Below are 120,276 nucleotides of genomic sequence, written 5' to 3' on the forward strand. Positions count from 1 at the left end.
CTTTGAAGTTTAGCGTTATCTTATATTTGTATTGCAAGTTTTTCCATTAAAAATACAATATACACAATTTATTATTACTAAGAAATATTTAGTATCATGTTTTTTTAATTTTTAATAAAATTTTATTGTATTTTTAATGAATTGTTGATTTATGTATATGGTTTACATAGCAATAAAAGTCATACTATGTATGTAAACAATATCGAAGTATTGTATCTTATGTTTACATTTCCTGGGGGGTTACGTGAACTTGCAACTAGTGTTTAACATACACTTTTGGACACATAATTAAGTCACTGGTATACAGTTCTATATTACGTTGTTATTTTCAACATTTTCAACTATAAAATATCGCTTTCAAAGCATAACTGCATAAACTGGTAAAGTATTTTTTTTTTAATAATATAATATAGTAAATTATTTAAATAAAATTGAACTATTATTTTTCTGAAAAATATAATAATATATATGTATTCCACTCATATTTGTTAAGACGAAATTTTTATATATACATATACAAACAAACAATAAATTTCCAATTATATGGTAGTTGAACTATTCATATGTCCACTAGTGTATCTAACATTTGTGCACGGCAAGCGGAGGCGGACGTACACTGCATGTATTGGTGTTGGTGCTGGCGAACGCCTATAGATAGAGGTGCTCAGTGCGGTGCAAACTCAGTTGTCGCAGAAACTTCGAAGTGTTAATATTAATTTCGAATTTAATTTTGGTGAAAAAAAATATAAACGCAAAGTAAAGTAAAAGTGGAACACAAGTGCAAGCAATTATTTAAAAACAGGATCAGTACATTTGAAACTGGATAGTGTTAAAAAAATATATACATATGCGTATGTATATATAAGAGTTTAGAAAGAAAAAAACAGTAAAATTTGTGAACTTGATTACTGCACAATAAATACATCAATTGAGCCAACTGCAAAGGACTGGACTGTGCCAAGTGTGTGGAACAGTGTGAATAAGTAAACGAAATCATTTTTGACATAAGCAACTTGTTGGCGAATCTCGTTAATAAGTTACTGACAAGATGACTACCAAAATGGCGATTAATGCAAAGGTGCGTATGAGACAGGAAGAAATGCGAAGCAAAGAAATATTATGATAAAATACAGAATTGAGATTGCTCTGTATTTATTTACAAAATGCAACCAAAAAATTTTAGTGGAGAAATGCATAAAAAAATTAAAAAATTAGCTCAGGCACTTGCAAAATTTTAAAAAGTATTGGCACAAAAGCAGAAAAGTGAGAAAAAAGCAAGTGCAAAATTAAATTTGAGAAAGAAATATTTTCAAGTTTTAAAACCTGAAATTTTATAGAAAAAAGTTGCTCACAAACTAGTGCAAAGCACATTTTCAATTTGCGAAAAAATTAAATTTTAATTATGCAAAACTCAGAAAAAGGCATTCGCTTTTTGTACAACTAAAGGTGGTTCCTTTCGATTTGCCACTCAACACAAGTCTGCTTATTTACATATTTGCCAACGTTTTGTATAATTTTATTACCTTATTATTTGTATTTTTTTTGCACACATTTCTTTCGTTTTCTTTTTTTAGCCGATTGTTGCTAACAAGAAATAAACGAAACTTAAGTGTGTTACGCGTTTGCTTAAAAAAATATAAAAAAATCAAAAAAAAAAATTAAAAAATGTGGCGTTTTTTGTTGTTGCTCGCTGATTTTGAAGTTTACGGACGCTATTTGAATTATTTAGCGGTCGCATTTTTATCAAATTGTATGCGTGTATGTCTCTTAAGATTTTGTTACTGCCAAATACACGCGTTTGCCTTTTACGTTTGCCTAGGCCAATAGGTAAAGTGTGCAAAGTAAAATATATTATGTAGATATTGGCATACATACATACATATACATACATATATTATTTGTGTATATAATAAAACCATAAAATTAGCATTATTTCGCTTATTTCTAACGTTTATTTACACAGTTCGCTGAGATTTACAGAGTTTCGAGACTTTGCTGCTTCCGATTAAGCTAGTGTCCGGCTATATTTGCAATCACTTTCGTACAGCGTATGCAAAACATAAATTTTTGTTATCAGCACACATTTTAATTTGGCATTTTTAGCATTTTTGTACGTAGCAACAAATTCAGTTCAATATAAAAAGGTTCTTGTTAATAATTCTAATTTTAAGTGATAACATTTTTCATTATCACTTCATATCTATACGTTAGACAGGCTTGTGCTGACATGTGAACTTTATTAAACTTCTATTTCCAACACAATAATCAATAAATATTAAATTTGTGTGCGTTATACATTGAAAATAAAATTGAAAAATTAAATAGAATATTATAATATTATATATTGTACTTAAAAAATAAATAAATAATAAAAATTAATATTAAAAAAAAAAATCATTAATATTAATAAATACCTAACAATATGAAATGTATCTGAATTGTGTATCGGAAATATATTTAAAAACTTAGTTATAAATTAATAAAAAATACGGAAAAAATAACACCAAATCTCATATTTAAATGCACCTAATGTATATATGTAAGTAAATATCGTACATATAAACCGCTTAAAGGCATCTGGAAAAGGGAAGAAGCTAAAATATTGCAAACATTTGTTATGAACTGATACCATTCTGTATTTCTTTAATTACAATTTTTTAATAGTAATTTTCAAAGATACTCACTGACTAGCTTAATTTTTATTCTCAGTAAAACTGTTTATTTTTGTTTATGATTAAATATGTAAGTTTGTATTTACATATGTGTTAATTGACTTAACATTGCATGTATACTATCTTTACTGTACTTACTGTTAAGTAAATACATAAGTACATATACGTGTATTTATAAATACTCGAAAACAATCGCCTAAGTTTATGGTTGAGCGTAGTAAAATACTTCATTCATGATTTATAAGAATAGTGTGTATGTACATATGTACACACATATATATTAAGCATATGCAATAAACCGATTTCTGCAGCTTTTGCAGATTAATAGATAGTAAGAGCGTGAAACCTAGAAGCATTCATATTTTGAAAATAAGCACTAGAGAGTTTAATTACCTTAAAACAGATGATATGAAAAGTGCAGCGCTACGCACGCCCGCAGCACCAACAAAAACAAATGCACTGCAATTGCATCAGGCACACAAATGCAAAAACAAATTGGATGCAGTTCGTTACATATATGTATGTATGTCCGTGTGTCTGCGCACATTCACCCTACCTACGTCTACTACCCGATTAGCAATGTCAAGTCGTCACAGTGGGGTTGATTTGGCACACACACTTTTCATAGGCAACTCTTTTGAGATTGCAGCACAGTGTTGTTGCTTGCAATGATAAACAAATTGTTGTTAGATACACGTACGTAGATTTTAGGTAGTCTTCTGATTTTTGTTCTTTTACTGCTTTTGCAAAACTTGTTTTATTTTTCACTGACATACACTTTCCATATTGGTCAACATCAGCTAATTCTCAACCAACACATAAGTGGTGGAATTTAAGTAGTCCTTGCTGGACAAGTGTTATTTAGCTTTGCGCAGAGGCGATATCGTAACCAATGAAGTTCTACTGAGGTGCGATTATTGCTAGTTGAAAACTTTAACCAATACCCCGCCATGGGGGACGTGAAATACCGTCCACTACGGCAATTTTTGGAAGCCCGAGAGGGCTATTAATGAATACATAACAAGGTTTTTTAATTACAAATAAACTGATTTACCATGTTAGTTGAAAAAGTAGATTAACATAAAAGTAGGAATTGAAGAGGACTATTTTGTAGTGTCTATAGAAGGATGAAATATGACAGTAGTTTGTGAAACGACAATGGCGTCTTTTTGTTATCTTCCTTCTGGTAAAAGAAATTGAACCGGCTTTAGTATAAAATTCTTGAAAATCACTATCATTCTCGGCTTACATATATGATTATAATTGGATCACTAATATTTTGTATATTTCATTAAATTATTTATAAATCTTTTGGTAAAATATTCTAATCGCAATATCAATTAAAAAATGTTTAGCTCTTAGTATTAAATGTATAATAAAAAGCACAGGAATCTAATAAGAAGTCACGTTATTTATGCGTTGTTTACCAGGCAAAGAAAGAAGTAAAAGGAAAGTGTCAAAACAGCATAGAAATTGTAAATAAAGCCTTAGCGCTTTGCAAAATATTAAAATTAATGTAAAACTAGAAAATAATCTGTATATTTCCATTGAATTAATATTAAAATAAATAATTGTGTCTGCATTTCTAATCAGTTCGATGAAAATATGTATGTTGCAGCTACAAATATAAAATAATAAAAAAAACTAAAATGGTAGTTGTTGCAAAAATCCGAGCGAGTGATGTGCTAGAGTGCTTGAGATTACAGTGCAAACATATTAAAAAAGATTAACAAAAATTAAATTAATAATTATAATTAAATCGAGATATAGGCTAGGCAAATTTCTCTTTGCTTTAAAAAGGAATTTTCTCCCAGAAGACGAAAACCTTCAAGTAAACTCAGCAGCCATTCTAAATGTGCATTTAAAACTTTGCAAAGTCACTTACTAATAAGCAAAACAAAGTTTTAATGCAATGTCTGCAAGATTTTGTTAGATTTAACACTAAATAAAATAAATATGTATAAAGTTGCCGAAAAAGTGTGGTTATTTTACTAGCTTGTGATAATGGCTTGATATTATTGCATCATGCTATTTAAATATTATTTATATAGATACTACATATACAAGGTATGAGTGTATTTATAGCTGAATCGATTTTTAAAATAGTTCACTATTAACAGTGACCGCGTTTAAGCAAGAAATATTCATTATGAGCGTTCTCTTCACATATAAACAAGTTGTTACATCAGTTTTTTGTGTTAGATGCTGCAAAATTTTTTAAAGCATTTTCAAGGGTACCAAACAAATAAATATTAAAATTAGTCAGAATTTTTTTAGTATTAAATTTTGTTTTTGATAATTGTTGACTTTCGGCAGCATGTATATTGCATCAGTCTAGTCGCTCAAAAATTTTAGCTGAATTAAATATTTGTGACTATTTAATATTTATGAGTTAAAAGTAATGATAAGACAGACAGCGTGTTCAGGTGACGTGTGGCATTGTATTAGAACTAGCTTGTTTTAGACATACAATGATAATAAATATAAATAAATATTTTTTAATATTGTTTTAAAGCAAAAATACATTTTGTTGTGCGAAAATATTTATTGCAAGTTAATCGGATGTTCGTAGCGTCTTACGAGTATTTTAGTAAAGAATTTAGTAAAACTTATATTTGTACGGAAAAGTAAAAAAATATGTTTTCTCGTATTTGTGCAAAAAACCCACGATACTTTATATTTGCAAATAATCATACTGATTACAATGTTGTTTAGACAATTGTTTGCTCGGCAACGAAATGAAATTATTTATTAAAATATCTGCAGTGAAATGCTACTAGTTTAATGACTTTATTTGCATGTGTAAACATATAAATTAGTACATGCCTACCTTTATCAATTGACAAAAAATTAATTGTTCTCTTTTTGGGTTATCATTGGGTCAACGACGTGCCTCAATTTTCATATGAGCGTACAAGTGTATATAATTATGATGGTACACATGCAAATTTATAGTTGCTCATGATAGCTATTATACAAAAATACTTAAAAATGGAATTGAAATCAATTATTTCAAATATTATACCACTTTTTTATGATTTATGCTGATTTTAATCAATCATCTACCAATCATGTGAACAATTTTTGAGTGTGAGGGCGTGGAAAGTGATTATTAGTAATTGTCTAAGTGCGTAGTTGGGATTAGCATTATAATATATATTATTTTACTTTAATCAGAAATTTATTTTTTGGTTGAATGTTAAAAAGCTCGAAAAACATGTCTTTTTTTATTTTGAAAAAAAAAATAAGAATATATATATATATGTACATATATATTAAATAGAACATTCATTAACTTTATTATAATATTGTCTATCTCCAAAAACCTCGAAGTTTCTGTATTTTACCTTTTTATAGTGGCATTTACCTTTTGAGCTCTTGAATTGCCTTTAAAATATTTCGCCGACTGCACACGCGTGTGTACTTACAAATGTACATTTGTACATATGTATGTATGTCAATAGCATGTACTTAAATTTTACTTACAATACATGTAATTGATTACGCACGCCACGATTTGCTGCAACATTGAACTTTATACTTCTGCGTTTAAAATGCAAAAAGGTCTAAAAGGAGCAAGTACTTAAAATAAAACAGCAACAACAATTGACTTTCACTCGAGCATTCCCGGCGCATAAATTAATTATGTATATAAAGTTTAAAATATGCTTACCAATACACCGTTGTTCAAATAAATGCGCAATATATTGATTTCACTAAATGACAGGGAGCAAACGGCAGACACCGCAAATGAATTACATTACAGTTAGACTAGTTAATTATCAATTACTTTTGTTACGTAAATTGCTTTAAAACTAGCACATCGTTTTTTTAAATCAATTAATTAATTTTCATTTTTTTTTTTTCAATTTTATATTTTTTAAATTTTCGAATTCTATTTTTTTGCATTTTTCATTCGCTAATCTTCACTTTTTCTTAATTCCTTTCAGGATATATTCCGCAACCAACACAGACTAATACGTTTCATTGAGCAATCGATTCGTTTGTGCAGCAATCAATCGTTGAAAACCGCACAAAAACACGCCAAACAACAGGCTGAGCCCGACTTCCAGATCACCACATCGATTTCCAGTGAATTCACCTTCGCACCAGAACCGATCAAACACGATGCAGATGTTGGCCAACAGTTCGCCGCCGCACAATTGGCCGTACGCTTGGCTGCGCCACAACAATTGCAACCCAAACCAGATAATGATGAGGCTTTAGGTTTTGGCAAAGTATTCACCGATCACATGTTGAAAATCTACTATCACCGGAGTTTGGGTGGCTGGCAGCGACCGGAAATTACACCGCTCGAAAATCTCGTCATGCATCCCGCGGCTAAAGTGTTGCACTACGCAGTAGAGGTGAGATTTTCTTTTCAAAAAACTGCGTAATATTTTATGAAAGTCAAGTCTTTAGGAATCCAAGAAATCCAATCAAACACGGTTCATTTCTTGAATGTAGTACTATAGCTTTATCAATTCTAAAATTGTCCTACTCTTCTTTCCAGCTCTTCGAAGGCATGAAAGCTTACCGTGGTGTCGACGGCAAAATTCGTATCTTCCGCCCCAACATGAATATGAATCGCATGAATCTCACTGCCAGACGTTCCGGCCTACCCACATTCGAAGGTGAAGAATACATCAAGTGCCTGTCCCGCCTCATATCCATCGACTCCGAATGGGTGCCACACAGTGAAGCTGCCAGTTTATATATCCGCCCCACATTGATCGGTATCGATCCCACACTCGGTGTTGCCTCCTCCAACTCAGCCCTGCTCTACACAATACTCAGCCCTGTGGGTAGCTACTTTAAGTCTGACAGCGATGGTGCGGTCTCATTGCTCGCCGATCCACGCTACACAAGGTGAGTTTGTTTGCACTAGAAGCAGTTATGAAAATTCAATATTCATCTTTATATTGTCACTTGCAGAGCGTGGCCCGGCGGTGTTGGCAATCGTAAAATGGGCTCCAACTACGCACCCACGATCAATGTACAAAAAGAGGCTGCCCAAAAGGGACTGCAACAAGTATTGTGGTTGTATGGTGAAGATCATCAACTCACCGAAGTGGGCACAATGAACATTTTCATGTTCTACGTCAAAGAAAATGGAGGTAAATATTTACAGCATAACACAACACATAAAAAACAAATGTTTTAACATACGCTAACGTGACGTCATTTATTTTGTATTACAGAGAAAGTACTGGTCACACCACCACTCAGTGGTCTCATTCTGCCCGGCATCACAAGAGACTCGATACTCGCGTTAGCCAGACAATGTGGTAAATTCGAAGTGCGCGAAGAAGTGATCACCATGCCACAAGTCTGCGAACTGCTCAATCAAGGAAGAGTAAGTACACCCTACAAACGTCTACTCTCACACATTATACTAATTCCATCATCACTCTCTCCCACAGCTACTCGAACTGTTTGGCACCGGCACAGCGTGTGTGGTCAGTCCCATCAACCGCATCAATTATGTGGGCACCGATTTGTACATACCCACCATGGAACAGGAGAAGCCCATACACGAGTGGATACGTGAGACGCTAACAGACATACAATATGGCAAAATAGATCATCCATGGGCGGTGTTAATTGATTAAAGTACACACTCGCGTGCTACGTCTACGAAATGCCGCAACTACTGTTGTTGGCATCTTCTTAGCAAATGAAAGTGTATTAATAGTTTTTAAATTTTTTTTATTTTTTTGAGAGAGAGAAATAGCTTTACTATGACTATTTACCAGTACTTTAACTATACGCGTAGCTTATGGTATGGACGAAAACAGTTCTAATGGGTATTCTATCAACTATAACCAATATGTTTTTTCGGGTAATGGCAAAGCTCAAAATCTTTTTTAAAGTTTTCAAGCCAAACATTGCATTTATGTTTTGGACTCTCGGTGCGCCAAGTAGCTTTGGCGCACTACACACACTTACAGGCATATATGCTTGTAGGCGTACTATTAGTGTAAGCGTTTGTAAGGCAGAAAGCTATAAGGTGAAAGCTTTCGGAGCTTTTATCCTTTAATTATTTAAAGACTCCATATTTACGTATTAATTTCGTAAGTTTCTAATATTATTTATTTTACATGTTTAGGGTAAGGTAATGTAGTTAAATTTATAATAAGCAGACATAATTTAATGCTTCGAATATTTTCTGTAATAACTATACTATATATGTATATGTAGAATGTACACTGAGAAATTAAGTTTTAGTTAACTGTGTCGGCCAGCGTTTAAATTGTAGTCATTTAGGGAGATTTTATCTTCTGTGAATACTCATTTGCGGCGCATGTTTAGCTTATAATTTGTTTAGGCACTTATTGAAACCACACTTCTCAGGTATATATATGATTTAAAGACATATGTCTGTTGCAACTGGCAAAAGCATTCGTTTATAGTTAATATTCGTTTAAGTTATTGTTTTAAAACCAGAAGAGCTAAGTACCAGAGTCAAGTGCATTTATTAGTTTAGACTTCGACTTGTTGTCATGATTTTGATATTTTCATTCAAAATTCAAAATTAATGTTTTTCGCCAGCAATCAGAATATACAATATGCATACCAATGTATGCGCATATTAAAGTAAAAAAATAATGAAAAAAATAAAACCAATAATAATTAAAAAAATGAATAAATTTTAAATGAAAGCAATATAAATGTAATGTCTCCCAACAAAGCTTCGGAAAGCTGTGAAATTTGTTTTGTAAATCGAAATTGTTTAAGTAATTGTGTATTTATGAAATATTTGATTATGCTTTGAAAAGTGCTTGTATTGGTTGTACTTATGCTTTATAATAAATCATTGGAAATAAACAGAAAAGTGCAAATTTCAAAATCGAAAAACCCACAAAACAAAAGAAAAAAACATGTATTTTATTTCTCTGCTTTCGAAGGATGGAAGTTCGTCAATTAATTCTACCAAATTTTAGGATTCTTTTTGTAGGGAAATGTTTTTACTTAAAAAAGTTTTATCTTTTATTGTTGTTTTTTGTAACGTTATAAAATGTTCAAAGTAACAGTTTTTGGATATTATTGCCAAGTTAACGGTAATTAAACGTATAAATTGTGAGCTCACTTCAGATACGAAGAATTGGCTCTCGTGGGTACGAAGTTCTATTTCAATTCCATCAATTGCGAAATTTTATTTCACTAATATATTAAAAAAAATGTTCTAAGTAAATTAAATTAATTAGTATTATATTATTATTCAAAAACACTAGAGACATGTCGTCCATCTATCACAACAATATCGATCTGGTTGTGGGTTTTTCGAGCTGGAAACAGCCAAGTAGCTTGATATAGTTTCTTATGCTGGAATCCGGTACTAAGCCGAATATATTTCGGGCACCGGTCATCATGGAGGCTGAATTTTCCGACTGTTGTGCCAATTACACTTTCTTTACCCACTCTAGAACGCCATGCACGATTTTGACATCGTGACGGGAGCAGCCAATCCAACACCAAATGTGTGCTCCTTTATATGGCCGCTGTAGTAGATGTCACAAGGACCCACCTTCTTCCGTCCTTGTCCCGTCCATCGCATTTCCTGGCAACCTTAACTCTTACGAGGATATAAATTTTCATTGGAGAGGTTTTTTTATGTGGTGGGTCCCAAGCCCTGCACATAGGCGTGGTTCGCCTCCTCACTATAGCTCGCCTCCAAACTTTTGTCTCTTGGCTACTCAGACCTCCACTTCGTTGGATAGACCAGTTGGAGAAGGATTAAAACGTTTGCAGAGGTCGTCATCAAAAGGAGGGTTTCTCTTCCGAGGTTTTCGTCGATTTTTCATTGGTACATCGTTTTTATATGGTGGGTCCAAAACCCTACGCACAACCGCAGAAGCGGGTTCGCCTTCTCACTTTAGCTCACCTCCATAAGGCTGTTTGTTGGCTACCCAGAGGATATAGGAGGATACTTGATCTAAAACCGGTAGCAGTGAGCTGCTTGAATCATGTGGAGAAGAATCGTTTCTGGCCACTCCCAAATGAATGACAATCAAAAACATTCCTCACTTACGTGAACTTCTACACAGAATCCCATCGGAGATAGTAGCTTATCATAAAACTTACAAGTCCAAATACCGTTCGCATCAGAGAAAATGAACAGGATATCTATAAAGAATACGAATATGGAAATATGTAGTTCCAACTAATGTTCATGTTAGGTTTAGTTAGATCAAGGGATAGATCTTCGCAACTGCAAAAAGTCTCACTTAGACTGCTTCGACTGTCCTTTATGACACCCACTCCTAACGGATTGCCAAGACCCTTATGATTCGACTGTATTATAAAGTTCTTAAGTCGATTAATGACCATTTAAATCTACATCGCTGTTTTCGCCGAAGATGCGCCTACCGAAATGTTTTAGTCTGGCGAATGTTGGACATTAAAGAAGGAAGTGCTTGGATGATTCCTCTTCGCCTTCCTCTAAGCAACGTTAACTTAACGGTATTAATTTTTGTAAATTACAAAATGTCGATTTATTGAATAAAACAAACGTTTAATTACTTTCACCTTAAAACTTTTGATTTAATCTCGAATTAAAATGTGCTAGTGTGTGTGTAGACTTTTCAAAAATGAATTGAACACATTTGCCATTGGATGTCTTTTTGAATTGATTTAAAAACATTCATACATATAACAACAAACTTAATATTATAGATAACAATAATTTTTTTACATTTATTGTAAACACTATCTTGACAAGGGCAGCTCAGGCATAACATCTTCAGTTCTACTTAAATACCAATTTACTTAGATTTCAATTTCAATAAAATTTCAATAAAAAAATGTTGTGCCATAAACATGGAATACCGGTATTTTAAGATTTACGGTTTTAATTAATGTTGTATTTGCTATGAATGCATTAAAAAATGTTTATTTACTCAGTGTTGTTAAGTACAGTCTAACTGTAAATGTTTGCAATTTTGTTTTTAGTCTACCTTTACTGTTTATATTCTTTGTAATATTTGTTGATCGAGAACGGTTTAGAAAATTTTTAATTTAATTTAATTTTAAATAAATAGTATTTTGTGTATACCATATGCATATGTAATTTTCAGTTTCTTTTTCTGTATTGGCTATAACATATTCCGTATATATATTTAATATATAGTCATTTATTTAATTTCATTATATAGATTATATAGTCAAATTTAACATTGTATTGTTTTAAAAGTTTTAGTTTTTTTGTTGTTATTTACTTGTATATATTTATTAACTTCGTTTATTCGTTACGTTGTTCTGCATTAGAATTGTCTTTAAAAGGTAAAAATGTGTTGCTGCCGCTGCTGCGCGCTTCAAACGCCAATTCGATATTTTTTCTTTTAAACATTTGTGCTTAAAATTATTTTTCATTAAATTAATTAATAATTTCATATAAATAAAAAATAAATAAATTTTTGTATGTTTGACTAGTTTGGTTTGGTTTGGTTTTAAAAAGCTTAAATATAATTTGAATATTATTATTTTGAAAATAATTAACGGAGTGCGCTTAAAATAAAGTTCAACACTTTCAGTTTATTGTTCAATTTATGCTTTAGCTGCGCGCTGTTTTGTTGGCCAACAAAATGGTTTGAGTAATTCAGCTCATACTCTCGCTCCTGACACAACCATGCAGCCTTTCGAATGAGTGCGTGCACTGAGGGGCACATACAATCGTGTTACATCGATATTAAATATACTTATTTTATCATAATATTTCAGGTATAATTTCAAATATTGCAAACTGTTTCAATATTTCTGCTTAACTAATTGCTTACAATTAGCATTATTTGTTTTTTTTTTCAATTGTTGCGCCAACATGCCACCGGCACACATACAAATGTATGTAATGCACTTGTGTAGAGTTGCCAACTATCTGAGCATATGCTGCATTGCCATTTAGAACATTTTGCACTCAACCAACGCATGATTTTAAGACTAAATGTACAACTACCGCTATTTGTATGCATGAATATATTATAATATTTCTGAACTTATTGCATATTAATAAAATAATATTTTTATTAATTTATTGTAATCATTTAACAATGAGAAATGCGCATAATTTATCGTAAATAAAAGTACGAAATGAACAAGCGACAAACATATGTGTAAAATTATAGTTCCATTAAAATTTCCATTACAAAATAAAGTAAAATTTATGTCATGTTTAAGTTTTTAGTAAATAATACAGTTATACTAAAAATTTACTACAATTAGCTCAGTCAACGAAATGCACTTCTTCTCTCCACCCACCTAACATAAATGCAATTTAGCCGTTTTAGGCCTTAAATAATTGTGGAAACTCGTTAGCGATCTCTCGCACTAACTGCTGATCCGAAGCGCTGCACTCGGTCTCTTCGCAAAAAATGCGTGTAAATATCTTCATAAAGTCCTGCTTGCGATGCTGATGTTCGGCATAATTGGTATTGCGTAGAATGCGTCGACATAGTTCCAAATAGCAACGTCGCAACTGTAGGAAAAAACAAAACGTAAAGTTAGAACAAGTAAAGGCTAAGTTCGATCATAACGTAACGTTAAGTAATCTCGCGAATTGTAACAGAATTTGAAATATTAAATAAAACTAACTGAAAGTAAAATTATTGTTGTAATTTTATAAAGATAACACAATTTGACCCATATATTCGGTATAAGTTCAATAGAATAACGAAAATCATCATATACAGTATATGAGGGCTGAGGTAATTCCTGAACTGATTTCACTCATTTTCACCACCAATCAACACAATATATAGAAGACTATACGCTCACTTATTTTTGCTAAGATATCTCACATATTAACCGAATTATGCGGAATAAAGTCTACCGTATTTTTGAATAACCAATAATTAGGTATATAGGAGTTAGAGAAAGTTATGACCCGATTTTAACCATTTTTGGTACAGAGACACACTATTAGATGAAAAAGATTCCCTCTGGATTACATTAAAATATCTGAAAGATTTACTGATATTTTCGCTGTAAAATTACCCTTAGGCACTGAGTTCTCCATGTTCGATATCCGGGGCAGTGGAAAAGTTATAGTCCGATTACGACAATTCTTTCACAATCGATGCCACACATCAAATACAGTATTTGTATAATGTTTTATTCCGCTATCTTCATTGGTTTCTTATGTATATATTATAAAGTGAAGGAATAAGATGGAGTTCAAAATTGAGTTACATGGGAAGTTGTCGTGGTTGTGAATCGATGTCACTCATTTTTCATCTGTCAGCAGGGTGTCAAGAAAGTATTATGTGTCGAATTTCATTGAAATCGGTCGAGATGTTTTTTAGATATGGGTTTTGACCCATAAGTGAGTGAAAACTTATTAAAGGGCGGGACCACGCCCTCTTTACCAAAAAAAATACATCCAAATATGCCTCCTCATAGTGCGATCCTTTGTACCATAATTTACTTTCATCACTTTATTTATGGCTTAATATGTTTTCGTTTTTCGCCATTTTTTGGGCGTGGCAGTAGTCCGATTTCGCCAATTTTCAATAGCACACCCCTCCCACGGTCCCAAGAACAGGTTTACCAAATTTCGTCAAGATATAGATATTTTAATTTTTACTCAAAAATACTCTGTGCAACGTATTAAGAGAGTATAAAAAATGGAATAAATAAAATAACTTACCGGATTACCGGCACACAAATCGGATAATTGTCGCACCAATATATCAATGAGCACTTTATTGTCATTCGTGTAAAACATGCCAGCTGTATCCGGATTGCTGAAGATATCGATAAACATTTTGAGCACTGAATTCATAGTATCCGTTGAATGCTTCAACAACTTAATTGGATCCTCTGTAAAGACGGTAAAGTGTAATGTGGGTGCAAGAAAGAAAGCAGTATGAAGTTACCTTCTCTATTTAGTAATAATAGAATTTTCTCTGTAAATATTTTGGCGCTGGGCAAGCTTTGCATAGCTTCAACGACAACATTTTGCGAAAAATCAGTGAATTGTAGATTGAAAGCCAATATTAAGGATATAACCATGTCAACTAGGGTCTCCGGATTATTGCCTTCAACGATTTCTAAGAGGAAACTCGCAAAGTGTACACCAAGATAATCTGAAAGGAATTTTATATAGTTATTAACCATTATAATAACAAAACATAAATTTCAAAGAGTTAGTTGATTAAATTTAATATTTTTTTTACACACCTTGATGATTTACTGGCATTGGTTGACCTAATGAGAATATGATTGTTAACATTTTGACAAGTTTCTTAAATTTATCTAGATTGGCAAAATTGGTTTTCATATCTTCTACCTGTAATACGTTTAATTAGTGATAATTTGTATGAAATGTTTACAAAAACAAAAATACCCACAATTTCTAATGGCAATACAGATGTGAGTAAAATATCGACTATAATATGATCCAAATGGCAAGCAGCGGTAAAAGTCTTCAGCAATAGCTGTTTAATGGGCCAGCGCGTTTCCATTTGATAATACTGCACTAGATTAATAAGCACCTGATACTGATCGCACGACATTTCATAACAGCTAATATTTTCATCGGCATTATTCTAGAAAATATTTTTTACAGTTATTTGATAACATTATATATTATAAAAGTAATTACCAAAATTTCAACGAGTTCTTCGAGGAATTGTATTATATCGTCCTCATCCTCGTACAGCATCCACGAACGTTGCTCGGTATCGTTTTTACAATCCGCCAACTGCGAGAATATATATTGTAGACGTTTCGAGTCGTGTGTCATGCCCAACAATGCTTTTGGTGTTTCCACCTTCTCGGTTACATGTATCGCCACCGCCTCCAAGTATGGATTTATGGCACCGTTATATAATTGTTCTAGACTAGTGAGGACAACGCGTAAAGCTTCGCACGACAAATCAAAGCTCAAATTCGTATTACGCCTTATTATATCTACAATTTGATAAACATCAGAGGATTCAACTTTCAAATCGGCGCGTGTTACACCGTATGCCGCAGCCCCAGTGGTCACTATAGTAGTACCGGAAGCACCTGTTTGCAAAGCCTGCTGCACAGCCAACTCTTCACTATCCAGCGCTTGACTATTCTCAACGCTATTGGTGAAATCACCGCGTCCATCGTTCGCTAAAGTGGCGACATCACGTCCATCGCTGGCCGGTTCACTGCCATCGGATTTTTCAGCGAACTTTTCGTCGTTGAAATGCTCACTGGTGTCGGTTAGCGTGTTTGTGCCGCCAGCTATACCGTTGCCGGTAATACCAGCGCCGTTACAGCTATTACCACCGCCGCCACCGCCATTGGCATCGCCCGCTTCACATTTACGCTCGCTGCCATTCTGTTTTGCATGGCTCTGGCTCTGGCTCTGACCAGGCGACTCACGTTGACTCGTTTCTTTATATGTTGTCACCACATCTTCGCTTGTTGTCGTTGTTGTTGTGGTAGTCTCCGAAGGCTCTGATGTGACACTATTGTCTTGTGTGATATCACTGGCTTTATTGCTGCACTGTGTTTGTTGCGTTTGTTGCTGCTGCTGCTGCTGTTGCTGTTGTGATTGCTGTGTCTGTATCTGCATGGTGCCCATGCTGTTGGACTCTTGCATAATTTGTGGCAACACAATGCCGACAGCTGGGCTAGACATCGATTTCTTATTGCTGTCCAAGCGATTTGAACGCGGTGGACTTTGTGGACTGTGCGGTGTTTGTTGCGCTGAAACGGAAGTGGCGCGATTACTATGTGATTTTGAGCAATTTTTCTCGCTAATGCTTTGCGAGAAGGACAAGGAAGAATCACAGTCACGTTCTGAGTAATCCTGCAAGATAAATGTATGAAATAACGTTTTTTTTAATGGATTATATTCTATTTACCAAGTAAACTCTTTCCATGGCCATTTTCTTCTCGCGTAGCCGCTCCAATAGCTCTTCTTTTGGCATAATTCCATTGATTTCCGTTTCTTTCGACTTTTCAAGTGACTCAATTGAGGAGTTGAGAAAACTGATGAGAAAATCTGGTTCCACCTTAAATTTGAGTTTTGAAAAATTTGCAGTGATATATTGAATTCTTCAAAAACATAATTTTATCGAATTAAGAAATAATTATTACAGATTAGTTTTCTAATTGATCTCGAAGAAAGGAAAAACTTTAAGGAAAGATATGATACTAACTGGAACAGTCGACAAGATACTTTTTACACTATTTGGTTGTCGTCGAGATAAAAACTGAGAATTACAAAAATACTGAAAAATATAAAGGTCGCAGTCTCGGGCCCCACAATCCATATCCATAGGTCTATGTAGCCGGAACGGAACCTGATTTTTTTACAACCAAGGTCTGTCGACTCGACAGCATTTCTCAAAATTATTCGGGAAATGTGTACTGTCGTTACTACAACAACAGCGTCGGAACCTTTGATCGGAAGCGATATTTTTTAAACAGCCACTTCTAATAGCCAACCCAACACCTACACACAGACGAAGGGTTCGAGCCTTGAACAATTAACAATTCATACTTACACAAATTGTATATTACAGCAGATACCATGTATTCCCTTATCCCCTTGCAGTATATGAGTATCTGCATGACCTTAACCATCTATTTTCATGGTAATTCAAACACACTCATAAAACACCCGCTCCCTACGGTTCAACTACTTCGAAATAGTTCGCAATTGCATCTACAGTTACATAACATCGATAACAATATCTAAACAAATCAGTAAATTGTAAAGATATATTACAACAACAACGCTAGAAGTACTAAAATATTCAACCCACCCTTTAGCTACCCATTTGAGCTTCCAAAGCATCAATCAAATCTATAAGAAATATTATCTTCATACGATTTTGTATTAACGCAAACCCTGTAGGAAATTAAGGCCTGTTTTTATATATTTTAATACCAAAATGTTACTAGTTGCTCCAACAACACATAAAACAGAACTCTTCTTCCGAACCAAGGCCTGGCTGGTAAATCACATATTATTAGGTGGATGTATGCTCTTGCGACAGCTTTGCACCCGTACTTGCCGTCGGGTTCATTTACTGATTAAACAATAAACGAAACATAATAGTTTTCATAAGGCGGCAGAAAGTTTCACAGGTGTTGACCGATTCAGTGGTAAACTGTCGGCTCAAATTCCGTGTGTATAGTGGATCTATGTTTTAGACTCTCCGCGCTAAAGGGAGACGGTGTACAAGTGTCTGGACACAATAGTTTTGCTTGGATCCGAGCCGAGTTACGCAGAGGAACCTAATACCATAGTGGGGAACTTCCGTAAGGAGAACAGAATGGAAGGAGTCAGACACTGGCAGCAAAACGTCGACTTGCGTTAACCCAAACTATTATTGAGAGGCTACAACCTTATATACAATTGGTTACTTGCAAAACATCGATTTACGATTCTAAAGAAATACTTATGCATAGTGTATTATTCAAGACCTGTTCCAATATATAAAACTTAATGTGACATTAAAATTTCCTATAGGTATGGGAAAGGGTATGCAGTCAATGACAATATATGCGTTTGCAAATTAGATTGATCACAGCACGCACATATGAATGAGGGTATGTTAATTGAATAAGGTCACATGCGACAACATGTACTAATTAGTTAAGGAATATTATGTTGCGCGCAAATCAATTCTTTAGTGAATATATATTGCAATATGTTGAAAACGCAAGTTTAATATCTTTTGCAAATATAAGGTAGAACTAATTATAGAAAATTTAAGTGATGAGAAAACGAAAAATACAGCTGTCACTGTCAATTTGACATCCATCAACAATGGAAACAACAGCTAGTAAATAAATACTTATGGAAGGGGAACGAGAGTAAATAGTATTGTTGTTGACTACAATTTGCACAAAAAGACGTCAAACTAAAATTTAAATAAAAAAGGATTTGTTTTCAGTAGAGCACTTAATTTATACGGAAGGTTGGTAATTGTACACCTTCAGTGCTAGTGGCGAAGCAATGAAGGTTAATAAATAAATTTAATAATTTTGCCAACAATTATATTATACATTATATACATATGATGTGATTTAAAAATCACAAAAATTAAAAAAAAACAAAAACATGTAACGGACTTAGAATTATTAAAAATAACATCCTTGTGTGTAAAAATAATTATTCTTATAATTCAGAAGCAACTGAACAATGTGAAATGTGCCAGTATGTAGGCATATGCACATAACTTCAAGCATACATATTATTACACGGTATAAATATATGCACCGAATTGGTAAAGCTCTATATTGTCGTGTCTTCGCCCGAATATTGGTGTCAATAACCCTCAAGTTGCATTTTATCCACTCACTGCGTTGATGCTATCACCCATCAGCTGCAGCTCCGGGAGACAAGTAAATCCGAAAAAGAGGCAATCTTCATGGGTAATTATAGGTTGAGTAGCCGTACACACATACACACCCATAGACACTACTTCAATGCACATGCTGTGCAGTGACAAGCATTAAAGTGCAAACGGAAGCCTCAAAAAGGGCGAAGTGTAAGATGAAAAGAATATTAGTATAATTAAAGAATTAATCAATATATATAATATTACATTTGAAGCGAGGAGGATGTGCGGTGGCAAAATGCAAGAAAATCCATTTAAAAGATATTTTTAGGTATTTAACGGCATTTACTTAATAGATTAATTTCAGTCAGAGTGAAATAGAAATTATTTCCTTTAAGATATACACTAGCTGTAAAACTATTCATTTCAACCTTTATAAATATGTATATTTGTTTACTTCATATATATTTTTATAAAATATATTTGATACATTTACATATATTTACTTATTGGAGTAAATTATTTCGAAATCAAGAGGAAGTGCAGTGGAAAAAGCTATTGTTGCATAAGAAAACACTCTCTGACAAATTTGGAAACAATCTCGTGCCAATTTTATATGTTCTTATGTAATCTTCAAATTGTCTACATTTCATATGTAAAAATATATAATTATAAATTAATAATTGTTGATGGCGTATTATGGCAAGATATGTTATTCTTTCAACAATTGAAAAAATTTTAGACGAATGAAGTTCCAAACTTAGAAGAATTTAGTAACAATATTATTGCAAAAAAATTATGTGAGCAGTTTTCCTTCATCTATAGCTAACAAAATTTTTTTTATACAATAAAAGCTAAATATATTTTAAAATTAAAAGGAATTGTAATTTTAAATGCAACGAAATCAATCAAAAAATTAATTGTAGACTTTTGGTTAGTTACGCGCTTTAACATTTCATGTTTTATAGCTACCTCAATTAGTAATATCCGCTTTTTCAAAAGGTTAATAAATCAAAACAAATACTATAATTCAGTTAAAAAATATCAAAATAAGCGATCTTGTTTCTACTCGTATGTATTTGAAGACGATTTAGATTGAGCATGCACAATTTTCTCTGATTAACTGCAATAACCGTATTCACAAGTTATAAACTTATACAAAAGCTAATAATAAATACAAAACAAAACACTGATTCGATTTCTTGATTAGTCGCCAAACTTGCGAATTTATGAATGAAATCGCAGAATATCTTAAGTTGGTCATCAACATATTATCTTGTTTTTAACACTTTGAAAATTTATTACCTCCGTACTTGAATTTTAATGTTTAAATTCGTATAAAGTGTATATTTCCGACCTACGTCACTAGGAATAGAGTTAGCAGTTGAACCTTAGCAAACAACATTTTGTATTTTGCTGACCACACCCCTAAATCTTACAATTACACAATCCGTCAATATTATTAGAGAGCACTAAATAGTTGAATTGTGCAATTTTGAAAAAATATCACTACTTAGGCAGATATAATAATGGAAAACTTACCTTAATTTTCATTACGTAATTTGATGGCACAAAACCAATATTGCCTTTCATGCTAACTACTTGCCACCAGTTCCGTTGACGTGCTGAAGTCTGGTACAGTATGAAGTACTCTCCTTCATCGAAGCTGATCGTTTTGGGATAGACCGCCTGGAAGTCATAAAGTGCTTTAAGCATTTCGATGCTTTCTACGCGCACAAATATCACAGAAATTCCAAGAATTGCAAGCAACGAAAAAAAGAAAAAAATAGGATATTATTAGGTAGAGTGAGTGAACTATTTAGCCAAATTGACAAATACATAAAGGGCAAATATGACTGGTAAAATGTGTATAAAAGGAACACAATTGTAATAACAAAAGCACGTCTGCAGCAGAAGCTGCGGCTCAAGGCACTAAGCGCGTTTGTTTCCAATTCGAAGCTTCAAATATTTGCCTGATTTGGCAAGGCAAAATACGGAAAGCAGAAGGCAACGGTGTGAAATTGCCAAAATTGCTCATAATGCAATTCTCACACCAGCACCACCCCATTACCCGTTGACACACATACATATTTTAGTTTGGTAATTGTACACCTACTGCACTACGGTTATTAGCCACACTTTTATGCATTCTGCCGTTTCCTTATTTACTTATAACTTACCCATTTTCTAGCCAAGGACGTAATTTGGATTTCTTGTTTTTATTTCTCTTTTACATTGACGCGGTGTGTATTCTTTAAGTAACAATATAGGGAACGCTAGGCGTCAACACAAGCGATGAAATAAAAAGTCCTTTAAACCAAAACTTATTATATATGTATGCACACTTAAAATTATTTTGCTTCAAATTTTTTCAGAATTTTTCAAATTTTGTTTACAACTTATTCGAATTTACGTCCACTGAAAGCAAATAACACAAATTTTCGACAGGTATAAAATTATACGCCTAGATATTCTAATCAAACTAATTTTTCCAAATGCCACACATAAATGATATGAAGGCAAACACAGAATCACACAGAATGCCAGAAAATTTACCCACCCATTTCCTATAGGTTCTGGATAAAAAGGATACTGTAATGAAAGTCTGGAATCAAAATAAAGAATAACTAAGTGAAATAAAATGTCAAATTGGATTTGCTCCACCAGAGTGGCTGTGTTTGATAACAAAGGATAGCAAATAGTTTAATGGTTGGTTCATACGTTTATAACGAAATTATGACTTCGCAATGATTCATATTATAATTTAGAAGATTTTCAAAACTCCATCTCTGTTATTACAGTTATTTTTTTTTGTTCATTTTTATAATGTTAATAAATTCTACACAAATGTGATAACAAATATTTATTTTTTATGAGCTAGCCCTTCCATTATCAAAATAACCGGAAGTGGCAACCCCAACGTGCAAAAGTATTAAACACAGCTAAAACATGTGTTTATTTATTGTTTACAAAAACGTCAAATATCAAGTGGTCAAAATTGCATTTCTTTAACTAAATTGTTTGTTTCTATGTTAAAAGAAATATTTAAAAATGCCTAAAATTGTGGAAGTACGTCCTGATCGTAATCTAATCCGAAACAATTTCGATGGCTACAAACTGTCGTTAGATCCCGTACCTATATTACGCCAGGAATTGACATACCTTCCTTTCAAAGCTGAACCGAATGAAGACCAGTATGTAAATCATTTATAACAAATTTGTAATTGTTTTATTTCATATAGATATTCTTAAGGTATTCCTTACTGCATGCGGAGCTTTTCTCCATGCAAAACTTGCTGCAAGCAGACCCTTGGGCTCGTACAATTTCTTATTACATTACTCGCCATGGAGAGGTTACGAGAGTTGCTTATAATGAATCAACTGGACGCGGAGAACAAATACAGATCTTATATAGACTGAATACCCAATCTACACGTGTGAAAGGAGACTACAATTATTCCATGCGTTTTATATCTGAAAAGTACTGCGTTATATGCGATGGCCTTCAAAGTATTTTTTTATTCGACACCAAAGATCGTCTTAAGGCAGCTGATTGGATATTGATTGCCGAAGCGAACCTGAGCAATAAGACACACGGTGATCGCCATTTTATGCTATTTGATAGCCGTTTAGATATTGTACAGGAGAAAAAGCAAATTAGTATGGCAATTGGCAGAGTTATGAGAATCGATAAGGGCCCTACAGGTGTATCAAGTCATTTCATGCACTTGCACTGGGGGAGATGGATGCAAAGTGAGAATTGGGAATTTTCAATAGTTGACACGCTTGAAGGTAAAGGATCTTTGTATTACTGTGCATTTGAACCTCGTGCAGAATCGCTGATTATTTGCTCGAACCATGAATACAATTTTCGTTCTCAAAAATCGTCTGAAAGTTGTCAAGTTAATGTTGAAAAAATGGAGCTGCACGACGAAAATTATGAAATTGGCGGATTCACATGGTCACAAACGGACGAAGACATTATAATAAAATTTGACTTTAAGGAAGGAAAAGAAAGAACAGATTACAACGTAAAATACGTTGCCAACAAACTTACTGTAAAAGTATGCGAAGAAATGCTGCTTAATAATGAGCTGTACGATAAGGTTGATCCAGATTTGACGACATGGACTATTGTATGTGAATTATGCGACCTCATTCAAAAATATATTACTATATTTTTTTTAATTTTAGGAAAACAATTATTTGCAAATAACTTTAGTTAAGCAACATCCATCCCTGAACTGGTTATCACTTCTCAGTAACAATGCTGGACCTAAAGAAACATTCGATGACAAAAGGCAATCCGATTTACCTATAGAGCAAAAGCCTATTGCAAATTTAGAAGCACCCATAGAAGATTGCGACTTTCCTATGGGTACTATCGACGAGGAAATAAAAATTGGTGAGTATACATACATATTATAAATTTTAATGAAACTAAAATGAATGTAATTTAAATTTCAAGGTCGTTATCATTTGCCAACTAAATCGGTTACACATAATGTTTTGTTCGGTTCAACACCGCCGATCTTTTCCACTACTTTGCGTCCAGGTTTTCCTAACGCATTGGCGATACGACAAGATGTGGACGCTGGGCTTTGGTTGCAGCAATATAATCCAACCAAATCTGATGATTGGTCCCTGCGACATGAGGGCAACTTGCATGCATTTGGCTATGTACAAGCGTCCAAGCAACAACGAAAATTCGTTGATTGCTCACCAGACTTAAATTACGCTATTATTTGTGAATCCCACCGTCATGTTTTCCTCTACAAATCCAATTACGATGGAGCAGATGGACTGAGAAATCGTAGTGGCCCGCAAGTTAGAATAGGGAAGCAGCATTTAATAACACTAGAAGACGCTGGCGAAGTGCTAGGTTTAGCGACTGCTGAACATGTAGTGACTATACTAACTGAACGTTATATTTTACATTTACAGTTAAGTTGATTAAAGTAAAATATATAATTTATAATGCAAAATAAATTTTATATGAAACTTAAAATTACTCCGTATGTCTAGCATTGCTTCCGTTTCGATTAAATAATACTATATTATTTTTTGGGTCCCTCATAAATTTTGAAGTTTGTTATTGATTATCAATTGATTTTCTGTATTATTATCAGTTTATCAGCGGTACATATACGAATACAGGGTGTATGTTTCAAGAATAAGCTAACAGTATGGCAACGTTATAAGAATGCCGTTGAAAGTAAAATGTCAGAAATATTTTTTTATGTTTTTTGGCAGAAGCAGCAGTGTGCAAAAGCACCAAAGACAACGGGCATGCGGTGGAATTCGGTGGAATTGGAAATAAACCTTTGCGGTGGCTATCACGGAATTGCATAAATAGCGAGTCTATCGAACAACGTGCTTCACAAACTTGAGAATATTAAACAATTTGGAAGTGCGGAAAGTGTATAGTTTTAGTTGCGCCCGGGATATAAAGAAACAGTTTTAAAAAGTAAATGAAAAGGAGTGAAAAATATTCGTAGCAAATATAAAATAATTTTTTTTCTGAAAAGTGCATCAGAGTAGCACCGCCAATTAGTCAATTCATTGTGTGAACGTGTGGTTGAAGGAACCTTTTCGATTTGTTGTGGACAATCGTCTATTGTATTTGGCACGAACAAACCTTTCCTGCGGAGCCGACAGTAAAATCTCGGCTGTGAACTTCTCAACTGTGTGAGAACCATATAGAATTCTTGCCTGTGTGTAGAAGAGTGAGTGAGGTCATTCAGTGGATATCTGTAAACGTAAATTCCAATATAGGAAACTAGTGTGAGGATTCTATACGTCGTATACACAAAATTTAAACCGATAGTCGGGCGCCGATAGAAAATAAAAGATAGAAATTCAAAATTAGAAAATCCGTGTAAATAATAAGCGACGAATAATAATTTATATTATCAGTTAAGGAGAATACTAGATCCATAAATTTTTTAACAAGGATTCGTATTTCGTCACCACACCGAAATTCAGAGGAATACTGCATTGCTGACCGGCAAAATATTACACAATAAGCACACGAAACTACTTATTGGATAGTTGGAGACTTCGTGCCAATAATTACCTGCAATTAAATATTTTTAAATATACTTTCACGTGTCCGTAGTTATACGAAAATTGGATATATCGCTATTTGTTTAAAGTGAGAAAAAAGCAGGTGCATATTGCGGCCTTAGTATTTTTTACAAAGTACATACTCACCAGTTATAAATTTATTAAACGGTAAGTAATATTTAATATCTTTGTACAGAATACATATTTTTGCTGTCACAAAAATATAATTGTCTAAAAATCGATGGCATATCGTGTATATAATTTATTAACTACTATGTAGCTAGCTTTATTAAATTACTTTGTAATTATTGTTATGCATATAGTAGCTATGCTTATATACATTTATACACTCTAATAAGCATTATAACAACGAAAATTGAAAATAAATACCATTTTCAATTCACCGCTGTATATAGTATTGCGGATAGTGACCGAACAAGTATAATAGCTAACCTTGACATTAGTTTCAATGTTGATTTCTCTTAATTTTACCTTTTTTGTTTTGAGTATTTGTGAAATTGATTAACCGCACCAATTTCCCTATTTACATACATATGTACATATAAAAATACATAAATTAATTTGGGTGCTGTATACCCATAAATATTGAAGATAAAAATTAATTTAGGAAATATACTGTTTTTAATTTAATGCATACTTATTTACATATATTAATTAATCTTAATATTCTAATTGGAACTAAAATTTAATATACTCATTGGTGGTTTCATTTATTACTTTTTATGGAATATATTCTTATTTACAATTAATATTTACCTTCATAGATTTAAAACAATTTTGAAAACTAAGACTTACTAAAAATAATTATAAATAAAAAGGTTTAACATTGACTTTGAAATAAAGTACTGAAAAAAAACGCTTACCTAACGAACAAAAAACACTTGAATATTTCAAGGTTGAAGTCACTCTCTATTATCGAAAAAAAAATTGACAAATATTAACACATTTATGTTGTTTCTAATTACTTTTCTGCCTCAAGAAACTGTTGAGCTAAGCAGCTTTGTGCAGAAGTAGATGACAGATAAATAAGCGTTTGAAGCCTAGGCCTTTAAGTTTAAAATTTGAATGTGCATACATATGTATATTTTCTTTTGCCTGTTGCTTTTAATCAAATTAATTTTTTTACTATTATTTTTTTTTTTTTTATTGCATTTTTTAATTTTTACTTTGTTTTCTATTCAATAGTTTTTTTTTATTCAAACTGGTTTAGTATTGAAACCTAATGCTGCCTCACTTTCCTTCAACCATGGGATTCACACAAATGTGTTGTTGTTAATATTAATTTGTTTATGAATTAAAACAACTGTTTCAACAAATATCTAGACGTAATAGTAGAAACATACGCAAACAGTTGCCCGATAAGAGAGAAGGCGTGACTAATTGCCGAAAGGTCATTTAGTTCATTAAATATTCATGCAGTTTGCAAGTAATCCGGTTTTTTTTTTGTAAAAAATGTGATAAAAATGCTGTTTTTAAAGTTGGAAAAAAGAAGTAAAATTCTATTTTTATAGTGGTTTCCATAGAATATATTAAAATTGGAGTATATAATGAATCATGTGCTCTCATATGCTTATCGGAACTTTATATTAATTACTATAAAATAAATTTGTCGGTTTACAATCTTTTGTAAAAATTTTTGTTTCAAATGATTTTTCAAGTATTCAATAGAATTTTTCACTCGGAAATGTGTGAATAAAGAATATATTTCAAACACCAATTAATTTAAAAAAATATATAAAAGACCAATTCTTATCCATTATAATGTAAATATTTTTCACCTCAAGAACCTCACTTTTAATTGTTAAAAAGAAAAAAACTGTTTTACAGTTTTCTACATATTTACTAATTTACATTAGTCATTGTCACATGAGATGAATGATAAAATGAAACTTATCCGCTAATACACTTTTCAGTTGACAAGATATTAGCATTTTTTTCCGTTACTCTCTTTACAGTAAGCAAACGATGTTTGTTAATTTGCGAATTTCGTTTGTAATTAAGCGTAGAGTGCTAAAATTAAAAAATAAACTTGCTGCCATAACGTTACTTTGTATGTCTAGGTACTAAATTTGAGGTAGAAAAAAGTAGAAAAAAAATATTTTTTTGCATAAATAATTTATAAATATTAATTACAATTACACATGTATGTATGTATATCAAGCTTTTTTGCACATAAAATAATTTAATTTTCAATAATTAGCCCATATGTATGTATGTATATATATACTTTTGTATATAATGTAAAATATATTGCTCACTATGCAATGATACAGCAAATTTAGCCTTTATCAAATAATATTTGCTGAAGCTCTGGGCATTTCATTTGTTCCGCATATAATATATCTATTGGTGAAAATTAATATATGTATTCATTGCCAGTATGACGTCATCAAATTGCTCTTGTGAAATTAAGAAACCTCGTTCGTTGTACACTTTACATACATATGCTTATTGTTAATAAGGTTGTATGCATGTACGTATGCTTCTGCATTTTCTTAGTCGTCACCTCATCATGACTTTGCACATTTCGAACGCTTGACAATCTTAATTTGCTACAAACCATTTAAAGTCTTACTTTGCTATCATTTGCACATATTTATGTACATATACTACATACATACGTATGCGGCTACATATGTACATAGGTATGTAGTCTCTATATGTTCTTTGAACCTGATTGATTGTTGTGAAATTAGCAAACTATATTCCTCATTCGAAAGTTTCTTGACAATTTAAATTTTTTAAAGCACATTTCTAAATATGTTTAGACATGTGCAAGATAACAGTTACAGGTACACAACGTTCCGAGCATGTGCTTTTTCTCTGAAGTGCTTTTATCATGTGCATAATTGTTTAAAGAAATTAATTTAATATCAGTGCATGTATATGTATATATTTATTTAAGTACAGGTATATATGTACATAAATAAGCATATATTTACATACATGTGTATGTGTGTCTGTAGATTCATTTGTTTAGTTAACATTTTTATTTTCTTTTTGCAAGTTCTATGTAAAATATCTGATAAACACGCAAAAGAACGCACACACAGTGTTATACACTATCGCACAAAAGTTGCACACACTTGGTCAGCGCTGAGAAATCGCACATTTTGCTTCTAAAAAGCCGAAAAGCTAATATCTTATATAAAATGTAATGTGTACTTGAAGTAAAATATTTTATCAGCATTTAAATAAAATAAATTGTTGCTAATATATAAATTTCTTTTAATTGTACAATGAAATATAAAAAATTGTTTTCTTTATTATATCCGGACATTTTTCTGCAGAATTTATTTGATTACAAAATAATATTTTCTGTGGAACGTTCCCATAAAAACTTGTAAAATCATGAAAGATATTTAATTGAATAAGCTTAAAACTGTCATAAAAATATACATATGTATGTAGAAAAAATTTAATTTTATTTGTATTTATGAATATCAATTTCATCATATTTCGAAATATATGGTCAACTTTATCCGAAGTTTTGGAGTAATTATCTTAGCTCAAGAGCTGTCTTAAAAATTTAATTTTTTTCTTCCATTCCAATGTAGTTTACTAATACCTATCTTATGACAACAATGCATATCGTTTATTCTGTTATCGATATAAATTTATGTAATTAATGAAATATATGTATAAACAGCCCTCAAGCTTTAATGTTAGTACAAACAACACGATTATAATAATAAATTAATTTATTTATTATTTAATTAATTTAATTGCAATTATATCTATAAATTTTAATAAATTCCGAATCATTAGATATTTTTTTTTACTATGTTATATAATTAGTATATAAAAATAGTAAACAAAATATTTTTTTTTTATATTTTATTGCTACAAGTCGAAAACGTTTCCCAAACACTGTACAAGTCTGTACATTTGCATATAACCATTTCGTACTCGAGTAAATCAATTCGTTTAGCGCCAGCAGTGGTTGCTAGTCGCTCACCTACTGACACTTTTTTATATTTTTATTTTTACTTTTCAATTCATTCACATGTTGCTTTGCACATTCAACAAGATAATAAGGTACGGAGCAAGAGGAGCGCGGGCACCACTTCCAATCCAATCGTGGAAAGCCTGCTTGTGTGCGCAATATAAATTCTAACACATGCATACGCATAAGCATTCTTAAATATTATTTGTTCTCGTAATGTGTCAGTGATAAGAAACACATTATTAAGTATTTATTTAATAAATCCGTAAAACATTTGTAAATTTCCATTATGGCCGTGCCGGGACCTCCTAAGATTGTACCAGAATCAGTGACTCAATCACATGTGGAAAACCATAAGCCATTTTCAATTATAGAACGAAATAAACCCGCATTTGTTTCCAGCTAATTTGTCATCAAAAGCGGGAGTGTTATTGTTGGCATTGTTAATTTTATTGTGATTTGTAGGACCTTGCAGTTTTTTGCGACTTTTTATGCTGAGCAATCGCTTGATATGTTGCATTAATTGTGCTACAAATTATTAGGAATAAAATGTTTATATATAATTATGATATATGGTTCTCCAGTGCATTCTTTGACGTTTCCATACAACTCAGCGAATTCTTCCGGCTCTCCTGTTATCACAGAAATCAACTGTGGTTATCTAGCTTTTTGTAATCTATTATTAGTTTACTTATCATATGAATGCTTTTATACCGTGGAACACATTCGATTTGCATGTTGCTTATATATATATCGGATATATACATCTAAGTACTATGCTAGGTGCATTTTTTATGCGCAGCTTTTTTGTTTTGAATCTAAAATATTATTTATTAGGTATTACAATTGATTATCGATATCAAAGCATTCTTATAAGCTTTTGTAAACATATTGAATTTTCGTGTTTAACCCTTGTGTAGCGCTAACATTAACCCGCATTTACTTGACTTCTTATCTTCATTATTAATCCAATATAAGTTGTACAAATATAAATTATGGTATAAAAAACTTGCACAAATCTAATAAAAGAATTCAAAAAAGTTATGTCTTATCAAATTGTGAAGATTCAATTTCACATACCTATTTCATCAGTCTTCAGGTTTGTCTTTGTTCCGTTTTGCTCGTGTAGCATCGTAATTGCTTGCACCTACATATGTATATATTTATAGCTATGTGTATGTGTAAGCAAGAATTACTTATATTTAGCAATTCGCAATTTGAGACAGCGACAAAAATATTTCAAACATAAATAATTAAAAAGCAGCCCCTTTAAGTGAAGGGGTATAGGAGAGTCACGAGACAGCAAATGAGCTCTGGAATCGTTTTCGTTTGAAATTGTATGACAAATAAGTTCTATTTGTGTAATTAAAATGAAATTGAGTATCGTAACTTTCAATGATTGCGGTTAACCCTTTTGGATGCACGAAGTTGGGGTATGCTAAAATTACAATTTGAATACACACGCCAGAGTTGGACAATAAATGTATTTAAATATTTATGTATGTAAAGTTTATTTTAAGCTTTTCAAATTCAAGTAATTTTTTATGTACATAAATCTGTGCCTATTCTTGTCAAAGTCAAAGTCACCATAAATCAATTTTGGAAATTACGTTTTTTATTTTTACTTATTTTTCTATGTGAACCAGTTTTATTGAAAGAAGGGAATAGTAAACTAAATAAGAATTAAAAAAAAATATTTTTGAAAAACTCTTATTTACTTCTTTGGTTTGTACCAAAATAAATATGTGCAAATTCTGCAACAAATCTGACTTGACCTTATTACTCTAGATATTATTTTGGATTTCGAAAATATTAAAATATTATTTGTAGAAACAATGGTTTAAAATTATTATAAATGTGAACCAAACTCAAAATTATATGATTTCGAACATGGAAATTAATTATTTTATTTTCGATAGTCTGTCCAAAAAAATATATCAGATTATGCAGTAGCAGTACACAATATTATTGGGCGGCATGAACATAAGAAATTTAGATTTACAACTATGTAGGAACCTACTGCACTTTGATCAAATTGTCAAAATTATAGATTCCATACAAGTCGCATGAGAAATACTACGCATTTAGATATTTTAATATATTTTTAGTGTTGCATAAGTGTGCATTGAAACCTTGAAGTAAACCTTAGTTTTTCTAACTCTTATATTTGCCGTGATAAACTATTTTAATAATCATTTTTATGAACGCTTTGAGATCATGAGATTAACTAATAGTTTTTTGTTTGAAGTGTTGTTAAATACGATAATATTTTAAATACATATGTATTTAAATAAATATGTCTCTTCACTTATCTTTCAATTGCGCTCTGACGTAATGAATTCACTATATACATAGATAGGTAGCTTGTGCATTACAATGTACAAATGTATCTGAAGTAGAAACACTCATCGTTAGATTAGTTCGTTGACAGTTCTAATAGCAAATTTTATGAAAAATACCGACTCCCACTATACACGCTCTAAACATAATAAAAAATTAATTTATTGAACAATTATTTTTTTTTAATATTTGAACTTAAATCTGAGTATGAATCTATACAATTGTGTGAATCGAAAAATAGTTAATTTCTGTTTTATCATTTATACATTTTCATGTGACAAAAAGTTAGTGGTTATTACTGTAATTATTGCTCAACCTTTATTAGTTTCTGTTTTTAGTATATATTTTATGCATATTTATCGCCCTTTTACCCTTTTTATTTTCCTGATTTACAATTTATTTATTTGATTGTATGTTAACTCCCTCAAACAAGTTAAATAATTCTTTTTTTATAATTCTCAAATATTAAATATTACATTTACTCGTTTATTGATTCCATTCCAAAAACGAGTTTCGGAGCAAGCGAATTGATCTACAAGGAACAAATTTAAAACTTGAGATGTACAGCATTTAATAGAAATATGTATTTGGAAATTATACAAATATTTTTATAAAATTTTTTAAACTTTTGTGTACGTATTTTATAATATTCGTTGTACTGACCTAACTATAATTAAAAATAATTTTCGCTAATTAATAGTTCTTTTATTACTCACTACGAGAGCGTGCAGTCTCACTATTTGAAAATTTGGTGAGAGATATGAATACTGAGCAATTGTGAGGCTATTAATAATAAATTCTCGTACTTATGTACATAGTTAGTATTAGGTTGTAGTCGTATTTAGACCTTCCTTACTTGATAACTTGTTAAGTCATTACAGATATGAAGCTGTTATAATCATCAAAATTCGGCCAAAAATTCATGAAAACAAAGTTTATCAGGTGCGAGATATGTACAAATACATTTATAACTGTACATATGTAGGAAAATATACATACATATAAATATATTTATGGCACCATACATATACATGTTGGCCCATAGGTAATTGATGTTCTATATTTAGCGTAATTGTTTAAAAGAGTTGATTGCGACGTCAGGCATGCTTACATTGTCTTATAAACATAATAGATACATACATACATGCATTTATTTATATGTGATTGTATTGGTAATTATAATGTCTGTATTGTATTGGTAATTATACTTGTCAATTTTATTTTATTGTTGTAATACTAAAATAACAACAATAAATAAAAATTATTGTAAAATTCCCCCCATTAAGGGCTCAATATGTGCATGACTTTAAATTAAGAATAATTTGTCCAACATTGCTGGCGAGCTTAAAAATGTATGATTAATTAAATAATTGAGTAGACGTTCACTTCGACTTAACATATGTCTGTAAGTATGTACATACTACATGTGCACATATTTGAAATTGCGCAAAGTTCACTTAATTGTAACTGCGCAAAAAAATTAAAAACATTCTGACTGCAGCAACAGGCGCAAGATTAGGTTTATATGTCCATTAACAGCGCTTGTACGTTTGTAAATTGTATAACTCATATACAGCGCTACAATGTGTATGTAATGCATTTCGGTACTTGACTTGTGCTTCTTCTTGCTTCTTTACAGCAGTGATAAGTAAAATTCTTGTGCAGTGAATAAGATTTTGCTGAAAAATTGGTATGTGATTGTAAAAAAATTTAAAGTAAATTTGTGCCGCATATATTTTTTTTCTAATTATTTGAAATAGTTACTTATTTAAAATTTCTATATTTATTTATTATTTATTTATGACTCATTTGAAATTTAAAAATTATGGTAAAACTAGTTGTGTAGAACTCTCTAGCATCGAATGTTTTTCTTATCAAGAAAAAGCAGAAAAGTGTCATAATTTCTAAAAATTTAGTAAATTGAGTTTTTTGTTTGCGAATTTCAATTTTAATTCATAACTAAAAGCTGTTTGATTTTGATTAAAAAATGTTGTACTATATTTTGAGAAAAAAGAAAACCAAATCAATTTTTTATATTAGACGTTTGCATTTCGAGTAATATTCTAAACGGTGTATTTGACAAAATATTTCTTTTCGATTAAATTTTAAGATTTTTTTCTTATAAAATATTAATTTGGTCGTTAACAACATTTTATATTAACATATGTATGTATAATCCTATAAATTGTACACAGATAATAGCCTTTTCGCACAGGAGCAAATTGATCAATCAACTCGCCTTTGCTCGATTATAGCGCTGATTTAGATCGATTTACCATACAGAAAAAAATCTTATTTTACTACATTAATTATTCTAGTTGAAACTTGAATGATGACCTGCGATTTGTTGTCTACGTTGCAAATTTGGTTATGTATATTGATAAAATAGCAATCAGCTGATGAAAATGATCAACAAAAATGTATAACGGCTGATCAATTATCGAGTAGCAGGTCAATGCGTGTTAATTATTTTACTTACATATTTGAGTTAGTTAACGTTTCAATATTTTCATTAAATATTTTTACTAAGCGAACTGCCAATTTCAAACACTTCTTCAAAAATTTCAAATTGTACAGTATTCTATTTTAAACATTAAACAACTTCTCACCATAATTACAAATACTCGTTCATTTACCAAAAATGCATAAGTTTATGTGCATTTTGTAAGACTTGTCAGACACGTGTCTACTTATCACAAATATTTCTTTCTTTTTTTTGTGTTTTTTTATTTCATACATTTTTCTTAACTTATTTGTTTGCTAAGCAATTGAGAATTTAATTCAATATACATACTTTAAAAAATATGTGGTATTTGCAAATTATTTAGCTTGTACCTCCCTCATTCTCAGCACTGTAGTCACAGTCTACTTGAGTCTCTTAAAATTATCGCCAGCTGCATATGTATTTGTGTATTTTTGTTTGTCGCATACAATTAGACAGTTCTCTTGTCGATATAGTCGATTCATTGCGTCGCTATTTCAGTAATTAATAGAACTACACATGTACATATGTATGTTCATACAATATATGTAAGTGTGTTTGTCATATTCTGCTATGGCATATGACAAAATAGTGGTGTTCCGGAACATTAGTTATTGCGGAAGAATATATTAATATATATATTTAATATAAGTTTGTAGTAATATTTTTCGCAATATGGCGGGAAATGCTCAGTATTCATACATATGTACATGTATGTATTCCATAAAATTTATTAAATCGTGCGATTTATTTATTATGGCAACCGTGCATAAACTTGGATTTTTCTTCTAATTTAGACAGCTACAAAAACAAAAACCACATCACATCACGTGTAATTAATTATAATTGACTTTTCGCTGTTTTACATTTTTTACAATGTACAAATGATATTAACAAATAATTTATTTCATAACAGTAAATTTTTCACATGCAAATCAAACAAAATTACCTAATTAACATTTGCTGAAAATTTGTACATGTAATTCTTATCATACTGAACACATCAATCATACAGAGCAATATAGTGTGCAAATTTCTAAATATATCTACATATATGCACACACACACATGCCTGCATGACTGCTACTCAAGGTCATGTGCATATGTGTATGGATTTTCAGCAGACCCTATCATTGAACTTAACGGTTTTGAACTGTTCAATTACTTGTTCTATTCACGCCTAAACTGGTTAGCTTTTTGGCTGTATATTAATGTTGGTTCGATGGGAGCAACCTTGGTTTGAACGATCACTGGCTAACTTGCTTGATTTATAGATATTTGTTAATCCGATATTTCTTCCATGCAACTTCACTTCTCAAAATACTTTATAAAGAAAATGTACAACCAAAATTTTAGAATTTTATCAAAAAATTTCTTATGTTTACAAATTAAATGTTATAGTAAAAATCCCCTTATAATTAATAAATATGGTAATAATTATATTTCCTAAAAACAAAATTATAAACCAAATAGGTTTGACGCATGTCATAAAGGAAGTAAATACATATATTAATTCAGACACGTAATGGGTATTAACAGCTGTTTTGCCATTTTGTTTACTACCAAAGTATATTTATTTACAAATTTTATTTTTATTTATTTTCAAACAAATATTTGCTAATTTTTTAAATTTATTTCTCACTTCTTGTGACGTACTCGTTGACAAACTGCGAATGAGAGCAATATTTATGTTTTCCGGACGTAATTTGAACGCGAACCGACCAAAATTTTATTCGTGGTACAAGTTTACATGTTTGACACAACTTAAAATATTTATAGGAATGTTATTTTTGTTGAATAAACATGAAATTTTGAAAACATCAAACGTTCCCTGTGGCAACGATAGTCAATTTCAATTTGTTTTGCACAAATATTGGATTTCTTTCTTGCTCGGGAAAAAGTTGGACGACAGTCATGAGAACTAAAACTATATGATCTGTTTATGTGAGTCTCAGCTTTTAACCATTCAAAATGTCATAGAGCGTCCTGAAAAAATTAATCACTTGACATAAACTACGAATTTCGCTTTATGAGCAACAACATTCTATTTAAAAACTCATATAAAGCAGAATACAACTGATGAACCAACTACCGGGTACAGATTTTCACTCGAACGCATTCGCAGTGTTGCATATGCAAAAGCAGTCGTTATTAATGATGTGTTTGTTCCCGCTAAAATGCAATCGATATTTATTTATTTGTTTAGTTTTCATGAATACACCAACGGAACTTTTTTTGATGCTGAAACCTAACTTCAACAATAGCTTTATATGCATACTTATCTACATACAGATGTGCACTTTGCACGCACCAGTTGAATCGCATTGACTTTGAGGCTGCTTTGGTGTCGTTTATAATTATTGGTGCGCTTGTATAAGCGTATTCGCTATCGCTTTCAACTCCATCGCTTTTCTAACGCAACAATGGAATGGCTAGCGGCTCGCGTGCACTTTTTCTGCAATTAAATCAATTGCAGTTTTTTGTTTTGTTTTGTTTTGTTTTTAGCGTATTTATACACCGCAATTTCCAGTAAGCATACATATCAGTTGTAGAGTATAAACATACATATGTATATGTATATTGATATATGTACACACAAGCGTGTAGTTTCGTGTAAATGACTTCTGTTTGCTGTTTTTGCCAACATACAATATTCATGCCCATATGTCCGAACGGAAACTAGTTTCTAATTTTCTTCTATAAAATAAAAGTGTAAAGTATGCAGTTGTTTGCAAACACACTTGTGAGTATAGGTATTGCACATGTCCCAATGGCAGTTTCGCGGAATTGTAGATATCACATTCTTGTTTGCCTATTTCTACGACTGTTGCATATTTCCTTAACAGCAAACTGAGCTCTGCGCTGAGTGCGCATTTCTGCAACCACCATATGGAGTCATAGCTAGTTGTTTACAATTAAACAGATATGCCAAGCTTTGATATGATACTAACATTATATTTCCCATATATTTCTGATAAATGTGTATTTTTCTTAAATTTGTTGCAGTTATTCACATCTAAAATGGGTTTACTCAGCGAAGGCAGTCCACTCTCATGGGAGGAAACCAAAAAATTAGCCGACCACGTGCGTGAACATGGCATAACGCAGTTCATAAATCTCTATCACCGGCTAAAGGATCGCACTGGCGACATACTCAAGTGGGGTGATGAGGTTGAATATATAATCGTTAAGTTTGACGAAGCAAATCAAGTTGCACGTGTCTCACTGAAAGCGCAAGAACTACTCAATGAGCTCAATGAAAAAGAATTAGCCGATCCGAATGGCGTTAAGTCGTTGTGGCGCCCAGAATATGGCGCTTATATGATTGAGGGCACGCCAGGCAAACCGTTTGGTGGTCTTATGGCACACTTCAATCTGGTGGAGGCGAATATGCGTTATCGGCGCGAAGAAGTCACAGAATTACTGGACAAAGATGAGTGTGTCATGTCCATAACGAATTTCCCACGTTTGGGTGCACCTGAATTCACACATCCCATCTACTATCCGAATCCGGATGATCCGAATAGCTCAGCTAAATCGTTATATTTCCCAGATGAAGCCATATTTCCGGGTCATCCACGCTTCAAGACGCTAACACGTAATATACGTAAACGACGTGGCGAGAAAGTCGCCATCAAATTAAAAGGTATGAACAAACGGCATGCATACAAGACTACAAGTATTGAAACTAAATATATTTTACATTTACAGTTTTCAAAGATGTAAACACAAAGCTACCCATAGAGGGTGCTCCAAAGGGTGAGCCCGATGTCGTTGCACTCGACGCTATGGGTTTCGGTATGGGCTGTTGCTGTCTACAACTTACATTCCAGGCCTGTAACATAAATGAGGCACGCAAATTGTACGATCAGTTGGCGCCATTGTGTCCCATTATGTTGGCACTTACAGCAGCATCGCCCATCTATCGCGGCTACTTAACCGAATCCGACTGTCGTTGGAATGTGATAAGCTCCTCAGTAGACTGCCGCACCGAGGAGGAGCGTGGTCTTCGACCATTAAGTGAGAATAAGTTCCGTATCGCTAAATCGAGATATGATTCGATCGATTCATATCTATCACCAGAGGGTGCTGCATACAATGACGTGCCACTCACCTACGCCGAGGAAGACTACAAACGGCTTCGTGACGGCGGCATTGATCCGCTACTGGCACAGCATGTGGCACATTTGTTCATACGCGACACCGTGTCATTGTTTAGTGAGAAAATCGATCAAAATGACGAAGAGGATACAGATCACTTTGAGAATATACAATCGACCAATTGGCAGACAATGCGTTTCAAGCCGCCACCGCCGAATTCGTCGATCGGCTGGCGTGTGGAGTTCCGGCCATGTGAGGCACAGATAAGTGACTTTGAAAATGCTGCCCTGGTATGCTTTGTCGTGCTGCTGACACGAGTGATACTATCGTATCAGTTAAATTTCCTGATCCCCATTAGTAAGGTGAGTGACTATTAATGTACATAATTATAACTTAAAAACTTGTTTTAAATGCATTGTCATTCAACATAAATATCACTTTTTGTTCAGGTTGACGAAAACATGCAAACTGCACAGAAGCGTGACGCTTGTCGCAAAGAGAAGTTCTGGTTCCGCAAAACGTCCAAGAAGAGCTGCTACATAAATGGTAATGGCGTTAATGGTGTACACAACGGCACTAAGGAGAATGGCGAAACCAACCACGAGGAATATGAATTATTGTCCGTAGGCGAAATTTTCAATGGAAAGGTACTTTTGATTTTAAACTTGCCAAATAGCAGAAAATTAAATAAAATATTTGAAATTGTAGGCTGACTCTTTCCCTGGACTCGTGCCACTCATTCGTAGCTATTTGCAATCAATGGAAGTGGATCCTGACACACATTGCACAATTGAGCAGTATTTGCGTTTTATAGAGAAGCGTGCTGCTGGTGAATTGTTCACCACTGCTACTTGGATACGCGAGCAAGTGCTAAATCATCCAGATTATAAGTGAGTATATATATAAATGTTGGCTTGCAGTTAGTTAGCTGCACTTATGATTTTCTAATTAGCAGTTTCACTGAATATTTTTATCTAAACATTTGCATACGCTTTGCCTTTACAGACAGGACTCAGTTGTAAGTGATCGCATCAACTACGATTTGCTTAAGCGAATCAAGGACATTCAAGAGGGCAAAGTGATTGAACCCACATTACTTGGTAAAGGCAATCATTCCAAAACGAAAGATTCGCTGCCGCCCGCACTCCAGAAGCAGTTGGCATTGAATGGCTGTTGCGAGGGTAAATGACCACCCATTGCGCAGACGCAAACTATAATTGGGCAATGTTGTGATCAGCAGTAAATTTTTTATTAAACGCGTATAAGTAAAAGAAATGTGATGCTATAGGTTTATGATGATGACGACCTTTTTTTACCCATCGTCGATGCTGCAAATTGAATGTTTTTTGTTATACTTAAAAAAAATATGATGAAAGAAACAAAAATAGTTGACAAACTTTTGATGGTAATTGATTTAATACAATGCCTCATGGCTAATAAATAAATAAATTTTACTTGATATCTAAATAAAAAAACAACAAAACAAACGAAATATACTATGTACAGCCATATAGCGTATGTATGGCCGTGAATAAAATTGACTGTTTTGAGATTGTTAATTAATCCACAAAGAAAAATATATAATTATTTTGAATTATTCATGGTGGATTTATGTTCAATGTTATTGTATCTCCTCTCTTTGAAATACGTATGTTGTGAAAAACAAACTGTAACTATTTGTGAGCACTGGAAATTATTACAAATGATTATTCACAAAGCCAATGTAGAAACGATTATTTATATATATTTACAAAATCTCCTATTATAAGCTATTTAATTACATACTTAATAATGCATTTAAGCTTTACCTAAATGATTAATTATTGCAAATATTAAAAAAAATCAACCGAAATTATTCCTGATTACAACAATTTTACAGTTGAATTTTATTATTATTATTATTCAAAACCGATTTCAAATCACGTCGTGCTTTAGTTCTTTTGAAGAAGATTTTAAACAGGTATTATGAAAACTAAAAACCAAAAACTGTAATAAAAAATCAAAAGCATAAAACTTATTAAACGTTATCACAAACCAGCCAAAACAAACATGTTTTTTCTTGTATCATAAAGGAAATTTATATTATATTTAAATCGGAACACAAAAAGTATGAAATACGGAATGTTTGAAGTGCAGAATCTCAAATTTTGAAAACGATTTTGGTAGGATGATGTTTGGTGTTACTTCGCCATGAAGTGGCCAGCTTTAGTCAACTTCGAACGTGAATACTCCCGAAATATAATTCTATTTTAAAAGACATCCCACATATATCAGAATTCGTTTGTACACAATCATTCAAGGCTCATTAAAAGGTAGTAGAAAACAACAATCATATGTATTTTGTTTTTACATCTTGTTTCCACAACGTCAAAAGACTGACAATAAACCTTTGTTTTGATAACAAATAATCAAATTTTGACAGTTTACCGACAGCAAAAATAATATAAGAAAAAGTCTTTGAGGAGTTCTACTGAGATGAAAGTCTTGGACGGAATATAAATACACTGATGTGGAATCGACTGGTCTGAAAATAATTAATCTTCCTTACTTATCATTCCTTGAGATATATTTGTTCCTGTTGCTCGTGCAAGAAGCATAGGGCTACAAAGTTGATTCGAAGAAATTACGCAGCAGCAAGCTTGAAGGCATTTATAATATTATACATGCATCTAAAGCATAACTCCTAATTTAGAGAAAGTTAGTAAGTAAAAAAATACAGTATTTTCAATATTTGTATGCTAAGGTTTATTAAAAGACTATATCTAAATGTACACAAACTTTTTTAGCTTATACGAAAATCATAAAGTCGCACGAGGAGCATCCCTTCGTATAAAATTAAATAGAATCCGGGCGGTATGCGCGATACATATTCATTTCATTCGGAAACGTTTTATATAGCTCCAATAACATATTGGCCTTAAATTTGCGGTAAGCATCAATTTTGCCTTTAACTTCCTCATTTTTAGCCAATGCCTTTTCGACGCAATCTTTTGTATATAATTGAGGATTCTTGTCCTGGTCAATGTAGTCGAATACTTCGAAGGGAACAAATACGTCCTGCACTTGGTTTTTCAGCTTATCGATTTCCTGCAGACCGGTAACTAAGCCTTGACTATAGAAAAAATATTGTATAAACAATTTTAAACTAATATCACTTAAATTAACTTACATTTTTTGATTCAGCACATTTTGGCCCTACAAAACAAATTTAGAAATTGTTGAATATAGTGGTTTTTGGTAGAGAGTCGTTTTAATCTTTCACGTACCTGTGGCTGGAAATCGCTTACAATAATCCTTATCTGACGGACATTTTCAATGAACATCTCCAACTGAGTTTCAAGATTTTCCAGCGGAGCAGACATTTCACAACAGTAACAGAGTTTCTTAGCACTTTTAGATATGAAAATAAATAAGATTTGTAGACTGATTTTCAGAAAAAATATGAGATCTGTTTGCGCCGAATGTAGAAATAAAGCAAATGTGAAAATATTTGACAGTCCAGTAACGTGGTTACCGGATGTAATATATTAATTTTCTGAAGCATACAAACCGCTACTTCCAAATAATTACATATATTTATTAAAATATTAAACACATTAAATTAAACTGTTTGATTTGTGTCGCGGAGATATTTAGTACACTAATAATAACTACAATATATAAATTCAGGATTTACATTTCTTAAGTACTATAAAAAATCGTATCTGTAATCTCCATATCAATCGTTGTATTTTCAGCGAATTGCATTAAGTGCAATTATTGACCGTTTTGTTTTGCTCGCCCTATTCGCTTATGACACTGAAATTTTCAGTGAACGAGTTTCGCAAATTTACGTAAATTGTTGAATTCGAATAAAATCGCATAAATTATGTCGAGACATGCTTTAATCGGTTTGTAGTAATAAAATATATATAAATATTCAGTTTATAACAAGGACACATTATTTAGGCGGAGGTACAGGATTCATTGGCAAAGGGTTAAGCAAACACTTAATTAAAAATGGTTATGATGTCACTGTAATATCCCGAATGCCTGGGCTAAAGCGCATAACTTGGCTGGAACTAGAACGAAACGGCATACCAAATGGCATTACGGCCGTTGTAAACTTAGCAGGTCAAAATGTGTTAGATCCAAGTCGTCGTTGGACTGATGGCTTTAAACAAAATGTGTGGACATCTAGAGTTAATACAAGTGCAGCATTAGTAAAAGCAATAGCAGATGCACCTCAAGTCAAAGCCTTTGTCAATATATCAGGTGTAAGTCATTATAAGCCTAATGATAAGATAATTTATACTGAGTGCGATCCGGTGGAAGGATTTGGTTTTATGTCGCGTTTATGTTTGGAGTGGGAGAAAGCAGCAACAATACCGGCGAATGTTACACACTGTAGAGGCGTGAGTATATCTTAAAAATATTTAAAATATAATATTTGAAATATTTGTATAGTGGAAGAAGTCAATTAACAATTTATATAATTTTCGTAGGTTAAAATACGTACTGGTGTAGTAATAGGACGAACAGGTGGAATGATTCAGAATATTTGGCTTCCTTTTCAATTGGGCCTAGGCGGTCCTCTGGGCTCTGGGAAACAAATTCTGCCTTGGATTCATTTATATGACTTATGTCAGTTAGTACATAACAGTATTGAAAATGAAAAAATAAAGGGAGTTTTAAATGGAGTGGCGCCACATATTGTAACAAATGGCGAATTTTCTAAGGTAATTTGAGTTATATATACTTGTTCCTTAACAATCTACAAGTCACCATAAAACAAAAGCGATTTATTCTGCATTAATTTTTACTTTTTTTACTCTTTCCTTTCATTAGGCATTTGCTTCTGCTTTGCGACGTCCTTGCCTGTTCGCAGTTCCTGAATTTGTGGTACAAGCCCTTTTTGGCAAAGACCGTTCGGCGTTGCTGCTATCTGGTGCTAAAATTCAACCAAAAATAACTTTAGAGAGTGGGTTTAAATTTAAGTATCCCACTGCTAGGGAAGCGTGCTTAGAAGTTGTGCAGAAAAAGTAAATTTAACATTAAACTTAAACCGCACATATATGTATATATGTAGTACATAATATTTTATTTGATCAGCTTGCCAAAGATAAACAAGCACGATGGAGAAAAAATGTGTAGTCTGTACTTAAATAACTACAATTAATTGTTATATTGAGTCTCGAATCGTCTGGTAACGCTGTGAAGAGTTCTGACACGTCAGTTGTCAGCTGTCAATTTAAGCAGAATTTTCTATCGTTTGTACAACTAAAAAAGTTAAACGTAAAAGCAAACAAAATCGTTTTATTCGATATTTGTTTATAATAAACCAAAGATAGTACTTTAATTCCCACATTTTAGTGTTACTTCTACCAGTAAGTTCATTATAATTATTCATCGTTCGCGGAAGCTGACGTAGTAAATGGTATTTAAATTGATATTTTAGGTGCAGCACTTGCTTCTGACACATTGCGTGGCACCGCATTGAAATCATCGTTGTAGTGCTATACAAACAATAATTTATTAAAAGTTTTAACATACAGCAAATAGTAATATTTAAAAAAAATATGCAGTTACCAGCGTTAAGGTGGCGTTATGCCTTTGCTTGTTTGGCACTTTTGTTTTTTATTGGCTGTCGCACTGGAGAAGCGGTGGAGTTCACATTTGATTTAGCAGACAATTCTGAAGATTGCTTCTTCGAAGAAGTTCGTCGCAATACCACCTGTTATCTTGAGTTTCAAGTATCAGCTGGTGGACAATTGGATGTCGATGTAACTTTGACAAATCCTCACGGCAAAGTAATATACGAACAACAGCGTGCGACATTCGATAGTCATCAGTTTAATGCAGAAGCAACGGGTGTCTACAAAGTTTGTTTCAGCAATCAATTTTCATCATTTTCACATAAAATTGTGTACGTTGACTTCCAAGTGGGAGATGAGCCAGCATTGCCTGGTATTGATGAACATGCCACTGTCTTGACTCAAATGGAAACCTCATCACAGTCGATACACAAAAGCCTGAATGATATACTTGATGCTCAAACACATCATCGCTTGAGTGAATCGAAGGGACGCAAAAGGGCGGAAGATTTGAATGAAGCTGTCATGATGTGGTCAGCTCTGGAGACGGGTATTGTCTTACTTATTGGCTTTGGCCAGATTTTAATTCTACGCAACTTTTTCGCAAACCGCAAGACAGGTGATTCTCGTTATAGTCAGTTACGGTAAAGTACTAAATAATGAAACGATAGAAACGAATTAAAAGACGAATTGAAAGTTATACATAAGTAATAGTACGAAGAGGCAATGTATGGAGAATTGAGTATAAAAATGAATTTAAGTTTGCTTACGCTTATAAGTTTGATTTACTACTTTCAATATATAAACATAGATAACTACAATCTAAAACAATATATGATTTGTTTAATTTCAAAATAATTTATAATAAAGAATTTCAACAACCACACAACATGTGCAATTAATCTCAAAAAAATGAACTCTTTATTCTAAAGCTATGTTGAACATTTCTTCGTAAGTAAAAATATGTAATTTTGGAATAAATTCAGGACGTCGTTTAGCTGTTAGTTTGGTATATTCCTTGCTTATTGTTCAGTCAGTTTTTATTATTACAACAACAATTCAATATTTCCAATAAGAATTAGTTGCGACCTTGTACCAATTGTGCGAATAATACATCGATAAAAATGAAGAGCGTTGGCAACACTGTAACCTTACACACAGCTGACTCGTCTGTCAGCAATTTGCTTCACGACACGTGCATTTTTGCCCGCTGCATCTCGCGAAACTATACTTTTTTGCAACTGACATCATTTCCGTTTAGATGCAATTGTAAATTTATGAAGTTAACAATAAATTACTTTATTAAAATGTGTAATAATTTCGAGTACATGTGTTAAAACGCGCTGTTAATCCTTTGGATGTCAAGATTTTGCACACTTCGGCTGACACCGGCTGGTGCATGCATGTTGATTGCTTCGGTTTGCGATTAGCGATTTTAAATGTTGAAATTCATTGTGTTGCATTACAAGTTGCTCATTGTGTTTAAAAAGTGAAAATTATTCATAAATGCTGCAATATTTGTGAATTTCAACGATAAATTGTTGTTTGTGTTTTTCTTAAATTTTGCATACAACAAATTTGTAGGTAATCAAAAACCCCACCCCTCCCTTTTGTAGCGCAACAAAATCCAACCAAAGCAGAGCAATTTAATTCTTCCATTCCATATTGTGAATGTGAGTGTTGTTTTTGAAAATATTAAAAGAAAAGTGCATTTAATAAATAGAATTGATAATAAATTGTGCAAGTGAAATATATGCGATATTGGTTTAATAGAAAATGTTGGAACATCGGGTGTTGCGCTACACATTTTATGGTCTGACTACGACCGTTTCGGTAGTGTTGTTGTCAGAAATCTTTTATCGTGGCTATTTGTACGTGCGCGAACGTTTGTGGCGTCGCGATGCAACTGATGACGAAATAGCCGAAGTCATCTGGACGAATGAGTTGACACAAAGCTGCGCTGGTGGTCACATATTAAAATCGCCAGCGGAACGTAAAAGTCCCACATATGAAAGCCCATCGAAGGGCATGATTGAAAATGGACATATTACGAAATTACCTACTCCTAGTGCTAGTCCTTCCTGTGAGAATCGGTACTGTGCTGCCAATAACGTCGGTCGTTTAATAGCGTTAATTGATAAATCAAAATATACCATTGATCTAGCAATGTATACGTTTACATCCTACGATCTGTCGCAGGCATTTATGCGTGCCATTCGCAGAGGAGTCTCTGTACGCATAATAAGTGACAAAGAAATGGTGTACTCCAGTGGTTCACAGATTATAACGCTAACAAAGGCAGGTTAGTAAAGAATATTTCTAGAAATGTATTTGAATTATGAAAAACTTCAAACTTCTAGATATTAATTATAACACATACAGACATACAAACGTTGGAAAATTTTGCAAATCAGCTGATGATGTCATGTATGTGTGAACATTTGTAGCAATGCAATCGTGAAGCTTGCACGAATATACAGTTCGAACTACTTTATTGAAAAAAAAAATACAAATGTGTATATATAGAAAATGTTTCCAGACTTCGATTGGATATCGGATGAATATCTACAGCGCGTTTGTAGGGATTAATCACATATTTATACAGGTATTGCGTATCCGTTCATTTTGAAACTTTCTGTATCCATGCAACTAATCACATCTTCGCTCTCCCCATTAAAAATAAGTTTGCACTTGCTATCTAGCAAAAAGCACGACAAGTACAATAACAAATACCATGGTTTCGCGCAAACGTATTGACGTTCCTTCAAGCATCTCAGTTGCGTCGTAGCTACGGACAATGTGGTCTTATTTCTTTATGCAAACGATTGAGCCACGTGCATTTTGTGGTAAAATATTCGCACTCAATGACAGCCACGTTTTTCATGCTTTCCTGCACATCATCTGTCGCTTTTATTAATAGCGAATTCAAATAAAATTATTAAATGTAATTTGGTTATTTCAACAAAATTTTATGCAGTTTTGCGGCAATGCATTGTTGTCAAGTGCAGAATTGCTGCAGTGTCACCTGAATGTGATTGAGCTAATTATAAGTAACAAGTGCTTTTAATTTACTATAACAAAGAATGTGACATTTGAAATAATTACAGTGTTCATTAATTTGAAAATATCTAAATTGGAATATTTTCTTTTTTTGAAATTTTAAACTTTGTAGCAAACAGTTGTGAAATTGTTGTTGTGTCTGTGCTAAAATCGGTGGCATCATTAGCGCTTAACACTGCCATACCAGCGGACAGAAATTTATACAAAAATCAGTGTATACTTTTAGGGTGTAATATCGGAAATGGAAAATTGAGTTGCGTGTCCGCGCTTTTTTCCTCTACATGTCGATAATAAAGTGCAGTACATTATTATTTTTTTATTTACGAGTTTTTAATTTCAAAATAATATATATTTTTCTGATTAAAGAAAACGGCAGTGTTAGTATTTATAATATTTAGATATTAGAAACTTGCAACTAACAGCAATATTATTTGCTTAGCTAGTTATTCACTCAAATTCATACAATATATTTCATTTTCCATATTAATTTACTTTTAGGCGTGCCCGTTCGTTGTCCCATGACCACAATGCTAATGCATCATAAATTTTGCCTGCTGGACGGACCGAAACGTGCGCGTTCGGTACTAGGCAACGTCGGTCAAACATATGATTCGCGTAATGTAAAAGGTGTACTCATGTCCGGCTCACTCAATTGGACCATGCAGGTGAATATAATTTTTTATAGAAAAATCATATGGTTTATCAATTACTTTATTAAAATTTTCAGGGTTTTGGTGGCAATTGGGAGAATATCGTAATCAGCTCCAATAGAATGTTGTTGGAGCAATTCGAAGATGAATTTCAACGCATGTGGTTAGCATTCGCTCCACGTCTGAGCTCTTAAACAACGAATGTGAAAGGTAAGTACGAAATGGAAGGTTATAGTTTACCATTGGCTCCCACGTTTAGGCACTTCGATAGACATTTCCTAATGCCGTTAATTACATACTTTATTGTCATATGTCCACAATGGGATACTGGATTTTCTCGCTAAGCCCTTTTGATTGTTTTGCCGTTAAGCATTTATTTAGGATGTATGTCTGTACTTATTTGTGTGAAATCACGGTGGATAATGGCAACAAATTAATATGCGGTTTACAAACTCACCTTTAAAAAGTCTTTCATGAAATGTGTTTTGCTATTTTATTTCTGGTTTTATCTCTTGATATATCTGCATCTATTGGTTATTGAATGGTGTTTTGTTTTTATAATGCAACCACATTGTGTGAAATTACAATTATATACATTAATGTACATACATATGTATTGCTATTATTATATTATATTAGAATACTCTGTGAATAGAACTCTGGTACTGGATATTTGACTTTCAATATCCTTGTGAAAATATTTCGGCGGTGCGGAAGGACTTGGAAAAAACATTTATGTAATTATATTAGAGTTTGAGACTATTCTCGAAGCTTTAAATTATTAGTCTTACTAAGATATTTATTAAGTTCAATATTTCACTAACTACCAGATATCAGTTACCTATAAGCAGTTTCTGAATGAGATTTATTATTTTTTAGTAATTTATTATTATTATTATTATTATTATTAACCCAAACGATTACCCTCCTCCCGCCCAACCGACGCGTGGGGCGCAGTCCGCATACGGGCGGAATTTGCCGAGTCTAGAAAGGCAAGAGATTTTTAAGCGTCCGGTTCTCAAACTGCTCAGCTACAGAAAGAAACATTTCAACAGCTGAGATTTAAAAATTTATTAAAACAAAAAGTTAAAAATTTCTGAATATTATTTATTAAGAGAAGACAAAATAGTTTTTTTGATGCTAAATATTGAGTCAGATGGATCAAATGTGCTGGAATGCGAATTAAAATCATGACATATTCGGCAGAATGGTTCATTTAACTCAAAATTTGTTCTACAAGATTTTAGAAATAATGGTCTAAACTGCCTGGATGAACGCAATGGGACATTAAACTTAATATCAGACAAAAGGAATGAACTACAAACTAAACCATTCAGAAGTTTTACTAGAAAAATTATACCTAGCATTTCTCTGCGACTAGTGAGTGTGGGAAGATTTATAAGTTTTAAACGACTAGTATACGGGGGAAGATTCAATCTTGAATCCCAATGTAAGTGGCCTAAAGCAAAAAGTAAAAATTGTTTTTGAACGGACTCAAGCTTATCAGAATGGGATTGATAGCTAGGATTCCATACCACAGAACCATACTCCAATATAGGCCTTACCAATGTTGTAAAAAGAATTTTAGTAATATACGGATCACTAAATTCTTTAGACCAACGTTTAACAAAGCTAAGAGCACCTTTAGCTTTTAAGACAATTGAATTTACATGAGAATTAAAATTTAGTTTAGGGTCCATAGTAACTCCTAAATCAACAAAGCTAGATACTTGCTCTAAACTGAAGTTATTTATTACGTAGGGAGAAGGATCAACAGATCTACGGGAAAAGCACATCGTTTTACATTGTTTAAGATTCAGTGGCATATCATTTATGTGACACCAAGTAACTAAATTATTTAAGTCCAATTGTAACTCAGTTCTATCATTATAAGAAGTATATGATTTAAAAAGTTTTACATCATCCGCATATAATAAAATTTCTGAAAACTTAATTACTGAAGGTATATCATTGATGAACAACAAGAACAGAATCGGGCCGAGATGACTACCCTGTGGAACCCCTGAAGTGACACTAATTGAATCGGATAATGTATTATTAAATAAAACTTGTTGTTTTCTGTTAGTAAGATATGAGGATACCCATTCAAGAAGTCTTGGTTGAAAACCAAGAAGATTCAGTTTTTGCAAAAGAATTGAGTGGTATACTCTATCGAATGCTTTACTAAAGTCTGTATATATAACATCAGTATTCTTATTATCCCTAAAACCCATTGACACATGGTTTACAAATTCAAGCAAGTTAGTTACTGTAGATTTCCCTTTACAAAATCCATGCTGAGAGAATGAAATTAAAGGAGAGATTAAGAAAGTTATTTGGTCAGTGACAATAGCTTCAAAAAGTTTGGGTATAGCTGACATTTTAGCTATCCCCCTATAGTTCTCAACAGATGATCTAACTCCACTTTTATGCAAAGGTAATATAAAAGAGTTTTTCCACATTGACGGAAAAATACCTTGTTTAAGAGATAGGTTAAAAAGCTTAGTTAAGGGCAGATAGATATATTTTGCGCAATTTTTAAGAAAGCTTGAGGGAATCATATCAGGGCCATATTTAAACGAATTTTTTAACGTAACTAAATAATTTAAGACATCTGTTTCAGAAATAATTGGTGTATTAATTACAGTACTCGGACATAACACTTGATGATATGGCACATTCATAGGGTAGTTTGAACAATAATTGGATTTGAAGAATTCTGCAAACATATTAGAAATAATATAATTGTCACATGACATTGTTGATTTATATTTCATCGCGGACGGAAAATTTGAAATCCTGCGTTTGGAGTTAACGAAACCATAAAACAATTTCGGATTACGAATAATATTATTTTTTACTTTGATTATGTAGTTTTTATAACATTTTTTGTTAAGTTTCTCAAACTGACGACGCAATTTAGAATATTTTAAATAGTCAACAAGAGCTCCAGTTCTTTTATAAAGTTTAAAAGCACGAGCTTTTTTATTTTTTAATTTACATAGCTCATTCGAATACCACAAATTTAAACTTTTTCTATTGATAATAAAACATTTCGGAACAAATCTTTCAAAAATATTAAAAATTGTTTCATTAAAATGTGATACATTTAATTCAATATTACCACTATAATCAGGCCAAGTCAATTTAGAAAGTTCACAATTAATCTTTTTGAAGTTAGCTTTCGCAAAGTTGAACCGAGAACAAAGGTCCTGTTTGTTGCATACAAGTAATTCGTCTATGATTTCGATATTAATTTCCAAGGCAGGGTGATAAGAATCCTCTGGCAAAACTAAAGGATCAGATCGGACCACAGAAACTGTTGAAGTATTATCAACATAGACCAAATCTAAGAATTTACCAAACTTGTTCGGAATTAAGTTAATTTGGTTAAGACCCATCCCAGACATTTCTTCCAAAAACTCATTAAAGCTTTATCGAGTGCAAAAAGGGGTAATGCAATCGTCAACAGATTTCCAAGATACACACGGTAAATTGAAATCGCCTAGAACAATTATGTAATCAGTATTCTTAGCAATTGAAAAAACATTATTTATTAAAGAAACATGCTGCGTATATACAGATAAGTCCGATTGAGGCGGAATATAAGATAAAGTTAGATAAATAGAACATTTATTAATACAAATTCGTATGCACTTAAATTCAATAAAGTCCGCATGAGGAACTTCTACTTCTTCAGATAGAATTGAAGAAGCAAATAATAGAATAATTTCGTTAATTTTTAATTTCGACGAGATGTAAAACTTTATATCTTCGATTGTGGTATCCGAAGCGAATCTCGAAACGAAAATTGATTTTCGTTGAGGTATTACTACCAAATTTTTTGCCTGAATAGTTTTCCGCTTAAGGTTATCGTTAATTGTTTTCGGAGGATTAAGCACTTTTGAAGAGGAAGGCTTCTCTCCTTGAGGGCAAGGAGATGAGAGATTAATAAGGTCTAATTTCACCGGTGACATACTTTTCACGGACAAAGTGGCAGGTTCCTCATTAGACGGACGTTTACGTTTTGATGAAGGCTTAGCATGATCAAGATGATAGATCATTCAGGCATTTAAATGATTGAAACAACACTTCATAATGCTTAAATTTTTCTGTAAGGTTTTGAAGTTCTCGACCGATTTCTTTAAAATCTGGCAACACAATTAAAATTTAAATATAACACAAAAGCAAATTAGCACAAATACTTAGCTTTAGATTACACTTATTAAAAGTAAACTTTCTTTAATTATATTAATAAATTTAAGCACAAATTCAAGAACCGAGAAAAAATTAAACTTCACAGTTTGACGTGTTGCCAGATTTCTTCTACATATAAATATAAATTCTATAAATTCCAGTAGATTTGTTGCAAAAATAATTCTTCAAATATGGACTACTTGTTGTGAATGATTTATATCCACTTACATAGATTTTTGTATTATATATACATACATACATACATAAATATATATTTTTTCGTTTTAATGTGACAAATCCGCTTGTTGCTTGACAATTACATTGTTGTTTTAAGGATTTTCTCAAATTGTCACATGTTGCGAGTTTTCCTATGCACGGTCGCTTTGTTTGTGCCTTCCTGTAAATCTCTCATCAGCAGGGGGCCATTCCTTTCACTACGAGAATGCATTTAGTATATACATACCTACATACTTAACATGCACGAGTTGTTTTAAGTGTTATTTGAAAAGAAAAAATACCAATACACACACACAAAACGCTTAAATGTAAGCGGAAAAGTGAATTTCATAGACAACACCAGTATCGGCAACCGAAAACGATTGAACTCATTGATTCGAAAGAATTGCTTGGCCACAATATGTTTGTGATTACTGCGTTAATCCCTACTCGTTGTCCTACAGTGAGGCGTGGAGGCAGAGTGTGAAATTTCAGCGACAACTATGTGTGTATAAATTAATTAAGTATCCAATGGTGTATGCAATTTACCGTTTTTTATGTACATGTATAACTATAATATACAGTTATACCTTTCTACAGGTATGGAAACCGTTATTATGCCATGCAAACACCCAATGCCGAGGCTGACCATTGTGACAGAGCAAATATTCTCGAAAAATCCATTTGTAATATCCATTTTGTATCTAACAAGATACTTCAAAATTGGCAAAGCGCCTGGTCTACAGCAGTCAAACACTCATACAGCACAGTTTGTGGTCCTTTTCTCCATGCGACAATTCAAACAGTTACACTTCATTTAGCAATGACATTTTAATTAGGCATTTATGAGAGACATTTTGTAATAAATTTCCACACATCTGATATCTGAATGTGTGTGTATATATGTAGATATGTATGTCAGCGCGCATTTGCTGGGATAAAAACCATTAATTGTCATATAGTTTTCGTATTTTTTTATGTTTGCTATAGTTTGGCTGTTAGTGGTGTATTTTGTATAAATTGTGTTCATATACGTATACGTCCTCATCATTCCAGTGGTGGCTAATTATCGAAGAAAAAATTCAAAATTCTTTCATATTTTCTACTGTTTGTTCATATTGATTTTAATTGGCGTTTGATGGTACAAAAAAATAAAGGCACTTCACTAACTTATTATTTATATCTACATAAACGCTAACATACATATAAAATAGATATTCAGGAACCACTTATTGCATTTTGAGATACATTTGTATTTTTTCCTCCAGCTTACAAGTTTTTTTAGTCTTTTGTTTATCCCTTTTGTTGCTTCGCTGTCTAATTATTGCATTATTCCACACAACTGCTCGTGTTCATTTTTATAGTTTTTATTCGCTTTTCATAATAGTTTACTTTGCGCGCTGTGGTTGTTGTTAGCGTGTTTGTCTTGCTGTTAATCCATTTAATTGCAACAATGTTGAGTTCAGCTATAGTTTTTTGTAATTTTTTATAATTGTCGGATCATCCACCTATTTATTCCATGGTAATGCCATGTTGCAGAAATTAAAACCTATATGTTTTGCGGTTTTCATTTAGTATATACCCTTTCTGCCATGAAAAATATTTCCACATTTAAGAAAATAAGGAATTATGGTGCAGTAATCTCTAGGATTCAACATTTTTAACAATTCTATTACTAAAGCCGCTGATTTTCTGCAAGCCATGATAAGTAGTTTGTTAAAAAAATGTACAACCATACAAAAAAATGTTGGTTCTAACCTTGGGGTCTTACTAGAAGTTGCGAGATTTTTAGAAAATGATGTAGTATTCGCAACTAGCTACCAGAAATACTTTTAGATGCCAAGTTTCAAAAAAAAAATATTTTTCAAATGTCCACGCTATATTGTTCAGCCGCCAGCCGCCAAAAGTAACATCAAATGCGTAATCAGCGACCCTGAAAACTCCCAAGTAACGAGTTTTAAGCGAATCCGATGAGTTTTTCAAAAAAGGCTATGTTGAACCCCCTATGTTGAATTTTGAAAAAAAACCGACACTGAATTCGTTATCCAATAGATCAAAAAGGAGAGTTCCTCAGTGAGAAATTTGACGAAATCATTGTATGGAAACTTTTCTAGATTAGTTTTTTTGTATTAGTTTTAGAAGGTTAAAAAACTTCAAATATCCCGATGTAAAAAAAATCGATATTCAACTGTAGGTGCCACAGCTTCAGACACGCCTTAAACGCCATTCACAGCGGAGCCATTAACAGCTTCTTTGACTCCCTCCCATTGAGGGTCAAACCACCATCAATAGCAGACGATGAGCTCTAGTTGCCACGTGAAACCAGCGTCACCTCTTTCGCTTACCCAACGAACCCGACTGATCTAACACCCCTCTCTACCATAGGTCCGAGTTAGTTTCCTTCCTTCCTACCGTTAGATGAACTCGACGACAACTAGACGTATACTTTCCAGGATTGGATAATCGTTACAACAACAACAATAGGGTCTTAAAATAAAATTTTTTCTGGTCCCAAAACTGAAATATTCGGAACAGGACACATGAAATTGTTTGCTACTAGAATGAATAAATAAATAAAGAATATGTCTATAATAGCTGAATGAATCTTTGATATTGTTACATAGACTCATTCTTAAGACAATTAAAACTTCTTCGCGTCAAATTTGATTGGATGTTGTATGACAATTTAGTATCCTAGCGAGGTTGTAAAGCTTGTAAAGCTTGTCACATCTCTCTGTTGAGGGGTAGGTTATGGACCATCAGTCACTCCTATTTACGTTTCTCAAATGATCTCTAAATCCACGCTTCAATGCTCGATTTAAATATCTACGTATGTCGTGAAGTTAGGAATCCCCTTCCATTACAACATCTTGCATTATTCCTGTTGAGATGCCTTTCCTATTCAATGTGAATACCCATAAGAGTATGCTGCCGGCGACATGTTTGCATGCTGAGCACATGCAACACGTGGCAAATGAGCAATAATAATTCGCAAACAAACACATTTTGATTGCGCCAATGAACTGTTAACCAGTTAGGTTGCAGACAACGCTAGGGAGTACACACACACACACACAAACATGGGAACAACAACATGCATACTTGGTACAATGGCACTTCAGGTATTTAATGAGTATGAATGATGCACAACACACATACACACTATATACAACATAGAAATTATAAAGACATAGAGAGGGGGGCTGGACGCATCACCAACGACTTACACAATCGCCTTAGGGCATTTCGCTACCGATCTCAACGGTCTGGTGGTGGTCGATCCTGCTGGTGGAGTGGCGGTTTTGCCGCATACAAACGTGCTAACGGGGAAACGTGTTTCAACATGCCATGCCATACCATGCCGTGCCACACTTAAATAAGACGCAGCTGTAGAAAGAAACTGTTGCACAAAAGAAGCTGTTGCTGGCAAACTCTTCAGCACAAAAACGACCACAACCACCGTGAACGCAGACAACGCCAGACAAGATGCGGCAATTTTGGAGGCCAAACCGAGCGACCGACCAGTAACAGTTGTAGTCACAGCGGCTGCCACTTAATGCGACAGATGTTCACCGAAAGACGCTCTCGGTCACTGCCATACTATGGGTATTTCATAAAACGGAGAAAATTGTAATGACACCAAGGGGGAGGAGACGTGAAAGGTAGTAAGTTGTGGCAAAAGCAAAAGTGCTGGGCGCAATTGTAGTAGAACGCTTTTTTGCCGCGATCTTATGTAAATATGTATGTATGTATGCGTCTTGAAGTGTTGTAGTGGTAGTGGTAGTGGCAAGGAACCAGTAAGTTCCCTGAGTTTGCCATTCCTTTGCATTCAAGCGGTATTTGTATGTATTGTTATGCACATAAGCATAGTAATTGGCGCAATAGCGAGCAAGCAATATGTGTTTGTATGTGTGTTTTTGCCTTTGTTTTTGTTTTACCTTAAGCGCAGAGCGGCGTGGAGTTATTGTTTTCCCTCAAAAGTAATAACAACATTTTTGCAGCTTTCGATTTTCCGCTTCCAGCACTGCTATCCCATCTTCAAGTGTGTTATGTATAGCACACACACACACACACACACACACACACAGAGAGATCTGAATTTCTTTGTGTATATGTGTGTGTTTTTGTAATTTTTGCACATGTCTACTTCGTGTCTGATTGCATTGATCCTTCTCAATTCCAGACACTTTTGTTTTGCTGACTTGTTTTGCTTTTACGCACACATACATATATATTTAATTTTTGCACACACACATACTTATATTTTACTAGGCACCGGTGTACGGTTGTTGCTCGCTGAGCAAGTAAGCGTTTAAGGCTGTTTCCTGGGGTACCCTGTTGCTTCTGCTGTCCTTAATTTGTTGTATGGCGTTATGTGTGTGTATGTATGTAAATCTGTATGTATGTATGTATGTATGTAGATCCTGAAATCCATTTCAGTTGATTTTTAGCAGCTCTTCAGGATGCAAATCCATCATCTTGCTTCCTTGCTTCTACCATATGCCAAAGCGCTGTGTCCCTGACTTGCGCCAAAATGTCGTGCCTCAAACTGCAATGACAAACAGACAAAAACTTGTGCAAACACACATATATATGTACATCTGTTTTTAATCTTTTTCATATTGCTTACATACATATGTACATATTTTTAGTATTTTTATGCATTTGTTTTGGTTCTCATTCTCGGTGCTTCGTTTACTTGCGTATTCCTGTGGCGTACACAACTTCCTTATAAATACAAAAATACGCATACAAACGTACATATGAATGTATGTCTGTACATCAGTAAAAATATATGTACATATATCCACATCTTACTATGAACCTTGACCAGTTGTTTTTAATTTCTTCGTCTGAGTCATCTCGCTTCTCCAGCGGCTGCTTGGTTTTGGCAATTTGCCTGTTGCGCCAACTGTACCTCCATGCACTTCGTCAGCTTGCTACATATACTCTTCCAGCTTTGCCTTCGCCATTATTTGTTTTATTAAAAAACAAAGGAAGTAAGCAAGTAAGCGAAAATGCTAGTGATAACGCAATGAAAAAAAAAAACAATAAAAATAAAAATAAAAATTCTAAAAATTTGTTTTAAAATGTCTTCGAGTCAAGTAGTACATGTGCGGTTAGGGCAACAGGCCAACAACGGGCCAATAAGTCATTTTATGTTGTTGCAGCTTGCAACATAAGCACTCTGCACTCATTACCTTTTTGATTGTAGTTATTTCAGCTGAAATGTTCCGAAATTATACTGTCCTTTGTTTAATTTCATGTTTTAATGTCAGCGTCGCGGCGGAAGTGGCTGTCATTCGCGCTGAAGATTCTCAAAATGGATAAAGTTGTACTCTTTAGAACTATTTTTTGTGTGGCTTAATTGAAATTGTATGCGCATGGCTTTTGATAGCTCAATTATTGTCATATTATTGTAAATTACGTTTGTGAGTTTTGTAATAAGTTGGAAATGGAGATTTCGAAGATTTTGGAGTTGAGGCTGCTGTAGTTTGGCAGGTGAGATGTTAAAGGTCCTCAGTTGTAACGAGTTTAAATGCTGGAGACAGTTTGACACAAACTAAGTTAAAGATCAGCAATGATTTATCTAACAAATCTTCTGTAACCACTTAAGTCAATCTGAATTCTAATACCAAATGCTCTTATTCTCAATGGTTAAATCTACAACTACAGCAATAAGACTTACACTACAAGAAGAAAAAATAAATACAATATACATATGATAAAATTTAAATGATTAAATTAATGTTAATGGCTGAACTAAAACTAAGTTTCGTCGAAAAAAGACCTTTTTTCATGAATTTTCTTAGAAAAAATTATTGCTGTAGGGAGACAGTACTACATTTGAAGGATACTTAAAAAAAGTTTTATCGAAAAATAGCGAGGAATAACGGATTTATCGTCGATCTCTGCAGGCACCACGAAAAGAAGTTTTTGTGCGGTGACCAGCCTACAGCATCACTGGATCCTCCGAAACCAAAAAATCAAAATGCTTTCTTTAGTTTATTAGTTTATCTTTCAATTGCCGTCGAGTTTTTTTTATTTTTCAATTTTTGGTACCATTTTCAAGCCAAAATGACGATTTTAGACGAAACAAGTAAGGAAGGGCTAATTTCGGGTGTAACCGAACATTTTATACTCTCGCAATTTATTTATTTAACTTTATTTATATTATATAATACACAATTTGACCCACACATTCGTCATATATATTGTATAAAGTCCACTGAAAGTTGGAAACCATAATATTAGACTAGAAGCACCGAGGTCCTCGTGTTCGATATATGGGGCCTTAAAAACCTATGGTCCGATTTCGGCGATTTTTAGAATGGGGCTGCCACACTATAAACATAGTATTTGTGCAAAGTTCTGCATCGATATTTTCACTAGTGCTTACTTTATATATTGTATAGTAAACGATTCAGATCGTATTCAAAGTTCTTTTATATATCAAGTAGGCGTGGTTGTGAAGCGATTTTGCCAATTTTCACAACATATAATTGGGATGTAAGGACACTATTACAAACCAAGTTTCATTGAAATTGGTCGAGTAGTTCCTGAGGTATGGTTTTTGACCCATAGGTGGGCGACGCCACGCCCATTTTCCATTTTGTAAAAAAATCTTAGTGCAGCTTCCATGTGCCATTTCTTATGTGAAATTTAGTGTTTCTGACGTTTTTCGTTAGTGAGTTAACCCACTTTTAGTAATTTTCAACCTAACTTTTGTATGGGAGGTGGGCGTGGTTATGATCCGATTTCTTTCATTTTTAGACTGTGTAAGTGGCTAAAAACAGCGACTGAAGAAAGTTTGGTTTATATATCTCTATTGGTTTGCGAGATATATACTTAGTAGGGGGCGGGGCCACGCCCACTTCCCCAAAAAAAATAACTTCCAAATATGCCCCTTCATATACATTTTATTTCCATAGCTTTATTTATGGCTTAGTTATGGCACTTTATGTGTTTTCGGTTTTCGCCATTTTATGGGCGTGGCAGTGGTCCGATTTTGCTCATTTTCGAAAGCTGCCTTCCTATGGTGCCAAGAAATAAGTGTGCCAAGTTTCATCAAGATATCTTAATTTTTACTCAAGTTACAGCTTGCACAGACGGACGGACGGACGGACAGACAGACATTCGGATTTGAACTCCACTCTTCACCCTGATCACTTTGGTATATATAACCCTATATCTAACTCGTTTAGTTTTGGGTGTTACAAACAACCGTTATGTGAACAAAACTATAATACTCTCTTTAGCAACATTTATTGCGAGAGTATAAAAATCGACCTATTTGTTATTGTAAAATTGTTAGTAATTAAAATTTTTGGAAGAACTCGACGTCATTCGAGGGCTATATACATGTAGAATATTTGTTCAAAATTTCAAAACGATCGATGCAGTAGTTTTTTCTGTAGGCTGGTCACCGACTTTAAAAATGACATATTTGGGAAAATCGATTCAAAGTTTCGTACACTCAGCGCAGATAGCCGTTATTCAACCTGCTGTAACTTCGTTAGTTTTTCTCCGAATGACCTAAAAAAAATAAAATAAAAAAAAAATGAAAAAAAAAAATCTTTAAAATAGATGCCCGAGACACTCAAGTGACGATAAAGCGTTTTGAGCTTTTTACGAATTTTTACAAGCAACTAATGAGTATTGTTGGGCATTTAACTTTAATTCGACCTGCCAAGATGATTCAGCAGCAATCTATCGAAAGCTGGACAATGAAGGAGAACGAGTATTGATGTCTCAATCTCAGCTTTTTCTATGCAACTTTGGCAACTTGCATCCCTTCGGGCAGTGTCCAGTAAGGACTCTTATCATTATGGGAAACTGAACGTTGATAAGAGCAAATACGTTAGTAATCTCATGCAATCGACCTTAGGCCAGATTGATCTCGCAGTCGCAAAAGTACTGGTTGTTATCCAATGCCTACCGTGTTCATTCGACAACCACTGATCCACAACAACAACGTCCACCGTGGAGTGGCAGGAAGATAGTGGGGCTTGTTCTCATACTGATGGGATTGCAGCTTGGGTGTCCTTACGCGCAAACTTCTTTGCTTTGCAATAAGCAAATACCGGTGTAGCCTGGGCCTTAGTCACTTCGATCACCTAGTTGAAATTACTTACTAAATAAACTTCTTGTATTTGAGTGAGCAGAATGTATTTACATCTTTCTAGTAATTAGAGTAGTTTTACGTTAAAACATGTTTAGATATTTTTAAATGTAAATACACAGGATTCTATCACTTTCTACCACCATTGTCCTTTCTAATTAGCTGTGAATAATGTTACCTCATTTAAATCCTCTTTGACCAGCGAAAGTGTGCATATTAGACCGAAAAGAAATATTTCACGCTTGTCTTATAAGCGTTTACCACCTAAGGCGCGTGCGCCTCTTTTTATGTGCATCAAAGTAGAAGTTGCTATTGATAAACATAAATAAAGAAAACATTTTCCCAGCTTAAAAGTATCGAGGGAGATTTCATTTCCTTACCTTTACCTTTTTGGCCTGCCTTACCCTCATGCTTTGAAGGTAAAAATGCGGACATACACACATTTTTATATAGGTAGCCCAGTATTTATGTCGTGTTCCGCCTTCAGATCGCAAGCGAATCCTTGAGACACATTTCAAATACCCATTTCAATATATGTAACATTTATTATTATCATTGTCTGGCATAAATTCTGCTAGTAAATCTGATTTGCTTGCTTTCCGTGTTCAGCGGGGTGAGGGAAACAGTTTGTTATGGCTGTGGGCATGCCCTCCTGCTGCTGTTGTCTCAAAACTACGGTTAATTGGCAATATTTCGATAGCTGGAAAAGTAGTTGCCTGTTGTTAGGCACAAACCATCTAGAGAGTTCTTAAAAGATTTTCCAATTGTCCGCCACAGTTTTTCCTTGCTATTGCGCGGCGCTAGCGGGCTTACATAATTCAGGCTAATTATTTGGCTATTAGCTTAACCTTACGTTGTATAATAAAGTACATATGCCACAACCGTTTGGTGTCTAAGTTGCACCTTTTTGCTGCAAGCTGTCTTTGTGTCAATAATAAGAAGCGACAATATCGCCAGACAAATTGAGAATATCGTCGCCAGAATTTTTCCCAACACATATTGGTTTTCATGTTTTTTTTTCGAAATGTGCTTTCTCTCGTTCGAAAATGATTTATCTGTTTTTTATTTAATACGAGGACATTTAGCATATCCTTTTTCCCTACCTCCCTATTATAATTCCGTACTTGATTTGATAAATTCAACCCGCTACCAAACGGATACTTCTTCTCTCGTGCCAATTATGTTTGTAGAATTTTGCTGATGATTGATTGACAAGGGACTGTGTGCCGATCGCAGCCACTAAGCCGGCTCATGCGGTGTAACCGTTATCTGCACGACAAACAGCGCTTAGTCCTTCGCTATTTACCTATGATAGTTTTACCTATTTAAACACATTTCAATTACAAGATGTCTCTGCGCTGTAATCTTTGCGAGTTCAAAAAAAATTTGTTTTCTTACACTCAAATTAAAGAATTTGTCATGATGGATGTGTGAAATGTGCAACGAACGACGGATTTGCCAGTAAAGGTGTATTAAAACTCTCAGTGCCGATGCATCTGCTAAGGAATCGCATTGTAAAAAAAATATATGTAAATATAAACAGTTGGGATTTGTCATCTGGTGGTAAATTCGTTTAAAAAAAAATAACAAAAACAACACTTTCAATCATTTTAGTGCACAAGCATTACTTTTGTCTTGTTCGATTCGCCAATTCTCGCTAAATTTCAGAAATTTACAAATTGAAACAACACAACAGTCGAATTATGAATAGGAGAAAATGTAACTACTTAATTGAAGCTTTATATAATAAAGTACATATTCTACATATTATTTATTAAGGCAGTCTATATGCTTTATATCAGTTTCTTCGATTGACCAAGTTTTAAGAATTGGTGATTCGAGGATAGCACATGTTAAATATGTCTTCGAATCGCCCCTTCTCTGCTCGTTATACCAGCTTATCTGCTCTATACCAATTGTTTGTTCGATTCACCATGGTCTAAGGTTTGCTGATTCGAAGATATAACTTGTTAAAAATACATATTTTGCATTAATTATCTACGAACCATCACTTCTCTGCTCGCTAAGTTTATGTTCTATACTTGTGTTCAAAATTTGTTATATTGAAGCCACAACAAAGAGGAGCCACTGGAATGTAATTCTATATAGTATGTGACTAATTAACTGAAGTTTTAGAAGCGATTGCTATTTATCTTTTCTGAATTGTGCCATTTTATTTGACTTATGCCAGTTGTTGGTTCGATTCGACTATTCAAGGTTTGGAGCTAATTGAATTTTTCGTTTTATTTTTCGAAAAAAAATATATATATATTTTTACTGTTAATGACATGGCAAAAGGCATAACTTCCGCTCAGTTATGCTGAGATAAATGTAATAGTTTATGAGAGATTTGGATGAAAACTCTTTTAGACCAGTTGGGAAAAGCTTTTGTTACTTTGTATATTTCACTGTTTCACATGCTAAGTTTTATGCCACCAGAAAGATCTGTGGTTTAGAACAAATGTTGTATAGTTAAGAATTGAATATGCCACAAAGCTCAAGCTACTATTTGTTTATACGCCAACAGCGTTCGTTTTCTCAAGCAGTAGCTAACTGAAATAAATGCCTGCCTGTCTTTTAAAATCACCCCATACAAAATCTACAGAGGTAGTCAAAATTATTACACATCGGACGTTTTTTTACATGTTTCACAAAAAAAGCTTTCGCTTGTTGTTGTTATTGTCGCAGGGTAACAAAATGCTATGTTGTTGTAAACCTGGATCTATTCCCTTGATCAAATGTACTGAAGACAGCAGCAGAAAGAAAGCAGTAGTCAAAAGTATTTACACACGGAGATTTAGCCTTTATCCTTGGATTTGGTTTAAGCCAGAGTAGTAATTGGATTCTATTGCATTCATAACAACCTAACTCAGCCTTAAAATATAAAAATTGGTAAATAAAATGCAGAAACCAAAGGAATTAAGGATTATAACTAGATCGGAGACTGTTACTATGTTTAATACTGGGGTTTCGGCTTCGGAGTTAGTAAAAATTTATTGAATTTAAAGAAATACTGTTTATAATATTATTAAAAAGAAGGAGACGAACAATTGCAAGGATACTTTAAAGAGAACTGGGCAGAAACCTGTGATAACTCGAAGATAATGTAGAAGATTAGTAGGAACTGTCATACAAAATCCCACAATTAGTCCTGTTAATATAGCAGCATCATCGAATGAGCATATTGCATGAACAGTTAACGATGCTACACTGTTAAGGCCATTTAAAAATAGTAACATAAATACCTACGTTGTGCATAAAGTTGACCACTTCCGAAACCATGAAAGCTTTATTTCCGAAACCAAAAAAGCGATATGCCTCTCATTTGCCATTGATTGCATCCTAAAGCCTGTCGTGGGCAGATAAGGCTAAATTTTAGTTCCAGGGCTTCTTTAGTAATCGCTTTATGCATTTACTACGTGAAAAGAAGAATAATGCAGTTTAGACGCTAAATAGAGTCGGGAGAGACATTATGATTTTTTGAAATTTTTTTGGAAATTTGCCATACTTCTGTTTTGAAGATTTGGTACAAATTTAGGGACCCTAAATCATTCGGATATATCAGACTTCACTTCATCATGCCATTCTAGTGGTCCGTTGGCCTTTTCCAACTATTGACTACATTTTATAACAGGACCATTTCATGAAGGATCGTTACCAACAAAAGTTTCAAATGAAGCAAATCAAGTTGACCTCCGCACAGCCCTGACCAAAACTTTAGTCAAAATGTTTGGTCTTTCGTTAAACATCAGAGGACAATTGATATAATAACCGAAAACGCCGAAATTACCGACATTTGGTCTAAATTAACTGTTAACTTAGCACACAATTCTGTTGAATCAATTTGGACCATAAAGCAGGCTGTTATTGATGCCAATGGTAATGTAAACAATTCTGAATTTATCGCCTTAGAATAGGAACTTATACTGAACATTAAAATTTTAAAGTTATCATTAAACAAGAACAGGATAATAGACTTCAAGTTCTGTGTAAATACTTTTAACGCAAAAAAAATGTGTGTAAATACTTTTGACTACTGAGAGTCTTCAGTTCATTTGCTTATTTCTCCGCCATATTTCTAGCTATTCTAGCCAAACTGACTTCATTCGCTCAGGAATAGATCAAGGTTTACAACAATTTAGCATTTTGTTACCCTGCGACAACAACAACAACAAGCGAATGCATTTTTTGTGAAACTTGTAAAAAAACGTCCGATGTGTAAATAATTTTGACTACCTCTGTATAAGGGAAAAGCTATAAATCGTATGAGCAACTGTTGCTAGGCGTTGTGCGTGGGCGTTGCTATTGGATTATTTCGCTTTTTCCTTACTAACTAGGTGTATAAATCGGAAAATTTTGTAATCTTTTGTTGAAAAATCAACATCTATCTAATTTTACACTTTCTCCACATCGTACAAATGTCTGTTGTACATCATGCGTATGTGTGTCTCTGCTACCTACATAATCCCACCGTTAATTTGGCATTTTGACAAATATATCACGCTATTGCCGCTCGCTCGTGTCTGCGTATGTCTTAAACAGTGTCGTCAATTTGTCACAACTAAGAAATTAAACTGCTGTCCACCAGTGCGTTGACTTCATCCCACGCAAACTGTTTACAGACGGACGATGGTACTACGTACCATATGTAAATAAATACCTCAACTTGTAATTTATGCTTTGGGCATTTATTTCGTAAAAACAATTTGTTTATGACATTACCTGCAACAACATTAAGAAATCAATTTACAATGCACCGGGTTTAGTCATCAACAATAAGAAGCAGTTGTGAGTAAAGGAAATCATGTATGCAGTGTTTGTCAGCCTGAAGTTACAGTTATTTAGTATAAAATGTAACAAATTGACCTCAATTAGTTAGCAATTTGTGTAGGATATGAGCTTGTTGAGTGAGACCCCCAAAAAATATTCAGAACTTTTGCAATCTTTCGACATTTCGCTCGATGTTTGTATCAACATTATATCGAGCGAAATGTCGAACATAATCTCAAAGATTACAAATATCAATCAAATTGCTGATAAAGTTGACTCCTGAACAAACATACGTTTACAAGGTTATGGCGAAGCATTTACAAGGATAAGATGCAACGATAAAAAAAATTCTGAAAAATTCGCAATATTGATCCTAGAAGTATGCTGCACTGTATTCCGACATTCTTCAAATACCATATTGATGTTCTGCGGAAATAATGGCCAATATAACTTATGTAGAGAGCTTGCCTCTAATCACAACACCACTGAATTAAATTGGCTATTTTCGTCTCTTTTGTATTATTTTAATATTACTTTTCTAGAAATATAATATTCTAGAAGACTTTCATTTCATATATCATTAACGCCACGCCAGCTACAACAACCATACAGAGGCACCCTTTTAAAATATTTTTGTGCTAAAATTAAAGAAATTGGTTCGAGACAAATGCCAACCAATTTTTATACATTTCAAGCGAAAGTAAATCTAAACGCAAATTATGAAATTAGTGTCCGTACAAGTTAGTGAACCCAAGAAAATTATGAAAATTATTTGAAAAAATTCTCGCTTTTGTTTGTACAAGTTTGCACAACGTAAGGCGCTTGCTTTCTTGAGTGTTCTTGCTTAGTGATAAGTTTAGTTAGTGAAAATAAGACAATTAACAAATTGTGTCTTTCCTCATGGCACGCCAGCGCCGCTGAGTTCATTGACTCCCGGTCGGCGTGGCGAAAGTGAGCGTCCAATCAGCCCCCACCTTAGAGGCATATTCAAAGAATATATAATATTTACCCTTGCACCGACAATCGAAAAAAGTGTCTCACGTCGATTTCAATCAGCGTAACAACAACAAAAACTACAACAAAAATCACTTGCTCACTCAGTTAGACGCACTGCCACATCACCCGCTGCCTGAGTCAGCTGCTTCGCTAAGGTCTCTTGTTCGTTTTGTTCGTTGGCGACAGTTTTGGGTTGATGATAATTAATTAAAAAAAATAGAGATAAATTGACAAGTGGTAGGGAAAAGTGCTCCACACACACACACATTTCTATACGCGCACACATTATACATACATAAAGACACTTGTGCAGTCATACTTGCTTAAAGGGAGAGCTTTAGTTTGAGTATTATGTACATATGTATGTAAATAGTTTATGACAGTCATAAAGTTCAGCATATCTGTGCTGCCTGAGATGCCAACGCTAAGTTTTATAAAAAAGTTTCAACACATACAAATATCTAGGTGGCTTTCGGAGTCGTAACCTCACTGTAAGATGTGAACTAGCGATCTTTATATAATAAAATATGAGAAAATATCTATGAAAATAAACTTTAAGTCACAATTGAAACTAAAACAAAGTAATGTATGTAAGGGATATGAATATGGGTGATTACAACAGTATTGAACATTCCAAAGGATTTAAATATTAGTTATGTATATATTAAATTTTTAATGGATTCTACTGTAAGCTTGTCCATAAACAAAACAAAATCGAGCAAAATTAGAACAAAAGTTGTTAAGTATAAATTTAAAGTATTTTATATCAGTAAAAAAGATAGTCTTTCTAGGTAGAATAAATAAAATACACCTGATCTGGATGCCGGGACACAAAGGAATAACAGGGAACGAGCTTGCCGACGAATTCGCCTGAACGGCAGCTGCGACAAAACTGCTACGCCCAGAACTTTTTTTGGAAGTGGGTCCCCATACGATCAGGACAGAGGCAGAATACAGCGGATGACGTCATTCAAAATGCCTATCAATAGGAACCAAAAGATTCAAGTGTGTAATGAATCTCTCAAGAAGCAAACAAAGGTTCTGGTACGACTATACACGGGCTTTTGTGATCTGGAAGCTGTAACTCCCCTAAACCTACTATAATCATATGTAGCACTTCACAGGAGCAGGAACAAAATTTTGGGACATACCATCCGAACAGATGGGCTCGTTGACTCTCTTAATCCCAACACCATTCTGGAATTCATCAGAGTGCTGGGACTAATGGAATCACTGTAGACATTGGCAGCGCACAAAAGGCCACAGGTCGCAATGTATTCCTCTATTTATCATTCTAAAAAATATTGAATGACTTGCGTAACCGATATAGTCTCAAGAATTTTTAGTATCGATTGTTTGTAACTTATTTATTATTATTACAGAAAAAAATAAAATTAAAAAATGAACAAAACATAAAAATGACCATACCCACGATTCCAGCTCTTAAAGCAATCTGAGCATAAAATAAAAAAAGTATTAATCTAGAATTTGGTTGGAACTACAGTAATAGTTAAAATGCAAATATACGTTGCTTAAGTAGTATATTGTGCATGTGGAAGTTTACATATGTATAGGTATGGTGAAAATAATTATATTATCTTAAGATAATTTCTCCTAACGTTTTCCTATGACATTTGAAGCTCATCTTTAACCCTGTTGCCGTTCGAAGCGACGAAAGTGGGCTGTTGAAACTAGTTACGACTCGTTTAGTTCAGTACATACGCGTTTAACATTGGTGGCATTTGTTCGTTTGACTTCGATAGAAAGGTTATTTTTAAGAGGTTAAGTTAACTTTAAAACTTTTATAACAGTCTCTACAATATTTTTAATAGCATTAAATGTCGATTTCTCTTTTAAGTCAAAATTATTTCACTTAATTTTACACTTTTTATTTCCACAACGTTTCTCTCTTTCTCTCAGTTTCGTATTGAAAGTACCGTTATTCACAAATAATAAAATAACCCAGTCTTATACAAAATGCCAAAACAGCCGCTTGCTAAAATAAATGACACTCCTATACGGGTCACGCTAAAAGTGGCTAAATAAATAACGACGACCCAAATTCCCACTGGAATTTAATATGTATGCTATATACGCGTATTGCTTTACGACACTTTCAGCTGCTGCCACATGATTACCAACTTTGGATAAGGATATCTCTTCGCAGGATCAACACACAAATTGTATGGCGCATATTTGCTGGGCTGCCCGGGCGTGCGTGTCGTCGAATCTGCATGCCTGCATGTTTGCACAGAACACATCAGCTATTCAAATCGCGTCTGCTGCGACGACGGCATCAACGTCCACACCGAAAGTCATTAATAATTGCATTTTATCTATTCGCATCGTTCGTACAAGCAGTCGAAACAATCAACCACAATTGCAGTAAAAATCTTCCCAACTGACACTAGTTGGTGATATATCATCATGTTTTGGTGGCTCACGCATACGCAGCGCTCGCTCGTACAGTATTGTGCAGATGTGAAGAATTTTCTTCAGACAAAAAAATCGTATATAGAAGCATCTTTAACTTACTAATTATCAATTTTCGAGACCTCTAAGGGGACTTATATTATACGTAGCCCGGTAAGTCCAATTTTCGACGACTCGTTCGAGTGTTTCGATGCAGTCTAACGATGTGATTTCACACGATTTTGGTAACCAATGGACCGGGCCAAAATGTGAAATTATCTGCTCACCGAAGTGTTCTCTCAATAAATCCATTGATTAATGCAATGTGTGGGAAGTTGCGCCGTCTTGTTGAAACCAAATGTCGTCGAGATCACGAGCTTCAATTTCAGACATCGAATAGTCGGTTATCATGCTGCAATAACGGTCGCTATTGACGATTACGATCTCACCGGCATCACTTTTGAAGAAATATGGATCGATGATTCCATCGGCCCACAAACCACATCAAACCGTTTTTTTTTCTCTGGATGAAATAGCAGCTCTGAAATCTTTTCAGGTTACTCTTCGTCCCAAATTCGTCAAATATGGCCCCATAGAGCGTCAATTCCAAGACCCCATAGAGCAAAGCGATGTCACTTTCGAAGGTCGAGCGGCTTCTTTTCATGCATAAGCCGTATATCATTAAGATTTTCGATATCTGAATGTGAATTTTTTTGTCACAGTCTAATTTAAAGAATGTTTTATATTCGTTACTCTTCAAATTTGCCTCTATGGATTACTTTTTTTCTTAGAAAAAAATTAAAATTTTTTAAATATTATCCACAATAATCTTGTCATTAACAAACATTTTTAATAAAAAAACTTTCTGCAACGCTGTTGATATTTTCATCACAACTGTATATGTCTATAATTGTCTGTTTCATTAGAACACCCGCAAAGAAAGTGTGAAAGTAAGAGCAAAAAAATATTAAAAATTATTAGTACTAGGGGATGGATGGCTGTGCTCTTGCTTTCACGCCATTTGTGTTGTAATCGATTTTTAAACGCCCGCACTCGCTTCTAATATGCTGTTGCGCTTGTCGAAATTCTACTTTATTGACTTACCGCCTTTCATATGCCATGCTGTTGGACTTTTAAATATTTAGTTGCCTCCCTCGCGAGGGTTGTTTCATAACTATTTCATTGGTACGTACATTCTCAATGTTCGAGCCGAAAAATTGCATAAATTTGCTTTCAAGTAGACGAAAGTCTGTCAGTTGTTGGATGGGCTAAATTGCTTTCATGTTGCATGCAATGCCATTAGTGTAATAGCGCACTTATCCACACTAACCATAGCATTTTATTTCAATTTGTTGCAGCGCGCTCAATGCTAATAAATTATGTACTCTATTATTTCTTAATTTTTCAGAAATAAAATACGCGCTTACATATTTATGTTAATTTCGTAATGTTTATTTATCAGTCTCTTTCCCTGTGGTAGCAAATTTTTAATTGCTTTATAGGCTCGTTTGGAATAAAAAGATATACCTATTATGGGGAGTAAAACCGTTAAATGTTTTTTTATACAATACTTTTTGGCTTAATTGGTCGATTGAGGTTATCAGTTTTTTCATTCATTTATTCTTATAATAAATAAAGTCATCTAAAAATTGTATATAATTGAAAAATATTCAAATGAGTGGCGTTATTTCCCTTCTTCTTAAAAAAAAATTATTGCTACTAATAGTATTTCTATGTTCTTAGCTAAAAGTCGTAGCAATAAAAACTTATTTCAAATTACATCGAAAGTTTAGATCTTGAAAATTTTTCAATACCAATATTTTCCTCATTTCTAAATACTTTTCTCAAACAAAAAAGTTGATTGGAGAACAGCAAAGTAATCATAAATGCTGTCATCGATGTAGTTGATTCCCTAGAAAAAATCAAATCTAAATCGATGAATTGTTGTATAAGGCAGAGAGTAATAAATATCTCATTATTATCTCGCAAGTTCCATTATTATTAGAGGCCAATAACTTATGAGTCCAAAGAGAGTATTTGATATTTATGATGTTAAAGCGTTACATTACTCTAGAAGCGCTTAATTTTTTTACATATTACAAGAGAGAAAACTAGTTGTACATCTCTGATTGACATTATACACATACATATCTTTCTATAAACGCGCCAGATCAATGTTTGCTGCATTTGAAATCTGTTTCCAAACTTGTATGAGTCGGATGTATAACTTCTTTTGAATACTAAAAACTCTTCAATATTACATTGTTGGAAACTTCTTTAACACATTTGTACGTCCCAAATTAGCGTTTGAAACCAATAAATCCATGAAACACCACAAATCTTCAGGTATTTTCCTAATACTTGTTGTCAACCAGTAGTCTTAACATAACCTCAAATAACTGAAACCACTCAAACCAGAAAAATACTATTTATTTACTGTTGTGAAATACATAAATATAACAGTACATTATGTGGTCTCTTTTAAATTTATTATAAGGAAACCACGGATTACGAAAGATATCGTTAGATCTAAGCGATATTATTGTGTACTGTCCAACACAAATACTGAATAAGTTCCATTGACTGCAGATATGTCAAATTTATTGACAGTTGTCCATTAATAAATTACTTCAAAGATAATGCTTAATCAAACTCAATATTGATACAGATAAACATTTCAAACTAACTTTAATAAAACAAGTGTAAAGTATTTATATCACTGAGGGTCTGCAACTTGAGCTACAACTATGTAGTCCATAAAAGCCTCTGCCATAAAACACTCGAATTGATAAATACATACATACATGACTATAAAGTAAGTAAATTTGTTAGTTTAAGCGATCAGTAGATAAAATAGCGAAAAAAGATCGCTTAGACGGATTATATAAGTTTAATGTGATTCATGTTAGCCTATTTCCAAACTCGTATAATCTATCGTAATAAGGTGCTGTTTTGTGAGAGTTACTAATTTTTCATTATTTTGTAGTTATTGAATAATAATTCCGGAACAATAAATAATAAGAACCGTCTTCGATTCGTCAAGAGCGATGAATCGTACAAAGAACTGTTATAAATCTAATAGTTTGGCGTGATACTTTAGGATTGAATACTATACCACTAAGATACTGAAAACCTATTGACATAGTGTATCCTATGGAGAGTGATGAATCGAGCAAACAACTGGTACAATAATTATAGATTGACATCATTGATACTACTAAGATACTGAAAAACTATGTTGTTGCCTTCACAAGTCAAGAGTGAAGTATAATAAGTGGCGAATTGATGGCGTCATGCAAGTCTTTAGGAGAGTCGTCCATGCTATTTAGCACTCCTAGTCTCTGAGTTATACGCAACACTCTCTCAAACTTTCGCTGTTTCCGTTCTATTGTCAAAGTTCAATGAAAATGGTCCAACATAGTCTTCCAACTCTTAACTTCTGAAAATTATAAACTAACCCTCGCATATTCTAAATATCAACGTAGTGTAAAGATAAAACTAAGACTAAACACCGTTGTTCAGGAGAAATTTATTGCCAAATAAACGAAATAGTTGTTAGCTAAGAACACTTGACGCGACGGATTGTTGGAAAATATGACATATTTGAATGATATCATACATAGACATTTACAGTGGGTGACAAAAGTCTACGCAGTGCAGTAAAGAGAAAGAAACTTTTGTCAAAATTTTGGTTTATTATCTGAGATATACATAGAATAACTCTATTTCATTGAAATCTCGCAAAACCTAGTCGTAAGTTCCGACTAATTTCAACAATGTTTCATATGAGTATTATCCGATCTCTGAGTGTTTTGTGATGGTAAACGGAGGTCTATACTGATAAACCAGAACTCCAGAAACAATATAAGTTATATTGTACACTTACATTTTTAACCTACTGTATGCACCCATAATACAATTGTCGCTAAGAAGCAATGAAATATGATCGCGAACATATCTTCAACACTTACTTGTAAGCATAAGTGTTGTACACTATTGACATAGTGTACCCAAATACCGCAAACATAAATATTTCGGCTCCAACATAATCACTTCAACTTTTATTATCTGATAAGCTCATTTTATCGCCTAGTTTTAATGTCTTCTAGGTGTAGAGCTTATCTGTATCTTGTAGAGTGGCAAGAAAATAATCATATTTTCTTGGTAAGGTTTTGCTGTAATCATTCGTCGGGTTTATATATTTAGTTATGTTAGTTTTCGACATAACTTCAGTTTCTCAAAAACACTATTTATCGTTATACTTATAGTTGCTTACAATGACTTCAACTATTAATTAGATGTTAGTCATTTGTACCATTGGTAACTGCTGTGTAAATTGATTGTGAATATGCTTTATCGGCACCTCAATTTTTTTTATTAATTATCAACCCTAAAATAGTGTTGTATGGTTATATAGATCGGAATTTTTTTAACATTCTTCTCTTGCTTGCTGTAGGGAAGTTTCGTCATGGTTAAACCAAGAATTTCTCAAATCGGAACAACATAAGAAAGAGGGACCTTTTTTAGCTGCTAATTTGTCTTTTTGATTGAAGAATGTCCTTTAAGCTATATCTTCAGGAGTTCGAAAGCTCAGGGATTTTATATTATATATAACAAGATTCTGAACAAATCTGTATTAATAGTTCTTGTAATCTCTTAAGTGCCATTACGACTTTCCTCATCTTATGACATCATCCACCTGCTTGTTTATTGTATTTCATGAACTTGTTGCACTGTTTACGATTGTTTTTGTTGCATTTCTTTTAACAGCCGCGTGTACATATGTACGGTTAATTTCCATGGCGGGCATTGGCACTTGACCGTGTTAAAATATAATTTTTTATGAAGCTTTCTTCAGCCAGACCATGCACAAATAAGACAGGGCTTCGACATGCGCAATGCAGAAATGCAAATAATATGTAGGTGTATCAATGGGTGATAATATATGACAGGGAATGAGTATTTGCTTGTCTACATACATACATATAGGCGCAGAAGCCCAACTTTTTCATTTACATATATACACATATATGTATGGGCAAATGTGGGCCTACAAGTTAATGTTAAGTGTTCAACCCACCTTAGTATACTGCAGCCACATGTATCTATATATTGTATGTATCTATATACATACATATATATTTCCTTTAAGCGATTAAACGTGCCTACTGCCTGTCAATTTGTATATAGTCAAATATGGACGATTAATTAATAAACCGTTGTGGATTGCGGGATTATCATGCACAAGCCCACAAACACACACATACCAAATGAAGTTCATGAATACTCGTATATATATGAATATATATAAGTATGTATATAATGACAATGTATGTATTCAATTTGCGCAATTAACCAACGGATTGCTGGCATGTAAAAGTCGCTGGCCAAGCCAGAGTTCGCTTCAATTCCACGCTGTTGTTGCTAGGCATAATTGCGGCCCTTCCTCCCATTAAAAGGTTTTTATGTGTTTCTTCCACTTTATTTTTGCTTGCTTTTTGCAATCTCGTGCTCGAGGCCTACAATACGACAAGTGACTCTTTTATGCATACTTATACCAGTATTACTGTTATTTGTATAATTTAACATTTTTTATGATTGCTCATTGAACGGATGTTTGAAAGAGGAAGTCAGGGTTACGCAAAAGGGTGTGCGCGTAAAGCCATTGTGAAGGCAGCAGCGCAATTGAGCGCTTCTGCTAAGTGTGCGGCAAATTGAGAGCAGCTTTAAATAATTTCATGTGAAACAAGCGAGTTTTATCTACAACTAGCTAAAGTAGCCACGAAAACAAAAGCTTGCAAGCATACTTTATCTTCTCCTATTCTGGGAAAGGCAAGTATTATTATTATTATTATATTGATAAGAGTTTAAATTAATTTCAAGTTTAATCACGTGATATATCCATACGAGCGTATAAGTCGCTTTTTTTAATTCACACGCTTTTTATTCAAGGCCACAACTTTATATTATTATAATATAAAATATAATCCATGGTTGAGAATTTAAATAGAAACTTAATCTGTATAAAACTTGTAACACTAATGCGATAAAAAGAGTTTTGTGCGTATTTCTCACAATACAGAAATCCAACTTATCTTAATGTGTTGTTTGTGCAGTCGAATTCAATGAAGATATGTAAGTTATGAGAAATATTTCACAATTAATTTTTTTAAATATTAATAAATATAATTAATAGTAATAATAAAAATAATCAAATCAATTATCTTAAAGTAATTAATGTATTTTGTTTTAATATACATATATTGTTAATTGCAACTAATAAAAGTAGTTTGTTCGCACAAATCTTCCGATTGCAAGCTTACTTAAATCAACTACTTAATAAATTATAAAATATCAACTGGTGGCAACCCTTTTTAAAATATCTTTGACAGAAATGTTTTTTCCATAAAAGTCTGTAGTTTTATGTGCATAAAATAAAAAATTATAATTTGGGGCAACTCTATTTAAAATTATCAAAAAAATATATAATAACATATGTATATTTCCTCAAAATCTCCACTTTGACTATCATGTATTTCATTCAATTTATTGATAAAAGAAATTCGGAATTGGTGGCAACACTTTTCCATTGATGTCAATCATTTTCAAACATATATTCAGATATGTCTTAGAAATTGATTGCAGAAACATTTTTCAACTTGAAGTCTTCTTAAGAATTTTAACTTTTTCAGCTAACAAAAAGTCTGGAAAAATTACGTAATAACCTGTAAAAGCCCCCTGTGGTTAGATGGATTCTCTCAATTTTCTGGTGGCTTAGAATTAGCTTTATAGCATATTGTTAGTATTTTTCCTTTTATCCACGGAAAAACGGTTAAAAAAATTGATGTTATACTTATTTGCATATTTTGAAAAGTTTTCAAAGAAATGAAAGATAATATTAAATAATAGGGTTTCGAAAACTATTGAAATACTTTGTCAAAATTTAATGAGACATTTTTTTCCAGCGTAAATTTGGTCGGTGTTACCATCCTATCCGAAGTCCGAATCCATCTTCAGGGGTTCGAAATATGCACTTTTATGCACTTTACTTGCGATAAAAATGAAAATGTTGAATTAACGAGATTTGTGTACATCTGTTAAATTCTTATGAAACGATTGACGATTGAGATATCGAATACTTCAAAGATATCAAAGGAACGTGTTGGACACACCGTTTTCAAACAATTGAGTATGCAAAAGCTCTAAAGCTCGAAAAAAGCTCGTATGTTTGTACTGCTTAGTTGGGATTGCTTTCAAAACATTCTTAGGTATTTTTTATTTAATTTCTCTATAAGAAGGAGGGTCAAAATGGTAAGTTGTTGCATAAGCCAACATTTTATTTTATAGACACCTACAGTAGTAGAAGTGCAGTCATATATACTTTAGGCGAATGTCATAGCGGAGTGATTTATGGGCCAATATTATGTGATTCGCACAATCTATGATTATTAAAAAATTTGTATTTTCCCAGTGTTTTCCAAGGATTTGCTTAACCTTACAGCATATTCTCACCATGAATAAACTACTCATAAATTTAATTTGCTATTCAGTGGCTACTAGTAGTGCCGATATTTTCAGGCGATATTCACCAAATTGCAGTAGCAGCGGAATCTATAAACCTAAGTTGGATAGTATAACGTCAATGAAACAGAGGAAAATACATCGGTAGTAGTAATGCGAACTTGTAATAAAAATTTTAAAATTCTCGAATCAGTAGTCTTAGTCAAGTTCATTAAAATGAATTCAATTAATTTCGCTTATAAATGACTACACAAATTTAAATGCATACATATGTATGCTTGTTGAATAAATTAGTATATGTATGTATGTACGCGTCATTGCCTCCCAAAAGTGGTTCGAAAGCCCAATAGGCCGCATAGGCGTTCGATGAGCAAAAAAAGAAAAAACTCGTTTTGCCAGCAAAAAAATTTACCTCGTATATACTTCCTTATTGTGTGTGTGTCTCTGCTATACACTTGTTATACATTTGGGCATATGCGTGTTACGTGTGTGTGTGTGTGTGTTTGTTTAGAGCTACACATACACATGTGCGTTGAACAAAATCAGATTGCAAATTCTCGAAATGTGTCATGTATATACATAGATATTTATGACATAGCAACAATGCCTTAGCTCAACAGCCAAAAGTCTTGCGATACCATTTAGCACGGGTCCAATCACGCGCGACATATGCACACACATGAACATACATATAGATATATAAATGAAAAGTTATATGCGTGTTTGTACTTAAATTGGCGCTGTCACCATAAATACTAGTATATTGAATATATTGGGCCGCCCAGCGCACACATACCCACATTTACGCATAAGCGTGCGCACATACATGCACATAAGGTAATTAAATTAGGCCTATACCAATTTCAATTTCAATTACTATTCAAACCTAAAATCTGTTTTCAATTCCTATGGCGCAGCTAATTCCTATGCGTGCCAACGCTTCAATCAACCTGCTCATCGGCGCACTGCCTACCCAACCAGCCAAGTGTCAAGGTATTTTTCGTCGGTTCACAAACGGCGTTGACACTAACAAAGTGCCATATAATTATGTAAATATATATACATAAATATATATTAGACTTTGTTGGCATAAGTACATATGTAACATAAGTGCCAGTAAGTGTATGTATATGACCAAATATTAAAGCGTTGACATTGTCTTTTTCGGTGCTCATTAGATTGTCTTGTCCATACATTTGGCGAGCAAACGCACACAAACACACACATACATACATAAATATTATATATTTGTATGTATATATGGTACGCATTTAGTGCGTGGCTCGCTATCTATGCGCCACATAAACGCTTTTTTGATAAGAGTGCGTCAATTTGCACGATTGTTCGCACCGTTTCACCGCGCTTCTGTTCCCCACCTGTGCGCCAGCACTTAATCAATTTGCCATTGTACCTGTTTCGATTATAAAATTTTTGAATTTTTACCTAAGCGTCGAGAATAGTAGCGCCGCATTATGGCCGCATGGCGTTACGGCGTTAAAAACTGGTGTCACAGTAGCTGAAATGTTAAATAGCGCAACAACAATAACAAAGACGTGTTAAAATTTCTAACTTCGCCTTTGCAACGCCTACGGCTTTTGTGAAATGCTGAAAGTGTAACTCCGACGCGACGAGTGATATATGGCATGTAAATACATATTTCGTTGATATGTACATGTGTTTATATAAAAATAAAATATGTTAATATGCAATATATGGTTTTCATGTTACGCGAAACACGTGCCACAAATCGGTGTCTGCTGAGGCTTTTCGTACCATTTTCGGCATGCGTTTGACAAAAATGAAAGGTCTTTTGTAGCTTGCAGACACTTTTTGGCTGTCATTGTTTTTTCTGAAGTTCATTTTCATAATAGAAATATCAAAATCTATATCTTCCTAAAACCGATCAGCTATCAGTGGGTTAAACCTATGTAAATAGTTCTTTTAGCACATCTTCAAGCAAATCTGCATATTCTGCCAAACGGAAATATTTGTACCCCTTCATTGTTGCTTTTCTCAATAAGATCATTCTCTTGAGATCTGAGAGCCAGAATAATATGCTGGGGAGTACAATTAGAGCATTTTTCCGTGATAATTATTTCATGTGACTCCTAAAATATACACATCATAACATCGACAGATAGCCGTTTCGTCTTTTCACACATTAGATTCTTTATATCACATGTAGTCCATTCAGGTGATTGTCGATTGGACTTCGAAGTAAAATGATGGAGATATGTTTCATGAATTGTGACATATCAATCCAAAATTTCAGGTTTACAATAAGTCAACAGTTCCAAATACTGCTCGGGATTATCAATTCGGTATTCCGTATTCCTTCTGACAAAATGTAGAATTTTTAGATATATTCTTTAAATTGAATTTAAGACAGTTGGTTGGATTGCTTCAAACGATAAAAATTGATGTTAGGGGTCTTAGTCTTATTAAATAATTTCCTGCAAAAATCATTTCAAAATGGTATATAACATAAAGATCCTATCCCTTAAGGGGTTACATGGGTTTTGTCGCGTAAAAAATGGCTTATTTTCAATATTTTTTTTTCTATGTAAAAAATAATTTACTTAATTCAAACTTTAAAAAGGAAAAATTAAAACTACTCCATTGTGACGACATTTCGGGTGATAAAGATGCGTCCGCATTGTCAGAATAACTCCTGATAGGATCATCCCAAATGAAATAAAATAAATGTTTCGGGTATAACCATAAACTCGTGCTTGAACCAAGGAAATACATAAAAAAAATTAAATTTGGATTTTCGGCAGATATTTTTCCAAAAAAAATAAAAATTGCGATCAAATATGCTTGACATTTTGTGTTTTTTTTTTTAAATAGTTGTAATTGAAAAAAAATATAATCCTTCGTTCAAGCACGAGTAAATTGTATCTCGAACACCTGTGTAAAATTTCATCAAGATCGGTTGAGTAGACTTGACTTTGAAAACACGGTTCCGAGAAAAACGTGTTTAAAGTTTTGAGAAACAATTGTACATGACTTGGAGCACACACCTTCCAAAGGTTGTATCTCCGAAACTATTATTCGGATCGAGTTGAAAATTTAGGATAATATTCTTGAGATTTTGTAGAAATTAATAAGCTAAAAAACAAAAACTCTATTTTTTAAACTCACGAAACCCATGTAACCCCTTAATGAAAACATTGAGGCTAAGTTGGGAAACAAATGGTTTTTCATGATATATCTAACAACAATTATTTAAGAACCAAAATATAAAGCGTTAAATGCGGAACGAAGGAAAGATAATTATTCAACTCTTAACAACTTGATTAAAATCCTCCAAAAATATTATTTAAACTTTGTGCTACAAAAATTAATTAAAATAATTAAGCCCAAGAATAGAATCACTGTTATCGTGTATTATATCGAGATTTGAAATGTTGTACCAGAGTCAGTGATTTTTACCCCGAAGTTGTTGTCCAAAATTTTAAAGAGAGTGTTAACCGGAACCCTCAGATACGCTTCGTTTCAATATCGATTTTCGTTTCAATGAAAGCTAAGTTGATATAATACATAAATATACTGCTTAGAAAATTACGTTTCCTTAAGTTACTCCCTATCCACTTATCGATCTAAAGCTGTTGCAATCTATACAATCTTATGGACATGGTACATCTAACCTACTTGATCACTTGAGGTATTATTTATTGTATCTTCCTCTCTGCTTCTTTCTGCTGGTTACTTAATATTTTTGTGATTTTAATTATTTATCAGTTATTCTTTCATTGTATTGCCTATTAGACCGAACTATCGGTGTTTTTCATAGCATACTATATTGGAATTAGTAACAGCAAAGTCCGATCTGCCATTAATTAAATTATTAAAATTTAAAATAAGCGATTGTCGGCAGTTACAAAGGGCTCTTAACCTTTAAACACATGTATGGTAATAATTTCCTTATGTATTTGGATCGTTCGCAAATGATATCATAAATTTAGCAATTAGTGCAATAGAGAAATTTTCAGTTAATTTCCCCAAACCACAGAAGGCAGCGCTTAATTAATTTATCATTACGAGACTTTATGCTATTACAAGCCAAAGTAAATAAAATAAAAAAAAATATTCAAAACTTCATTTTCATGTTTATCAAAAGTTGGTGGTTTTAAAAATCTTCTACCATTCCTTTAGGTCAAAATGCAAATTCTCTCCATACCGTATCCGAGTAAGTGGCCACTATCTATCCGGTTGCTTACTATGCAAATATTTACAAATTTCCACACTTCAGTTCAACTCAAAATTTTGGCACTCGTTTGTTTTAACTACGTTTTAAAAATTCTCGCTTCCTTACCGGTTTTAAATGGCAATTAAAAACTTTTTCACCTGTCAAAATGTTGGTAGTTTTATGAATACTATAATAAACTTTAGCTTAACTGAATGAATATTATAATAAATTGAACCAATACGGTTGTAAATGTGCGTGTGTGTGTGTGTGTGTGTATGTTTAGTCATGTTATTAGTTGAAATGAATTTTTGAACTATCGAAAAAGTTGTTACTAATTGATGCAGTTCAATGCCCCGTACAACTTTTGTTTCAACTTCATTATGATTATTTCGAATACCTCAACTCGACACACAGTGTTACGTGGATATATAAAATTTTATATGATGACCTTAACCTCGAAAAGTTTACAATAGGAATGTTGAGCTTTTTCGGTCAATTTAGATCATTTGTAAAGTACAAACACCAAAGATCGATCTAAATTGCAACTTTGGCACATTATAGCTTTTTTAGACAGCCAAATTAATTGATTTATTTTTAATTTAAAATTTTTATTGAGAAACCCTTATTTGCTTTTTATACTGCCGTATACTCGTTAACCGATACATTTTTGTTTTTGCCTTTCATAAAAAGTTGGTAAGTTTCATCAGCTGATTAATATTTTTAGCAGCGAGCTAGCCCTAGCTTTTTTATCAAGAAATTTAGCTAATCGCAGGCATCGTACGTCTTTGTTGCCGAGTTGCATTTGATTTTCAAGTCGATTAAAATTCAACTAAAAATAAATGTAGATTTTTGCTGTCATCGATTGGCTAACTGCTATAGACAAGCCAATCGAACAAACTTTCCAAATTTTCGTACAAACTGGCAGCACTGAAATCGAATTGTATATACTTGGTCGCACTGAAATCTTCAACCACCGTCTATGCCTAACGTTTTCTGCAACAAATTTAATTTTTATTAAAGTTTTTTATTCAATAAACTCAATACCAACATACTAACGGTTTATCTTCGCCTGCACTTTTCAATTTCAAATTTGTGTATAACAATTTGTATTATTTTGACAGTAATTTGTCCTTTGAGCCGTTCACAATAGTAAAATGGTTCTAAAATGAGTAAAACAAAACTTGGTAGCACTCAGCAAGCGACTATTGAAATTTTAATGAGGTATTCGCATACACTCCAGCACGAATTCAACTAGATATCTTTGTTGCTGCTTTCACATGTAAAATTTTTGACAGGCGAGCAGCGCCCAAAGATAGCGAGCAGAGAAGTGACCAATCGATGGCAGCTTTTATTTTGTATGGTAAATCGATCTTAATAAGCGTTTTAATCGAGCAGAGGCCGCTTAATTGATCAATTAGCGCCTGTCTAAAAACGCTATTACAATTAAACATTTTGTCTTTTTGGCATTTCTTTTGATTTATTTTACTCACTAAAGGGATTATTTCATTTCATATTAGTTACTTACAGATTTGCCATCCATTATATTAATAAATTTGCAGTTATACACTAATTGTTCAATTAGTTAATTGCTCTACTTTAGCGTAAATTAAGCACAATTAACTTTAAAGTATTTTCTTTTCTCAATAATGCCTTACAGGAACATTTTACATACATGTATCAATTTATTAAAGAGATTTCATTTAGAGAGCTCTCATTTTTGATTGAGGAATTTTAGTTTTATTAATTTTCAATTGAATATCAATTTCAATTGAATAAATTAAATACAATTAAGATTAAATTCTTTGGATTAACTTATTTGCTCTTATTTTTCCGGAGGTCTTTGACATTTACGAATTTTTAATTGAATACTAATTTGACAATTAATTTATTGCTCTATTACAAGGTAAATTTAATACAATTAAGGTGAAATTGATTTTCATTTTTTTTTTTAAATTAATTACTCTCATTTTTGTTGAGAACTTTTACATTTACTAATTTTCAATTGAATACCAATTTGACAATTAAATTGCTTTATTATAAGATAAATTGAATACAATGTGTTAATTGCTAAATTATAAATTATATATATTATATCTTTTTACTTTACTATACATTTTTTGGAAGCGTTATATAAAAAGTACAGTTATTAAAGACTAAGCTTTTTTTCTAAATATGGTGTCCCTTAATTTTGTGCTTATTAATTAGCATGCCTTCACACTAGTCTCTAAATTACGCATTTATGGTACTTAACCAGTGCTTACTGTACTCACATAATACATACAAACACGCGTGATTAATAATATATTTAAATATTTCTTAAAAATGTATTAAGCAACTCATTCATTATTTTGTTATGCTGATATATCTATAAACATATTTATTTACATATTAATGGCTGTCTGTAGTCTGCCTGTGTGTGTGTGTGTGCGCATAAACTTTGGCTTGGCGACGCTGGCCCAGTGTAAAACCGGAGATACTTAGCGTTCAGCACTTTAGATTTGGTGTTATATATGTGTGTATGTATTTATGTGTATGAAGTGTCTATGTAGGTGTGTATGTTTTCATGTAGCTATGTAAATACCGATGTCTATATGTATATTGGGAGCTATGTCGGCATATTTTGAAGTGATTTCTATAAATGCGCAGGTAAATATTGCGATTGTGATCGCTTTTCGGTGTTTTCATTACGAACATTAGCATATACACACTCACACACATACATACATACATACAAATATATATAGTATCTACTTATATTTATGCATAATTTAAAAAAAAATTTCGTTAGTTCAGTTTGTCTATTAGTGGAGCCTGTGCGCTGTTGAGCTCATTTAAGCACACACGCACACAAATCTACATTGTCTTTTACAACGCCTGCTGAAGAAGCTGGCCAGCGCTGGAGCGCTCTCTCTCCAACATAAATTGTTTTTTGACTTTATACCTTATCTTCCTCTTCGTTTGTCGCCTTTCCTTCGCATCGCATCGTTGTTATTGGCAGCGTAACAGGTACTTTTATTGGTAATTTGAATAAATCTCACATTAGTAGCGTTTAACAAGTGGACACATATAGTTGTAGCTTTTTTCCAGCTATGACACCATGGAATTCGATACACTTGTGCTGGTGTGTTTTTTAATTTTCTTTACTTTCAATATTACGAACACATATTATTTAATCAGTTGTGTTGTGAAACTAGTTCTTATTGATCCACTAATGAGTTGAGTGGTAATGTTTATTTTATTTCTGTAAAATTTTCCATTTGCTTCATACCTTTTTACTGATCGGTGTTAAGATTCTACGTTTACTTGTAAATTCCAGGTGTACTTAACTGCGCAACTACGCTTGGTATTTTCTATATATACATAGATATATGTATCTATATTTATATGCGCCACACATTTTATTCCTGATTTCCACTATTAGTTTAACCTCAATCGATTTATTGTTAACCTACAATGTGCCAGACGATGGCACCTACTATGGCAGCACATGCCTTACACATTATTATAAACAATTATCTGTAAATCCTATCGTAAATATTCGCAATACCAGGAACTGTTGGCGTTTTATGATTGCCACTGCAATATTTACAATGTAAATATATAAATCAACCTTCAAATCATTGTTACATACACACATAGAGGGGTATATATCAGATATGGTGATAAAAATGTATTCATTAATTCTTTTGGCATTAGAATCGACCTTCTTTGTAACTTAAAGTCTGTATTATGTACTCATTGATCTACATAGCGTAATAATGTGGATCATTGAATTAGACGGTTTCACCTCAAAAGCTCTATAACGCTTGAAGAACTCGCCTTGTTAGATAACTTTAAATATTTATTTTGTTTAAGTTTAATCATTTTCGACAGTGTAATTTACCGGAACAAAAATCGTTTCTTTGAAATCGAAACACTCTATTATATTTTAAGAGGTTACAATAGGTTATACGACCCTGACTCGCTTAAATTTTTACAACCACCCCGAACGCGCCAACGGGATTGAAAAACAGATACTTTAAAGGGTTATATTTCGTCCGAAAAAAAGGTGTTTAGTTAAGACAAAAAAAAAATGGATTCGGACAGAGAGAACGACGAAAAAAATCATCAAAATCGTTTAAGTAGTTCTCGAGAATGATTGGCAACCGACTTTGAAAACACAGTTTTTTGAAAAAAAATCGTTGAAAGATGTCAGTGACAATAGAGTATCCCCAAATCGCGCAACTTGTTCAGACTGCAAAGCTATCACTCGACAAATCTTTTAGGGCAATATTCTAGAGTTATAGACTTTTTAAAGCCGTGAAATTCATGTACATCTTTAAAATGTTTTCCATGTCTTGTTGTCATGTTATGTTTTTCAAATGTCTAAAAAGAAGTTAAATTTTCTTTCAAAATCGTAAAGTGGAGTAACCCCTACCAATTTCATTTCGATCTAAATCCCATCCTCAAATTTTTGTCAATATTACTCCTTTAAAAACAATGTTGCTTCCGCTCCTCAACGTATTATTCGGTAGTTCTCCCAGATGTGATGTTTTCATCATATCAACAAAAACAAAATTTTTGAAATTTTTTGATTACATTAAAGAATTAAAGGAGCTAAACTCGATCTATGAACTCCTTTCTTTCTGTTCCTTCATGCAACGGCGATTAATTCGAAACCTCGAATCTTAATAGGAAATCGTGAAGTTTTTGCAGTGCTCATTCAGGTGTTTAGTTTAGTTTCCGAAACACGTCGACTCGTCCATTTTTAAGATCGAATACATGCTTCTTAAATCTCGTAAAGACTTTTTAGCAACTTGAGATTTACAATTCCTCATAAATGCTTGTTGATATTTATAAAATATTTTTTTCGATAATGTGTCTAAATTTTATAGTCTCAATGAGACTTTTAAACCGAAAATCATATGCAAAAGAGCCACAACATTTCATTTGTTTTTCATCAGGAAGCGCTGATTATTTGGTTTTCATTTTATTAGTACCGTTATACATATTTCAATTGTAAATAGTGTTTATATGCCACAAGTAGACGCACCTCACCTTGATCCAAGCAAATGTTTACGCAGATTTGTTTACAAAATTTGCAGTAGTTTTTGCTATTTTACTCCATAAATATTGATTTCATTAGGTGTGAGTTGCATGCGAAAATTACGAAAACGTGTTACATATAAACCCTAGAAACTTTGCAGTCGAGAATGCGTCATTAAGTTTTTATTTCCCACAACAATTACTAATGTGGCATAGTAAAATATGATAACCTATGGCAATAATGAGGTCACCTTACATACATATATAGTGCTGAATATTATACGGTAATGTAGTGTAGATTTGATATAATTTTATAAACACAGTGTTTCATGAGCATTAGATGCGGGCGCCATCGGATTCGTGACTCTAAGCTGTTTTATTTTATAATCAAGTTACTATTTTTACATGCTCAAATAAGTCAGTAAGTGTCTCAAGTTGTTGCCTGGATAAGCAATGGGGTCACATAAAACCAAAATGATAGAATTCCCACACATATAATGGAGGGTAAATATTTATTATTATCTATAAAACATTACCTGACCGATAAGAGATTGTTACTGAAGCATCAAGAAGCTAACAGTAACAACAAAAAGAAGAAAATCCCTAATATGCCTCAATAGGTACCATTTTTATTTCATACAAATTCTCCACCTCCAACATAGTTTCTTATTTATGCTTTGCCCGAGCTCGTCCTCTAACTTCTTTGAAACATTTAAAATCAATAAATAAGAACATAAATAGGTTAGTTACTCAGCAGACTTTTAAGGATGAAATAAGGTTCTGATTTTGATTGTCTCTCATTGAGACTGTTTCCACAGTCATCTAACGAAGTGGAACTAGTAAAAATGTATTCCAAACAGTAAAAGATTCCTAGTGAATTTTGATATTAATAGTTCGTGACTCGGAGAAAGAATTAAGGACTTCCTCTCTATAGATACTTGAAGTCTCTATGGATAATGCGATCCCGATTTATAATTTGCAAAGAATAATGCTTCCTAGAAAGTGTGATCCAACAGAGAAAGTTTATGATAATAACATTACTTACTTGATCATGTAGTATATAAATCCACCAAATCATAACAAACTAATCTGAATCTTAGTGAAGAATGTTTGTATGTAGAGTTTAATAAACACATATATTTGGTAATTACAGCTAAAATTATTTGTCTGTTCAAGTTAGGATCTCCCTCAGAATAGCAGATGCATTTTTGAGAGATATCTTTCCATATGTACATTGCAAAATTTAATTAAACCACCTCTACAACTTTACATTACATATTAATTACTTATCATTACTCACAAGCCCTTAATAATTACTATATTAATTAGTTTTTCTTTTCTTTTCAGGTTAGTTGAAAAATTACTAAGATATTCATGCAAAACATGTGTAATCAATCAAGATAAACGATTTTGATAAACATGAAGGTAATTGAAACAATTTACAATGTAATGACATACAATGTTATAATCAGACACAGATTTCAATGATAATTACTAAATCGTTAAATGCTTATTGAGTATTAATATTATATATTATATGTATATACATACCATATTCTTCATCAATAGTTAGTGTAGAATTCTAACAAGTATATAGGGGACCACCAACTAAGTAAAAATTGCGAAAATTTGTATGAAATAACTTCCTTGTTTGATATTAAGTAATACAAGAGAAACATGCCGCCACGCAAGTATAAGTGGTAATGAAGAAAGTGAGGAAGCATAAAAATTGAGTAGAACCGAACTGCATAACTGTTATTTGAAACTTACCGCTGGAACTTGACCTGTAGAAAACTTCTTCACATCATTTTAAAATCATTCTCAACTCGAGATGTAGTTACAAAAATAAATTTTTGTATGATTTTGGAAAGTTTTTTATTTCTTGAAAGTATTGTCTATTAAGTTTAAGATTTACATATTTAATTAATTCTCATATTTGCATCCACTGACGTGTTTCTCTTAATAGGTCATATGAAAGTTAATCAGAAAATATTCAATATGCAAACTTTTCCGGAATCCATTTCTTAAGATATTGTATAAGACCTACTCTTATTATATGGAATGATAGCTTATCCTAATCCCCGTTTTCTCCCGCCATAATATCAGGATAAAGTGTTCCAATTCACTTTTTTGTTCCGTACTGTATTTTATCCCTTTAATTTAGAGAACATAAATTATACTTAGTTGGACTAAAGGATAGAAATAATATTAGAAATCTCTGTAAAGTTGAGTATATCCAGAAATTAAGACTTAAATAAAAACTTGGGATCGTACCCACATTACATTATAGATTATACATCAGAATTATTTTTCACTTGACTGAAATCTATGAAAAACATATAATACCTCTGTACAGTATGTTACGCTTGGTTTCAAAGTCGTTTAAGTAGTTCTCTTTTTACGCCGCAATACACACTCTTATCTTATCGTAAAGCAAATTTGGTATGTGTGATTTTTGTTTTACAAGCAAACGTAGTATACTTCTTAAAAAATTGATATCAGTAGGTGACGCGACTTTTTATAACTTTTATTAATTTATTTCTGTTTTACTCGACACTTTCCAGAGGGGTTTTGCGTTTCATAAAATTGGCGCCTGAATTTTGCAAAAAGTTTACGTTTATTTACTTTTTTACTACACTTGAGTCCAAGGTTAAGATTTTATATCATTAAAGGCTAATTTATGCGCATTGGTACAACCAATCTAATATAGTGAGAAATTTATTAAAAAAAAGGCCACAACAGCACTTTTGACTGTTAGAAATTATGAGTAGAAGTTCTGATAAGACTTTCACGCTATTTGTTTTATTTTTTTGATATAAGAATTTAAGTTTCAATGAAACTCCATATAATTTATTCGAGCGACTATTTTAATATAGCAACCGATGTTTCAATGAAAATTTCAATAATGAAAATATCGCATAAATGCAAACTCTTTATTATGATATTCAGTAGCTGAACCATAATGGTTTTTAATAATCAGAGGTATAGATTTTAAAAGAGGGGTTCTAATTTATATGCTATTTACTGAAGCATAGAAGGATCCTAAGTCTAAAACTTATCGATCCAAACAGGTCTGGATCGCCGAAATAACAGCCCTTGGTCGGATTAGAAAATCCAAGACAATTCCGGTATCACAGAACCGGTTGTTGTGGGGGTTGATAGAAAGATCCTCTTAGCAGATATATGGATGAACTTCTCTATCTCGATTAAAATAGAAAGATCTTATATTCCTAGTTTTTTAATAGTTTTTTAATACCTTATTCTTATATATTAATCTTAATTTTACATTCCTCTTTTACCCCTATTTTTGAATATGTTGTTTAACCCTTTAAACACTCTAAACAAACCCCTTTTTTATCCAACGCTGAACTAAAATATATAAAGTACTTATTATCTTGAGAGGGAATTTTTAGTCGTGGTGATTAAAATATGCCATCATGTTATCTCAATAATTGGTATTAAATGAAACCGCAAACTTCCTTATAAAAACCAGTGTGTTGTTGAGCCGAATGAGAACGCTATTTTTTAGTTTCGCTATTATATTTCATATTTTACATACTCAATGGCAAGTTATCAGTTCCGAGTAAAAATAAAATAAAACAAAATATAAATAAAGAAATAATAAATTTAGTCTTCATAAGTAAATTATTGCTGATAAAGTAGCAACAAAATAATCATCACTTCACTTGAAACTACCGTAAAATTTGTGTCACCACCGCCGACGTTCTTACAGTTAAGTTTGAAATTTTTGTGTTGGATGTTTGAACCTTCCCCGGTGGAAAATTGTTTACGCATATAATATTTACATATACCAAGTCCATATGATTATTTACCAAGTCTAAAAATATTAGAAAAAGAAATTATGGTCTTGTTTTCAGTCGCCTAAATCTTATTAATTCAAACAACCGTTTTTTCGTCGGATCGTAGCGACGCTCTATAAAAAATGTTCGAAAACTCTGATATCTACCGATTGCTGTCATAAATGCATATAGGTTCTTAATTATTTATTCCTTTCTACTTCTACTTTCTACTGCCGACAAATAGCTTTCGGTCTTAATCAGGTCCTATCAGATCATTGTAGGAAGTTGTGTTGCTTATGTAGATAATCGTCTTACTCGATTTCGAATTGCTTAGCAGAATCTTCAGTTTGTTATGGTATTAGTCGGGTCGTTAAATCGGATTGATCACACAAACAGAACGGACCTGGCTTTATATACAGTAAATTTTATATCTGATTATCCCAAAATTTAAACACGGAAACAAAATTCTATTGAATGCAAGTGAAATCATAATGCATAATCCCTATATGTATAACCGATTTTCGAATTTAGAAGGAAAGAAGCACTGCTTCATCTCGAACCTTACAATAGAGCTGTTCAGGTTGTCGAAAGTCCATGAAGAAGGTGGATGATTAATGCTTTCAAAAAACATTATACTTTTATTACACTTCTAATTAAAGCACCAAAAATATCCCACAACAATTGCTTATGCTATCAGGCGATCAATTACTCCTTCCGTCTTACGCATTCCTATGAGCTGAGTATGTTTCTCAGGCGGCGTAAGCTTTTAAAACGATCGATCAACGCAATGTGAAAGTGGAAAATTTTTCTCAATTTATAACTGTAACTCATTTCTCATTAGGGTCTTATACATGTACTCGTATGCCTTCAGAATTAATTCAAATTACGGTAGTTTACTTTAGCGCATATGCCTGTTGCTAAGTCCATTGATCCCTTGCCTGTTAATTCGACAATGAAATAGAAATTATTTTCTTAACGCTGCCCTCGCAAGTTATGCCCTACATAGGTGTATATACACATGTACACACATTCAAACCTAAGTAAATACACACCCATGTGCAATCATGCCTTTTAATACAATAACTATTCAATTAAATATTTACTTTTCTAATACAAATAAGAAAAGGTAAACTTTTCCAACGTTTTATAATCTTTTTTTTATACGCCACACGCATCTACATACACACATTTATATACCGTAGTCGTATACACCGTATACATATGTATGTGGATGCCAGCGTGTGAGTATGTGTTCATAGCAAATAGTTGCCATGGTTGTTACTAGTTCGGTTCGAGTACAAAAGTCAGTGCAATAAAGTTTTATAAATTTGTGCATATAATAGTTTCGTTTGTGAGAGCATTACGAATTAGTAGTAGTTATGAAAAGGTGTTGAAAAGAGTACGTACGAAACGAATGTCGTGGAATTCTCATTTGCTAAGGTAGCCTTTATTCTCTACTTAAGAGGGTGGGTGGGTTTCAAAATTTTAAAATTTCAAAAAAATTGTTTTTTGTCTTATTAAATAGTGCAATATATTTAAAATATTATTCAGAAATATATCAATCCGAGTAATATTCTAAGAGTTATACTCTTTGGAAGTTCCGCCCATCAGGCCACGTCAGTATGAATGTAAAACCTTGAACGCGTTTAGGTGGCGCTATTATCTATATAGCAGTTTTGTTTGTCGAACTCTTTGAATAACCATATTCCATCTTATACGTTACTTCTATTACCTTCAAGGTTATTCATTCACCACTCAAGGTACCAGTAATAATTATACTGAATAAAAGCATAATATGATCTATATGAAGAGCGAAGTATGGCATCACGAGTTACTTTGGTTTGGCAACCTTTCCTTGAATTCCGTGGTTTCTCATTTGTAATTAATTACCTATTTATGTAAGTTGTGCATTTATCGTAGTTATGTACACATATGTCCAATCCATTCCACGTATTTTTATTATTTTTTCAATTAAATGCACTTTCGCTGGTGCTAAATGCATTTCTTGTAATTTCCATGCCACACGTGCCAGCACTCTTTACATTATCTACTGTAACTAATGCTAGTTACTTATACAATTAACAAACCAGCAACAGCTTGAGCAATCATCATTGAGATCGTCTCTACACTCAACAGTTATGTGGTCCATATGCTGCCGGAGACTTTTGTATTTATCTCATTACTGTAAATGTTGGCATAGACAGTAAAGAAATTTGGATAAGATTTTTTTTTCAAAAACGTGAAAATGAAATGTTTAAATAAAGTAAATAACTTGTATAAATTTACACCTTAAATATTTGAACTCCAATTTTTTTACTCAAACATGGCAATTTAGTTAAGGAATTAGAGTGATCTACTTCATTTTGAACAAACACACTTTGCAAACATTGGGGTATAATAAACACCTCGGTAGATTTCGGGTTTTTGTGTACCAACTTACATACAAACATACGCGTATGTTTGTTCAAATGAGCAATAAAGTGAAGAAAGTAAAGCAGATAAAATCCAACTATAGCAATGGTGGATTGCTTCAACATATAGTTGCTATCCATCACTCATCGCAAGCATAGACACTGCACCTGTACTCAGTGTGCTCTACTGTACTGCACTATTTATTGCATACATTCATACAGACATAGCTGTGTATGAGTAAATATGTGTTTTAAAGTCTACGATTACGATAAGATATACGGCAAAGACTCGCTAGATCGACGGATCTCCTTTGCATTTGTTTGACGGACAAACGAAAAAATTCCAACCAAAAATAAACAAGTGTCGTCAAAAAAAAAGAAAAAGAAATCAAACATCGAGCAACCATCCCCCCAAAAAATGTATGAGGTCTAAGAAGTAATAAATCTACTTGTACCTATGCATATATGTTTCTACATATATATTAAAAAATGTAGTGTGTTAGAGAAAAGGTTATCAATATATATTTATTATTTACATTATAATTGAAGCAGATCGGTATCGTGTATAACCTCTTCGCAGCGCGTTATGTGTGCTCGGGGGTCTCGTAAGAAATTATGTTGAACTATAGAGCAATATACTACATATACTTATTTGAATCTTATGATATCCTATAAGATTTTGTCGAAAATAAAGTTAAAGATAAAATTAAAGCACAAATGTACTGTTGAAGCTGATCCCAATAAATTCAATTTGAATGTTCTCATCTTAGAACATATATTATATCTTTCGAGAATCATATTCTTTGATATATTGATGTTCTGCATTGCTTTCCTTGTTGGAAGGGTTGATCTTATCTGAAAACATGGAGATTCTGGAAATCATATTCTCGTATTATTAGTGATCGAGGGAAACTGTGGAAAACTGCTAGACAAATGTATAAAACATTTGTGATGCGTAGGTTGAACTATTTTTACTACAGATCATAAGTGCGATCGGTGTATTATGACACTCTTTGATTTATCTCATGTGGGAATATTCGATATATATCTCCGGATGAACCTGTTAGGTCGATCCCATCTGAAAACATATGCACTTATCTTCTGTTTATATTATTGATCTATACATGACGCTTGGTACAGATGATCTTAAAATCAGAAGTAATGATTATATAATTTGGTCAATAAGATGACTTTGTTGAAGTATTGTATAATTGATAGAGGTGAATAGTATGAATTGTGGGAAAAATTCAGTTGCGACATCGTATTTAGAGTATTATCTTATTAGCTTACAGGTAAACTCCACAAAGTAAACTTTTTAAAAACGATCTCAGGAGATAATGTGCTAACATAGAAGATTTTGTTCATTTATTATAAAAGTAGAATATAAGCACTATTTTTTCTCCCCTAAATTGTTATTACATTTTTATATTGCACCTCTATCATTATCATCATTTATTCTATCATCTCTAAAGCTCGAGGTCTAATATGCATTTAAAAGAACAAAATGGCGCTTCAGACCAGACTGATAATTCGGCTTAATATCTAGATCTAGATTTTGCGAATAAAAACTATTATATACAAATACCACAATACATTTTAATACAAAAAACTATAAATTATCTTCAGCAAATATTTTTATGGGAAATCAAATTTATAGCAAGACAAGCCACATAAATTTTCGCCAAATAATCAGACACGGAATTAGTAAGCCGTTTAAAACATACATACATACATACATATATATGTGTAGGTGTAAAAATAAAAATTTTTTGTGAAATAGTTTAACGACTCGTTTTAATTTAACATCGATAAATTTGAATTTATGAATTTTCCACAAGTTGACAAAAAATTGGAAACGACTGATTTCGAGTTCGCAATTATCTACATGTCGTGCGTAATAAATTTCATTAGTGAGACAAAAATGATATTTAATTAAATTATTAGTGAAATTTAAAAAACAAATGCGAGCGCTCTGCTGCTAATCTTTTCGACGAATATTTTCTTTGTGGTTTTGCAAAAAAAAAAATAATAAATAAATACCTCTTCCTCATCAGTAGTTTTTTATAATTTCTCTACTCTATCGCCTGATTTTTTGTGGCCTTATACTAAATTTAAAATAATACTAGATAAGAGAGCGCGCTTATGTGGCTTTTTATACAATAGAATAAAAACTAATTCTTGCCTTTCTAGCATACATATGTGTGTATGTATATAAAATTAATTTATATTTTAACTTATCGCTAAAAAGTTTTAATATAATTTTGCTGCCTATTTCATTATCTATATATAATTCAAATTTTTGTTTTTAGTTTGCTAATTTGTGCGTTTTAAGTAAGCAGAAATTTTTTGAAGAGTGATCAATATCGAGATTCCTTTTTTAAAGAACAAAACACAGAAAATTCAAATTTAATGTGGAATGTTTATTATCATTTGAAAGAACATTGTTTGGCATTTATTTTTTTTAAAGATCTCTTTCAAATGTTACGTCTCAGATGGTCCATCCGTTGAGTTCAATTTTCGATAATTCGTTCGAGAATTTCGACTAGTAACTGGCGAACAACGCGCGTCATGTTTTACTCCAAGGCTTGAATCGAGACGGATATACCGCATATACTTTAGACTTTACATATCCCCACAGGAAAAATTCTAACTATGTGATATCACACGATCTTTGGGCCAATCGACCGGCTCACCGAAGAATTCTCTCATTAAATCCATTGATTGTTGCGTTTGGGAAGGTCGAGCGGCTTCAGTTCTTGCACAATCTGTATTTTCTACGCTTCCAAATCCTCGAGGAAAATGCGCCAAGTCGTTCCATACGTCAGTCCGAGTTGCAACGAACGGCGACGAATCTACACTCTACGATCTTCGTGTACACTCTCAGCTTCGCTGCTATATTTTCTTCACTGAGCGCTGAACGTGGCCTATTAGGTCGAATATTATCCAATAATGAATGCTGGATCTCAAGATGGGTGATGGGTGATGGTGTTGGTCATTTCAAAAACTGCTAGGGTTACAATGCCTTTCCATACGCTCTACAACTGTAGATCGTCATTGCAGTCAAATTATTGAATATTTACTAAAGCTATTGGCAACTCGAGAGACTTATACTACTTTGCCTTAGATACTTATACTACCATAATTAACGGAACTCAAAAGTCTCACCTACCAACTATCGTCAGAAATCTCATCTAAGGAAAAGAACGCATTCTCTGCTTTAAACTTCAAAAGTTTGTAGTTTGGGTCTGATGTTATAGGATCTCTCAATAATATTAAGTAATGACATAAACCCACAGCTTCAGAGAACCGAAAAGTCCACCAGAGTCAAATTGAATTTCATTTGTGAGCTAAGCAATGCTTCTAAATGAAGCATTATGGGTCCTAGGACCACTCTATGTCACGTAGTCTTTATAATGTTTAAAATAAATAAAATTAACAAAATTTAATTTAATTAAAATTATTTCTCAGTGTTTCTATATTATGTTAAGGCTTTACACAATTTTGTGAAAAATGTTGTCGGGTTGACTGGATAAAAGTCCGGCTCCGCACAGTCGATTGAGTCTGTTTAAAGATCCTTTTTATAGCGATTCGAATTTACATATTTCTCTTCTATCTCTCTCTCCCTAGCTTTATCGCTATCTCTGATAAGAGCCCAGTCTACTTTAAAATAAATAAATATCCTCATATTATATATTATTATTAAGTTTTGTGTTATAATTACCAAAGAATTCCCACTTAACCACATTTTCCATAAAATTACTTTTTGATATCTGGTTTCCTCTGTGTTTTCCCGCTCAAACAAATAAATCTTGTAATAGCTTCAACAGGCCTCCCTGGGTCTCAATAGCATCAGAGGTTCAATAATAAATATGACAATATGAACTGGCGTCAACTGAGTAGCTATATATCCATTGTAACATATACATATATATTTTCTTACGAAATTAAAACCACAAATTATATCAACACAGCTTTTGCTTGCAACTTTGCTTAATCGGCACAAATTTCATGTAAATTTTTATTTTAAAATTTTATATATCTATATGTACATATATGTGTACAACTGTTATCACAACGCCACATAATATAGCATACTTTGAACTTACATATATGTATATATATGGAGTATATGTATATATGGAGTATATATGTATTTAGAGTAGATATGTTGCTCACATTTTGAAATTATTGACCATTCCCAGGTTTCTTGCTTTTGCTTGTTTCAGTTGAAATTTACTTTGTTGTATAAATCTACTGCGTAAAAAATTAAATACAAACTCGGCAAATTTTAGTCATACTAAACCTATTGTTTATTTATTTTACATTTTACTTAATTTTAGCATTTTTTTTGTGTGCGCGCTACCCCCTGTGTTATACAACCACCGCCCGTGTAACCCTTCTCCGCCAAACATTTTCTTTTAATTTTTTTTTTTAATGTGCGCACACATTCAATTTATTTTTTGTTTTATTTTTTTTTGCTGAACTAATTTCGCGCTAAAAATTCGCTGAATACAATAATAGCAACAAAAAAGTAATGAAAATGAAAAATAAATAAAATAAAATGAAATGCAAAATTCGCGCAGAGCGTCATTGGTGTTGGTGTTGTTGGACTTGGCGGCTGGTAAATTGCCAATATTTACAATTTTGATTTATTTTTGCATTTCTTCGCGCCGAAATTCGGCTATTTTAAATTCGTATGCATTAAGATTTGATTATATTTTTTTTTTCATTTTATTTTGTTTTAATTCCTTTCTTAACCCGGTGCGCTGGCAGCGGACGCTAGAAGAGCGCATGGTGCGGTCAGGTGCAAGCGCTTAGAAATTAGATGCACCAAAATAAACCGGCTGCAAAGTGCTGGTGTTCCCAGTGATCACTTGCCGGCCGGCTAAAATTGTTTTGATGCAGTGCACACGAGGGTACAAACATAGCGGTGCAAATTAACAGCACATTTCGATATACATACATATGTATCGTTTTTTCGGCAATACAAAGTATATTTTTATATTATTTACATTTTAAACGATTTTGTGGTTAGAAAGTTCATTTTTGTTACAAATAAAAACAATTTAAGTTTATAGTTCTCATTATTGTATATTATATATACTTACATACATACCATATAGTATTAATTATGAATTTATAAATTCCTGTGGTTTGCTGCATTGATATTGCAAGTTGATTGGCCGCAAAAAGTCTTTAAATCGTAATATTAATTATCTGGAATGATAAAGGAAATTACACCTACAACTTTTGGTTAATTTCTTAATACCAAAAAAGTTGCTTTGTCCACCTAAATTTGAAATTTGGAGCACTAACCAACGGAACGTTTAATTATCTGCCATAACTAAATTTATAAACAAAGTATATAAAATCTAAAATTAAATATGAGACAAAATAGCCTTGCTCTATAAACGTAATTTGAAATTTCAGCTGGTTTGAGTAGTTTGTGCGTAGAATAAAATAATAGATATCGACGCCTCTTCTTGACTATGAAAATTTCGAGAGTTATGTAGATTCAATCTTCTCATCGGTTGGGAAACAGATATTCGTTGGGCTTATTATATCAAGTATGTATAAGGACTGCATTAAAATAAACAAAACTTAACTTTAAAATATTTCTTGTATTTTGTTTTTGGAAATTATAATATGTGCTATTAATTTCTGAGTTACTAAGAACCACTTTTTATGAAAATCTTAGCATTCCTATTTTTGTGATTGATCTCAGCTCTGTGCAGTTTTACAGATTTGCTTACTGGGACATCAACATCGTATTGCTTTTTGAATACCATTCTGATGCCAATTTTCCATATTAAAGGGTACTCAATTTCGAGATTCCCTGCTTAAAAAAATCTAATTTAATGGTGATTGTGATTGTCATTTATATTTTAAAGAATATCTCTTTCAAATCTTCGCCGCGGCTACGGATATTTCTACTGGTTACGGCCGAATGACGATGTGAAAACGTCAAATTATCTGCTCTTCAAAGTGTTCTCTCAATAAATCCATTGATTGATGCGATTTGTGAGAATTGGCGCCATCTTGTTGAAACCAAATGTCAGAGATCACGAGCCTCAAGTTCAGACATCAAAGTGTCGGTTATCATGGCGCGAAAACGGTCGCCATTGACGGTTACGTTCTCACCGGCATCACTTTTGAAGAAATATGGACCGATTATTATTCCACCGGCTCACAAACCACATCAAACCGTTAGACGTGGTATATTTGGAATAAATATTATCCAATGAATGAATGGTGGGTTTCAAGATGGGTGATAGTGTTGCGAATAGTACACTCAGTAGTCCGAACAAAAATAACATGACAGCTTGACACGACTCACGCGAGATCTGTCAAAAAGGCGATTGAAAATATGATCTCTACTTGGATCACCCGTTATAATTTGCATATTTTTTGGACATCATTAAAAATTTAGAGAAATTCAACCAGAAAGATCGAAATCAAGGTGTTTTGGAAGGTTTTTGGTTGAGTACATAATCAAGGATAAAATCATAAAAACATGTTCTAACCCTACTGCTGTCGTAATTTAAAAGAGACAATAGGAAATAGAAGTAAAAAATTAACTGCAGTAGTATTGTCCTTCCAAAAGCTGGTGTGAGTTTCCAAGTTTGTAATAACGATGTCGTATTGCTGAGATTTGAAAACAATTTATGGCAATAAAGAAATCAAAGCTGCAATAAACAATCACCTATCGAATAAGCAGGATGGATGTCATTCAGAAGACATTTAAAATGTAGAATCAAGCTATAAAATTGAGGTTATGGACGATTATATTTGAAGCTAATAAAAACATTGAGCACAATTCGAGTGAGTTTTTATAGTGACTAGGATCAATGGTGTAACAATGAGAGAACTTTTAGTTATAATCACCTCTTTGATTGTAAATAAATAAAAATCAATTTCTATTTCGTTTTATAGTTTTCTATGTTTTCCTTTATAGTAATCCATATCCATAAAAATATTTATTGACAATTATTTTCATAAGCACATATGAGCTTTTTGAGCTTTTCATTTTACATTTTAGCACATTTTAAAAAGTAAGACAGTCTTTTAGCCACACTTACACTTCTATGGCTTTATTAATGGTAAATTTAACAAAATAACACAATAACCACTATTCGAGAATCACTTCGAATCTTATTTTAAATCAGCACAAAAGCTTTCTTTCAGCTGCCAGCAAAACATTCGAATTTCGCCTCCTTTCCTTTCGCACACAACATTTCTTCACTTATTAACACAATGACAAATGAATTTTAATTTAGCCGAATCTAATAACGTTGAGTCATCCACATGACGGAACACTAAAAAGTATTAGCAGCAGATTACAATTTGTAAAGAAATTCGATTGTGCGAACGCATGGGATGCCATGCTCCGATTGTAGCGCATACATGTGGTCACAATGGTGGTCAACATAATCTATATATGCCGTTGGTTGTGGCTACGCGCTTGGTGTGAAATCGTGGTGGCGTGAAACGCCCCAGTGCGGGTCAACGCAGCTTGCGGTGTTGGCGGCGACCGCAGCGGCCACCCGAAACCATTGTTTCATGCGTCAACAATCGATAAATTGATCGAACGCGGCATGATCGGTGAGGTCAGTGGGCAATCTGCTCCAGAAATGGTGTGAATGGATTTATTACTCTGCGCTCTGTGCAAAAATTATTGTTTCCCCTTCGCACATATGGTTGGACCATGTCGGAAGACTTCGGGAACTTGCTTACACTCTCATTTATATTCATTCTTAATGCCCCTATAGTAGTCTTCTAAATACAATCACATCTTTGAGGTGAATGTGTTAAATAGAAAGGAATGCTGTAAGCAACAACAACAATAAAAATAACAATAATCATCTTGATGAAGGAAAAAAGCTTACATTTGTCTTCGGGCAGCAAGCGTGCGAGCTAAACGAATGTGTGAATGAATAAGTGCGCGAGTGTGTAAAGTATTTAAGAATATTAAAAAATAAAATAAATAAATAATGAAACAGAATGAAATGTGAGATTTGAAGCGCACGAACATCACATACACACACACACATACATGTGTGCATGATGTCTTGAAGCGATAAAGCTGTTGTGATCTGCCGCAAGTCATTTGCTGACTTCTCAAAGTTCAGGGTCAGTAATGTAATGTTTTACGATCTCCTCTTTTATTTTGATTGCTTTATTCGCCGCCGTCAATTGCCGCAACCAAACAATTGTATTTGCTTTGGTATTTTGGTTATTCGCTGTTTTACTACGCTTTTAAATCAGATTCTCACACATGTAAAGCGCCAAAAAAAGAAGCTTTGTGGCTTTCTTCTTTCAGCCGGTTTTGATTTTTTGTTCCGGTGTGGCTTTGTTTAGTTACTTTTTTCATTTAGTTTTAGTCTTATTGATTTGTAGATGTTTGTACGTATATGTTTTATAGATCTTAATTTTCCTTCATAGACAAGAGTTTTAAGTTGCCTTTACTGACAAGCGTTAAATGTGAACAGCAATTCATTTGTAGGAAACCAAATTTAGTTAAATCGAAGGGATTATTAGTTTATAAAAGAATTTAATTTAAGTTTTTATACAAAATTGTCAAATTAATTGACACCAAATTTACTATACAACTCAATTAACTAAATGCCAAATTTTTTGAAATTTCCGTTAGAATCCTTAATGAATGTAATTAAAGGAAAAATCCATAAATCTTCAGTGCTGTAAATGAAAAGCTTAATAAAGTTTCTATGAACACTAAACTCAGTGACTCAATTTACAACTTGGTTGCGTTTTCGCACAGCCAAATTAATTTAACACATTAAGATTATAATTGAGAAACTAGTTAATTTAATGTAGTAAAATAAGAAATTTCTTTTAAATCTAAATTAGAGCTTTAATCGATCAAAGACCGGTTAATTCATCAATTAATACATTTGCGAAAAGGCTATAAGGTCACTGTCCTCACTGTCTGACATAATAATAATAATTATATAATAGTATACCGTACAAATATAGCGAAATTGTCGTGAAAAATTTTAGGATTACCCCAGTAATGCTGAAATGCACTGCTATATCCACATAATCTATATAGATCTTTAACACATATTGTTATAATGCCTTGAACCGTTGTGCACACATAACCATTGATTAGAGAGAATCCTGCACCTGATCTCTCTAAGATTGCTCTCTGTCAGAAACTCTGCAACTCTTTAAAGGAAGTATGTATGTTAACTACCGGACGTCTTCAGATATAGAAAGCCTTGTCCAACTGTCCAACTACAGAATAATATTGTTCCGTTCCCATGAAAGTCGGTTCCAACTGGAACATACCCGGATTTTTTTACGGCTAAATCCATAGCATTCTTCACAATTGTTTTCAAAGTTTGCTGCCACCGCAACAACAAAACCATTGTCAAAACAATATTGTTTTTGGTAGGTTATCGACTTCTCTGTATGTTTCTTTCCATCTTGTGTTTATTATTTGTTCTGTTCTCTTAACAAACTGAAACTCTTGCGTGTGCATGTTAGTTTTGTCAAGCAAAAAATCTAATTTTGCGTATAATTTGAATATAGATATTAGCATTAGTGCCTTTCCAATTCATTAATCTTGACCATCTGCAGTTGCTTGAAGACAACTTACCCGGTTCCTTACTTGCCTAATAGTGGCTTTCGCAGACACTTTTCCTTTATTTTATTCACCGGCCCGGTGACTTGCTAATGAGCTACTAATTTGGCTTAAACTGTCTAAAAAACGTTTTTTTTTTTGTTTATTTCTCTTTTGTTTCAATCTATTTCACCTCATTGTTTTCATGAAAGCTAATTAGTAAGAGCAGCATATATGTATGCTAAATATGTTTTAATTTTTTTTTTCACTAAAGTGAGTATACAATATCAATATTTCTTGATTTGATTTTTCAACGCTCGCTTTTTTTGGTCTGAATATTTTCCAATTACGTTTTAAGTGTGCTAGTGTCAGAAATAAATAAAACAAGTAAGGAAAGGCTAATTCGGGTGCAACCGAACATTTTATACTCTCGCAATTTATTTATTTTACTTTATTTATATTATACGAGTATAATACACAATTTGACCCACATATTCGTCATATATATTGTATAAAGTCCATTGAAAGTTGGAAACCATAATATTAGGTTAGAAGCACCGAGGTCCTCGTGTTCGCTATATGGGGCCTTAAAAACCTATGGTCCGATTTCGGCGATTTTTAGAATGGGGCTGCCACACTATTAACATAGTATTTGTGCAAAGTTCTGCACCGATATCTTCACTAGTACTTACTTTATATATTGTAAAGTAAACAATTCAGATCGTCTTCAAAGTTCTGGTATATAGGAAGTAGGCGTGGTTGTGAAGCGATTTGGCCTATTTTCACAACATATCATTGGAATATAAGGAAACTATTACAAACCAAGTTTCATTGAAATCGGTTAAGTAGTTCCTGAGATATGGTTTTTGACCCATAAGTGGGAGACGCCACGCCAATTTTCCATTTTGTAAAAATATTTGAGTGCAGCTTCTTATGTGAAATTTAGTGTTTTTGACGTTTTTCGTTAGTGAGTTAACCCTCTTATAGTAATTTTCAACCTAACTTTTGTATGGGAGGTGGGCGTGGTTATTATCCGATTTCTTTCATTTTTGGACTGTATTAAGAAGTGGCTAAAAAAACGACTGCAGAAAGTTTGGTTTATATAGCTCTATTGGTTTGCGAGATATGTACAAAAAACCTATTTGGAGGCCATGCCACGCCCACCTCCCTAAAATAATTACATCCAAATATGCCCCTTCATAGTGCGATCCTTCTTACCAAATTTTATTTCCATAGCTTTATTTATGGCTTAGTTATGGCACTTTATGTGTTTTCGGTTTTCGCCATTTTGTGGGCATGGCAGTGGTCCGATTTTGCTCAAAAAACTTTCGAAAGCAACCTTCCTATGGTGCCAAGAAATAAGTGTGCCAAGTTTCATCAAGATATCTTAATTTTTACTCAAGTTACAGCTTGCACAGACGGACGGACGGACAGACAGACATTCGGATTTGAATTCCACTCTTCACCCTGATCACTTTGGTATATATAACCCTATATCTAACTCGTTTAGTTTTGGGTGTTACAAACAATCGTTATGTGAACAAAACTATAATACTCTCTATCAACTTTATTGCGAGAGTATAAAAATAAAGAGTGGAAAAATTTAATTTGCTTTAAGTGAGAGTTCTTCGAAAGGATCTTTGACTTCTAGAGGGAAATTTTGAAACTGTGCAAATAAAAGCTCCGTGTCCGAATTCGGTATAAAACAAAATGGTTTACTCTTATTACAGCTTATCAGATCTTACTTTATTAAGTTATGAACAAGGAGTTTTCTCTAGGTGATTACAGAATACAGTTACAGAAATGTTAGTAAAGGAAAAAATAAATAAGGGAATGAAAAAAAAAAATATTTTAGGAATGCTACCACCTGCTAGAACCTTCAATTAACAACATTAAAATGTAAGAATATCGGTGGAATATAGCTAGAAAAGCAAAAGGCTCACATTCGGAAATATTTGCTTTGAATGGTTGTCATCAGTTCAAAAGATTATATTCAATGAAGATGAGTACATAAGTACTTGCAGAGATATGGACCCAAACCTGATTTTAAAATGAGTGTATTATTTAATGTATTTTCTATAAACTTTCAACTGAATATAAAAGCAGTTTTGAATACATTATAAAATATAGCGTCAGTATTTGACGAAAGGCATGCGTCTTTATGAATCAAGAATAAATGTTGCGAATTAATTAATTCCTCTCAACCTAATTGATTTTTTCCGTTTTTATTTTTATTTCGCATATTTCCGGATTCCATAAAACTAAGTGTACATACGAGTACATATATATGTATGTACTTATTATTGCGCCTCAGCACTTCCTTCCTGAACGTAATAAGTATGGTAATGTGGCAGCGCAGTTAAACGGATAAGTGCTCTAGATGTTGCACTTGGTATTCGATATGACAATTGTGCGCCAAGCAGCAATAAACTTAATACATAACTTCTGTGTGAATATGTATGGCGGTGTACACAGTCTATAAGAACGTCTCTTAAGAGCCAGTGCGGGTTGCAACTTCATTTATTTATAGTATGTACTGGTGTTCCAGCAACCGTTTTGCCGTGAAGAAAATCTTCAGCCGCATCTCCTTGTCGCCGACAGCATCATAATGAGCCAGTCGGTCATTGTTCTTGCGCCCTATCAACACTGAAGACTCATCAAAATAATTGACCTTGTTTCCTCGTTGAAACGCTTCAAAAAACTACATGCACTTACTCCACTCCTTCATTGCAACGTAAATATGTATGAATGTACTACTTTTACAGCCTGTTTTTTAGCTGCTCATACATATATACATATAAACTCTTATCTCTTTCTTCAGATTCACTTTTTATTCTTTCTCCGCGTTGTCTTCATCAATCTTTTTATGCAACAACTGCGAGTCTGCACTGTTCTTTTGCAGCTTGCCGATCGATCGGCCTCTTAGACTACTTAGTCATCTACATGCACATACATATATATATCCATACATATATATATGCACATACATATATATATCCATACATATATGTATGTCAATGTTTGTTCACTTTTCACGTCTGTCTGTATTTGCACTTCCTCAAATGATTAACATTTAAATGTATTTATACAACTCTGTCTGTCTGAGTAGTTTGTTCCGGCAGACTTATCACATCCATACATTTACCTACAAACTTAGTTTCAACGAGGATATGACATTTGTGATTACCATCTCTCTTTTAGACCGCTACTGTCATATTTATTCATTCATTTCATGCAATATGCATCAAGTTGAAACAAGAAACTCTTTTGTACTTGATATGCAGATTCTCTCTTGATGTCACCGTGTACTTAATGTTGGAAACGATCGTAGTCGTCTTTGTTGGCTTCCTTGTGGTACAAGAAAAATAAGTAAAACGCTTGCAGATTGTAGTGATTGCGTCACTTCTTACGTCAGCTGGAAATTAACGGAGATTTGTTGTACATATATTAAAGAAATGCGAAAGCATATAATTGAAATTCTAAAACGAGAAAGCAGTATCTGCAACAGTTTGTAAGGTGTCTTCTTAAGTTGTATGTAGAACCTGTTTAAGCTGTTGGGATTGTTGCGATGGTTTTGGTTAGAGGGTAATGACTGTCGTTGTGTCGTTCAATATTTCGTCATTAAAACCTATTTAAATGTAGTGGGAACGAAGGCATTCTTTTATTTTTAATATGCTCTGAGCTGTAAAATCTTTCATTTCCTATATTTCGGATATGATATAATCTTTAAAGAGTCCATTCTATAGGATGAATGATGACGAATTCATTTGGCTATGTCCTAAAGTGAAGAACCGGAGAACCTGTCAAAAGAAACGTCTATCGCAGTGGAATAACTAATTTTTTGCTCGGTTTCACAACCCCTGGGAAGAACTTTCATCAAGTTACAACTGTTCTGTTTGCCTAGAAAGCTCTTGTGTACGTTTCTACCGTAGCGTCTACATGAAAGCTTTGTAATGGTTGTTGCATTATGTATCGCGGTTAACGGACTATAAAATAATAGGACAATTCCATTTTATGTTTTTAAAAAATACTTGTCCCAGCTTTAGGTCCTGAAAAACAATGTTCCATAATAATTCTTGCTAATTCTTTGATTTGTTATAAGATCAATTTTGTATATGGGGCGTTCAAATTCAGCAGAAAATCTCACCTTTTCAAAAATAGTCAATTTTACTACATTTGGATCCATATATGTACATATGTATGTATTCGAAAAAGTGCTATACTATCTCTGATTGATTTGAGATGGATCTCGCACTGAATTGAAATTCAGGAACTTTTATTTGAAAGAAGCTTTCGCGGTTAGGCGGCTTTGGTTCTAAGTTTGACACAAAGCTTCTGGGAACAGACTCATCCAACCAAATACGGCGGGATATTTGCGTAAAACTACAATCCAGACTTTACAATCACACTAAACGCGTCTAGATGATCTAACAGTTTCCATCACTAAGTATTTCAATATATTCATTAAACCAGCGTGAACATTGCTCTAACTCTCTCTAGCATTGATTATATAAGAATTTATTATATACATATATAGATTACTATTTGTATTAGTACTTTGTGTTATCAGTGAAATAAAAATTTCGGAAAAATTCCAAATCCGATATTTATGACATATTTTGTATCTTTTAGTATCAATCTAACATTTATTTACCACTCAAAACTATTCTCAAATATTGAATTGCTTATCATCACTCATTACAGCCGCACACAGTGTACTCACTTAATGTACACATGCATGTATGTAGATATTTAGTTTTGTGTACATAAAGTGGAAAAGCGACCCACTTGAAGTGTTGCTGCTTTAGATAGATCCCTTTGCCTTCGCCTTTGGGTCCCATCATATTTTATGCCTTTCACTTGTTGCGCTCCGCTGACAACGTCACTTACACGTATGTATACGCACATACACGCATACATATGTATGTATCTACTAAGAGTTGAGGTTATCGCAGGAGAATCATTAGGTACATAACAGCGATAAGTGTTTCTATTCTTATTGCTATCTCACGCAGTGTCGCATACTAGGATGAGCGGACTAAAAATTGTAAGTCGACTTTGAATTCAAGTGAGCTGAAAATGCTTTAGAAATAGAAACAGAATATATAAATTGAATCCTAATTCAGCAGACCTTCAAATGCTATATAAAACTTTTTTTGAGTCAAGTGTATAAACATAGATTTCTTCAAGATATATTCCTTTTTCTGTCTCGAAAAAGAGAATTGTCAAGAAATCAAGAAGCTAGTTGAAGAAACGTTTAGAATTTTATTATTATTTGGTCTACAACTTTGCTTCCGCCGTTCTCCAATACGATCTGGTCGATTAAATCGATTTTTTTTTATATCGATCTTGGTCATTGGTGTCAACATTAACCCAACAAAATATTTGTAGAGATCTGTTTGCATCCCAAACTTATTCTCAACAGAAAATGTCACTTTTTGAGCCGAATTCTCGACATTTGCGGGAAATTTTGCTTTTCTTTTTTAATTCTAAGAAAAGTACGGCTGAGGCTCATGGACATTTGTAACATCGACTTTTGTAACCGGTTTTATACAAAAACAAACTTAAATTTACAAAAAACAAGTAAGGAAAGGCTAAGTTCGGGTGCAACCGAACATTTTATACTCTCGTAATTTCTTTAGAGATTTAACTATATTTCGGTGAAAAATTACCCTTAGGCACTGAGTTCTTCATGTTTGATATCAGAGGCCTTGAAAAGTCATGGTTCGATTTTGACAATTTTTTCACAAGTGATGTCACAGCTCAAATACAGTATTTGTGTAAAGTTTTATTTCGCTATCTTTATCGGTTCCTTATGTATACATTATAAAGTGAACGAATCAGAAGGATTCAAAATTGAGTTATATGGGAAGTAGACGTAGTTGTGAACCGATTTCGCCCATATTCCTCCAGTGTCGTCAGGGTGTCAAGAAAATATTATATACCGAATTTCATTGAAATCTGTAGAGTAGTTCTTGAGATATGGTTTTTCACCCATAAGTGGGCGACGCCACGGCCATTTTCCATTTTGTAAAAAAATCTCAGTGCAGCTTCCTTCTGCCATTTCTTATGTAAAATTTGATGTTTCTGACGTTTCTAGTTAGTGACTTAACTCACTTTTAGTCATTTTCAACCTAACCTTTGTATGGGAGGTGGGCGTGGTTATTATCCGATTTCTTTCATTTTCGGACTGTATAAGGAAACGGCTAAAATAAACGACTGCAGAAAGTTTGCTTTATATAGCTTTATTGGTTTGCAAGATATATACAAAAAACCTATTTGGGGGCGAGGTCACGCCCACTTTTCCAAAAAAAATACATTCAAATGTGCCCCTCCCTAATGCGATCCTATGTTCCAAATTTTATTTATGGCTTCATAACTTTATTTATGGCTTAGTTATAGCTCTTTATGTGTTTTTGGTTATCGCCATTTTGTGGGCGTGCCTGTGGTCCGATTCCGCCCATCTTCGAACTTAACCTTCTTATGGTGCCAAGGAACACGTGTTTCAAGTTTCATTAAGATATCTCTATTTTTACTCAAGTTACAGCTTGCACGGACGGACAGACGGACGGATGGGCAGACAGACATCCGGATTTGAACTTTACTCGTCACCCTGATCACTTTGGTATATATAACCCTATATCTAAATCGTTTAGTTTTAGGACTTACAAACAACCGTTATGTGGACAAAACTATAATACTCTCTTAGCAACTTTTGTTGCGAGAGTATAAAAAAACGGCGGAAGCAAAGTTTTAGACCTAATAGAAAACTCAAAATTCTAATCTTTACGATGAATAATAGTATAATTACTTTTCCTGATTCCTTATAATATAAAACGTATTTTATAAGGGAAAAATATTTTTTAGGAAGACTTAGTAAATAAACCTTTTTACCAGTTGTTTATTCGATTAGCTACTCTGCGATGTTTGGCAAATCGAATACAGCCATTGCAATATGTATTCCCTGATAATATCAGACTAATACTCTGTGAAAAATGGTCGATTAGCGCTAGCTATTTACAAAAATATTTGTAAATTTTATATAAAGTTATTATCAATGGGAAGCAGAGTGAATTTTGATTCAATTAAACTAAGAGAGTAGACAATCGAACAAGCAACTGGTATAAATATAATACAAAACTGGTATAACCACACAATTGACTTATACCACTTGGAAATTGTTTGTTCTCCTCTAATATGCCTTTTCTTTAATTGTACTCTCTTCACATTCTTCCATAAAAAGTTGAAAAAACGAAGCAAAAAAATCGATCACCCTAGTACTTACACACAGTAAGTGCTAGTAATAGCTATCATCTTAGAACCCGAAGTAGACCTTTTTTTTCGTAGCGGCACTAAATTTATGAAACGTTACTAAAAATGAATTTCCAATACAACATATGGGTTTGTGTTTGTTTTTTATGTATTTATGTATCCGCAATTCTCGGTAAGTACTTAATTACTTTTTGAAACTTATTCCTGCGGACAAGTGCTCATCCATATACACCCATACAAACACTCACACACGCACCCGTTTTTTTGTGGTATTTTTAGTAGAAAGAAAAAAGTGACGACTAAGTCTAAAGATGACTGAATATTTTAGACATGAAAATTAGAAAACTACAACAACAACAAAAAAGAAACTAAAATAGAATCTCCATTCCTGTCTAATTTGTGTAGATTTCGCTACGCACCGAACACCCTTGATGTTTTTATTACCAATGCGAAGCGAATGAAATACTGCCTGCCTCGCTATTAATCATAATTCAATTTCATTGTCAGCATCTTTTCGTGAAAAAAATCGAATTTCTTATTAGCATTTCATGGCGCACACCAGCTTGTCTATGTTGTCTATGAATATTTCGTTATTGGTAAGAGTGCTATGCAGCAAATAAATCGCAAATTTATGTAGGTAATTAAGCTCCTGGAGTGTTAAACATTGTAGATTTGGTCTTGGGAACTAATATTTGCGGCTCGCGTAAATTATGTGTGCCGCTCAAGCTAGACTTTTGCAGCTGAGAGCATGGGAAGTTGCTATTTGTCATGTAGCATATAAATACGAAGGCGGCCCGCGGCTGGTGTCGATTGATTTGTGTCGAATAACTTGCTGTGCTGCTGCTGCTGCTGATATATTGCCTTCGAGCGCTGTCAAAATATAATAATACTGTAAAATTTTAAGTTCGAATGACAAGTTATTGGAGAAAACAAATAATAGCAGCGAATGATAATCGTAAAGTTATAGACAGACATCAGTATAGAAGAACAGTAGAGCAAAAAAAAATTAAAAAAAATTCAATTATAAATTTTTTTTTTTTTTATACTATGGTGAGAAATTTGTTTAAATACTCGCTTATTATTATTATTATATTTATTATATTATTTTTTTTATTTTGTCAATTTTTAGTTCTTAGTAATTTCAATAAGGATGGCATTCTCGTAAAGAGGTTTTATGAAAACTCTAGCGTTTGAGAGCTCTGTTAAATCCTTGCTTAATTTCAAAACAAACTTATTTAACACGAAATGGCAACTCTATGCAATATAGATTATTTAATATACTTATTTACATATTTTAGAATTATTATTTATATTATAGCAAATGTACTTATTTAGTTTATTAATATTTAATTAATTTTAATTTTAAAAAATGTGGCAACTCCATTAAATTATAATTTAATATATTTTTCTAATATTTTTTATTTTATTTTTATTTTCAGGTAAACTCCATTAAAAGTATTTATAAAATATTCAAATATTCCTTATATCAACATTTGCTATAAGAGGAGGCAATGTTTTTAATCCTATTATGCTAATCGGTAAGCGCTAATAACATTTTGTTAAAAACTATTATAATCCCTCAGGATGCACTCATTGATGATAAACTTGGAAGTATTGATCGATCTTCAAAACTGTAACATCTATGTAATTGAGTCCAAAGATTGATTTCTCTTTGAAATATGTGGAAAATAAGAGAATAACTAAGTCCGCACGTAGTTTTTTCGACCACTCTTTTCTTATTAAACTTGTTCTTACTTCGACTGCCGATTAATGTCTTCATTAATTCTAATGTAAAATATAAATAATAATTTGATTATACTAATTTTAACTGACGAGAATGGTAATGAGAAATGGCAGTAGATTTCGTACAATATAAGGCATTTCGCTTTATCCATTTGCCAGATCATAATATATTGAGTTTGGTACTTTGACAGTGTTCAGGATCTGTAATATAGAAACCTATTAAGGGGGGGGGGGGGGTTAAGGTTTGTTTCGTCGAAAAAAGACCTTTTTCATGAATTTTTTTAGAAAAAATTATTGCTGTAGGTTTATTTTACTTATTATTATATGAAAGTACAACAATTGAAGGATACTTAAAAAAAAAATTATCGAAAAATAGCGAGGAATAACGGATTTATCGTCGATCTCTGCAGGCATCTCGAAAAAAAGTGTTTGTGCGGTGACCAGCCTACAGCATCACTGGATCATCCGAAACCAAAAAATCAATATGCTTTCTTTAGTTTATTAGTTTATTTTTCAATTGACGTCGAGTTTTTTTTAATCTTTCAATTTTTCAATTTTTGGTACCATTTTCAAGCCAAAATGACGATTTTAGACGAAAAATCGACCTAGTTGTTATTGTAAAATTGTTAGTAATTAAAATTTTTGGAAAAACTCGACGTCATTCGAGAGCTATATATATGTAGAATATTTGTTCAAAATTTCAAAACGATGTTGCAGTAGTTTTTTCTGTAGGCTGGTCACCGACTTTAAAAATTACATATTTGGGAAAATCGATTCAAAGTTTTGTACACTCAGCGCAGGTAGCTGGAGGTACCTGCTGTAACTTCGTAAGTTTTTCTCCAAATGACCTAAAATTTTAACACTTAATATTCTTAAGATGTTGATGGTTCAGAAAAAAAATAAAAAAATAATGAAAAAAAAGTTGTCAAACCTTACAAACCCCCCTTAAGCTTACTTGGTTTTCAGGCAGGACTACTTACAAATTTACTTACAAAAATAGTTTGATCTTATAGGATCCTGGATCTGTGTCCTATCTCAATTTAAATGACAGTAGATTACTAACCATTTGCTACCTTTAATCAGCCTCCCATATTCCATATGAGTATCGCCGTGGAGGTATGGCAAGGAACCATATCAAAGATGATTAGTTGCTCTCGATTTTAGTCAATTGAGAGGTTTCCACCTTCTTTCAGATAACGTTTTGTCGGAGTCGGAGTAGAAATTTAGACTCAATGTTTATAGATATATAGATTTGTTGACCTACAGGTTTTCAACTTCAATTATTTTCGTTACTTCGAAGCATGAAGAAAAATGTTCTTTATTATTAACTCAATTACCGTCTGCTTGTTGCACTCGTGCTCACTTTGTGCCCTATGCAGCCGAAGAGTCGAGCGGCAAACAAAGAATTTCCATAATGCGAACAAAGAGTAACCACCTCCTTGGCAGTGGAAAGTGCCTGGCATTGTTGCCACCTTCGATGCATAACGAAAATACGCAAACATACATATCTACAAATATGAAATCTCGCATGCACGAGGTCATAGCCACAATTGAATCGTACGTTGTAGTAAAAAAAAAAAAACAAAAAACCGAAGAACAAAACCAGAGTCAACCGCAGAGACAAAGCAGAACAACGGCGAACAAACTTTGTTTGAACTCTAGCTGTTCGTGTGTTAAGTGCGTACACAAACATATTGCTGGCACTGTAGAGTTTCGAGCGGCAGCTTTTACACAGTGTGAGAGAGGTTAAAGTGTGCTCAACTGCAAGCAGGTTAATGCCCAATATAACTGTACACACGAACGTTACAATTCGGCAGGCGATTGCTGATAGTTGACACGGAGAAGTCTTTAAGATAAGAGCAGATATATGTGTGTGGGTATGCCTGTACCTAAGGTGTGTCCTTATGCTATGCCGAAAGCCAGATTTTTTTCTTTTAGTTAAATGATGTATTGCCTCGCGTTGTCACGCAATTTCAATGTCAACAACTTCTCTCATCGGCTTCCACACTTCAAGATCGATAGAGAAATTATGCCTCCCTTGCCTCACCCTCTCCCCGCCGTTTTATAATGCGACCCAATCAACTCAAACTGCGGCAACCAAAGGCAACCATGCAGTCCACATTTCCATTCAGGTGTGTTACTTTGATAAACTCGAAGTTTTGGGTGTAACCGATCAAACATTTGATTCGTTTTGTTTGTTTTTTTGCTTTATTAATGAATGATTCGTTAGCACCGTGATATTTTTGTTTGTTGTAACTACATACATATATTTGTAGAATATCGTTGATTTTTTCGGTACTTTGTTTATGTTTACAAGGTAGTTGTGGAAAAATGTGAGACCCGATAACGATTACAGGTTTTGATAGCAAGTGTTGACGGCAAAATAAATATAAAAATACAAAATATATATTCATGCTTATGCACATATTATGTTGAGATATGGTTCCATTAATAAATCAAATTCAGTTTTAATATTTTTAACGAAAATTTTGTTTTAATAGGGTTGCCACAAGCTTTGGAATTGAATTCTTATTTAGTATTGCTATTCGATGTTACATTTCTGGTATATTGCTTTAGAGATATCATGATTTGTCGAGAGATTTCGGTACGCTCAACCATGCAAGGCACAGAACAATCCTTACTCTCTCTAGGACTGAAAAAATATATTATGAATTATAAAAACAATGATAAATCTGTCTATCTCACACTTCTGAGTTTAGAATAATTAGGCAGAAGAGTATCCGCATGTTACGCACTACCCCCTTTCATGTCCCTACCCGATAATTATACCAGTTCCTATAGTCCAAAACTTATTCCTTGATTCTTCCGTTAGATAACCTCGACCACAATCATTAATTACACACACTAAACAGAACCTTGCAATATGTTCGTGGCGAACTGGATGACAATCAAAGTCTTGAAAACCAATACTTAATTTCATATGCTTACGAATTATAATAATTTCCAGCACGACGGTTTTATAACAATTATCAAAGTAACGCCAATTCTACATCCCAAGTGCAGATAGATCCCTAAGCACTTCGTCCATTGAATTTGTGGCCGCCATTGTTTTCGTTGTCCACCCATAGGTCTCGAATAGCAGGATTTTATTACTGGAGCATCGTCTTCCATAAATACGATATTGCCTATTCAGCGCTTACGTGAATTTTTACGAGCTTAACTATATCCATGTAGTTGTAGATCTCATACACTTCATGGTTCCACTAATAGAGCGTAATTTTTGTTCGGCGAGAGAGGTATCTCCTTCTCAATTGCCTATCGATCCCAAAGTAGCACCTGTTGGCAACAGTTGTTCTGTGCTTGATAGAGAGGCTTGGATTGGTTTTTCACATACTGATATTTTCCGAAAAAATAATTTTGATTTGTTCGAAAATTATTACAGAAATAAAATATAATAGTTACCTAATCAATTCTGCCTCTCTCTACTGACTTTGCAATCATACATAAATTCTAATCAAACGCTCGCAACAATTTGTCAACATCTCGAACGCTACTTCCGATTACTCAATTATGTTGCGAAGATCATACGAGCCTCGAGGGCTTCATACGATTTAGTGAGATAACCCTGCTGCTATTTTATGAGATTGCATTATCAGCATTACCACTTTTCAGCATAACACTACGTAATTCCATTTTCACATACGAGTACATACATTTGGACGTAGCGAAAAAGATTTCGCTTTTATTTTGCTCATCACCAGCCACCCAGCGCCTCTAATCAGTCATAAAATTTGATTTTTTAATTTCAAGTGCGAATACACATATGTTTGTTTGCCTGCTTGTACTGTGTACTCAAGAAATTCCAGCACTCGAAAATTTACAATTCAAGGCCGTTTTCCAAATGTGCTTGGCTGCCTTTTTTTTTGGATGAAAACTACAATAAAAACTCACGAAATTTCAAAGCAGCAGCGCAAGGCTGTGAAGCCTTGAATATGGTAAATTAGCGAAAAGCGTTTGGAATTGAGTTTTACGCAAAATGTTAATATCAATTTGGGGGTCAGCTGATAGCTTATGCATAATACATACACTTATGTATACATATATACAAACATGTGTGTGTAGTCGCCTGTGAAACTTTTGAATTGATTTGCTGCTTGGGAAACTAAGCGCTTCTCACAATCGTACCATTTTCGTGCACAGTCTTCGTTGTATAGAATCTTATCTATCGTAATTGTTTACATGCATACAAATATATATGTAAATGTATGGTACAATTACCCTATATACAATTAAAGAATTCAAAATTGTCTTATAGATTACAAGTTTTGAGCTAAACATGTAAAGGAACTACAAAGTGTTTAAGTTGAGTTGCTAGTTGCCTATTAATTTAACCTAACCGCGAAGAAAACCTCCATATTCCAAAAATACACTAACGTACAGTCCCAAACAAAAAGAAAATGCAGAGCTTTCTAAGCTCTTGCGAGTTATACAAATCTTTATGGCATTATATCGTTCTTATTCCATCTACATGCTATAAATTTTGTCTAAAACAATCCAAGTGCTCACATATAATATTTCAGAAGGAATTAAATTTAGAGCTTTTATTGAGCTTTGAAAAAATTGTCTGTTTATCTCATTTTTGGGTAAAAAAGTATTACCCTAACATAATGCACCATCCATAAAAAATCTACTTAGAGCTTTTATTGAGCTTTTTGTGAATAAATCTTGTTAATAAAATTAAATTTGCAATGTGTTTATTTTTTGCGTCTTCAAACAAAAAAAATGTTTTCAAAGAATTTGTAGAAGGAAAGCCCATTACAGGGTGCCGATAAAAGCTTTCTTTCAAATTTTATGACGGCTTTTTCTATAAGTAGTGTTCTAGTAATATAACATAATCAGTAAAGGACGCGACATCCTTAGAATTAGTTTTTAAAGAAAATTATATTCGATTATGCCAGTCTGTGTAATTTATACCAGTTTTTGTTCGATTCGCTAAAAATAGCCTTCGAAATTTATCTAATGAAGCATATAAATACAAATTTAGACATACTATATAATACATTTATTTAACACGTTATGGGTTAGCTGTGGTCGAAAACCACTTCCAACCTCGCTACTCTATTGAACTATTGAACTCACCTAGCGTCATGCCATTTTACCTACAGCTTGCATGATCACATACGGCTGTGTGCGTTTGTTTCAAGTATCTGTGAATGAGAATGTAAACAAATTGTAATACATTGTAATGAAATGAGGAATAAACATAAACAGAAAACGCGTGAAATAGCAAATTGAGTATTTGCCAGATATTTGCATAATCAAATACGCATTTTGTCTGTATGTATGTCGGTATACAAGTACATATACTATATGGATTATTCACATACATTTGTGGAAAATACCTTCAAGTTCAAGTTGCATTTGTTTTTCTGTGTATTTGTAGTGGAGGGTATTGAAAATTGATTATTTCAAATTAATTCATAAATGTACATGCCGTAGGCCAAAGATCAAAAAATCCATCTCTCGATTTTTTTACAAAATATAAACCGATGGCCTCTAAATTGTCCAAACTTCTTATTTTCAAACCGGGTTTTCCCAAAAATCTAGCGGTGCTTTCTAAAAATAGAGTTAAACGCATGAACAACCGGATTTTTTTAAAGCACATCAGATTTTTTTTTTTAATTTCGCAGAAACAAAGGACTTCCATTTGTTCTGGTAATTTTTCAGGTTAACGAATCAAGATTATTTTTAATGGATTTTGAAGCTAAAGGTATTTATTATTAATTATTATTTGAAATTAATTAAGACTAACGTGATTTGTATTTTTTGTGAAATTAGTGTTTTATATCACCTATTTTTTTGTACCTTTTTTCTGCGTCTTCAATGTGTTTACATAAAGTTTTAGTTCTGTTCCCCCGCGATCATCCGTTAGATTTATTTTACATTGTCTTTACCAGAGTCTTATGGTAATAAAAGTATTAAAGTTAGGTGCGGCAATTTGCAGATGTAGAAGTAATCGTCAAAATAATAATGGCCTTTGAATTAACTATTTTTAAGTTCAAACTCATTATAATTGGACTAAAAAAGCTTGGAAAGAAGGATAAACCATCTTTATTTCAGTCTATGTACGGTTTACTAGAGGATGCATTATAAGTTTGTGTTCTAATTATAATGGCTGTAGAATGGCAGTGAAAAAATGAACTGTATTAAATTGGTTGATAATTTGCTTTTTCCTACATGATTTGTTTATATGATATTATTCTTACAGGTTGAATGTGGGGGTTGGATGGGGGAAACTATAACGACAAATCATGTTCAGCTTGTTTATCGCTTTCTTAAATGTTTTTACAAAGCCTTACTGAAAGTTTTGACGCTCCGACCATGACCATGAGAAGTATTTTTGCGCATGATTGCCATATAATGGCAATTACAGTTCTATAGGAGCTATAGGACCTAGTAGTCCGATGGGGCCAATTTTTTTACTACAATTTTCTAGATTTTTGGTGAAAATTTCAAAGCGATATCTCAACGGGAAGTATTTATGACCGCACCTTCATACAAGCCGATCCACTATGCAGTGGTTTGGTTAAAATTTCTAACTAGGGAATCTTTGAACATTTTTGGCGTTAAACTATAAAGGGATGCGCCAAATGAATAGAGATATTATCTTGAAATATTCTATGGTATCCTCTTTTCAATAAAGATATACAAAGAAAACAAATTTCAGCGAACAGTTTGATTGGTGTTAACTGTGATTTTCGAGAGAAGACTACACTTTCTAACTGTGATTAATTTTTGTAGTTAAAACCATGGGTGTCATATGAGTTGACAACTCCATAGTGAATATTTTATCAATTTAGGCTCTTTAGGTTAAATCGTTTTTAAGGGGATCATCCCAAGTGTCCTGGTTTTTAAGCATTTTTTTTAGAATTTTTTACGACCAGTAAATAGATAGAGCTTTATGTTTATTACTGTTTATTAACATATATTTGAGCCCATTACATGACCCCCTTAAAGGCAAATTATTGTACTTATGTGCTTGATAATCCTAGAAACGGTTTAATAGCTCTTAAAAGCATTTTTGAAATGTTGCTCCTTAGAGTCTAATGGCTTGCGACATCTCTTTGTTCGAGGATCTTTTATTTAACAGTATTTTAATTATATTTTCTTGAGTTGACAAATTCTTTATTAAAAGCTTTGAACAAAGCTTTGTTAACATTCGAAACTTGAAATTAAGGGTTAATAACTGGTAACTATAGTTTCATAACGCCTCTCCACCTTATATCGCACGTATTTTATATTAGCTCACCTTCGCTGGAACTTTGTTGAAGCACTCTACGTAATAATATCATTAACTTATTCCAAACTCATACCTGCGCTGTCGTAGTTCAACTTTCTATGCTCTCTCCTTAATGCGAATTTTCCTCAATCGCTCTCAATTTGCCCACATCCTCTCGTACATGAACTCCCATCCAACGCGCTCTGGCGCTCATTTATTCACGCTACGCACTATCGAAAGTGGGTGGCGGCAGGTGGCAGCGCTTTTTATGCGTCTCCGATGACCTTCAACCAACAAAAACTTGGTGCGCAGACAATGCGCAAAGGTCGTTGAACTCGCACCGCAACTTTTTTGAAATAAGGGTAAAAATTCGAATGCGCTATCTGCAATTGTTGTACGCTCTGGTACCGCTACGGGGAGGAGGCAGTGCGTTTGGGCGCGTGTGCCGAAAGCGCATGTGAAAGCTTAGATATACATATGTATTCATGTAGTTATGTGCATATCTATGCTTGTACCTCTTCGATTCGAATACATTTGAAACAATCATACGCAACTCTGCTCTTTAAAATGATTGCGCTTACATATGTATAAACATACATATAGATACATATGCGTAGAAATTTCTGTGTTTTATTTCTTATAATTGGCGTAATGTACATTTCGCGCGCCATTCTGCTGGCGCAGAACTGATAAAAGATACAATTACCAGCTAAGGAAATGTAATGCGTTTAAGTGCCACGCAATTTATTCCCACTTCCTAATGGAATATGTTACCAGTAATTGTTACGTAATTCAATTTTCACAAGTTGTTTAAAAAATAATATTAAAAACAACAACAACAACAACAAACATATATTATATAACACTGTGGTTTTGTTTGAGTGAAAATTTGGAAATTTTGCGTTCGACCTTTTAAATTCATTGTAATCGCAAGCCGAAATTTGCTTTTGTATATACAAATGTTGTTTTGGTTTTTGTTGTAGCAGCATGAAATTAGCGCCGCACTATTTCAAAATCACACATATGGCCATAATAATATATACACACAAATTGTTGGTTGCTCTTGCTGCCAATCAATTACAAATTATCAAACACATACACACACATGTTCAAGTTTTGGAAACATTTAATTTATTATTACATGTGTGGCATAAAATGTTGGAGGGTGGCGAATCGTACAAACAACTGGTATAAATCAAATAGACTGGCATAATCGAATATTAAAGTAGTGGCAAGCGAAACGAACTGGCGAAACTTTTGAGGTAGTCGAAAACAACGCCTTTTACACTTTCCATACATGACGTCACAAGCAAATGTATTTCAAAAAGTTACGGTACGAAACTGTCGAAGACTCGTGATACAAAATTCTTGGCTATACCACTTAATCCTTTTGTATTAAATTGAATGACATTTCCTCGCTAAAGTAATATCAAATTGACCAAAATTAATATCTACCTGCTTATTTGACCACAGTCTCATTTCTACAAGTAAAACATGACCTACACACCCACCAAGTACAAAAATCATTTTAAGGACATTTGTCGATTTTATAGAAACTTTTACGTTTTATTTATAAACAAAATTTTAAATATTTCAAATTCCTTAATTGACATGTGAAGGTGTGATAATGGTCTCTAAGAAAAATCAAATGAATAAAAGTAAAACGCCTGCCATAGAAAAAACCCAGTAGGACCTAACGGTAATCTGAAATACCAGCTACATTTAGATCATTTTGTGAGGTTTCTACAATATTTATTTGTAAATCGACAAGGCAGTTTTAAATATAAGGCATTGTCTCTCTCACTGTTCACAAACAAAGCAATGCAAATTAAATTTTGTAGGGAAGGAAGGGCATATTTAGATAAAAGTTTTTATTTCGAAAAGTGGGCGTGGCTTCTCTCCCAAATAGGTTTTATGTATATATTTCCCAAAGTATCTAATCCAAACCATCCTAAACCAAACTTCCTGGACATATTTGCCTTTAGATTGTACGCCCTAAAAACAGGTGAAATGGTATCGATATGAAATACACCCACCTCCTATACAAAGGTTCTGTTGAAAACGTTAACTAACGAAAAAAGCCAAAAAACACAAGAACTTAAAGAGGAAATGATAGAAGGACTGCTTTCAGAGTTTATTAAAAAATGTAAAATGGGCATCATGTCATCCACTTTTGGGTCGATATCGATAAAACTCTCATTCGTTTAATTCAGAGGGAATATTTTTCTTCTAATAGTGTGGCGCTGTACCAAAGTTATGGTGATATATTATTGAATAAGTGTAGCTATTGTTTATAGATATTCATTATTTTTTTATATAAAGACTTTGAATACTAACCTACCCCACCTAAGGGAAACATGCATATGCGCCAAGACTGATTAAGGCAGACTTATCTTGTTTAGAGGCGGATAGACATGTCTCAATCAATTATACGCCATTCTAATCAACGGCCTTAATATTTTTTTATTACAAAAATAACCGTTAGCTGTTGAAATCAATAATACGCATGATCTAAACAAGGGTGTGTATGCTATTGAGGAGATTAAATAGCAAAAAATACTTTGAAAGACCTAATTAACGTATAATGTATTTTAACATAAAATGTATTTTAAATATAAGCCGATTTGTTGCAGATATAGATCTAAATATGTACAAGCACATGAACACTACACACATATGTATGTACTTGTATGTATGTAGATACTTAATATTTGAGTACTTTTCTACAGTTGTTCAATTGTTTTAATTTCTATTTCTATTTCGCACAACTGTATACATTTATTTGCATAGTATCTTTATGTATGTACAAACATATGTATGTCTGTGTTTGAATTAATTTTTGTACGTACATTAGGGTGCAACGATTAAAAGCGCTTAAGGAAATTTGTACAAAATCTACAAAATTTGATATAAGCAGACATTTCTATACTATTATAGCAAGCGCCGTAGCAAGTCGCATGAACACTAAATCCTAAATCTAAATAAAAGTTTTTTTTTGTTTTTCAATTTTATAATTGCTTTGTCAAATATTAGAAGAGAGTTTCTACATTCTTTAATATTTCTAACTTCTGTCAATATAATATTATGGCAAATATATTTAATTTTTTAACTTACTGAATAATTTTCAGTTTTGAAAAGCTTATTTTGTAATGTTTTTTCATTTAAAAAAATGTTCTAATTCTTTCTGACAAACGAATATTAAAAATAATTATTTACCATTTTCAATGAAACTTTTACAAAGCGGATGGATAAACTCAAACTTTTTTGTATATACTCTAAGCTGGCTTAAGCAAACTCTTTGCTGGGGTTTTTCCAGATTTTACGATTTTGCTTTCTCTTTACCAATTTTTTTTTTTTTTACCCTAATATATCGTCACACCCTAATACACATATGTAGATAAGTATACACCTATTTGCATGCATCTAACACTGTTTATTGACTATTTCATACGCTAACAAACGTTTTTGTTTAATTTGTTAAAAAAATACATATTTCTACGGTATTTTTGCAACATACATACGTACATAAGCACACAATATTAAGGTTTGTTTACACAATAATTTCATTGAAATATGTTTTAAATGTTTGCAAAAAAA

General features: G+C 33.1%; 8 protein-coding genes and 1 non-coding gene across 11 annotated transcripts; 7 read left to right on the forward strand and 2 right to left on the reverse strand.

Moving 5' to 3' along the window:
- Positions 1 to 671: 671 nt before the first annotated feature.
- Positions 672 to 9,315, forward strand: LOC105216406 (branched-chain-amino-acid aminotransferase, cytosolic). Its single transcript, XM_011190878.2, has 6 exons — positions 672 to 1,078; positions 6,623 to 7,039; positions 7,186 to 7,541; positions 7,608 to 7,789; positions 7,874 to 8,028; positions 8,096 to 9,315. The coding sequence occupies exons 1-6, from the start codon at positions 1,049 to 1,051 to the stop codon at positions 8,282 to 8,284; spliced, it is 1,329 nt and encodes a 442-aa protein (XP_011189180.1). The 5' UTR covers positions 672 to 1,048; the 3' UTR covers positions 8,285 to 9,315.
- Positions 3,536 to 3,676, forward strand: LOC114804468 (U4 spliceosomal RNA). Its single transcript, XR_003752660.1, has one exon. It is a non-coding gene; the product is annotated as a U4 spliceosomal RNA (small nuclear RNA).
- A 3,461-nt stretch (positions 9,316 to 12,776) lies between the features above and the next one.
- Positions 12,777 to 21,483, reverse strand: Nckipsd_1 (NCK-interacting protein with SH3 domain). The gene is made up of 9 exons (XM_011190882.3): positions 21,121 to 21,483; positions 20,483 to 20,667; positions 16,511 to 16,660; positions 15,271 to 16,455; positions 15,017 to 15,214; positions 14,847 to 14,955; positions 14,543 to 14,752; positions 14,314 to 14,486; positions 12,777 to 13,143 (listed from the first exon to the last, which is right to left on the reverse strand). The coding sequence occupies exons 1-9, from the start codon at positions 21,122 to 21,124 to the stop codon at positions 12,952 to 12,954; spliced, it is 2,406 nt and encodes an 801-aa protein (XP_011189184.1). The 5' UTR covers positions 21,125 to 21,483; the 3' UTR covers positions 12,777 to 12,951.
- A 390-nt stretch (positions 21,484 to 21,873) lies between these two features.
- LOC105216407 (nudC domain-containing protein 1) lies at positions 21,874 to 24,869 on the forward strand. The gene is made up of 4 exons (XM_011190879.3): positions 21,874 to 22,134; positions 22,194 to 23,076; positions 23,135 to 23,345; positions 23,409 to 24,869. Exons 1-4 carry the CDS (start codon positions 21,992 to 21,994, stop codon positions 23,891 to 23,893), a joined length of 1,722 nt encoding a protein of 573 aa, XP_011189181.2. The 5' UTR covers positions 21,874 to 21,991; the 3' UTR covers positions 23,894 to 24,869.
- Gclc_0 (glutamate--cysteine ligase) lies at positions 24,276 to 39,371 on the forward strand. The gene is made up of 6 exons (XM_011190883.3): positions 24,276 to 25,174; positions 36,802 to 37,441; positions 37,507 to 38,258; positions 38,346 to 38,543; positions 38,605 to 38,786; positions 38,902 to 39,371. The coding sequence occupies exons 2-6, from the start codon at positions 36,817 to 36,819 to the stop codon at positions 39,083 to 39,085; spliced, it is 1,941 nt and encodes a 646-aa protein (XP_011189185.2). The 5' UTR covers positions 24,276 to 25,174; positions 36,802 to 36,816; the 3' UTR covers positions 39,086 to 39,371.
- A 1,246-nt stretch (positions 39,372 to 40,617) lies between these two features.
- On the reverse strand, positions 40,618 to 41,400 carry LOC105216411 (mediator of RNA polymerase II transcription subunit 10). The gene is made up of 3 exons (XM_011190884.3): positions 41,163 to 41,400; positions 41,066 to 41,091; positions 40,618 to 41,008 (listed from the first exon to the last, which is right to left on the reverse strand). Exons 1-3 carry the CDS (start codon positions 41,256 to 41,258, stop codon positions 40,732 to 40,734), a joined length of 399 nt encoding a protein of 132 aa, XP_011189186.1. The 5' UTR covers positions 41,259 to 41,400; the 3' UTR covers positions 40,618 to 40,731.
- A 227-nt stretch (positions 41,401 to 41,627) lies between these two features.
- On the forward strand, positions 41,628 to 43,240 carry LOC105216413 (epimerase family protein SDR39U1). Its single transcript, XM_011190887.3, has 4 exons — positions 41,628 to 41,786; positions 41,845 to 42,290; positions 42,381 to 42,614; positions 42,724 to 43,240. The coding sequence occupies exons 1-4, from the start codon at positions 41,765 to 41,767 to the stop codon at positions 42,919 to 42,921; spliced, it is 900 nt and encodes a 299-aa protein (XP_011189189.2). The 5' UTR covers positions 41,628 to 41,764; the 3' UTR covers positions 42,922 to 43,240.
- Positions 43,108 to 44,302, forward strand: LOC105216412 (transmembrane emp24 domain-containing protein 7). The gene is made up of 2 exons (XM_054230804.1): positions 43,108 to 43,262; positions 43,334 to 44,302. The coding sequence occupies exon 2, from the start codon at positions 43,455 to 43,457 to the stop codon at positions 44,115 to 44,117; it is 663 nt and encodes a 220-aa protein (XP_054086779.1). The 5' UTR covers positions 43,108 to 43,262; positions 43,334 to 43,454; the 3' UTR covers positions 44,118 to 44,302.
- Positions 44,303 to 44,560: 258 nt separating this feature from the next.
- LOC105216434 (mitochondrial cardiolipin hydrolase) lies at positions 44,561 to 109,378 on the forward strand. Of its 3 annotated transcripts, none has more exons than XM_054230803.1 (4): positions 44,561 to 45,771; positions 47,028 to 47,194; positions 47,257 to 47,389; positions 109,136 to 109,378. In XM_054230803.1, the coding sequence occupies exons 1-3, from the start codon at positions 45,246 to 45,248 to the stop codon at positions 47,371 to 47,373; spliced, it is 810 nt and encodes a 269-aa protein (XP_054086778.1). In that variant the 5' UTR covers positions 44,561 to 45,245; the 3' UTR covers positions 47,374 to 47,389; positions 109,136 to 109,378. The 3 variants fall into 3 exon arrangements, with proteins under 3 accessions (XP_054086778.1, XP_054086777.1, XP_028898795.1); XM_054230802.1 differs by lacking the exon at positions 109,136 to 109,378 and adding an exon at positions 85,978 to 86,132; XM_029042962.2 differs by lacking the exon at positions 109,136 to 109,378 and having other exon boundaries at positions 44,562 to 45,771; positions 47,257 to 48,047.
- The last annotated feature ends 10,898 nt before the right edge of the window (positions 109,379 to 120,276 follow it).

Source organism: Zeugodacus cucurbitae, chromosome 5, assembly GCF_028554725.1.
Source record: "Zeugodacus cucurbitae isolate PBARC_wt_2022May chromosome 5, idZeuCucr1.2, whole genome shotgun sequence".
Taxonomy (NCBI): domain Eukaryota; kingdom Metazoa; phylum Arthropoda; class Insecta; order Diptera; family Tephritidae; genus Zeugodacus; species Zeugodacus cucurbitae.

Bases quoted from the DNA above. Each gene is read 5' to 3' on its own strand.
- LOC105216406 (XM_011190878.2), top strand. From the start codon at position 1,049: ATGACTACCAAAATGGCGATTAATGCAAAG. The intron at 1,079-6,622 runs GTGCGTATGAGA...AATTCCTTTCAG, and splicing joins AAATGGCGATTAATGCAAAG to GATATATTCCGCAACCAACA. The intron at 8,029-8,095 runs GTAAGTACACCC...TCTCTCCCACAG, and splicing joins AACTGCTCAATCAAGGAAGA to CTACTCGAACTGTTTGGCAC.
- Nckipsd_1 (XM_011190882.3), bottom strand. The intron at 15,215-15,270 runs GTAATTACTTTT...AATATTTTCTAG, and splicing joins AAGAACTCGTTGAAATTTTG to AATAATGCCGATGAAAATAT. The intron at 13,144-14,313 runs GTAAGTTATTTT...TTTTTCCTACAG, and splicing joins ATTTGTGTGCCGGTAATCCG to TTGCGACGTTGCTATTTGGA.
- LOC105216407 (XM_011190879.3), top strand. From the start codon at position 21,992: ATGCCTAAAATTGTGGAAGTACGTCCTGATCGTAATCTAATCCGAAAC. The intron at 22,135-22,193 runs GTATGTAAATCA...GATATTCTTAAG, and splicing joins GCTGAACCGAATGAAGACCA to GTATTCCTTACTGCATGCGG. The intron at 23,077-23,134 runs GTATGTGAATTA...TTTTAATTTTAG, and splicing joins ATTTGACGACATGGACTATT to GAAAACAATTATTTGCAAAT.
- Gclc_0 (XM_011190883.3), top strand. From the start codon at position 36,817: ATGGGTTTACTCAGCGAAGGCAGTCCACTCTCATGGGAGGAAACCAAA. The intron at 37,442-37,506 runs GTATGAACAAAC...TTACATTTACAG, and splicing joins AGTCGCCATCAAATTAAAAG to TTTTCAAAGATGTAAACACA. The intron at 38,259-38,345 runs GTGAGTGACTAT...CTTTTTGTTCAG, and splicing joins TCCTGATCCCCATTAGTAAG to GTTGACGAAAACATGCAAAC.
- LOC105216411 (XM_011190884.3), bottom strand. From the start codon at position 41,258: ATGTCTGCTCCGCTGGAAAATCTTGAAACTCAGTTGGAGATGTTCATT. The intron at 41,092-41,162 runs GTACGTGAAAGA...TTTGTTTTGTAG, and splicing joins TAAGCGATTTCCAGCCACAG to GGCCAAAATGTGCTGAATCA. The intron at 41,009-41,065 runs GTAAGTTAATTT...TTTTTTCTATAG, and splicing joins AATGTGCTGAATCAAAAAAT to TCAAGGCTTAGTTACCGGTC.
- LOC105216413 (XM_011190887.3), top strand. From the start codon at position 41,765: ATGTCGAGACATGCTTTAATCG. The intron at 41,787-41,844 runs GTTTGTAGTAAT...CACATTATTTAG, and splicing joins GTCGAGACATGCTTTAATCG to GCGGAGGTACAGGATTCATT. The intron at 42,291-42,380 runs GTGAGTATATCT...TAATTTTCGTAG, and splicing joins ATGTTACACACTGTAGAGGC to GTTAAAATACGTACTGGTGT.
- LOC105216412 (XM_054230804.1), top strand. From the start codon at position 43,455: ATGCAGTTACCAGCGTTAAGGTGGCGTTATGCCTTTGCTTGTTTGGCA.
- LOC105216434 (XM_054230803.1), top strand. From the start codon at position 45,246: ATGTTGGAACATCGGGTGTTGCGCTACACATTTTATGGTCTGACTACG. The intron at 45,772-47,027 runs GTTAGTAAAGAA...ATTTACTTTTAG, and splicing joins TATAACGCTAACAAAGGCAG to GCGTGCCCGTTCGTTGTCCC. The intron at 47,195-47,256 runs GTGAATATAATT...TAAAATTTTCAG, and splicing joins CACTCAATTGGACCATGCAG to GGTTTTGGTGGCAATTGGGA.